General features: G+C 36.5%; 1 protein-coding gene across 1 annotated transcript; it reads right to left on the bottom strand.

Moving 5' to 3' along the window:
- Positions 1-13136: 13136 nt before the first annotated feature.
- LOC142504943 (uncharacterized) lies at positions 13137-97534 on the bottom strand. The gene is made up of 9 exons (XM_075617782.1): positions 97054-97534; positions 93088-93336; positions 44013-44144; positions 43095-43289; positions 42537-42893; positions 42013-42290; positions 41557-41602; positions 40143-40372; positions 13137-13358 (listed from the first exon to the last, which is right to left on the bottom strand). The coding sequence occupies exons 1-9, from the start codon at positions 97532-97534 to the stop codon at positions 13137-13139; spliced, it is 2190 nt and encodes a 729-aa protein (XP_075473897.1).
- Positions 97535-144179: the final 46645 nt, after the last annotated feature.

Consider the following 144179-nt stretch of genomic DNA (forward strand, 5'->3'; position numbering starts at 1 on the left):
TCTTCGCACAGTTTGCGGGGAACAATGCCGCAGCCACAGCCGCAGCCGCAGCCAGGCCGACAGGGCCCGAGGCTGTTTATGAGAGGTTTATGAAGATGCGCCCGAAGGAGTTTTCTGGGACGTCTGACCCCATGATTGCCGAGGGATGGATCAAATCCCTCGAGGTTATCTTCGAGTTCATAGAGCTGGGAGACGTAGACCGAGTCCGTTGTGCCACCTATCTGTTCACTGGAGACGCCCGCTTATGGTGGGAAGGAGCGTCAGTAGCCCTGACCTTGGCTACACTTTCATGGGCACGCTTCACGGAGGTTTTCTACTCCAAATATTTTGCTGAGGAAGTTCGCACCAGGTTGACCACTGAGTTCATGAGCCTGAGACAGGGAGACATGACGGTTACGGAGTTCAGCCGTAAGTTCGAGAGGGGCTGTCATTTTGTGCCCTTGATCGCGAATGATGCCAAAGCCAAGTTGATGCATTTCCTGGTGGGTCTACGACCGATCTTGCGCTGGGATGTTAGGGTGTCTGACCCTGCTACTTATGAGATTGCTGTCTCCAAGGCCCTAGCCGCAGAGCAGGATCTGCGGGATATCGAGAGGGATCGCCAGGGCAAGCGCCCAGTTCAGGTACCACACCGCCCTCCTCCTCATCAGCATCAGCAGCAGAACAAGAGGTCTTTTCATGGACCGCCTAGAAACAGAGGCCAGCAACAGCAGCAGCAGCGGGGACGCCCAGCCCCGAGGACTTATGAGCACCCAGTCTGCCCCAGGTGCTCACGCCGCCATCCTGGAGCATGTATGTCTGGCTCAGGAAAGTGTTTTAAGTGTGTCAGTCCAGACCACATGTTGCTGCAGTGCCCTCAGAGGAATCTGCCTACCCAAGGCAGAGTTTTTGCTCTCCATGCCGCGGAAACCAACCCGGAGACTATGTTGTTGACAGGTACCTTTAAGCTTTAAGTTATTATTTGAATTTTCGTGTTTTGGGAATAGGGATTAAGATTGAACTTAGAACTGTGATAGGATTGCATGCTCTACTCAGTAGTATTTTGGGGATTTAAGTTAGAAGAACTCTGCCCTTTGCATGTCTATAAGTTTGGTTCTTGTAGCTATCGGATTCAACTTAGAGTTCCGCTCTTTCAGGGAGAATTTTTATATCTGGTTCCGCTACCATGGCCTGGATAGATTCAGGGGCCACTCACTCGTTTATTTCGGAGGTCTTTGCAAACTTTCTCAAGATCAAGACCATTGGGCTAGACATAGCCTTTTCAGTAGTGTTGCCGTCAGGCGAGGAGATGGCAGCCACCAATGTTATCCGAGATATAGACCTTGTGCTGCACGGTAATCTTTTTTATGAGGATCTGATTGTGCTACCGATGCCGGAATTTGACATTATCCTAGGGATGGACTGGCTATTAAGGAACAGAGTGTTGATAGACTTCCAGCGGAGATCCGTTCTTGTCCGACCGCCTGGAATGGAGCAGTTCTTATTTGAGCCGGACAGGTACTTTCCTTTACCGCGCATTATTCCTTATGTTCAGGCCAGGAAGCTCATGCATAGAGGGTGTCGGGCATTTCTAGCGACCTTTTTATCTGTCCCCGAGGAACCCAGCCAGTTAGCCTCAGATGTTCCGATTGTCAGAGATTTCTTAGACTGTTTTTCCCGAAGACGTCTCTGGTATGCCACCCGAGAGAGAGGTGGAGTTTTCCATTGAGCTTATGCCAGGTACGGCTCCGATATCCAAAGCGCCGTACCGACTAGCACCGACAGAGATGGCAGAGCTTAAGAAGCAGATTCAGGAACTTCTCGACAAGGAGTTCATTCGCCCGAGCTTTTCACCATGGGGCGCGCCGGTCTAATTTGTGAAAAAGAAGGATGGCTCTATGAGACTTTGTATTGACTATCGGGAGTTGAACAGGGTTAAAGTGAAGAATAAATACCCACTTCCGAGGATTGAGGATCTGTTTGACCAGTTGCAGGGAGCTTCGATTTTCTCCAAGATTGATCTGCGCTCTGGTTATCACCAGTTGAGGGTGAGAGATGCTGATATTTCCAAGACTGCTTTTAGGACTCGTTAGGGCCACTACGAGTTCCTTGTGATGCCGTTTGGACTGACGAATGCGCCAGCGATCTTCATGGATCTCATGAATCGCGTATTTCAGCCGTATCTTGACCAGTTTGTGATAGTATTCATAGACGACATTCTCGTCTACTCCAAGAATCAGGAGGATCACAGCAGACATCTAGCCACAGTGTTGCAGACTTTGCAAAAACACAAATTATTCGCCAAGTTCAGTAAATGCGAATTCTGGTTAGAGAAGGTGGCGTTCTTAGGCCACATCATTTCTAGCAGTGGTATTGAGGTAGACCCAGCAAAAGTTACAGCAGTCAAAGATTGGGTTGTACCTCAGAATGCATCTGAGATCCGCAGTTTTCTTGGGCTAGCAGGATATTACAGAAAGTTCATTCAGGAATTCTCCTCCATTGCCGTTCCACTCACAGCACTGACCAAGAAAAATGTGAAATTTGTTTGGAGCGAGGAGTGTCAGAAGAGTTTCGATACTTTGAAGCAAGCTCTTATCTCAGCACCAGTTTTGGCCATGCCATCAGGGCCCGGCGAGTTTGTCCTTTATACCGATGCTTCGAAGCTTGGTTTAGGTGCAGTTCTGATGCAGCATGGGAGAGTGATAGCGTATGCTTCTCGACAGCTCAAAATCCACGAGAAGAACTACCCTACCCATGATCTAGAATTGGCGGCCGTAGTTTTTGCCTTGAAGATTTGGAGGCACTATCTGTATGGAGAGAAATGCCAGATCTTTACCGACCACAAGAGCCTCAAGTATTTCTTTACGCAGAAGGAGCTGAACATGCGTCAGAGGCGTTGGTTGGAGTTGTGAAAGACTACGATTGTGACATTAGCTACCACCCGGGTAAAGCTAATGTAGTTGCGGATGCATTGAGCAGAAAAGTCGCAGTGATGGCTCATTTGACGATTCAGAAACCTCTTCAGTTTGAGATACAGAGGTTTGATCTCGAGACTTATCCTCGAGGTAGAGTTCCTCGTCTATCTACCTTGACCATTCAGTCTTCCCTTATGGACCGTATTCGCAGTGGTCAGTCAGCAGATGAGCAATTGGCACAGTGGAAGAAGAGAGATGAAGCCAAGGACAGTGTCTTGTATATAGTCAACGACGGTATTGTGAGATACCGAGATAGGATATGGGTTCCTAGCAGTGATTCTATCCGAGCAAATATCTTATCAGAAGCCCATACGTCGCCGTACTCTATTCATCCAGGGAGTACGAAGATGTACAAGGATCTGCAGCTATTGTATTGGTGGCCAGGGATGAAGAAGGATATCAGGCGATTTGTGTCCGAGTGTCTGACTTGCCAATTAGTGAAAGCGGAGCATCAGAGACCGGCAGGTTTGCTCAAGCCTCTCCCTTTTCCCGAGTGGAAGTGGGAGAATGTTACCATGGACTTTGTGACTGGATTGCCGAGGTCAGCCAGAGGATCGAATGCTATCTGGGTGATTGTAGATCGTCTTACCAAATCAGCGCACTTCTTGCCCGTTAAGACGACTTTCACCATGGTTGAGTATGCAGAGTTATATATCCGAGAGATAGTCCGACTTCATGGTGTCCCAGTTTCTATCGTATCTGACAGAGATCCCAGATTTACTTCCTCGTTTTGGAAGAGTTTGCATTCGACTATGGGTACGAAGTTGCTATTTAGCACAGCTTTCCATCCGCAGACAGATGGGTAGTCAGAGCGAGTTATTCAGATCTTAGAGGATCTTCTCCATGCTTGCGTCATTGATTTCTCCGGGAGTTGGGAGTCGAACTTACCATTGGTTGAGTTCACCTATAACAACAGCTTCCAGTCTTCTATTGGTATGGCTCCGTATGAAGCACTGTATTGCCGCAAGTGCAGATCTCCTGTTCATTGGGATGAAGTAGGAGAGAGAGCAGAGTTGGGTCCAGAGATTGTTCAGCAGGCGGCAGATGTAGTAGTCAAGATCCGTGATAGGATGAGGACTGCTCAGAGTCGACAGAAGAGTTATGCCGATCAGCGGAGGAGAGAGTTAGAGTTTGCAGTGGGCGATCATGTCTTTGTGAAAGTGGCACCTATGAAGGGTGTCATGAGATTTGGGAAGAAAGGGAAGCTCAGTCCGAGATTCATTGGACCCTTTGAGATCCTTGACAGAGTTGGGACGCTAGCTTATCGTGTTGCTCTTCCGCCGAATCTGGCCGGAGTACACAATGTGTTCCACGTCTCCATGCTGAGGAAGTACATGGCGAACCCTTCGCATGTCCTGAACTTTGAGCCGTTGCAGCTTACTCCGAACCTATCTTATGAGGAGAGACCAGTGCAGATCCTAGACAGGCAGGAGAAGAAGCTCCGGAACAAGCTGGTTAAGCGAGTCAAAGTCAGATGGCTCAACCATTCAGAGGAAAAAGCTACTTGGGAGTCTGAGTCGGAGATGAGAGATCGTTACCCCGAGTTATTCAGTGAGTTTTAATTTCGAGGAGGAAATTTCTTTTAAGGGGGGAAGGATTGTAGAACCCGTAATTAGACTACGTACGAGGCATGCATAATTCTAGTATTTTGAATTTAATTGACTTCATTGCATGATTATTTAAATGCTTTCCTTTGTAGTTAATTATTTTAGCCAGCAGTTTAATTTTATTCTTTCAGTTATTTCAGTGAGGCCGGACTGGAGTTGGAGTTTTGAGATAGAATTTAAGATTCGAGAATCATTTCCAGAATTTATTTTAGCTAGCAAGTAAGTTAATTTAAAGTTAATAAAGAAGTTTAAGGAATTATTTAAGCTACTTGAGGTGAGTAGAAAATAAATTCATTTAAGTTCCATAATTAAGGGGTTAGTTCACTAAATTATTTAAGGGATAGGTAAGGCTCTTAAGGTATTAAAATTTATCAACTAAACAACATTTCCCCTTCATTTTTATTGTGTAATTTTGGCCACCCTTAGTTGATTAAGCATTGATATGCCAACTCAACACCTTTGACCCTTTCTTTGTATTTAATTAGTATGATAATTCTTTTATTTTTGGGAGCACCATTTAATTAATGATCAACCTTATCCTCACCTAGTCTAGATGGTAATATGATCGGCCACCTCACCCCAACAAGCACCAACAAATCATTTGATATCAAACTAGAATTCAAAATTCAAAAGGTGGAGACTTGGTCTTGAGTTGTCCCCTATATCTTGCACCCACTTCCCTCACTCTCCTAACCATCATTCTCCCTCCCCCCGTGACCGAAATTCAGAGCTTATAGAGTAGAAAAATCGTGACCCTCATAGCTAGAAACAAGAGAGAAAAATCGAGCAAGAAGCAAGATAAGAAAACGCTCCACCTCCTCCGCGCCGAGTCGTCGTATTCTTTCGTTTTTCATTCAAACGAAAACCAAGGCATGTCTAGATTCTTTCAAACCTCAATCAAGTCCTATTATCAATTATTTTTCAGTACATGATCATGTTTTAATGAGCAAAAACCGAAATTTTAAGCAACTAGAACAAGGAATAATTCTGCACAGATTTTCGGTTCTACCATGCTTCACGATTGGTATGTTTTGTTTCGATTTCAGGGATGGCTCGTTCCAAGGGCTCGAAGCTGCATATGAACATGTACTAGGACATGTTAGGGTCATGATAGAACGTTGGTTCCAGCCCCATACACACTAGAATTTGTCAATGACAGCACATCCCCCATGAGTGTCATATTGAGCTTCAAAAATTCAGTTTTGTTGTCCAAGGGTAAGGATCTGATCATGGCTGCCCTAGGGGCCTATAGCCATGGTTGGATCACTTCCCTAGCATGTCTAAGACGTGAATAAGTTGCCCTTTTGGTGGCATGGTCCATGGTGCATCGGTTTTAAATCAAATGCAAGAACAGCCCCTCCCCTCTCGGCCCCTTCGGTTTTTGACAGCATGTGTGTGTTCGAGTTTTGTGGAATGGTATGGATCTTGGTTGGCCTATGGCCCTTAGCCACGGTTCATACCCTACCACTGGATGTCTATATCGTCCCATGGTCAATCAAATGGCCACTGGAACGAGTCGAGACAGCAAGCAAAGCAAAGCACCCCTCACGCGCGCAAAGGTGCTCTCGGGTGTAACTTTTCTGATGTTGCTGGAATAATTCGAATTGTGGCTGGCCTAGGGCCCTTATCCATGGTTCAAATAATTCCTTGGGATGTTGGTAAGAGTCTCTGGTCGGTGGTTCACGCCCCAATGGTCGGTAGTCTCGAAAACAACACAAGATACGCGATGGTACAGCTGCTAGAAATTTACAGCAAGTTGTTGTGTCGGTTCGGAGGCTCGTTCGAGTTCTTGGTCGGCTTTTAGCCTATGGACTTGGACTGGACAGTGACCCATTGAGTTAGGAAGGTCATGTTTTTGGCCGTTCGTGATTCGGATCATTTTTGAGGTCGTACGAGAATTTACGGTTCGATGTGCCAAATTGACTCTCGAAAGAGCGTTTCTTGTTTTGGCCTCCATTTCACCGAGGTTTCGACCCTCATCATTTTAGGAGCATTAGTTCATAATTTTAAGTGTATTTTAATCATGACTATACGTCGGTTCAGTGTTGGTTCGGGTTGGTTCGGAGTCATGATTAAATACGAAGTCGTTAGACGTAATTGTCACATTTTCAAACTTAATTGCATAGTTTGGTCAAGTATAAGCTATTGCATATTTTTTTATGGCATATTTAGGTTGCAGCGAGCCTGGGAGCGATCCAATCCAGTTGGTAAAATATACAGGATATTTTCATTATGCAATTTAATTATATTACGTGCATGAAAATAGAAAATACTTATTTTGTGATTTATGCGATATTGCTTGTGGTCAATTCACTATTATGGGAGCATTATTTTATACGGTCGTCAGTGACCGATCAGTTCAGTTTGGTACCACCCGGTCGCCAGTGACCGGTCAGCTCAGTTCAGTTTGATACTCCCCGGTAGCTAGTTACCGATCAGTTCAGTTCAGTGCAGGGGCCACAGGCGTAGACCATAATCTCAACAGAAAATTTTTATCAGTTATTTCAGTACAGGGCTCCAAGGAGCAAACATTCTATTTACTATGACTTTCAGTTCAGTTATGCACGTATTATAATTGCTCAGTACAAGTTATTTTAAGCATGCCTCATGACATGATATTTTATCCATGCAAATTACATTTTCTCGTTACCTACGATATTTGCATGCTGAGTCTTTAGGCTCACTAGACTTGATTGTTGTAGGTACTGATGAGGCCAGGGCCGAGGGCGGGGACCAGTGAGCCAGCTTGGGTCAGCAGTAGTGGCACCCGAGGACCTCAGTTTCAGCACATGTCATTTTATGCTCAAACATTTTACCAGTCGTTGGACATTCTTTGAATTGTTATTTTTGGCAAACTTTATTTTCTTCCGCTGCTATATTTTTTTTAAACATTGAACTTGATTCATCAGTTGAATTTATGGATGAGGCACTCCATTTATTTTTAAAAGAAAATTTTTAATTCTCCGCAAATTTTCAAAGTAAGAATTTTCGGGCCTTTACAGTTGGTATCAGAGCGGTGGTTCTGTATAGGGTTACACTACTACTGACCACGAGAAGCTCACGAAGCCACGCCTTCGGTCTGTAAGTTTAACAGTTTAGCATTTTATTTAAAGCATGAATTATTTTGACAGCATGCTTCCATGAAATAATTTCGACCAGATTTTTTTTCAGCATTTCAGTGTTCATTTAAAATAAATTATGGAATTATGCATGTTAGTTACGTATGGGTTATGTTGGAACAGTATGCCCCCTTAGACGTCAAGTAGGACGCCCGAGAGGTAGTGGCGAGCACCGTCGCGAGGACGATGACGATCAGAGACAAGAGAGGCAGACACCTCCTCCACCTCCACCACCGCCCCACCTGACATGAGTGCCTAGATGCTAGCTGGGATGACACAGTTCTTCGCACAGTTTGCGGGGAACAATGCCGCAGCCGCAGCCGCAGCCAGGCCGACAGGGCCCGAGGCTGTTTATGAGAGGTTTATGAACATGCGCCCGAAGGAGGTTTCTGGGACGTCTGACCCCATGATTGCCGAGGGATGGATCAAATCCCTCGAGGTTATCTTCGAGTTCATAGAGCTGGGAGACGTAGACCGAGTCCGCTGTGCCACCTATCTTTTCACTGGAGACGCCCGCTTATGGTGGGAAGGAACGTCAGTAGCCCTGACCTTGGCTACACTTTCATGGACACGCTTCACGGAGGTTTTCTACTCCAAATATTTTGCTGAGGAAGTTCGCACCAGGTTGACCACTGAGTTCATGAGCCTGAGACAGGGAGACATGACGGTTACGGAGTTCAGCCGTAAGTTCGAGAGGGGCTGTCATTTTGTGCCCTTGATCGCGAATGATGCCAAAGCCAAGTTGATGCATTTCCTGGTGGGTCTACGACCGATCTTGCGCTGGGATGTTAGGGTGTCTGACCCTGCTACTTATGAGATTGCTGTCTCCAAGGCCCTAGCCGCAGAGCAGGATCTGCGGGATATCGAGAGGGATCGCCAGGGCAAGCGCCCAGTTCAGGTACCACACCGCCCTCCTCCTCATCAGCATCAGCAGCAGAACAAGAGGTCTTTTCATGGACCGCCTAGAAACAGAGGCCAGCAACAGCAGCAGCAGCGGGGACGCCCAGCCCCGAGGACTTATGAGCACCCAGTCTGCCCCAGGTGCTCACGCCGCCATCCTGGAGCATGTATGTCTGGCTCAGGAAAGTGTTTTAAGTGTGTCAGTCCAGACCACATGTTGCTGCAGTGCCCTCAGAGGAATCTGCCTACCCAAGGCAGAGTTTTTGCTCTCCATGCCGCGGAAACCAACCCGGAGACTATGTTGTTGACAGGTACCTTTAAGCTTTATGTTATTATTTGAATTTTCGTGTTTTGGGAATAGGGATTAAGATTGAACTTAGAACTGTGATAGGATTGCATGCTCTACTCAGTAGTAGTTTGGGGATTTAAGTTAAGAGAACTCTGGCCTTTGCATGTCTATAAGTTTGGTTCTTGTAGCTATCGGATTCAACTTAGAGTTCCGCCCTTTATTTCATTCAAAACTCACTGCCTAAAACACCTAGAAAGCTAGGACTCTTCCCTTGCAGCCGAAAACACCATACACACTCACTACAAGGCTGATCCACATGATTTCTGAAAGAAAAAAAGGAGTAGTAGATGTTTCAGTTGGTATCAGAGTCAGGTTCTTACAAATGGTTGTGCCACAACCAGTTCCAGAAGGCTCAGTCGTCTAGCCTCAAGTCTGTAAGTTTAAATACTTTAAATTATTATAATGATGATACCTGCATGTTTACATGATTTATATGTTTAAGTTTCATGTTTAATTGCTTTTTGAAGTTAATTGGTATTCATGTCTAAGTTGATTGATAAATGGTTTTTATAAACTAAATGGTTAGACGCTTAGAGTTAAATGCATGTTTGTTATGTTAGAATTTGGAATATACTCAGATATAATGTTTCTTAGACACGCACCTAGTACTGATAGGCAAGATGATTGCCAAGAGAATGTAGCACCTCCCAATGGGGATCCCGCTACTCGTGTACTGGAGGGTATGGCATATTTCTTTGAGCAGCAGGCTTAACAGGCTCCGAGGCCACAACATGATATGTATGATCAGTTTCGGAGGCTAGGTCCGAAGGAGTTTTCAGGCACCACCGACCCATTTGTTGCTGAGGGTTGGATTAGATTCCTTGAGGTGCATTTTCGTTATCTCAATATGGGAGATGCTGATCGTGTTAGGTGTGCCACGTATATGCTACGGGATGATGCTTCTCTTTGGTGGGAAGGAGCTGAACAAGGTGTCAGTCTAGCCACCCTCACTTGGGTGCAATTCAATAACATATTCTACGAGAAGTATTTTACTGCTGACGTCAGAAGACGCTTAAAGAGGGAGTTTACGAGTCTCCGTCAGGGAGACTGATCGAGCAAAACTTGCACTGTAAAATCTTTAGTAAAAATTAATAATGTTCAAGCTCGAAATAATCGCAAGTGCACGATGTCAAGTAATAATATAGTGTACGAGAGTACGAGTATCGTTCCTCTAGAGACTGTATTTCGTAATTTTTATTCTAAGTTATTAAAATCTTTAGCAACGATAATTTGGATGAACGTTTACTACTCTAATGTTTAAATAAAATCTCAATGAAATAGTTCAAGAATTAAATGATGAAATATATAAGCTAAAATGATTAATTAAAGTTCAATGAGAAATGAATTTGTTGGAAATCTAGGTTCACCTACCCCTTGTCATTTGCTTAATTCATTCGACAGTGATCTACACTTCCGACGGAATTTTCTATCCAATTGAACACGTCCTCTCGAGCTATGCCAAATTAATTCTACTCAGTGTAGTAATTAAATCTCTTTAATTATTTATCACAGGTGAATTGCATGTCGTTCTATGAAATCCCCTAGTTTTCGCCCTACCGGACTATGACTATAGATGTATATCCGACTTCATATTTTTATTTAAATTGTAAATCCACGGACTATGCTAATCATTCCTATCACAGGATATTCTCTCGAACTCACTCGCAATATAACATCGTTATTAAAGTTAGCTACACTTCAACAACGCGATAAAACAATAGATCAATCAAGAATAAATCAAAAGTCGCTATATGAATTAACTAAACTCGGTTTCGGGGTAGGATCCTCTTAAATCTCAACAAATAATTAAATTAGCTACTCGATGTCATGATTAAAATAAGAAAAACAATGTTGAAGAAATAGAAATTAAATTAGAAATACTATTCGTGACGGAAAATGCGAATAACGGTGCCCGAAAATCTTCAAATCTTCACTCCAAGCCTTGCTTCCAGTTTTTTCTCTCCTCCCAAGTTCCTTGGCTGCTGAATAATGAATGAAAAAACATCATAGGGTTAATTGTTGCAACCTACCTTCGTCAGACTCTCACGGAAGGCAAGAAATCATCTTTAAGAAATTTTTTCAAAATTCGTCCTGCTCGGACGGTAAGATTCTACCGCCCGAGCGCCGAGTCCTCTGTAATTCAGCATGTGAAGTGTGGCACTCGCGCTCGAACGGTAAGATCTTACCGTCCGAGCGCCGAGTCTTTTGCCCAAAAATCCATCTTTGCGCCATAGTGGTAAGATTCTACCGCTCGGGCGCCAGCCTTTCTGCGAATTTCTTGTGGCTTGCACATTTTTGTTTTGATTTCAGTTTTCCGACCATTTTACCTGCAAATTCATTACATACGAGTGAGACACGATCATATGCATATGGTAATTCTAAAATGAACAAAATATATATGAAATGCATGCATATACAATGCAAATACACACAAACTAATGCAATAAAACACATAAAAACAACATCTATCAACCCTCCCATACTAACATTTTGCTTGCCCTCAAGCAAAATAGGTCATAGACCACAACTAAGACACAAAATAAGACACCAAAAAAAAGTACTAAACCAATCAAATTGATGGCGAAACAGCAATTGGTGTCTCATGCCTCAGCGGGTTTTTGAACTACATTCAATTAGTCAAATCACAGCATCATTAACACCCCTTTCAAAGCACCAGATAGCATTTTTATTTGGACATAAAATTTTATTCGCAAATCATGTGAGTCACTAAATCAGCCATGCAACACAAGTTTATCTCTCCTGAGTTCTGTTTCTATTCGGGACCAACCAGTAAACACAAAGTGGTAGAATTTCATAGTTGTACAATGATATTTAGGGTGTAAATGTCTATAAGTGCTCAAGTGGTTCAAAAATACGGGGAGTACACCGATCATTTTCGTTATGTACTTGTTAGAATTTTCATCTAACATTCCTCAACGCCTTACATCTCCATCTTTTTAGCCTAGGAAAAGGATTTCATCTCTTTTTAGCTCCCCCACACCTTACATCCCAATATTTTTTTTAATAAGTGCATAATTTTCTCATATGTACTCCCTAGGCTCTGAATATAAGGTATGTTCATTTATTTGGCCTAGGGACGAATTTCCAGGTTCTATGCACGATTGGGAAGAAGGTTATTCCAGGTTTACCAAGGTTTTCTACTCGAGTTCATGCTACTGCTCAATCACTCCTTTCAACAGACATTCATTCAAGTTCTACTCGCATCACATGTTTTTCTACTTTCCCCCACATATTTTTAAACTTGACTGTCATTCACACAACCACCAAAACCCACTCTATGTGCTTATTAAAACTCACAGTTCATGTAAAGGGGTATTCATAACGAGTGACAAGACTAATAAACATATAATTTATTAAGCCCAAAATCATCATCGACTACCAGCCTACTTGTTTCACAATCAATTGACAACGCATGCGACCGACCCCTCATACCTAGTGTGTGCAATGGTTGTCAATCGACCGACCCCTCATACCTAGTGTGTGCAATGTCCCCATTGCACAAAAGACTGAAACACATAAACGAAACACAGATGCAGAACACAAAAACAAATGCAATGTAAACAACAGAATGCAACAATGATGATAACAAACTACACAATGCAACATAAAATAAAAACGAAAAAAAGGGAAACAGTGAACTCCCCTGATCGATGCTCGTCCTCGTCGTGCTCCGGCGGTGGTATCCTATGTGCATCCCCCAGTGACAAGGAAAAAAACTCAGCTAGCAGAATAACCAACATCTAATTAAAAAAAATCAACTAAATGAAAGGAAAAAATTAAAAAACGAGTAGGAAGGGAAAGAAATTAGTTCTCAATTTATAGTCGAGAGCTAGACTATAGGTTCCTCTCAGCTCTGACTGTTTTGGAATCGAGCAACTCCAATTTGTGGCTCCACATTGCCACCCAAATAATGCTTTAGTCGTTGAGCATTGACTGTGAATGGCTCATTTTTCCCATCTCGCAAAGTTATTGCTCACGAGGAGAACACTTTGGTAATCATGTAAGGGCCAGTCCACCTTGACTTGAGCTTGCCAGGAAATAAGTGCAACTTGGAGTTGTACAAGAGCACCGGTTTGCCTTATTTAAATTCCCTCGGTGTAATGCGCTTGTCAGGTGCTAGCTTTGTTCGCTTTAAGTACACGTACTTCAGGTGTGGAGGCAGTAGGTTGAGCTCACGTGTCGGTGATTACTCAATGCTTGACTTCTGAGGGATCAAGTCTCTTCGATCCCCCAAATCATCCAATTTCATCCTTAGTGGCTTCTTCCATGGATGATTGGCATTAAAGTATGTCACTATTTCAGATATTTCTTCATTTAGTTCATCCTTCTTCACTTCAGTGGTGAGAGTGGCTTCCAACACAAAATCTGTAGGAAATATAAACTTTCTCACTTTTACCAACATATAATCCTGGATGTTATTTTTCTCACTTTTCACCATCATATAATCCTTGAAATATTGCAGTCACGTTATTTTTCTCACTTTTCACCATCATATAATCGTGGATGGAAAAATCATCCTAATTTTAGTTGGAGGAATTATAATAATGCACAACCGTCACAACAATATTTTCAAAATAACCAAAATCATCAAGGTTATATTCCTTATGTTACACCTCCAAGAAAAAACTTTGAAGATGTAATTCATGCATTTATCCAAAAGCAAGAGTCTATCAATATTCAAAACAGTCAATCTATGAGTGATTTGAAAGAAACTCTTGCAAAATTTGCATCTGCACTTAATATTCATGAAAAAGAAAAATTTCCATCTCAACCTCAACCTAATCCTAAAAATCAAAATCAAGAATTAAAAAATGAAAAAATTGATCAAATAAAATCTGTTATTACCCTTAGAAGTGGTAAAATAGTTAATGATGTAATGAAAACAAGGATCATTTAAAATCAAAGAGTAAGGATGATAATCCTGATACTTTTGAGAATGATGATACCTTAAATTTTAAGAATAATATGGTGAAGGATAAATCATCTGAAATAGTAAATAAGTCAAATAAACCTCCACCATTTCCTCATGCATTAACAAATCATAAAAAACAAAAAAAATGATTCTGATATCTATGAAGTTTTTAAACAAGTGAAGATAAATATTCCATTATTAGATGCTATTAAAAAAGTACCTTCTTATGCAAAATTTTTAAAAGACTTATGTACTGTAAAGAGAAAATTGCATGTGAAGAAAAAGCATTCTTGGATGAACAAGTAAGTTCTATTCTTCAAAATAATTCTAGTTTAAAATATAAAGATCCTGGTTGTCCAACAATTTCATGTATTATTGGAGAAAATAAAATTAAAAAATCTTTGTTGGATTTGGGAGCAAGTGTGAATTTACTTCCTTATTCTGTTTATGAAAAACATAATTTAGGAGAATTAAAACCCACTTCTGTTACTCTCTTACTGGCGGATAGGTCAATCAAAATACCTAGAGGTATTGTAGAAGATGTGTTAGTTCAAGTTGATAAATTCATATATCCTGTAGATTTTATTGTTTTGGATACACAACCAACAGAAGTACATAATGAAATTCCAGTAATATTAGGACGACCATTTCTAGAACTTCAAATGCTTTAATTAATTGTCGAAATTGAATAATGAAATTATCTTTTGGAAATATGACTCTAGAACTTAATGTGTTCAATTTATGTAAACAACCAAGTATTAATGAAAATGAATATTATAATGAAATTGAACCAATTGTGGAAGAAAATATACAAGAAGAAAACTTAAATCAACAATCTGAAGTTTTTTCAATAGAAAGTTTTGAGTCTAAAAATAATTTTAAAGAAGATGATAATACAAAACTTGAATTAAAAGTTTTACCATTAGAATTGAAATATGTATTTCTTGGTGAAAATAAAACATTTCATGTTGTAATTTCTTCCACTCTTTTGCCAAATCAAGAAGAAGATTTGATTAAATTACTTAAAAAAATATAAAAATGCAATTGGATGGACTTTGAAAGATATAAAAGGTATGAATCCTTTAATTTGTATACATAAAATTCACTTGGAAGAAAATGCTAAAACATATTAATAACCACAAAGAAGGTTAAATCCACATACGAAGGAAGTTGTTAAGAATGAAGTATTAAAACTATTAAACGCTGGAATTATCTATCCAATTTCAGATAGTAAATGGGTAAGTCCAACACAAGTAGTATCTAAAAAGTCCGGCATCACTGTTATAAAAAATGAAAAGGGAGAGTTATTACAAGCTAGGATTCCATCTAGTTGGCGTATGTGTATTGATTATAGAAAATTAAATGATGCAACTAGAAAAGATCATTTCCCACTACCATTTTTAGATCAAATTCTAGAAAAAGTAGCAGGAAATTCTTATTACTGTTTTCTTGATGGGTATTCGAGGTATTATCAAATACCTATATCATTAGAAGATCAAGAAAAAACTACTTTTACTTGTCCTTTCGGAACTTTTGCATTTAAAAGAATGCCATTTGGTTTATGTAATGCTCCGGCTACTTTTCAAAGATGCATGTTAAGTATTTTCAGTGATATGATTGAAGAATATGTAGAAGTTTTTATGGATGATATAACTGTTTTTGGAAACTCATTTGAAAATTATCTTAAAAATCTAGAAGAAGTATTAAAATGATGTGAAGAAAAAAATCTTGTTTTAAATTGGGAAAAATGTCATTATATGGTTAAATCTGGGATTGTTTTAGGACATGTGATATCTGAAAAAGGAATTGAAGTTGATAAAGCCAAAGTTGATGTTATTGCTAATTTAACATCACCAAAAACGGTCAAAGAAGTTCGATCATTCTTGGGTCTTGCAGGATTTTATAGAAGGTTTATAAAAAATTTCAGCATAATATCCAAACCAATTTCAAATCTTTTAACAAAAGATACACAATTTGAATGGACTCAGAAATGTGAAAATGCTTTTAAAAAAATTATTAATCTTTTAGTTACATCACCTATTTTACAACCTCCAGATTGGTCTTTACCATTTGAATTAATATGTGATGCAAGTGATTATGCTATAGGAGCTGTGTTAGGACAAAGAAAAGAAGGAAAACCTTATGCAATCTATTATGCTAGTTGAACCTTAAATAGTGCCCAAATAAATTATTCAACTACTGAAAAAGAATTACTTTCAGTATTATTTGCATTAGATAAGTTTCGATCTTATTTAATTGGCTCTACTACTATTGTTTACACCGATCATTCTGCCATAAAATATTTATCAAATAAACAAGATGCTAAGCCAAGATTAATACGGTGGATTTTATTGTTACAAGATTTTGATATTATAATTAAAGATAAAAAAGGAAAAGAAAATATTGTAGCCGATCATTTATCTAGAATAATGACTGAATCATCTCATAATGAAATACCAATAAATGAAAATTTTTCAGATGATCAGTTGTTTTATGCTACTATTATGCCCTGGTTTGCTAACATTGTAAATTTTCTTGTGACAAATAAAATGCCTTCTCATTGAAATTCACAGGATAAGAATAAATTCTTGATAGAAGTTAAAAAATTTTATTTGGATGATCCATACTTATTTAAGTATTGTCCTGACCAAATTTTTCGACGATGCATACCCGACAATGAAGTAAGTAATGTTATTAAATTTTGTCATTCTGAAGCATGTGGAGGTCATTTTTCATCCAATAAAACAGCTTCAAAAATCTTACAATGTGGATTTTATTGGCCGTCTTTATTCAAAGATACGCATTTATTTTGCAAATCTTGTGAAAACTGTCAGAAGATGGGATCAATTTCAAAACGAAACATAATGCCTTTAAATCCAATCATAATTATTGAAATATTTGATAGTTGGGGGATAGATTTTATGGGTCCATTTCCATTATCTTTTGGATATAAGTACATTTTAGTCGTTGTTGATTATGTTTCAAAATGGATTGAAGCAATTGCATGTAGAACTAATGATCATAAAGTTGTTATAAAATTTTTAAAAGAAAATATTTTTAGCCGATTTGGAATACCTAGAGCAATAATTAGTGATGGGGGAAGTCATTTTATAAATAAATCATTTTCCTCTTTGTTAAAAAAATATGGCATTACACATAAAGTTTCTACCCCATATCATCCTCAAAGTAATGGTCAAGTTGAACTTGCAAATAGAGAAATAAAACAAATTTTAGAAAAAACAGTTAATAATCGAAAAGATTGGTCTTTAAGATTAACTGATGCATTATGGGCATATAGAACTGCATTTAAAACATCATTAGGGATGTCACCATATATGTTAGTTTTTGGTAAGCATTGTCATTTACCGGTTGAACTTGAACATAAAGCTTATTGGGCAATTAAAGCATTTAATATTAATTTAGATGATGCATCTAAATTAAGAAATTGCAAATAAATGAACTTGAAGAATTAAGAAATGATGCATATGAAAATTCAAAGATTTATAAAGATAAAACTAAAGCCTTTCATGATAAAAATATTATGAGAAAGTCATTTGAAATTGGACAAAAAGTTTTGCTTTATAATTCTCGTTTGCATTTATTTTCAGGTAAACTAAGATCGAGGTGGTCAGGACCATTTATAGTCAAATTTGTTTATCCTCATGGTGCTGTTGATATTGAAAATCCTAAAAATAATGACGTGTTTAAAGTTAATGGGCAAAGACTTAAGCCTTTTATAGAAAATGAAATTCTTAATAATGAGTTTATGCCTTTATATGATCCACAATAATTGTTAGATATTTTCATTTTGTTTTGCAGATTCTAGTTCATTTCCCGGTAAAGTGGCGGATAACGGTACTCCATGACTGTTTAAGTCGGTTTCTTCAGTTTTCCCAAAATAATTGAAATATATATAATAATAATAATATGGATGTGTGTATTATGAATATTCGTAAATATTTTGCTTGTTTACCTGATAATGCGTTGAAAAAAATTTATAAAGCTAGATATGAGCGGCTAAGGTTGATGATGTCATATGGCATACCGAATGTTGTCCGTTTGATAATTGAAGCAAAAGTCCGATTGGTTGGGGAAGCAAGTGAATTAATAATAAGACATATGCCAGGATTTGGTAAAAGCACATATGCCAAAAAGCGAAGAGCTAAACATATAGGTGGATGTCATAAATGTGCAAGGTGGACTTGTAAAGGAAAATGCAAAAATGTTGGAATGACATCAATGAATAGAGAAGATAAAATTTTATTCATTAAGAATGGTCTGAGTAAAGAGCCTTTGGATAATTTTCTAGAGGTTCTTGATATGCATTCTAGTGGGTACGTGCAAAATGAACTTCTTAAACTATGGTGGCAATTTCAACAGGAGGAATATCAATATGGACGGTGGAATCAGCCTTACAAAGATCCTACTATAGTAACGCATATCTATTTAGATAAGTAAATATATATACACAATTTCGTCTTGGGAATCTGACGTTAAAAGACTCTGTTTGCCAATTTATAAGAAAATTGGATGGGAAGCATATCCTCGACTCATAGAAGGCGTTGAAGCCGTTACTGAACGTAAAATCAGAGGAAGATGCGAGCCACAATCACAACTACGCTGTATATATTTGTTTTAATTTTTTCATTTTTATTTTCTTTTAATAATAATAATTTCCTGTTCAAATATTGACTTTTGGCATGTTACGCTTATAAATTCATATGCTGTGATCTAACAATTACAGAAAACATATTTCTCAACATGTCAACGTCCACGGTAAGTAAAATAAAAAAATATTTGTGTATTTTGTGGACCTAGTGCAGGAAAAGATTTAATTTATGAAGAAGTAGCAGAAAATCTTGGAATAACACTTGCTAAAAAAAAAGATTCATTTGGTATATGGTGGTGTTGAAGTTGGCCTCATGGGAAAAGTTGCAAAAGCTGCGCATGCAGGTGGAAGTGAAGTTTTAGGCATTATTCCGATTATCTTAGCCAATCTTGGAGGACCAACAATAGGAGAAGAAATGAAAGTGGACAACATGTATGAACGAATCACTCAAATGATTGAACATTCAGATGCTTTCATTGCTTTGCCAGGAGGTTTCGGTACTTTGGAAGAAATATTTCATACCGTTTGTTGGGCACAATTAAATATCCACAATAAGCCAATTGGTTTGTTAAATGTTAACAATTATTATGATAAACTGTTATCGTTTCTTGATGATGTTGTGGAACAGGGATTTATTTCATTAGCTTCGCGAAGGATGTTAGTTTCTGCTACATGTGAAGGTGAACTTATTGATTTACTGCAAGGATTTAGTCCTGAACCAAATCCATCCTTATCTCAACTTAATTGGCCAACATCCAAGAGTAGGAAAAGAAAATTCATGTGATGCTAAACTTGTGATTCAACGGTATGTTTTAATGTTTTTCTTTAAGGTATGAATAATTTCTTCTTCTCCTCTTAGTTTTTTTTATATAAAAAATTAAAATATATACTTATATATAGTAATAATAATAATAATTTTTATTTCAATGTCGAGTAAGGTGTCAGTAAAATGCACCTGAGACGCATTAGTTAATAATTATTGGAAAATCACAATACACTAGATTTTAATATTCATTATATTCAAAATACAGACTAAAAGAAAAATTAGTTTTTCATATGTACCAATTTATATATATATTTTGATCAATTAATATAAAATATATAATAGATGTGTTCATATATATATATATATATATTTATAATTGTATGTGTTTTCAAAAATAATAATTTCTAAAATTTTTATGAGAATATAGTTAAAAGATATGGTTTGTATGGTTGTTAACATGTATAATTGAAAGAATTCTTTGTAAAAGTATAATATATACTCCCACATCTTTTGTGAGTGAGTGGTGAGAAATGAGAAAACAATTAATAAACTTTTATTGATTATTAAAAAATGGTTAATTACAAGAATATAACTCCCCTAAAAAAAATTATTTATTGAAAAAAGAAAAAAAAAAGTAAATATATAACGGACTGCAAAACACTTTATTCATTGTAATTTTTTAGAATTGATTGATGTACTATCAATGTGTTCTAAAACATCAATATTGTGTTAAAAAAAAAAACAAACAAACAAAAAGATTTTTTGTGCTAGATAAGTTTCAAAGGTAGTCGGATGTATCCGTTATATAAATGTTTATATATATATATATATATATATATATATTTGGTAGAATGTTTGGATAAAAAAATTTTATGTTATTGTAAAATTTTGCAGTCACGTTATTTAAAAAAAAAAACAATAAGCTAAAAAAAAAAGAAAAAAAAGGGGGTGATTTTATTCTTTATAAATTTTCCTATTTTGTTTTCAATATTAGTTTAATTAATTGTCTACTTTAATACTTAGCCTTTTTCAATGAGAGTTAATATTCATTCCAACTCCATGAGTGAAAACTAGCTATTCCTTAAACATTTTGACCTGAAAGAATATATGGAGTTGAGGCTTTTACAATAATATTCCTGATATTACATGTTATGGTGGGTGGTGTGAATTATCTTTTTGACTATATTATTATAAAAAAATTTAGAAATTTTTTTAAAAAAATTATATATATATATTGTTATTTTATATATTATGTGAAAATAAAAATAATAATAAAAACACATCTAATTATATATTATTATATTAAATGAAAATATATATATATAAATCGGTATATAATTTTGTTTGTATTTGAATATATAAAAGGAATAAAGAATCTAGGTTGTGATTTTCCGATAAATTTTATTACTAAGGGACTAGTAATAAGATAGTGTGGGGGTGTGATGAAACTTAAAAATAATAATTTATTATATGTTAAAACCTGTATTTTAAAATTTAAGTTTCATTAAAATTATAAAATTATGTTATTTTAGTATTGTTTGTTTATATTTAATTGTCTTACTAAATATGTTTTATTTTCAGGTTTTCTATACGTTGGTAAAATAACGATAACTCAAGCTAAAAAATTCAAATTGAGGTAATTCAAACATGTTTGGAATCCTTGAAGAATTATCTACAACTTTGCAGAAGACATGAATTCCTAAAAAATTCACTAAGATGATCAAATTGTGCAAATATCAAAAGGAGGACAAATTTACTTTTACTATGACCAGCATATAGTAAAAATATCATAACTATTTCAATATTTAACCAAATGAGGTGAACCAAGTGGCCAAATTCATCTACAGACAATTCCCCACATGTTTGCCGTTTTGAGCAGAGTCAAATTCGGTGATTAAAGTCGTGGAACAAAGCATTGAAAGAAGGGACAGGGAATTGAACTTGGAGGAGACAAAGAATACTATTGCAACTACATGGCATTAATAAAAATTTTGACCATTTCTCTCATTTGGCCTATAAATAGAGGCCTTGTGCTAGCTTGAGAATCATTCTATCTCATTGTAAAATATAGTGTGAGTGTGTATCAAAGTTCTAAGTTCCAATATATTTTCTTTCATGTTCTCAACTATGAGTGATATTTTAGTGCTGATCAAAAGTAAGCTTATGGCAAGCTAAATCTATTATGTCAAGGTGAAGAGGATGCATTCTTGGTGAAGTAAGATTGTTTATATTTTGTATATTCTTTCTTTATTTCGTTTCATTTAGCTAACTTATTTTTATTGTAGGTATAAAAATGAATTATTTGTTGTTATCAATTTACATCAAATGCTTGATACCATTAAAGTGGTTATCTTGATTTGTTGTTTAATTTTGATACAATAAATATTTCATCACTTATTATATATATATATATATATATATATATATATATATATATTTATATAATAATATCATAATATTTCATTTAGACGATAGCGTGGCTCTGCCGGTTGTTCTAAATGAAATATTATGATTTAATACTAACATCTAACAATCTAACATTTACTTTATCGCAACTAACTTTTATTTCTCGCAACTAACTTTTACTCTCGTAACTAACTTTTACTTTATCGCAACTAAATTTTACTTTACCGCAACTAACTTATTAAATCAATATATTTCATTTAGGCAATAGCGTGGCTCTGCCGGTTGTTCTAAATGAAATAGAATGATTTAATTTAACATTTACTTTATGCAATTAATTATTTACATAGTCATAATTATAATTATAGGTACCATATATAAAATATCGGTTAATTTGTATTTTCTATAGTGGGAACTATATTATATTATGTGCGTGTTTAATTTTCTTGGAACCATTATTTATGGTGGTTTCTTTGATTTACTTTTATTTAAACAATATTACATAAACCAAGAATAAATCCTCAAGCCTTGACAAAGTTTATAATTTGTAAACTTAATTCTTGCATTTGGTAATCTATAAATTAATAAATTTAAACTCAAAATAACCTCTCTGTGGATCGATCTCGTACTTATGAATTATATTACTTGCAGACAACCTACACTTGGGTGAATTATTATTTAAGTAGTAGCAGTCGTTTTCCTCAACAGATTCCAACAGGCCGCAGCATCTATCATGGTACGGTTAGACGAAATTAACACATAGTAAAAAATTTGGACAACTAACCCAAGAGGAAACTCATGATGTGGGCATCGTCTTTGTAGCGCTCCCAAGCCTCGTAGAGTGACTCCTGCTCAAATTGAGCGAAGGTGGTTATGTCCGCTCGCAGCTTCATGGTCTTTAATGAAGGAAAGTATTTCAAGAGGAATGCCTTTGCCATATCTTCCCAAGTTGTGATTGAACCTACATGCAAACAATTCAACCAAGATTTAGCTTTGTCACGCAAAGAGAAAGGAAATAAACGCAATCTAACAGCATCATCAGACACTCCATTAAATTTAAAAGTGTCGAAAATTTCTAAGAAGTCGGCGATGTGAGTGTTTGGATCATCTAGCGCATTTTTCTCAAATTGGACAGTGTTCTGGATCATCTGAATTATGGCTAGTTTGATCTCAAATTGGTTCGCCCTGACGGTTGGTCGCACTATGCTTGGACGTGCTTCATCAAGCAAGGTTGTGCGTACTCCAACATGGGTATCCACCTTGGCTTCTCGACACGTGAGTCTTCATGATGTTCTTTCTCACATTCGTTTTTGTTCATCATATCTCTCAGCCTCTGTTGTTGTCTTCGTCTGCGTAGGTTTCTTTCAATCTCGAGATCGAATATCTCAAGTTCAGATTCAAGAGACTTTGGCATGCAACAAAAGAGATATAAGCAAAGAAATTGAAGGTGTCAACTCAAATAAAACAAAATAAAGAATGCTAAAGTAAATAACTGAAAATAAAATTGTGGATTAACAGTCCCCGACAACGGCGCAAAAAACTTGATCGAGCAAAACTTGCATTGTAAAATCCTTAGTAAAAATTAATAATGTTCAAGCTCAAAATAATCGCAAGTGCACGATGTCAAGTAATAATATAGTGTACGAGAGTACGAGTATCATTCCTCTAGAGACTGTATTTCACAATTTTTATTTCTAAGTTATTAAAATCTTTAGCAACGATAATTTTGATGAACGTTTACTAATCTAATGTTTAAATAAAAACTCAATGAAATAGTTTAAGAATTAAATGATGAAATATATAAGCTAGAATAGTTAATTAAATTTCAATGAGAAATGAATTTGTTGGGAATCTCGGTTCACCTATCCCTCGTCATTTACTTAATTCGTTCGACAATGATCTACGCTTCCGATAGAATTTCCTATCCAATTGAAAACGTCATCTCGAGCTATGACAAACTAATTCTACTAAGTGAAGTAATTAAACCTCTTTAATTATTTATCACAGGTGAATTACATGTCGTTCTATGAAATCCCCTAGCTTTCGCCCTACCAGACTATGACTATCGACGTGTATCTGACTTCATATCTCTATGTAAATTGGAAATCCACGTACTATGCTACTCGTTTCTATCACGGACTATTCTCTTGAACTCACTTGCAATATAAAATTGTTATTAAAGTTAGCTACACTTCAACAACGAGATAAAACAATAGTACAATAAAGAATAAATCAAAAGTCGATATATGAATTAACTAAACTCGGTTTCGGGGTAGGATCCCCTTAAATTACAACAAGTAATGTAAATTAGCTACTCGATGTCATGATTAAAATAATCAAAACAATGCTTAAGCAAAAGAAATTAAATTAGAAATACTAGTCGTGACGGAAAATGCGAATAACGGTGCCCGGAAATCTTCAAATATTCATTCCAAGCCTTGCTCCCAGTTTTTTCTCTCCTCCCAAGCTCCTTGGCTGCTGAATAATGAATGAAAAAACGTCCTAGGGTTACTTGTTGCAACCTCCCTTCATCAGCCTCTCACGAAAGGCAAGAAATCATCTTTAAGATTTTTTTCCAAAATTCGTCCCGCTGTGACGGTAAGATTCTACCGTCCGAGCGCCGAGTCTTCTGTAATTCAGCATGTGAAGTGTGGCACTCGCGCTCGAGTGATAAGATCTTACCGCCCGAGCATCGAGTCTTCTGCTCGAAAATCCATCTTCGAGCCCGAGCGGTAGAATCCTACCGCTCGGGCGCCAGCCTTTCTGCCAATGTCTTATGGCTTGCACATTTTTTTTCCGATTTCATTTTTCCAGCCATTTTACCTGCAAATTCATCTCGTACGAGTGAGACACCATCATATGCATATGCTAATTCTAAAATGAACAAAATGTATATGAAATGCACGCATATACAATACAAATACACACAAACTAATGTAATAAAACACGTAAAAACAACATCTATCAGATACATAACTGTGGCAGATTTCATTACGAAATTTGATAGAGGTTGCCACTTCATGCCCCTTATTGCTAGAGATGTTGCTGAGAAAGTGAGGCACTTCTTGAATGGCCTTCGACCTACTATATGTCGTGATGTGATGTTGATGCAACCGATGAATTATGCAGCTGCCACTGCTTGTGCATTCCAAGCTGAGCAATCCTTGAAGGATATTGATTTTGAGATGCAGCGCATAAGGCAGCAGCAATAACAGAACTCTCAGATAGTCAAAAGGCAATTTACGGGACTTCCCACAGCTCAGGGACAGCAAAATCCCCAAGGACAGTTGAAGAAACCCGGGGTAGCAGAAGCCATCACAGTTTGGAGCCCCAAAATCTGATGAGAAGCCACTTTGCAAAGAATGCAATCGCCCACACTTTGGCAAGTGCATGTGGAGAACTTACAAGTGCTTCATATGCAAGGAGGAAGGACATAAAGCCATTGACTGTCCAAATAAGAAAGGGACAACTGTTGGCAGAGCTTATGTCATGCATGCTGAGGAAGCAGAGGCAGAGCCAGACACGACTCTGATTACTAGTAACATAGTCGCTTAATGTTTTTACGCGGTTTTTATGGCATGTAATGATAGTGGAGTTGATTGTGATAATTAGGAACCTAGAGGAAAATAGGTTGCATGCTCTACTTTAGTTGGATTTAAGGGATGCCATTGAGAACTTTTAGAAATTCGGCATAAAGTATGTGCTTTAAGAATGTAAAGGACTGAATTGGATCAAATTAAGGATTTTAGGGCTTTCAAATGAAGGGAACGAAAATTATGGGGCACATATTGCATAAATAAAAATATATGGGCTAAAATGCAAAAAAAATCGAGAATTTAGGGTTAAATTGCTCAAGACCAAGAATTTCAGGGGTAAACCGTAATTCTTAAGAAGTCCAGGGACTGAAATTCAGATGACCGAAAATTCTAAGCTGAAAAACTGGAATTTTAAAAAATTCAGGGACTAAAGTACAAAGTTCAAAAATTTCAGGGACTGTTTTTTGAATTCTGGAAAAAACAAAGGTTGTTTCCGCAATTTCTGGAATTCTAGGGTCAAAACAATTAATTTCGAGAGTTTAGGGCTTTAATTGAGAAAATTCAAAATTTTTGAGGCAAGAAGCAATTTTTGAAAATTTAAAGGACCAAAGTGAATAATTTCAAAACTTTAAGGGGTTGAAATGCAATTTTGAAAATTAATTTGGCAAATCATGTATTTTTCGAGAATTATTAGGGTTAAGTGTGGTAATTTTCAAGAATTTTGGGTTATTAATGGTGGAAATTCTTTAAGTTTTCGACTCGATTGGATTTATTGATATATTTGTCGCAGGAAGGATATTTGTTTCAGGCGTACCTACCTATGCATTTTTAGATTCAAGAGCTACACATTCATTTATATCCTAGATGTTCGTCAAATGACTAAAGATTATACCTGAGGATTTGTAATTGGGCTTTAGAGTTTCTATTTTTTCTGGTGATCAAATGGTTGCTACGAATATTGTGAAGAATTTGGAGCTTCGTTTACAAAAGAATGTGGTTCAGGCAGATCTTATCATACTCCCAACGCCTGAATTCGACATTATTCTTGGTAGGGATTGGCTATCTTCGAATGGAGCTTCGATAGATTTTCGGTAGAAGTCAGTATCTATTCGACCGTCCAGTAGGAAATATTTTGTATTTGAGGCAGCAAGGAACAAGTAAATGCCGCAGATTATCTCCTGCATCTGTGCGAGGAAACTTATGAGACGAGGCTGCCAAGCTTTTCTAGCATATGTTATTTCAGCACCTGTTCCGGACAGTCAGAAGCTAGAGGATGTTGAGGTTGTCAAAGACTTTCCTGGTGTCTTTCTTGAGGATATTTTTGGCATTCCACCAGACCGAGAGGTGAAATTTTATATTGAGTTGATGCCGGGTGATATGCTAATTTATAAGGCACCCTATCGTCTAGCACCAGCTAATATGAAAGAGCTGAAAGATCAAATTCAAGAGTTGCTGGACAAGGGTTTTATTTGCCAGAGTTGTTCTCCGTGGGGCGCACCAGTATTATTTGTGAAGAATAAGGATGGTAGTATGCGACTCTGCGTTAATTATAGAGAGGTGAATATAGTCACCATAAAAAATAAGTATCCCCTAACTAGAATCGAGCACTTGTTTGATCAGTTGCAAGGAGCATCTATTTTCTCGAAGATAGATCTTCGTTCGGGATACCATTAGCTGAAGGTGAAGGAGTCCGATGTTCATGAGACTGCTTTTACGATTCGAAATGGGCACTACGAGTTTATGGTGATGCCATTAGGGTTGACCAATGTTCCAGCGATCTTCATGGATCTCATGAATCGTGTAATTCAGCAGTATCTGGATCAGCTTATCATAGTCTTCATAGATGATATTCTAATTTACTCGAAGAGCAGAGAAGAGGATAGTCAACACTTGAGAACGGGTCTACAAGTATTGCAAGATGGAAGGCTATCTGCTAAGTTCAGCAAGTGCGAGTTTTGGCTCGAGAGAGTGGCGTTCTTGGGCTACACTTGAAACGTCCACTAATTTTTCACTTTAAAATTGTAATGTCCCAAAAATTTGAAGGTCCACGTGAACCACATGCATGCACGTTATCAAATTTTTTATGTATTTTAACTGAATTATTTTAATTGCATAAATTGATTATGGTAGACATGTTTACATGCTTAAAATGTAGTTTTATATTAGAATGCATAAAACTATGTTTTAAAGGTTATACGAGACGCGATCAAGGAACGAAGACCAGGGGCCATATAAGGGAAAATATTTTATTAAATAATTATTTTTAATTGTTTATAGTGGGGTGTATTTTAAATGAAACTTTCGAAAATATGGTGTTTTGAGGTGTTTTTATACGCGAGTCGTATTTTAATCAGGTATTCGATTTCCGACTAAAATATGAACTTTTCAAGAACTCGGCTAATATTTTCACGAACTTCCCTAAAAAAAATATTTTAAATATTCACTAATAGGCTTAATGGGCCTATTATGCCATCTTAATGGGCCTAAGCTTGCACCATGTGTTTGAATTAAAATAAAAGCCAATAAAACCCTCCCTAAAACCCTACAAGACTCACGCCCCTCACCCTAAATTTCACTAGAACTCTCCTAGCATCCAAGGCGCACACATCACACGTGAAAGTTGAGAAGAAACCACGGTTTTGAAGGAAATTCAGCATAGGGTCTCCTCCACGTCGAAGTCCTCGTATCGCAAATCATTTTTCGTGCGTAATATACGCAAAGGCACGCCCTAATCTCTTGTTTCTCATCTATCACACCATATTACATGATTGATGTATGTTTGCATGGAAAATATGTTAGTCTTGTATTTATTTTCTTTTTGTGATCCAAAACTTATGTTAACTTTGCACAAAGGGGATGACATGGTAGGGGCTTCATAGGGGATGTATTCCACTAGATTTTAGAGTCCTTAAGGGCATGATCAAAGGTTGGACATGACCAGTTATCATAAGAAACGAAATTAAGAGTCCTAGTGGGTTGGGACTCTTCGGCTAGGGTTTTTCCTTTGTGAGCCACGGCTGTAGCTGCTGTTAGGTCATGGCTAGGAGTCCTGTAAGGGCTGTATGTTTGTCTTAGGGTGGCTGCACAAGGGGTGGTTCGAAGTGCTAGGAGATCGCTTGAGGGCAAGGGGGCGCGCTTGTGCATGTGTGATCGGGTTTGAAGGGCTGAGGCTTCTAGGTCCTTTAGGCTCGGTCCAATATGGTCCATAGGGATCCAGTAGGGTCCTAGGGTGTTAAACTAGGGGCTGGTCCAGTTACTTGAAGGCTAGGGTCAAAGCTTGCATGGCCATACAACCTAGGGTTTTCGAAAATAGGGCATTAGGGTTTTCGAAAATAGGGCATGGGTTCAGTAGATGGTATAGGCTGGTTCTAAGGTCTTGATGAGCTTAAATTGTGTTGAATATGGTTTATTTAGGTGTTATTAAGCTTTGGGGCAAATTTGGTAATGTTTGGGAAAGTTACGAGTCAATACGAGTCAAAACCGAGATGTAAGTCTAAGTTTAAAAATGAATCGAGGAATCTATCGAAAAACTAAGTTTTAAGCCCAATGAATATTTATGGGATTATTTTAAGGTTATATGTTAAGTTTGAAATGATTTGGAACGTTGTTTCGATATCAAAGGATAATTACGAAAAATTATGCTTCTAGGGTTAAAACGGTCATTTTACATCTAAAATTGTTAGACATCCTGGCAGTTCCCTGAATGCTGTAAAATATGTTAAAATGTTTATTTTAAATGTTTATGGAATTTTATGATGAAACATTAACGCTAAAAGACGTGTTGCATGCTTGGTTTAAAAGAAAAATGATTTATTTATATATGTACGAATTTTTATAAGTGATGAAAATTTGAAATGTTGGAGGAGGTGAAGAGATTGTGACTAATACGATGATATGATTGGAGATATCGTGAAGGAAAAAGACCCAGAGGGAGCCCGTTTACGGGAGAAGGCCTCAGATGGAGCCCGATGATCGTATTTTCCTTGACATGATATGATGATATGATAGGCCAAGGCTCAGTTGACGGGTGAGAGTGTCGCTGATGTCCCCATCGCCCAGTACTGTAATTACACGTAGATGGATCCATCGACCTTCAGCTGATACGAAAGTCACAATTAACGATCTGAACTCAATAAAAGGAAAATGTATACGTATATGATGAAAAAGGAAATGTTTATGATGAAAGGGAAAATGTTTAAGTTTATGCATGTTCATGAAAAGTATTTTATGTAAAAGTATTTTTACTATTGCATGTGATTGTATATATATTATTTGGTATCATGGTTAAGATTTGCTGAGTCAATAGACTCACTAGGTGTGATCGATGAAGGTGAGCATGATATTGATGTTGTTGAGGGACTTTATGGTTGATCTTGCTAAACTGAAGGTGCATACAGTCCGATGACCAGCGCTAGTTTTCCAAATTTAAATTAAGTTTATGATTTAAGTTTACGTTAAAGATTTTTATGATGCTTTTGAGTGGTTTGAGAGGATGTTAGAGTTAGTTTTATTTTGAAATATTGCTAAGTTAGGTTTTGTAAACGATTAACGATTTTATGTTTTGAATTATTTTCCTTTGGATTTTCAAATATAGTTGGTTGTTTTATTTTCAAAAGGGTGCAAAGGTATTTTAAATATATATATATATATATATATATATATATATATAAATGTATAGATTCAATCGGCTAAAATAAAAGAAAAAAATTTCTAGTACTTTTTAAAGAAAAAAGAGTAGTGGACGTTACAAAAATCCTACTAAATTTTTTCTTTCTTTCTTTTACAATTTAACATAGAATTCAAAAATCACGATTTCAACTCACTTAACATTTCCATAAATCAAAATAGTTTAACATTAAAATCTCAAATGCACAAAAATCTCTAAATCGTCAATATACAAAATTAAACTTCAACCTCTAACATGATCGTCCTAACTTCAAATAGAGCATAAAAATATCTAATAAATTCCTTAAAAAAATATTTAAATCTAATGCGAAAAATAAAGTCCCTCGAGATTGTACTGCCGGACTCGATCCACTCAAGCGTCAGAGCCTCCCTCAATATCATCATCACATGAAACATTCAAGTCTATTGAGTCTAATGACTCAGCATATTCTAAACAGGAGTGACAAATAATACATATACAAGCAAATGCATTAAATTCATATTTTTATTTAATATAAAATTGTAAGCATAAATAAATCGTAAATCGTAAAGCATTCAATCATATATATTTTGAGTGAAGTTTGATCCTTGAAAATGACTAGCCTTTATCCTCTGGTTGACTGATCTATCTTAGCTCACAATTGCGCAAGGGGACGAGCACTAGGCACCGACGTAAAATGAAAATACGATCGTTGGGCTCTCTCTGGAGCCTCCTCCCGTAAACAGGCTCCCTCCTGGGCCTTCTCCCTCACGATATTCTCAAAAATCATATATCATATCCTTTTTGTCACAGTCAATTCATATCCATCAAAATATTTTCTTTTCTTTTTAATCACAAAATATTATGTCCTTTTTACATTTGTAAAATAGCATTTTTAACAGTAAAAATTGCACAGTTTTACCATAAATAATAAAATCTCATATTTTCATCATAAAAATTATAAAATATCATTTAACATGCGTTATGATCTCTCGGGACGCTGGCAACTCATTTCGTACTACTCAGGTGTAAAATGACCGTTTTATCCCCAGACTTAATATTTCTCGATTTTGATTTTTTCTCACTTTTATTGACTCGAGACTATCTCAAATAATTATTTAAGAATTTTAATATTTTTATTTGACGTAAACTCGGGTTTTTGATAAATTCCGAATAAATCCCTACTTTATTATTTTCTTCCCAAATTTTACATATAAACTTTTTATTCCTAAAATACCCTCGTGAACCATGAATCGACCCCCCGTGGACCACGATTCGAACCCTTAGACATTAAGCTCGAAAATTTGAACCCTAGCTTATACGTTTATAGTCATGGCTCGATTTTGTCAAGCCACCACTGAACCATCATGGACCAGACCCTCACTCGAGCCTCCTGGACCCTTACTGACCTAGCCTAACCCAGCGCACCAGCCCCTAGCAACGAGACCAGCCCTTTGCGCACCTGGACCAAAGTCGCGCGAGTTCCCTCGTGCTACGATCGAGCCACCCTTGACCTAACCTTGACCCGACCCTCTTGGACTCTACCTGGACCACCCCTAGATCATCCCAACCAAGCCCCGAGCCGCCCCCTTCCTGCGATCGCGCCTAGCGTTCATGGGATGAGTCCTTGCACTTGAGGGCTCTTCCCTACCGGCTGTCCATGAGTCCTAGCCATGCTAGGACTCTTCCTAACATTGAACCACAGTCCAGCACGGCCCATGCCCAAGCCCTGGCCATGCCGCACGCGAGTCCCCCACCTAGCCAAAATCAAACACCGTGAAACCCATGTGGAAACCCTAGGTCTCCTCTTTCCTAGGCCAACTTGATTCCAGCCTTCATGAGGTCCCTTAACGACTCTTTTCCTATCCCTTAAACACATCCTATTACTAGCATGTCCTTGGAATTCATAAAGTTTATCAAACATATATAAATTCATCAAAACATTGAAAATAATCGTTCCATCGTTTATCGAATCGTGCATACATATTTTTCATTCAAAAATAAACAAAACAATCATAATATGGTTTGAATGATGCGTCAAAGGAATTTAGAAACGTGCATTTGCGTTTTAGAACGCTCGAATATGCAATCGTCGGCGTGGGGCGCAAAGAAGATCGAACGGACGACGAAGACTTGTTTTCTCCCTCTCCAATATTTCGAATTTTAGTGTGTGTAAAGTGTGTGATTTCGGCTACTATCTCAAAAAAAATACCTAGGAATCTTTTTTATAGATTTTAATTTACATGTTAATTGGCTTAAATTTTGGGCCTTTGAGTTTAGGTGCAATTGGGCCTACTAATCTTAGGTAAATTAAGCCCAATAATACATATTTAATTGAAAAATAAAAGTTTATAAAAATCAGTTTTCAAAAATAATAATTTTGATCTTTTAAAAATCCCACATATTCCAAAAACCGGTTTCCTGGATAAAATCGAGCTCGTCTCGTAGAATAATTTGAACTCTACCATTTTCAAAAAAATTTAATCATATTAATAGGCCTTGAAAATATCTATTGAAAAATATTTATTTTATCTTGGTCGTCCCAGGTCTCCTTTCCTCCGCCTATTATTGAATATTCGGATAATATCTTCAATTTTCATGAAATCATGACATCTAATCATTTAATCATGCAATCAGACCTTTAATCATATATTATACATCATGTAAGCATTTAAAATCAATTAAATAAAACAATTAAGCAATTTAGTTCATTTGCATGCATGTGATTTACGTAGGTTGGCTTTTGGACCTTACAACACTATTTCTAGAGATGGAGTTGAGGTCGATCCCAGCAAAGTCGAGGCAGTTAGAGAATGGCCGGTACCTAAGAACGTAACCGAGATCTGCAGTTTCTTGGGTCTAGCTGGCAACTAACGAAAGTTCATTCAAGGCTTTTCTACTATTGCAGTACCTTTGACCGCCTTGACGGAAAAAAATTTGAAGTTTATTTGTGGATCGGACTGCAAAGAGAGTTTCCAAAGGCTGAAGCAAGCTTTGACTTCAGCGTCAGTTCTATCGATTCCATCAGGGCAAGGAGAGTATGTTCTCTATTCAGACGCTTTGAAGCTCGGATTGGGATAAGTTGTTATGCAGAATGATCGAGTGACAGCTTATGCGTCTAGACAGTTGAAGGTTCATGAGAATAATTATACAACTCATGACCTTGAGCTTGCAGCAGTAGTATTTGCTCTGAAGTTCTGGAGACATTTCTTATATGGGGAGAAGTTCAAGATTTTCACTAATCATAAAGGCTTGAAGTACTTCTTCACCCAGAAAGAGTTGAATATGAGGCAACGGAGATGGTTAGAGCTAGTGAAGGATTACGACTGCGATATTTGCTACCATCCGGGGGAAGGCTAATGTAGTCGTTGATGCTTTGAATAGAAAGACACCTGTTATTACTCAATTGTCACTTCAGAGACCATTTCATATAGAGATTCAGCAATTCGAGCTTGCAGTGTATGCTAGGGGGGAGGCTCCCAATCTTTCTACTTTGACAATTCAGTTGATTCCGAGGGATAAGATTCGAGAGGGTCAGTCTTTTGAGGATCAGTTGCAGAAATGGAGATTGAGAGATGAATCTAAAGGCTGAAAGCTGTATTCCGAGGAGGATGGCATAGTTTGATATCGAGATAAACTTTAGGTTCCTAATGGCGATTCACTGAGAGAGGTTGTGATGAAGGAAGCTCATAATACTCCGTACACCATTCATCCTGGAAGTACGAAGATGTATAAAGATTTGCATAAACTGTATTGGTGGTCGGGCATGAAATGAGATATCTTGCGTTTTATGTCCGAATGTTGGACGTGCCAGCAAGTTAAGGCAGATCATTAGAGGCTAGCAAGGAAGCTTAAGCCACTTCCTATTCCCGAGTGTAAATTGGAAAATATTACGATGGATTTTGTAGTGGCATTGCGAAGTACTTTCAGGGGATTCAATACCATTCGGGTGATAGTTGATCGTCTTACTAAATTAGCGCATTTTCTACCTATTAAGATGACATTCACCATGACTCAGTATGCAAGGCTGTACATCCGAGAGATAGTCCGACTACACGGAATTCCAGTGTATATTGTTTCGGACATAGATCTGAGGTTCACATCGTCCTTCTGGAAGAGTCAGCATTTAGTGATGGAAACAAAGTTGTTGTTCAGTACAACATTTCATCCTTAGACCGATGGTCAGTCCGAAAGGGTGATTCAAATTTTGGAACATCTACTCCGAGCTTGTGTGATCGATTTCCAAGGAAGTTGGGAACCGAAGTTACCTTTAGTGGAGTTCACCTATAACAATAGCTACCAATAGTCTATAGGTTTGACTCCTTACGAGGCACTTTATGGGAGGAAGTGTAGATCACCAATACATTGGGATGAAGTTGGTGAAAGAGGAGAACTTGGTTCGGACTTGATCAAACAGAAAGCAGAGCTAGTAGTCAAAATCCGAGACAGGGTGGAGACTGCTCAAAGTCTCCACAAGAGCTACGCTGATAAGCGACGAAGGGAACTAGAGTTTTCAGTGGGTGACCACATATTTGTAAAGGTAGCGCATATGAAGGGTGTTATGAGATTTGGCAAGGAAGGTAAACTCAGTCCGAGGTTCATAGAACCGTTTGAGTTTCTAGAAAAGATTGGAACATTAGCTTATAGAGTGGGTTTGCCACCAATGTTGGCCGAAGTGTATAATGTGTTCCATATCTTGATGTTGTGAAATTACATGTCGAATCCGTCACATGTACTAAATTATGAACCTCTGCAGTTGACTCCGAATATGCCTACGATATACAAATTTTGGATAGGCAAGAAAGAAGGCTCCAGAATAAGGTTATTCAAATGGTCAAAATCAAGTGGCTAAATCATTTGGAGGAGGAAGCTACTTGGAAAACCGAGACCGACATGAGGATTCGCTACCCGCAGTTATTCGGTGAGTACTAATTTCGAGGACGAAATTTCAATTAAGAGATGGAGGAATTGCAAAGTCCAAAATGCGATAATGTAACCTAACTGCATGAAATCTAAGAAACTGTCTATAAACAACACTGGAAATTTAGATATTCAAAACGTTCGATTTTCATTATATGAACAAGATTAATACCTTCAGTACATCGTCGATCGGGATTATAATGAGTTCACAATTATTTATTTAGTAAATTAAGAATCTACTAAATAAATAATAATTTTAATAGTGATAACTACTATATGTACATGATTCTCATTGAATATTAAAGAGTGGTCTAGAATTTATTAATTAATTTATTAATTTATAAACAATTAATTAAGAAATTAAATAATAATTATTTAATTTTACATATATGTCTATACATGTACATATGTGTATATGTATGTCAAGATGTATATATATAGTGTTATCAATAGTTGACTTTGCATAAGATACAACATGAGAATTTTAATTAATTAATGAAAATAGGAATTCTAATGAGATTATGATTATGAATCCTAATATGAGAAGGATTCTTGTTCAACCTTATAAATATTTCATTGAAATTCATATGAAATCATACAAGTTTTACACACAGATTTTGGCAGACAAAATTTATCCTTCTCTCCATCATAAAATTTCGGCCACCCCATTTTCACAAGAAAATATTCACGGCCACATCGCCGCCGGATTTTTGGAATTCAAGCAATCCAGTCTCAACGCAAAATTGTTTTAACATATCTCTAGTGCAATCTAAACAAAGAATCTAATATTTGATCATGGACCTGATTAGACGATCAAATGAGAAATCGTTCGTAGGGAATTAGAAGAAGTGATATATCCGCTTAAAAACCAGAATAGTCGGAGCCGACGTTAAATACGCAAAAGTAAACATATCTAAATACCCTATGAATGTTTTAAATCATATGATGCCCAAGGAACATTTTGAACGTCAAAACAAAAAATTTTAAACTTTTGCTACGCCTTAGGCGCGAGAAACGATATATCAACAATGGTATCAGAGCCAATTATTTCTCTATTGTATGAGTTTGTTATTGTTTAAATCGTGTTGAGTATTTAATTTCTAACCACATAATAATTTTTTATAAAATAGCATCCCTTAAAAAAGCGTTGTTCTGCACGCTGCCCGGAACAATTCTGGGCAACGCACGCGTACAGGAACCCGCAGCACATCTGGGCAGCGACGACTGTCCATAACCAATTTTTTTAAAAAAATTAACTTCTACGTAGGGCTTCGGTCAGCGGGCTGGCAGATGGAAAGACGGACCTTACGGGCTCAAATTTTTGGGCTCTAGGATATTTTTGAATTTGACAAAATTTTTGGGTCGAGTTGACATTTTATGAAAATTAATCAAATTCGTCTTCGAAAAAAATTTGATAAAATTGTGAAAATTTTCTTTTAAAATAAAATAAATAATTTGAATTGGATTTTAATTATTTAGGGTAAAATTATTTTACAAGAAATTTAATTATTAATTAATTAACTGAAGTTATTTATTTAACTTATTAGTTTATTTCTAATTATGAAGGTTCTTGTTAATTTACAAAATACATGATTTATTGATAATATATGATATTATGGATTTAATATCAGTTTTTGATATTATACGGTAAAAGAATGATCGAGAGCCTTGATAAATTTGCTAGGTCTATGTTACCATATTTTAAATATTATATTTTTAATAATTTGATAATTATTTAAAGTGAGTCTGGTTTATTGTATGTTCCCACCCCTAAATTTGTATCTCAATGTGTCATGAAAATTTAATGTAAATATTATTTAGTGGGATATCAAGATTTTAAGATGGTGTGCCTATATCCTCAAGAGTTTTGAACATCAAAGAAAAATAAAATATTGAAAGCTTATGTAATATTGCATTTGCATTTTGACATGGATCCATATATGGTTCATATTGATCAATTAACTTTCGGTTATCGATCATCTTTTATTACTTATAATTCATGTGATATATTATAAATAACTAGTACTTGCATTATTATTAATATAATAACAAGAGTTGCATGAATCTGTCAAACATACAAACAAACATTACACGAGATTTTAAAACTAATGATGAAACAAATTTTTAAAATTAAAATATCTCATTTTGAATAAGATCCAAAATTTAAATCATGTCCATTAAAAAGAAAATTTAATATTTCCTTGTGTTTCATCAATGTTGGTTGCATGATTAACGTTATGCGCGGTCAGTGTCTGGCTCATATTATTGACGAGGCCTGGACACCGGAAAGTTGTGAATTCTACCGACATACTTGGTGTGAACTACGTTGTTGCGATTTTGATTGTTGCACTCCTAAGAGCAGGTTGTCCACAAGTAGTATAATTCGGTAAGTCCGAATATCGTATCCACAGGGAAGCTAAGGTAATTACAAGTCCACTACAATGTCTTTTTGTTTTTGTTTTTGTTTTTTTCTTTTAATGGTTTGAATCTTTAGTTGGTAATTTTTAATTGTTCAAATTTTAATTTAAGTAGTTGAGATTAAAGGATCCACTCTTGGTATTTTAATAAAGTTAACATTAACGAACATTATTGAAATCCACTTAATAAAATGGTTCTAATATATTAAATAATCATATTTATATTATGTTATATATTATTATCTTATAAGTATATAATATATACCAAAACTTATAAATGTGTCAAAGTATTTATTGTGCTATATATATATTTGTAAACACTAAATCAAGGTTCCCACTTTAAATGGTTGGTAAAACCAAACTAACATTTAAATGGTACCAAGAAATTAATATTATGATATATTTATATATAGTAAATCAAGGTTCCCACTTTAAATGGTTGGTAAAACCGAACAAACATTTAAATGGTTCCAAGAATTTAATATTATAATATATTCATATATAATAAATCAAGGCATCCACTTTAAATGGTTGGTAATACCAAACTAACATTTAAATGGTTCCAATAATTTAGTGTAACATATAGCAACAATAAATCAAAACTCCAACTTATAAGTAGGGTATAAAAATGCTTAAGAAATAAATATAACATAAACAATAAATAATGATTAAATAATATAAAACATAGATTCTTACCTTTTAGTAACTTTATTATCATGCCAAGAGTTTCACCTTTTCATCTCAACTTTAGGAAGTTAGCTATTCATTATTCAAAGTGTAAAACTTTGAATATGAAATTAACATGCTAATTATATTTAAATGAAGAAATAAAGGAAAAATATAGAGAGAAATATTATGAACTCAAAGGTTTGTTCATAGAATGAGGGATATCTCAATACATTATAATTCACCCCTATTTATAGCCAAATTTGGGGAGAAAACCACAAATAAAATATTATTTTTTTACACATAAGTCTTCATTGGTGTTCCAAGATATTATATTATATTACACATCACTTTTGAATATCTTCTTCTCCAAATTTGCTTCTTCACATAAAAAGAAACATGTTGATAATTGTGTTGTCTAGTTGTGGTATTTTTTTCAAACCATTTGACCAAGTAATTTGAGAGATATGGTCAAAATACTAGAGCATGGTAAAATTGCCACTCCTTTGGTAACTTTATTTGTTGCTTAATTTGATCCCAATTGTGAGAGGATTTTTATCTCATGCTTGCCACCAATATTGTAGATATTAACATCAACTTTCTGCAGGTCCAAGAATCATCTTAATCCCATTTGCAACGCCAAGTTTATTCTTGTTTTATCGAACCTGTAAAAAATAGTAAAAACTTGTAATTACACAACAACTTATATTTTATACAATTTATTATAAAACATATAATATTTAAACATTTAATAAAACAAAAACGTTATATTTATATTATAAAACATTTAATTAATGTACAATTTTTATGTTTATCACACCTCCCAACCAGCTTATTGCTAGTCCCTAGCAATTTAAGCGTTAATAGCAATACAAAACATATTGATTAATTTAAATAGAAATGTAATCAAAACTATCTAAGTGTTTAAATTAAATTTGAAAACTGTCAAAGTTATATCAAGATCATCATAATTATAATTTATGAAATAATTTGAGATGATCTATTCAAAGCTTATTTCAGGTAGTTAAATGTACACGGCCTTCAGAAATTCCTAGTAAGAGTCTCAACTCCAAATCCTCACAGGTTAATAAATGTTTCAATTTATGGCAACGATTTCTCTCATGGAGTTGGAATACTGATAAATGCTCAGAAAAATGGTTTACAGAATGCAGACAGACAAACGAGCCAAACTAATCAAAAGATAGAAAATCCATTGATTCAAAATTTAGTTGTTCTTATTATATATTTTTTCCTGATTTTTTTTTTTCATAACATCATGGAATCAGACTAAGTTTATGATTCTTGACCACATATTTATTTAATTTGTACAATAAATTTCTCTCTTTTTTTTATTTTATGAGAGATATATGGGTCGTAGCATATAACTTAAAAATTACATAGATCATCAATATTTTCTTTTTGTATTTTTCTCCTTTTTTTTCAGGAAATATCATTTTTTTTTCAAAATAAGAACTCAAGATCTAAACAATAGATAGTCTCTCTCATGATCAATAAAGGCTCGAAGACTGTTTTCTCAGTCCTTTCCACTCACTCACAAAATATGTGTGAGTTTAAAATTTTAGGCACTCTTATAAGGTATATCTTGGGCCATATACTTTAATACCTGATTTTATTATAATGGTTAATCACTCAAAAAGATTTCATAAATCATATTTTTATATTGATCAGAATATTAAAATTGATTTTTTTTTTTCAAATAAAAATTTAAACATTCTTAAATAGTTTAATGCATGTTCTAATTTAAATCTTTCAAACATGTAATGTATGACAATTTTGCAAAAATTACTAAGATACAAACAATAAACATGATTTTATTTTAAAATAATATATATATATATATATATATTTTTAATTTTTTTTATTAATTTTTTTTAATTTTTTTTATAAGTTTGTTCTCCCCCAATCAGAATTTAACATTGTCCCTAATGTCAAAATAACTATTAATAAAGAGTACATAATGAAAGAGATATCACCTGTAATTTTATTGAAGATAACAAACTGAAACAAATGCAAACCAATCCACGACTTTTGAATCAATGATCCAACTTCCTTTTCTTATTGCTTGATTGCGACGAATTGATCTTTGTTATCATCGGATCAGGCTTATGAACAAAAGCTTCCAAATCATCAATTAATTGGTCGGCAGTCGAAGCACAGATGAGCATCCGTCGTGAATTTTCTGAAATGAAATTCTGTTCCACATCTTTATCAAGAAATGTCAACAAAATGTCATAATAATTATTGATATTCAACAAGCCCACAGGTTTATTATGGATATTAAGTTGTGCCCAAGAAACAGTGTGAAAAATTTCTTCTAATGTACCAAAACCACCTGGTAGTGCGATAAAAGCATCAGAATTTTCAATCATTTGAGTGATTCTTTCATACATAGAAAAAACTTTTAATTCCTCCACAATCGTAACACCTGTAATATTTCCTTTAGCTAAAGCTGTAGGAATAATACCCAAAACCTGACTACCTCCAAGATGAGCAGATGTTGAAACAGATCTCATTAACCCAATATTACCTCCCCCATATACCAAGTGAATTTTTATCTCAGCCAATATCTTTCCAAGATTATTCGCTGCTTCTACAAACACTTCATTTTTTCCAGGACTCGACTCACAAAATACACAAATATTTTTCAATGTTAGTGCAGAGGATCCAGCAATATTTTTACTTTCTTTTTGGTCTGCGAAAATAGAGAGAAAGATGAGAGATTTTATAGGGGTAATATGTTATCATGACAAAACTATGGATCACAGTTGTAAACAAAATAAATAGTAAAAACAATAAAGACACACATGCATATAAACAGTAGTGTGATTGTGGCTCACAATTTTCCTCTGGTTTTACGTCCAGAAACGGCTTCAACGCCTTCTATGAGTCGAGAATATGCTTCCCATCCAATTTTCTTATAAATTGGCAAACATGGTCTTTTTTAGTCGGATTCCCAAGACTATGACGCTCATCTTGGAATTTTTTTCATAAACGGAGAAGTTCAATATGCACATGTCCACTAGAATGCGTCTCAAGAGTCAATAAGATGTTATCTAAAGACTCCTTACTCAGCCCATTTTTAATGAAACAAATTTTATCTTCTCTGTTATTGGAAACACATCCCAAAGATCTGCATCGTTTGTCACAAGTCCATCTTGCACACTTATGACAAACCCCTAAACTTTTGGCCCTTCGCTTTTTTCGCATAAGTGCTTTTTCCTAATCCAGGTAAATACCGAATGAGCAATGATTGTGGAACTTCTCCTCCTAATCGGACCTTAGCTTCTATTACAAGACGACTATCTTCTGGAATTCCTTTTTGCATTAGCAATCTCAATCTTTCACACCTTTCTGCATAAATTTTTCTTAGAACATTTTCAGAAACAGAAGGAAAATATTTACAAATTTTTGAGAGAATTTCATCCATTTTGAAAAGAAAAAAAATGATTTTTTTTTATTTTTTTATCAGCAATTGTGGGAAACTGATTTAACCGACTATGAGAGTCACGGAGTACCGTTATCCGCCATTTAACCGGGAAAATAAAAAGATTAAGAAAACCTGAAATAAAAACAAACAAACTTAAATGCAACACCAAAAAAAAATAAAAAATAAAAAAAATCAAGGATCAGAAAGGGAAATAAACTCTTCTTGAAAGATTTCATTTTCTAAAAATGGTTTAAGCCTTTGTCCATTTACTTTAAAAATATCACCATTTTTAGGATTTTCAATATCCACAGCTCCATAAGTATACACATGCTTTACAACATATGGGCCTGTCCATCTTGATCGTAATTTTCCTGGGAATATGTGAAGTCGAGAATTATAAAGCAAAATTTTTTTACCAATCTCAAAAGATTTTCTAAGAATTGTTTTATCATGAAATGATTTGATTTTTGCTTTATAAATCCTTGAATTCTCATACGCGTCATTTCTGAGTTCATCAAGTTCATTAATTTGCAATTTACGCAATTTGTTGGCATCATCCATGCTTGAATTTAAAGTTTTGATCGCCCAATAAGCTTTATGTTCCAATTCCATAGGCAAATGACAATGTTTTCCATAAACCAACCTATAGGGAGACATATTCAAGATGTTTTAAAAGTTGTTCGATATGCCCAAAGTGCATCATTAAGTCGCAGAGACCAATCTTTTCTATTTGAGTTAACACTTTTTTCCAAAATTTGCTTTATCTCCCTATTAGATAATTCAACTTGTCCATTTGTTTGAGGATGAGAAGGAGTAGTTACTTTATGAGTAATACCATATTTTTTCATTAATGAAGCAAATGGTTTATTAACAAAGTGAGTTCCCCCATCACTTATCATGGCTCGAGGAATTCCAAATCTACTAAAAATATTTTCTTTTAAAAATTTGATGACGATTTTATGATCATTTGTTCGACATGGAATTGCCTCTATCCATTTGAAAACATAATCAACTGCAACTAAAATATACAAGTATCCAAACGACGGTGGAAAAGGTCCCATAAAATCAATTCCCCAGCAGTCAAAGATTTCAATTTCAATAATAGGATTCAAAGGTATCATGTTTCTTTTTGAAATCGCACCCAATTTTTGACAATTTTCACTGATCTTGCAGATTTCGTGGGTGTCTTTAAACAAAGTGGGCCAATAAAATCCACACTGCAAGATTTTTGCAGTTGTTTTCTTTGAAGAAAAATGTCCTCTGCATGCTTCTAAATGACAAAATTTAATAACACTACTTACCTTATTGTCGGGTATGCAACGTCGAAAAATTTGATCTGGACAATACTTGAACAGATACGGATCATCCCAATAAAAGTTTTTTACCTCATTCAAAAATTTGCTTTTATCTTGGGAACTCCATTGCGGTGGCGTTTTTCCTGTCACAAGAAAATTTACTATGTTAGCAAACCAAGGTGTAGTAGTAACTGAAAATAGATGTTCATCGGGAAAATTATCATTAATTGGTGTCATTTCACAAGATGATCCTATTACTAGTCTCGATAAATGATCGGCTACGACATTCTCGGTTCCTTTTTTATCTTTGATCACAATGTCAAATTCTTGGAGCAACAAAATCCATCGTATCAGTCGTGGCTTTGCATCCTGTTTGATCAACAAATATCTAATAGCAGAATGATCAGTAAACACAATAGTCGTTGATCCAATCAAATAAGAACGAAATTTATCTAATGCAAATATTACAGCAAGTAGTTCTTTTTCAGTTGTGGAGTAATTCATTTGAGCATTGTTTAAAGTTCTACTTGCATAATATATCACATAAGGCTTACCGTTTCTTCTTTGACCTAGTACTGCACCGACTGCATAATCACTCGCATCGCACATGATTTCAAATGGTAAAGACCAATCAGGAGGTTGCATGATAGGAGCTGATGTTAAATGTTGAATGATTTTATCAAAAGCATTTTGACATTCTTGAGTCCACTCAAATGCAGTGTCTTTTGTTAATAGGTTACAAATGGGTTTAGAGATTAAAATAAAGTCCTTTATAAACCTCCTATAAAATCCAGCATGTCCCAAAAATGAGCGAATTTTTTTAATGGTTTTTGGAGGGGGTAAATTGGCAATGACATCAACTTTTGCTTTATCAACTTCAATTCCATGAGATGACACGACATGTCCCAAAACAATTCCAGAAGTAATCATGTAATGACATTTTTCCCAATTTAAAATAAGACCTTTTTCCTCGCATCTTTTTAAAACTTTTTCCAAATTTTCAAGAAAATTATCAAATGTATTCCCAAAGACAGTTAAATCATCCATGAAAATTTCCAAACAATTTTCAATCATGTCGCAAAAAATGCTTAGCATACATCTTTGAAATGTTGCTGGGGCATTGCATAATCCAAATGACATCCTTCTAAATGCAAATGTTCCAAAAGGACATGTGAATGTAGTTTTATCTTGATCTTCGAGTGCAATGGGAATTTGATAATAACCTGAGTATCCATCAAGAAAACAGTAGTATGGATGACCTGCTACTCTTTCTAAAATTTGATCCAAAAATGGTAATGAAAAATGATCTTTTCTAGTGGCGTCATTTAATTTTCTATAATCAATACACATCCGCCAACTAGATGGGACTCGACTTGTTAACAATTCACCTTTTTCATTTTTTATCACTGTGATGCCAGATTTTTTTGGAACTACTTGTGTTGGGCTTACCCACTTACTATCAGAAATAAGGTAGATAATCCCAACATCAAGTAGTTTGAGAACTTCAGTTTTCACAACATCTTTCATGTGTGGATTTAATCTCCTTTGTGGTTGTTGAGATGTTTTAGCATTTTCTTCTAAATGAATTTTGTGTGTGCAAATTAGTGGATTAATGCCCTTGAGATCTTTTAGTGTCCAACCAATTGCATTTTTATGTCTTTTAAGCATATCAACTAATTTACCTTCTTGATCACTTTCTAGTTTGGAAGAAATTACGATCGGATATGTTTCATCTTCTCCAAGAAATGCATACTTCAATTCTTTTGGCAAGGGTTTTAACTCCAATATGGGTGGTTCGTCTTTGTTTTCATATTTTGCATCAAATTCTTTCTCTGATCCTGGTAACGAGTGATACCTGATAAAATCATCAAGATCAATTTCAATATTTTCTTTGACACTTTAAATTGAACAAATATCTAATTGATCACGAGTACTCCCTTCTTGAATGTTTTCTTCCACAAGAGTTTCAATAAGATTTTCATCTTCACTTTCATCTCCTTTGTCATGTGGTTGTTTACAAAGATTAAAAACATTGAGCTCCAAGGTCATGTTACCAAATGACAACTTCATTATTTCATTCCTGCAATTTATAAGAGCATTAGAAGTTGCTAAAAATGGACGACCCAGAATTACAGGAATTGCATTACGTGGGGACCCGGACGCTAATCATCTTATTTATCATCTTTGGGATTTAATTATCAATTAAACTAAACAGGGTCTAAAAATTTTTCTTTTAAAACACAAGTGCGAAGCGTAATGGAATATAACTAATATACATCTCAGTATATAAGTACAATTGTGGGGACCCGGGCGCTAATTCATTCCTTAATCGTCTTTAGGAATAATTCAAACATTTATAATAAACAGGGTCTAATTTTTTTTTTTAAAATACAAAGCGGAAACATAATGTAATTCAATTCAAATTACATATTAAACATAAAAATATAAATCTTGTACTATCTACAAGAATTCAACTAGGTTCAAATGTATATCAGTGCTGAATCCTAAGTTGCTTCGAAGCCCGGATCTCCACGCTATCTAGTCCAGCCTCGTTCTATTCTTGACCCTGATCCTATCCCACCTGTTGCCATGCACACATACAAACAAGACAATAGCCGGATAACTCCGGTGAGAATTACATTCTCAGTATAAATCATGTATACATGCAATCATAAAAACAATGTAACCGCATATAACAGATATGTCTAACATGTATTCAAATCAGAATATAAATCCATATCAAGAATAAATCCTATTCTAAACATGTACCATCATCAGGAACATAAATCAATATGTACCATATTCAGGAACATAATCAACATGAATCAATATAACTGTCAATTAGACTCATGACGTCACATTTAAGACTAGACTCAATCCTAGTCTAGGGATCCCGGTTTCCAGATGTGGTATTCCTATATCGACCAACAGTAATAGAAAAGACTCCAGTTCTATGTAAGTCGATATAACCAAACATCTAGTGTCCTGACCTAACCGTCATGGACTGTGGTCCTATCGTCAATCCACTATCTTGTGACATCGTGCAATGTGCCCGTGGAGATCCCACCACTATTAGGCAGTTCTGTCACAAGATTACTCGTCTAGTACCTGCTGTCTATAAATCAAGAGAACAAGTACATCAATCAAATCAATACAATAAGGTAAAGTATGTGATTTAGGGAAACTCGAGCCAAACCTCACTCGAGTTGTGCAATCCCAACTCAACATTAATTTATACCTTTATCTTCTCGCTCTGACGAAGACGAAATCCTGAATTCAACTCTGTCCATTCTCAATCTTGTAATAACAATACCGAACAGACACAATATCAATATATAACTCAATTCAGAATATGTTCTGATCAATACTCAAATCAACATACTATCTGATCAATGTCAATCGACATACAGTACAACAATACAATCTCAGTCAATCGTAAATCTGATCAATATCAATCTACTGAGGTTTCGACGACATAACAATACAGTCTCGATAACCCCATCAATTCCAACATCTCAGAAATAATACCAGAACTCATAATCAATACCGGTATAACTCATAATTTCAATGATAATACAAATCTGATATCGAATCTCAGTCAAATCGATTCCGAAAATCATAACAATTACAGAAGTAGTCTGTTCTTCATTCTGACTTCAGATATACGATGTCTACTGTATCAGAACACCATATATGATTCATATTCGATTCTGACACTATCATAATTTCAAATCATATCTAAACGTAACAAAACTTACGTCCTGTAGAAGCATGCGTCGATAGGAGCACAGTACTGAAGTCGGATTCAAAATCGGACGGACGGATCAAAATGTAAAGGCGTAAGGATTTTTCTTAAGAATTCTCTGAAGCTTCTCCTCGATTTCTTATCGATCAATATGAAGGAATGATATCTTAATATACATATATATACATCCACTTGCATGGCCAAGATACGTGGCTGATTTTTCATACAATTCAGGCGGCGCTCGGGCGGTCGCAAGTTACCGCTCGGGCGCGGAGCCTTCTGCCCGATACATATCTTTGTTAAACACTGGCGCTCGGGCGGTTAAAGATCACCGCTCGGGCGCCAGACTTTCTGCCCAAACTCCAATCTTGCGATGCATTGGCACTCGGGCGGTCACAATCTACCGCTCGGGCGCCGCATCCTCTGCCCAAAACATGCTCCTGTTGAACATTGGCGCTCGGGCGGTTATTTTCTACCGCTCGGGCGCCAATAGTTCTGTCTAAAAATTGCACCCTTCATATGTTTTGGCCAATCTGGTCTCGTAATAGCCCGTCTATAATTATATCAATTCATAATCAATAATCTCATATTAACAGAATCAAAATCTCGGGCATTACAACAATAATGTACAACAATTATTCAAACTAGTCTAAGGTTCAACTACTAAATTTCAAGTATTAAACCAAGTCTACAATAAGTCCGGAATCACCACTCTAAACTCGTCTTCTCTCATCATCTTCTTGACCCCGATCCTGTCCCACCTGTTGTCATGCACACATACAAAACAAGACAACAGCCGGATACTCCGGTGAGAATAAATCCCAGTATAAAACATGGTAGACATGCATACACACAATATAAATCATAAAGCATATTATTATGCATAAAATCCATAACAATAGGTTTCATAGTCTATGAAACTAAATCAAAATAAGCATGCAGTAACAATGGGTTCCATAATCTCTAAAACCAAAATAAAATAAGCACGCAACTCAATTCAAGTCATATCTTGACTCAACTCAACTCTAACTCTAGGGCTCCCGGTGTGAATAAGATGTAACAGGTCTCCCACCTACTCTCCCAATCGTGGTAGCGTTACATCTTATTCCTAAACTTCGGTCTGGTCTGTATCGAAATCTACAATCGGAGTGAATCTGATCCGGAGCATCGATATCACCGAACGTTTAGAAAATTGGCGTATCTACCAATGATACTCCTATCTCAGTACATATATATAAATCAATATAAAGTACAAACAGAACAAGTATGTGATTTTGTTGGGAAACTCAAATTGAATCTCATTTGAGTTGTGTCTTCCCCAAACAAAACATGAATTATACCTTTGTCTTCCCGGTCTGACGAAGACGAAGTCTTGTATTCCAATCTGTCCATACCCAGTCTGGCAATGACAATCACATAAATACAATATCAGTATATAATTCGATTCAAAACCTGTTCTGATCAGTACTCAAATCAGTATATAATCCGATCCATATCTGAACACGGTACAATTTAATTCATATCAACGATATCATCGAAATCATTACTGAATCTGATCACTCTAAATCAACTGATGTTTTGACGGCATAACAATAAAGTTTCAATATCCCCGTCAATCTCAACATCACAAATATAATATCAGAATTCATAATCAGTATCAGTACAATTCATAATCTCAATATCTGTACACTTAAGATCAGTAACAACACAACTCTGATATCAAATCCCAATCAATATCTTTCGAAAATCATAACAATTGTATAAACAGTCTATTCTTTAATCTGACTTCAATTATACAATGTCTACTGTAGCAGAAACATCATATCTGATTCATATTCAATTCTGACAATATCATAATTTCAAATGGTGTCTAAACGTAACAAAACTTACGTCCAGTTGTAGCCTGCGTTGATAGGAACACAGTACTGAAGTCGGATTCAAATTCTGACGGACGGATTTCCAAACTCTTCAATCCCGAATCGAAATCCTACCTCAGAGTCTTTTTCTCGATTCTTTACCTTAATTCTGAAGAAGGAATCGGTTGTATACGTGTATATATATTACATGCAAGATAAGAAAACGTGGCACACTCCTTTGTGCAGCACGTCTCGTGCATATGCGCGACCACCATCGGCGCATATGCGCGAGACAAAATTCCTTGGCGCGTGTCTCGGCAGTTCTCTCGCGCATATGCGCGCCTTCCGTCGCGCATGTGCGCCGAACCCTCTAGACGTTCCGCGCATATGCGCGCATTCAAGCCTCACATATGCGCCGAACTCTCTGGACGTTCCGAGCATATGCGCGCATTCAAGCCGCGCATGTGCGCGCATGGTTCTGTCTTCCTCGCGCATGTGCGCCCATACATGTCGCACATGTGCGCGGGGACTCTTCTTGCACCTCACGTCAAATCTTCTTTCGGCTCTCCCGGTCTGATCCGTTTCATCTATAATCATCTCAATTAATAAATAAATCATTTTAGATTAATCTCATATTACACTAATAAAATTTCGGGCCTTACATTTCTCCCCCTCTTAGATCTGAGTTCGTCCTCGAACTCATAGGCACTCAATTCAGATATATCAGAAGAAATGTATAATAGAGTTTAATCAGAAACTCATCTCAATAAAATCATTCTGAAATCTCAGTCTCATGACAAATTCTGTCTTTCAGATAGTCTTTTTGATGCCCTGTCAACTTACTGTATTTTCAATAATAGAATAGTCTTTATTCTGAAATATCTTTCTTGTACGGATCTGTGATTCTAAATTGGAATAATAATTCAAGAGCATAATATCATAATACCCTTCGAAATAACTCTGACAGAATCAATCTCACAATACTGGCTATACAACATCCGTATATACCAATTCAACAGCTCATACCAAATCAATATCATCAGCTGTTATCAAATCTGTTTATCCCAGTCAAGGATATATTAAATCTTCGGCCCCAAATACCAATCGTCACCATCCGACGTTGGCATATTAAGTCTGTCTGGTCTGAGCTATCTTCATTCTCTTCTGAATTAGCTACATTTTATTTGTCATATCTTTGACCGTATCAGATCCTATCTCAGGTATCTCCGAGATATTATTCTTATACCAAAGAAATCTGCAGTACTCACTGTACAATATATCGTCTGTAACTATTTCATTATCCATCTGGTTATCTGATAACTATTATCGTACAATAATTCACACAGCGACATATGTCATATCAACTGGTGCTAGCATCCAGCACTGAAGCTCTTTGGATATCTCTCAATATCCGTATAGTACACTCTGGCTATCTGTCAGTCGGTGGATAATATATGAATGAGTTCATGGTATGTTCTGCCACAATTACAAACTCAATCAAAATTCACAATCTGATATAATCTATTTCAACATTCTGATCAATCTGACCATTTCTTTGACATCGATCTTTGTCATCTGGTCATGTTTGTACATCATCTTGTACAAACTAATAGATATAGATTGAACAATCTGTCAATCACAATCATATTATATCACAATCTGGAAAGTATTATAGTGATCTCATTACGCAATTCATCGAATTATACTCCCCATGTCTAGTCATAAATATACCAATTCTGTAATAACTCTTCTGATTTCTATCTTTCTATCTTCATTTATTGGCGATTCAGACATTTCAGTACTAATTCTGCCAATATTTCAGTACAAATTCTGTCACAACTGATTTAATCTGTCTATGTCAAAACTATCTGTTCGAATATCATACATTCTCATTCACCAAAATGAAACCGAATCTACTACGGTGCGTTTCAGACACTATCTGTCATTTCATATTCGAACTATTTGGTACAAACAATTCAGTTAATAATATAAATTAAAAAAATACCTACCTGGTATTCGGTTCTGACTATCGATATCAAATTCTGTCGTGGAAATCTGACACATTTGACATCATCCGATAATCATTCTCATACAGTAAAAATCACATATCTGCCACTCTGATCGGTGTTCTGATCTGATTATCGAATTTAAGTTCTGAACATTTTGGTTAAATCTCTGAACTGCCGAAATTCTCGAATTCAGCTCTGATTCGGTTTGAATAATTTGTATCAAATATTTATCTAGAAGCTAACAATTCCCAAGCAGTTCAAAACATAATCGGATAAGATAATCTGCCAACTCAGACAAATCAATTTCTAACATTTCTGAAATTTCTGATGTTTCTGATATCGGTATCGTTCTCAGTCACTAATCACAATCTCAACTGTGTCAAAATCAATCGGTATATTGACTTCAGATATCGCTTATTCTGACTACAATCTGTTTCAAGTAAGATTCTTATCTGAATAATTTCTGTATACAATAATCACAGTTCTCAGAGTATTCAATACAATCTTCAGATATTCGATTTATTCAATCAGATGCTGCAAATATATCAAAATATCATAGATACAACGAGCATGAAATCATCAGAATATCTCTGAATACATGATTTATCAATCTATAACAGAACTGAATATTTCCAAGAGAAGCACTAAATCAAATGTAACTCTTGGTCAGTATTCTTCTACCGACATTTCAATTCTTTCAATTCATGCAGTGACATTCTGTACATTCAATATCATTCTGTACTGAATTTTAAAACACAAACAGTACCTGGTATCAATTCAATTCTGAAATCTATCTTCCTGATATAAAGCAAATCCAAAATCTTATCTAGGAAGACGTCAACCAACTCGTACATCACTTGGCAAATTTGCCAACACTAGGCTCGATTTCAGCATGTCTACTAAATACATAAGGATACCATCTGCTCCTTTCTGTATCAATCGAGTCATAAATAATACAGATATCAAAAGAATTCTAGATCTAGAATCCTTATCGTGGAATTTCTGCTCATCAGCCCTATCTGGTCTGAATCTTATATTTTTCTGGAAAGAATCTACAATAGTTCTGTACTTGTTCAGCATATTAATATCAATAATGCGGTCAAATCAGAAACACAAGTACATCATAATCTAACTCGACCTCATTCTCATCTTACTGTAGCATACAATATTTCACATAAATCTCTGATATCAATCTTTCTTTCCCAAAAAGTAAGGGAATCAATACTACAGTACAATCAGACTCAACAAATACAGCATATCTCAATGCAACTCAGTCAAAGATAATCGTAAGGAATGCATTAGTATATATCAATACCTATGCAATATAATCATAAAAGAACAGTACATGCCACTATATCATCAGGTGTGTCCTGTGTCTGTTCCTCAGTCTTCTGCTCCCTAAAATCTTCGGGAACTTCTCTGAGGTCAAACTCTAGCAAAGTGTCCCGACTGTCTACAAATATGGCAACTACCAGTCACTCCCTGGCATTGCTCTATGGGATGTCTCCCTCCGCAAGTTCTGCAATATACTCCAGTATAACTCGGGCTGGAACTACTGGAGCTAGACGAACCACTCAGTCCGCTCCCTAACTTCTTAAACTGTTTCTTTCAATGCTTTCAGCAAATCTTGCTTTTCACTCGTACTGCCTTTATCAAATCTAAGCGGGAGTTGAATCACATCTAACCTTTCTCGTTGTCGAATCAGACTCACCTCAGCTCTCTTTGCCCTACTCAAAGTATCAGCAAAATGGTAAGGTCGCTGCATATTTATCAATGCAACTATCTCTGAATTCAATCCTTTGATGAACTGCTCAGCTAGAGCTTCATCATTCCCAGCTATCTGAGGAACCAAACGCAGTAGAGTAGAGAATTTAGCAACATATTCTTCAATATTCAGTTGGCCTTGTCTCAAATTCTCAAACTGTAAAGGGCCTAAAACTCCTTTCTTGAAAATTTGCGGAAAATTAAAAATTTTTCTTTTTAAAAGAACTTAAATGGCCTCATTCATAAAATCACTGGGGAATCAAGTTCAATGTTTAAAATAATAGCAGCGGAAGAAAATAAAGTTTTGCCAACAATAACAATTTAAAAATTATCCAACGACTGATAAAAATTGTTTGCGGAATAAAATAACAACTGCTGCACTGAGGTCCTCGGGTGCCACTACTGCCGACCCAAGCTGGCTCACTGGTCCCCGCCCTCGGCCCTGGCCTCATCAGTACCTACAACAATCAAGTCTAGTGAGCCTAAAGACTCAGCATGCATATATCACAGGTAACGAGTAAAAATTTGAATTAAAATATGCATGAGTTAACATATCCTGCCCTGAGGCATACTGAAAATAATCTGTACTGAGCAATTATAATACGTGCATAACTGAACTGGAAATTACTGTAAAAATATTTGCTCCTTGGAGCCTGTACTGAAATAACTGATAAAATTTTCTGTTGAGATTATGTTTTACGCCTGTGGCCACTGCACTAAGCTGAACTGATCGGTAACTGGCTACCGGGGAGGCTGAAACTGAACTGAGCTGGCCGGTCACTGGCGACCGGGTGGTACCATACTGAACTGATCGGTCACTGGCGACCGTATAAAATAACACTCCCACATAGTGAATGAACCACAAGCCATATCGCATAAATCTCAAAAATAATCATTTTCTATTTAATGCACGTAAAATAATTAACTGACGTAATGAAAATTCCTGTAATTTTACCAACTGGATTGGATTGGATCGTTCCCAGGCTCGCTGCAACCTAACTGTGCCATGAAAAATATGCAATAGCTTAAACTTGACCAACGATGCAATTTACGTTCAAAAGATGCGACTATGACGCCTAATGACTTCGCATTTAATCATGACTCCGAGCCAACCTGAACCGACACTGAACCGACGTATAGTCATGATTAAAATACGCTGAAAAATCATAAAATAATGCTCCTAAAATGATAGGGTCGAAATCTAGGTGAAATGGAGGCCAAAACACGAAACGCTCTTTCGAGAGTCAATTTGGCACATTGCACCGTAAATTCTCGTACGACCTCAAAAATGATCAGAATGACGAACGGTCAAAAACATGACCTTCCTAACTCAATGAGGCACTGTCCAGTCCAAGTCCATGGGCTAAAAGCCAAACAAGAACTCGAACGAGCCTCTGAACCAACACAGCAACTTGCTGAAATTTCCAGCAGCTGCGCAACTACAAGACTTGCGTTGGTTTCGAGACTATCGGCCATTAGGTGGCGTGAACCACCGACCATAGACTCTTACCAACATCCCAAGGAATGATTTGAACCATGGCTAAGGGCCCTAGGCCAGCCACAATCCGCATCACACCAAAACTCAACCGAAGGGTCCAACCGAAAGCAACGTGCATGCGTGTGTAGTGTTTATGCTATGATCGATGTCTTGCGTCGTTCCAGTGGCCATTTGATTGACCATGGCACGATCTAGACATCTAGGAGCATGATATGAACCGTGGCTAAGGGCCATAGGCCAACCAAGATCCATACCAAGCAACCAAAAGAAACGAACCAAAAGCTGTCCAACCGAAGTAGCCGAAGGGGTATAGGGGCTGTTGTGATGTTTTTATTAAAAAGCGATGAACCATGGACCAAGCCACCAAAAGGGCAACTTAGTCACGTCTTAGACTTGCTAGGGAAGTGATCCAACCATGGCTATAGGCCCTTGGGGCAGCCAAGATCAGATCCTTCCTCCATGACAAGAAACTGAATTTTCGAACAACATTTTCTGCACCTATGGGGACTTGCTGTCATTCTGAATTTCCAGCAAGCATGGGGCTGGTTTGAATGGAGCAACATGGTCCTAATGCATCCTACTACATGTATATAAGCCACCTTTGGAGCCTGGAGTCGATCCAATACCTGAAACTCACAAAACAAAAGAAACCGTGAAGCTTGCCAAGGAATTCGAAAATTCTGCATGTGTGGTTTCAAAATGTTTTGACATGGATCTCGATTTTTACTTGAATAAACATGATCATGTACTGAAAAATAAATGATAATATGACTTGATTGAGGTTTGAAAGAAATCTAGACATGCCTGGTTTCGTTTCGAAAGAAAACGAACGAAACAACGACGACGCGGCACGGAGGAGGTGGAGCGCTTCTCTTTCTACCTTACCTTGCTCTCGATTTTTCTCTCTTCTTTTTGGCTAGGTACCTCACGATTTTTCTACTGAAAATGAGTGTGAATTCACTCTGAATTTTCGAAAAGGAGAGGGAGGGAAAAATGGTTATGAGGGGTGAGGAGAAGGGTGCACAATATAAGGAAGAATCAAGACCAAGTCCACTCCCCTTTGAATTTTAAATTTTGAATTGATATCAAATGAGTTGGTGGATGCTTCTAGGAGGTAGTGGCCGAAATTTTGCTTATTTTCTAGTCTAGGATATGTCCATTAATTAATTAAATTGTGCTCCCAAAAATCCTAGAATTATCCTACTAATTACATGCAAAGAATTGGTCAAAGTTGATGAGTTGAAAAATGAATCTTCTAGCACTAAGGGTGGCCGAAAAATGCATGATAAAATAAAGGGAAATGTTGATTATCTAGTCAACTAATAATCCTTGAAAGCCTTACTAATCCTTTAAATAATTTTAGTGAGCTAACCCCTTAATTAAATAACTTAAATGAGTTCATTTCTTAATCTCCTCAAATAATTAAATTTAATCCTCAAACCTCCCTTTCTAACATAAATGAACTTACTTGCTAGCTAAATTAACTTCTGGAAATATTTCTCGAATCTTAAATTCTATCTCAAAACTCCAACTCCGGTCCGGCCTCACTGAAAATACTGAAATGCTAAAAATCAATCTACTGAACTGAAATAATGAAATAATTAACTTCAAATAAATGCATCATGCAATGAAGTCAATTAAATTTAAAAATCTAGAATTATGCATGGCTTATACGTCTACTGATATACGGGTTCTACAATCCTTCCCCCCTTAAAATAAATTTCAGTCCTCGAAATTAGAACTCACCGAATAACTCAGGGTATCGACTTCTCATCTCCGGCTCAGACTCCCACGTAGCTTCCTCCTCTGAATGGTTGAGCCATTTGACTTTGACTCGCTTAACGAGCTTGTTTCGAAGTTTCTTCTCCTGTCTGTCTAGGATCTGCACGGGTCTCTCCTCATAAGATAAGTTCGGAGTAAGCTGCAACGGCTCGAAATTCAGCACATGCGAAGGATTTGCCATATACTTCCTCAGCATGGAGACGTGAAAGACATTGTGTACTCCGGCCAGATTCGGCGGGAGAGCCACACGATACGCTAGCGTCCCAACTCTGTCAAGGATCTCAAACGGTCCAATGTATCTCGGACTGAGCTTCCCTTTCTTGCCAAATCTCATGACACCCTTCATAGGTGCCACTTTCACGAAGACATGATAGCCCACTGCAAACTCTAACTCTCTCCTCCGCTGATCGGCATAACTCTTCTGTCGACTCTGAGCAGTCCTCATTCTATCACAGATCTTGATTACTACATCTGCTGCCTGCTGAACAATCTCTGGACCCAACTCTGCTCTCTCTCCTACTTCATCCCAATGAACAGGAGATCTACACTTGCGGCCATTCAGTGCTTCATACGGAGCCATACCTATAGACGACTGGAAACTGTTGTTATAGGTGAACTCTACCAATGGTAAGTTCGACTCCCAACTCCCAAAGAAATCAATGACGCAAGCGCGAAGAAGATCCTCCAAAACCTGAATAACTCGCTCTGACTGCCCATCCGTCTGCGGATGGAAAGCTGTGCTAAACAGCAACTTCGTACCCAAAGTCGAATGCAAACTCTTCCAAAACGAGGAAGTGAATCTGGGATCTCTGTCGGATACGATAGAAACTGGAATACCATGGAGTCGGACTATCTCTCGGATATACAGCTCTGCATACTGAACCATGGTGAAAGTCGTCTTAATAGGCAAGAAGTGCGCTGATTTGGTAAGACGATCTACAATCACCCAGATAGCATTCGATCCTCTGGCTGACCTCGGCAATCCGGTCACAAAGTCCATGGTAATGTTCTCCCACTTCCACTCGGGAATAGGAAGAGGCTTGAGCAAACCTGCTGGTCTCTGATGCTCGGCCTTCACTAACTGGCAAGTCAGGCACTCGGATACAAAACGCCTGATGTCCTTCTTCATTCCTGGCCACCAATACAATAGCTGCAGATCTTTGTACATCTTCGTACTCCCAGGGTGAATGGAGTACGGGGACGTATGGGCCTCTGATAAGATGTCTGCTCGGATAGAATCACTGCTGGAAACCCATATCCTATCTTGGTATCTCACAATACCGTCGCTGACTGTATACAAAACACTGCCCTTGGCTTCATCTCTCTTCTTCCACTGTGCCAACTGCTCATCTGCTGCCTGACCGCTGCGAATACGGTCAATAAGAGAGGACTGGATAGTCAAGGTAGATAAACGAGGAACTCTACCTCGAGGATAAGTCTCAAGATCAAACCTCTGCATCTCAATCTGAAGAGGTTTCTGCATCGTCAAATGAGCCATCACTGCGACTTTCCTGCTCAAAGCATCCGCAACTACATTAGCTTTACCCGGGTGGTAGCTAATGTCACAATCGTAGTCTTTCACAAGCTCCAACCAACGCCTCTGACGCATGTTCAGCTCCTTCTGCGTAAAGAAATACTTGAGGCTCTTATGGTCGGTAAAGATCTGACACTTCTCTCCATACAGATAGTTCCTCCAAATCTTCAAAGCAAAAACTACGCCCGCTAACTCTAGATCATGGGTAGGGTAATTCTTCTCGTGGATTTTCAGCTGTCGAGAAGCATACGCTATCACTCTCCCATGCTGCATCAAAACTGCACCTAAACCAAGCTTCGAAGCATCGGTATAAAGGACAAACTCACCAGATCCTGACGGTACAGCCAAAACGGGTGCTGAGATAAGAGCTTGCCTTAAAGTATCGAAGCTCTTCTGACGCTCCTCGCTCCACACAAACTTCACATTTTTCTTTGTCAGTGCTGTGAGTGGAACGGCGATGGATGAGAATCCCTGAATGAACTTCCTGTAATATCCTGCTAGCCCAAGAAAACTGCGGATCTCTGATGCATTCTGAGGCACAACCCAATCTCTGACTGCTGCAACTTTCGCCGGGTCTACCTCAATGCCACTGCTAGAAACAATGTGGCCCAAGAACGCCACCTTCTCTAACCAAAATTCGCACTTACTGAACTTTGCGAATAGTTTATGTTTCTGCAATGTCTGCAACACTGTGGTCAGATGCATGCTGTGCTCCTCCCGATTCTTGGAGTAGACGAGAATGTCATCTATGAACACTATCACAAACTGGTCGAGGTACGGCTGAAATACGCGATTCATGAGATCCATGAAGATCGCTAGCGCATTCGTCAGACCGAACGGCATCACTAGGAACTCGTAGTGGCCATAACGAGTCCTGAAAGCTGTCTTCGAGACATCAGCATCTCTCACCCTCAACTGGTGATAACCGGAACGCAGATCTATCTTGGAGAAAATCGAAGCTCCCTGCAACTGGTCAAACAGATCCTCAATCCTTGGCAGTGGGTATTTATTCTTCACTGTAACCCTGTTCAACTCCCGGTAGTCAATGCAAAGCCTCATCGTGCTATCCTTCTTTTTCACGAATAAGACTGGCGCGCCCCATGGAGAAAAGCTCGGGCGAATGAACTCCTTGTCGAGAAGTTCCTGGATCTGCTTCTTAAGCTCTGCCATCTCTGTCGGTGCTAGTCGGTACGGCGCTTTGGATATCGGAGCCGTACCTGGCACAAGCTCAATGGAAAACTCCACCTCTCTCTCTGGTGGCATACCAGAGACGTCTTCGGGAAAAACGTCTAAGAACTCTCTGACAACCGGAACATCTGAGGCTGACTGGCTGGGTTCCTCGGGGACAGATAAAAAGGTTGCTAGAAATGCCCGACACTCTCTATGCATGAGCTTCCTAGCCTGAACATAAGGAATAATGTGCGGTAAAGAAAAGTACATGTCCGGCTCAAATAAGAACTGCTCCATTCCAGGCGGTCGGACAAGAACAGATCTCCGCTGGAAGTCTATCAACACTCTGTTCCTCAATAGCCAGTCCATCCCTAGGATGATGTCAAATTCCGGCATCGGTAGCACAATCAGATCCGCATAAACAAGATTACCGTGCAGCTCAAGGTCTATATCTCGGATAACATTGGTAGCTGCCATCTCCTCGCCTGACGGCAACACTACTGAAAAGGCTGTATCTAGCCCAATGGTCTGGATCTTGAGAAAGTAAGCAAAGACCTCCGAAATAAATGAGTGAGTGGCCCCTGAATCTATCAAGGCCTTGGTAGCGGAACCAGATATAAAAATTCTCCCTGTCAACAACATAGTCTCCGGGTTGGTTTCCGCGGCATGGAGAGCAAAAACCCTGCCTTGGGTAGGCAGATTCCTCTGAGGGCACTGCAGCAATATGTGGTCTGGACTGCCACACTTAAAACACTTTCCTGAGCCAGCCATATATGCTCCAGGATGGCGACGTGAGCACCTGGGACAAACTGGGTGCTCCTGAGTCCTCGGGGCTGGGCGTCCCCGCTGCTGCTGCTGCTGGCCTCGGTTCCTGGGCGGTCCATGAAAAGGCCTCTTATTCTGCTGCTGATGCTGATGAGGAGGAGGGCGGTGCGGTGCCTGGACTGGGCGCTTGCCCTGGCGATCCCTCTCGATATCCCGCAGATCCTGCTCTGCGGCTAAGGCCTTGGAGACGGCAACCTCATAAGTAGCAGGGTCAGATACCCTAACTTCCCGGCGCAAGATCGGCCGTAAGCCCACCAGGAAGTGCATCAGCTTGGCTCTGGCATCATTCGCGATCAGGGGCACAAAGTGACAGCCCCTCTCGAACTTACGGATGAACTCCGTAACCGACATATCCCCCTGTCTCAGACTCATGAACTCGGTGGTCAGCCTGGTGCGAACCTCCTCAGCAAAATACTTGGAGTAGAAAACCTCCGTAAAGCGGGTCCAAGAAAGTGTAGCCAATGTCAGGGCTACCGAAGCTCCTTCCCACCATAAGCGGGCGTCTCCAGTGAACAAGTAGGTGGCACATCGGACTCGGTCTGCGTCCCCCAGCTCCATAAAATCGAAGATAACCTCGAGGGATTTGATCCATCCCTCGGCAACCATGGGGTCAGATGCCCCAGAGAATTCCTTCGGGCGCATCTTCATGAATCGCTCATACACAGCCTCGGGCCCTGTCGGCCTGGCTGCGGCTGCGGCTACGGCTGCGGCATTGCCCCCCGCAAACTGTGCGAAGAACTGTGCCATCCCAGCTAACATCTGGGCACTCATGTCCGGTGGGGGCGGTGGAGGAGGTGGTAGGTCTCCCTCCGGTCTATGCTCCTCTCTGTCCTCTCGGCGAGGCTCCACGCCTCTGTTGCGCTCTAAAATGCGTCTAGGGGGCATACTGTTCCAACATAACCCATACGTAACTAACATGCATAATTCCATAATTTATTTTAAATGAACCCTGAAATACTGAAAATCTGGAAGCATGCTGACAAACTAATTCATGCTTTAACTGAAATACTGAACAAAATGCTGAATTGAAAAACTTACAGACCAAAGGCGTGGCTTCGTGAGCTTCTCGCGGTCAGTAGTAGTGAAACCCTATACAGAACCACCGCTCTGATACCAACTGTAAAGGGCCTAAAACTCCTTTCTTGAAAATTTGCGGAAAATTAAAAATTTTTCTTTTTAAAAGAACTTAAATGGCCTCATTCATAAAATCACTGGGGAATCAAGTTCAATGTTTAAAATAATAGCAGCGGAAGAAAATAAAGTTTTGCCAACAATAACAATTTAAAAATTATCCAACGACTGATAAAAATTGTTTGCGGAATAAAATAACAACTGCTGCACTGAGGTCCTCGGGTGCCACTACTGCCGACCCAAGCTGGCTTACTGGTCCCCGCCCTCGGCCCTGGCCTCATCAGTACCTACAACAATCAAGTCTAGTGAGCCTAAAGACTCAGCATGCATATATCACAGGTAACGAGTAAAAATCTGAATTAAAATATGCATGAGTTAACATATCCTGCCCTGAGGCATACTGAAAATAATCTGTACTGAGCAATTATAATACGTGCATAACTGAACTGGAAATTACTGTAAAAATATTTGCTCCTTGGAGCCTGTACTGAAATAACTGATAAAATTTTCTGTTGAGATTATGTTTTACGCCTGTGGCCACTGCACTAAGCTGAACTGATCGGTAACTGGCTACCGGGGAGGCTGAAACTGAACTGAGCTGGCCGGTCACTGGCGACCGGGTGGTACCATACTGAACTGATCGGTCACTGGCGACCGTATAAAATAACACTCCCACATAGTGAATGAACCACAAGCCATATCGCATAAATCTCAAAAATAATCATTTTCTATTTAATGCACGTAAAATAATTAACTGGCGTAATGAAAATTCCTGTAATTTTACCAACTGGATTGGATTGGATCGTTCCCAGGCTCGCTGCAACCTAACTGTGCCATGAAAAATATGCAATAGCTTAAACTTGACCAACGATGCAATTTACGTTCAAAAGATGCGACTATGACGCCTAATGACTTCGCATTTAATCATGACTCCGAGCCAACCTGAACCGACACTGAACCGACGTATAGTCATGATTAAAATACGCTGAAAAATCATAAAATAATGCTCCTAAAATGATAGGGTCGAAATCTAGGTGAAATGGAGGCCAAAACACGAAACGCTCTTTCGAGAGTCAATTTGGCACATTGCACCGTAAATTCTCGTACGACCTCAAAAATGATCAGAATGACGAACGGTCAAAAACATGACCTTCCTAACTCAATGAGGCCACTGTCCAGTCCAAGGCCATGGGCTAAAAGCCAACCAAGAACTCGAACGAGCCTCTGAACCAACACAGCAACTTGCTGAAATTTCCAGCAGCTGCGCAACTAGAAGACTTGCGTTGGTTTCGAGACTATCGGCCATTAGGGGCGTGAACCACCAACCAGAGACTCTTACCAACATCCCAAGGAATGATTTGAACCATGGCTAAGGGCCCTAGGCCAGCCACAATCCGCATCACACCAAAACTCAACCGAAGGGTCCAACCGAAAGCAACGTGCATGCGTGTGTAGTGTTTATGCTATGATCGATGTCTTGCGTCGTTCCAGTGGCCATTTGATTGACCATGGCACGATCTAGACATCTAGGAGCATGATATGAACCGTGGCTAAGGGCCATAGGCCAACCATGATCCATACCAAGCAACCAAAAGAAACGAACCAAAAGCTGTCCAACCGAAGTAGCCGAAGGGGTATAGGGGCTGTTGTGATGTTTTTATTAAAAACCGATGAACCATGGACCAAGCCACCAAAAGGGAAACTTAGTCACGTCTTAGACTTGCTAGGGAAGTGATCCAACCATGGCTATAGGCCCTTGGGGCAGCCAAGATCAGATCCTTCCTCCATGACAAGAAACTGAATTTTCGAACAACATTTTCTGCACCTATGGGGACTTGCTGTCATTCTGAATTTCCAGCAAGCAAGGGGCTGGTTTGAATGGACCAACATGGTCCTAATGCATCCTACTACATGTATATAAGCCGCCTTGGGAGCCTGGAGTCGATCCAATACCTGAAACTCACAAAACAAAAGAAACCGTGAAGCTTGCCAAGGAATTCAAAAATTCTGCATGTGTGGTTTCAAAATGTTTTGACATGGATCTCGATTTTTACTTGAATAAACATGATCATGTACTGAAAAATAAATGATAATATGACTTGATTGAGGTTTGAAAGAAATCTAGACATGCCTGGTTTCGTTTCGAAAGAAAACGAACGAAACAACGACGACGCGGCACGGAGGAGGTGGAGCGCTTCTCTTTCTACCTTACCTTGCTCTCGATTTTTCTCTCTTCTTTTTGGCTAGGTACCTCACGATTTTTCTACTGAAAATGAGTGTGAATTCACTCTGAATTTTCGAAAAGGAGAGGGGGGGAAAAATGGTTATGAGGGGTGAGGAGAAGGGTGCACAATATAAGGAAGAATCAAGACCAAGTCCACTCCCCTTTGAATTTTAAATTTTGAATTGATATCAAATGAGTTGGTGCATGCTTCTAGGAGGTTGAGACGTCCTAGCTCTTTTTATTGCTTTAAAAGTACTAGAAATTATTTTTTTTCCTCACTTAGCATCGGCCGAACCATAAAATATTTTTGACATCATTCTAAAAATAAACATCCAACTGCTATTTAAAAATCCAAAGAAAAATATTTTAAAGCATAAAATCGTCAAACATTTTACTAAACCTAAAAAGCAATAATTTGAAAAGTAAAGCCCATACTAAACCTCTCAAAAATCTCTCAAAAGCATAAATAAGTAATCTTAAAAATCTTTAATCATAAAGCATGAGTCAAAAGTCATAATGCGGAAAAAGTAGAAGCGCTGGTCCTCGGGTTGTGTGCGCCTTCAGTCCAGTCAAATCACTCATCAAGTCCTCCCTCAATACCACCTGCATCCATCACACCTAGTGAGTCTAAAGACTCAACACACCATAATCTTGATAACGAGTAATACGTAATACAGTCAACATATAACGGTGAAAAATATGTGTACTTAAAATATCGTTTTCATGAAGATGCATAAACATAAACATTTTCATAAATATTTTCATGATGCATAAACTTTAAACATAAACATTTTCATAAAATACTTTTTCATGACATGCAACCATAAACCTTAACCTTTTCCCTTTTACCTCAACATGACATGACATAAAACATTTTTCATGATCATAAACATTTTTCCTTTTCCTTTTCCTTTTCCTTTTCCTTTTGTTGAATTCAGATCGTTAATTGTGACTTTCCTGATCATGCTCATGAGGGTCGATGGATCCATCTACATAAAACCACAGTACTGGGCGGCGGGGGACACCAGCAACACTCTCACCGGTCAACTGGGCCCTGGCCTATCATGATTCGAATAGAAATACGCTCGTCGGGGCTCCCTCTGGGGCCTTTTCCCATAAATGGGCTCCCTCTGGGGCCTTTTCCCTCACGATATTCCCATTCTTCCGTTACCACAAAACCGTTACCACATATCCGTTACCACATATCCGTTACCACATATTCGCAATGATGGAAACACGATCGTCGGGCTCCCACTGGGACCATAACCCTCACGACGTCGCCAACATTAACGAATTAGTCACAATTATTTCACATCCTTCAACATTTTTCATTCACATCACTTTAGAAAAATCATGAATATCATTACGTTTTTCATTTTTGAAACCAAGCATGCAACATGTATTTTAAATGTCTTCCCTCAATCATAAAAATCAAATAGACATTTAAAAATCATCATTCAATCATGAACAATTCATAAACATTTAAAAATAATCATATTTTCATAAAATAGCATTTAGGGCACTGCCATGACCTTAACTAATTTCTAGGTGTAAAAAGACCGTTTTACACCTGGACTCGACATTTTACGTTTTCGACTTTTTCCTTGATTTCACGACTCTAACATGTCCCAAATAATTATTTAAGCTTACGTGAATTTTTTTTCATAATTTTATTTGGCTTAAATGTTAGACTTTTTCAATTATCTTTTCTTAATTGTTTTAACAGTGTTTTAATCCCGAAAAATACCAAACTTTAATATAAAATTCTTAAATTCTAAATTTAGTCTTTTTTATATTATTTTAGCCCTTATGGACCCCGACTCGACCCCTGTTAGCCGTTTTCCAATTTTTTCTTTACTTAAAACCCTATTTTGACACCTAAACTTCGACCCCGAGCCAACTTCTGATTTTCACGAGTTACCCCCGAACCATGTCGAGCCAAAACTTGCCCAACACAATAATTTAGCCTACTGGACTCTAAATTTAACAAGAAACCCTCCCCAAAACCAAAAACGAAGGTCCCCTCTACTGCCCATAAGCTGGCCGAGAGTTATATCCTGCATGGACTCTATGTTTGATGCAATAAGGACCCTAGCCGACACTCTAGCCACGAACCAGCGTACCTAGCACTTACCCAGGATCCTAAGGACTCGCCCTAACCCTGCCCAGCAAGCTTGGAACGAGCCCTTCCCTTCCCTGCAGCCGCGCACCTCCTGCACGCGAACTGCCATGCTTCTCGGGTAGAGTCCTTCCTACGATGGACTCTTCGCCGCCTCTCCTCTCGAGTCCTAGCATGGCTAGGACTCTTCCTTGGTCTCCCCCACGCCCCTGGCTAGCCCCTGGACAAGAGTCGCACCAAGCCCGGCCGTGAGGACCCCTAATCGAACCCATGTTCTTCCCATGACAGCAACTTACGTTTTATTTGGTGCTCTTCAAATTCCAGCGTGTATGGTGCGCTTACAGGATCCCTAACTCACGTGTAAACCCTTGTAAATCATGGCCTAGATCATGGCAGTCCTTAAACAACATACAATCATGTTTTAAGAATCAAAAACCTTGCTTAACATATCATGCTATGATTTAAAACGAAAATTTAGAAAAGTGGCACTTGTTTTTCTTTCATGTTATTCATGCATCCAATAATTTAAGCATTAATATGATATGATGGATGAGTAAAGGGAGATTAGGGTGTGCCTTTGCGTTTTATACGCACGAAAAACCGTTGACGACGAAGAACGGGACGCGTTCCTCTTGGCTTGATGCCTTCGAAAACCTCTTCTAGCTTGGTGTGGTGAGTGTCGTGTGTGTGTGGGAGTGTTTTCAGATTTTAAAAAGTGTGTGGCCGATCCCTTGATGCAAAAAGTGTAGGGTTTTGGGGAGACTAAATCATGTATTATATACTAATTATTTGCTAACATGGCTTTAGGCCCATTAAGCCAACAATTAAGCCCATTAGCCTTTAATTAGAATTAAATAAAATATTAACAAGGTTTTTGTTTAAATAAATTTGTGAATTTATTAGCCGGGTTGCCAAAAAGCTCGTATTTTAGTTGAAAAACCAACACCGATAAAATTTACGCCCCGGCGTATAAAATCACCTCAAAACCCTTAATTTCATAAAAATACTAAAAAGCATCGACCATCTTTTAAATAATTAAAAATAATTATTTAATATAAATATTTTACGTTTTCTTCAGCCCTCGGTCCCCGTTCCTCGATCGTCACTTGAATATTCCTAAAAATACATTTTTTTATGCATGATGACAAATAAATCTCATTTAGCATATAAACAAGTACGTCACATAATTAATTAGCAGCTAAAATCAATTAATTACTCAATTTTTCATAATTTCCTAGATTCGCATGCAGTTGGATTACGTCGTCTTAATTTTGGACCTTACAATTCCTCCCCCCTTAAATAAAATTTCGTCCTCGAAATTAGAACTTACCGAATAGATCCGGATAGCGACTCTTCAAGTCCCTCTCAGTTTCCCAAGTAGCTTCCTCTTCCGAGTGATTCAGCCACTTGACCTTGACCATTGGAATTACTTTGTTACGCAATCGTCTTTCTTGTCTAGCCAGAATCTGGACAGGTCTTTCTTCATACGACAAATTTGGAGTTAGTTGAAGAGGTTCATAATTAAGCACATGCGACGGATTAGACATGTACTTCCGCAGCATCGAAATATGGAACACATTGTGAACTCCAGAAAGTGCGGGTGGCAATGCCACTCTATAAGCTAGTGTCCCAATCCTCTCCAAAATCTCGAATGGGCCAATAAATCTAGGACCAAGCTTGCCCTTCTTGCCAAAACGCATAACACCCTTCATGGGTGCTATCTTCACAAACACGTGGTCGCCTACTGCAAACTCCAAGTCCCTTCGTCTTTTGTCCGCATAACTCTTTTGTCGGCTTTGTGCAGTCTTCATTCTATCACGAATCTTGACTACAAGCTCAGCTGTTTCTTCAATCACATCTGGACCAATGTCTCTTCTTTCCCCAACCTCGTCCCAATGAATAGGAGATCTACATTTTCTTCCATAGAGTGCCTCAAAAGGAGCCATTCCTATTGATGATTGATAGCTGTTATTGTAAGTGAACTCCACTAGAGGTAATTTTTGTTCCCAACTGCCTTGGAAATCAATGACGCATGCTCGCAGTAGATCTTCCAAAATCTGAATAACCCTTTCTGACTGACCATCGGTTTGAGGGTGGAACGCTGTACTGAACAATAACTTGGTCCCCATCGCTGCATGCAGACTTTTCCAAAAAGACGACTGTGAACCTCGGATCCCGGTCAGAAACGATGGATACAGGAATCCCATGCAGCCGAACTATCTCCCGAATATACAAGTCGGCATACTGAATCATGGTGAATGTCGTCTTAATAGGTAGAAAATGCGCTGATTTCGTAAGACGATCCACTATCACCCAAATGGCATTAAATCCTTTAACTGTCTTTGGCAATCCCACAACAAAGTCCATGGTGATATTTTCCCATTTCCACTCGGGAATAGGGAGTGGCTTCAATTTTCCCGCTGGTCTCTGATGCTCTGCTTTGACTTGCTGACAAGTCAAACACTCGGATACATATCTCAAGATGTCTCTCTTCATGCCTGGCCACCAATATAACAACTGCAAATCTCTATACATCTTTGTACTGCCCGGATGAATGGAATATGGTGTGTCGTGGGCTTCCTTCATAATAAGATCTCTCAAAGAATCGTCACTAGGAACCCATAGACGGTCTCGATAACGGACTAAGCCATCCACTACTGAATATAAATTCCGGCCCTTGGCTTCATCTCTTGCTCTCCACTTTTGCAACTGCTCATCAGTAGGCTGTCCATCCCGAATTCTGTCTCTCAAAGTCGACTGCACTGATAATGTGGAAAGATTAGGGGCCTCGCCCTTAGCATACACGGCAAGCTCAAACCGCTGTATCTCGGACTGCAACGGTCTTTGGAGTGATAATTGAGTGATAACCGCTGCTTTTCTACTCAATGCGTCTGCCACTACATTAGCTTTCCCCGGATGGTAGCTAATGTCACAATCATAGTCCTTTACCAATTCAAGCCATCTGCGCTGTCTCATATTCAACTCCTTTTGGGTGAAGAAGTATTTCAAGCTTTTATGATCAGTGAATATTTTGCACTTCTCCCCATAAAGGTAGTGTCTCCAAATCTTTAATGCAAAGACTACTGCTGCAAGCTCAAGATCATGAGTAGGGTAGTTCTTTTCATGAATTTTCAACTGTCTTGATGCATAGGCGATAACTCGGTCGTTTTGCATCAGAACTGCACCTAAACCTAGCTTAGAAGCGTTGGTATAAAGAACATACTCCCCTTGCCCTGATGGCATGGATAACACTGGTGCTGATATCAAGGCTTGCTTCAACTTGTCAAAAATGTCTTGACACTCGGATCCCCAAATAAACTTAGCATTTTTCTTCGTCAAAGATGTCAAAGGCACTGCAATAGATGAGAACCCCTTGATGAATTTGCGATAATAGCCAGCTAGTCCCAAGAAACTGCGAATCTCGGTGACACTCTTCGGTACTGGCCACTCTTTTACTGCCTCAACTTTACTCGGATCAACTTCCACGCCATCCCTAGAAATGATGTGGCCTAAGAACGCCACTCTATCAAGCCAAAACTCGCACTTGCTGAATTTTGCATAAAGCTTTCTGTCTTGTAAAACTTGCAGTGCTGTCCTCAAATGGCGACTATGCTCCTCTCTGCTCTTGGAATAGATCAATATGTCATCAATGAAGACAATAATAAACTGATCCAGATACGGCTGAAATACGCGATTCATGAGATCCATGAAGATCGCTGGCGCATTGGTCAACCCGAATGGCATGACCATAAACTCATAGTGCCCATATCTTGTGCGAAATGCTGTCTTGTGCACGTCAGACTCCTTGACTTTCAACTGATGGTATCCAGATCGCAGATCAATTTTAGAAAATATCGAAGCTCCTTGCAACTGGTCAAATAATTCCTCAATTCTTGGCAGTGGATACTTATTTTTTATAGTGACCCTATTGAGCTCTCGATAATCAATGCAAAGACGCATACTACCATCTTTCTTTTTCACAAACAAAACCGGTGCGCCCCATGGAGAGTAACTAGGGCGAATAAAACCTTTGTCTAGCAATTCTTGAATTTGATCTTTCAATTCTTTCATTTCAGCGGGTGCTAGACGATAAGGTGCTTTAGATATAGGAACAGTGCCCGGCATAAGGTCAATAGAGAACTCCACCTCACGATCGGGCGGAATGCCAGAAACGTCTTCGGGAAAGACGCTAGGAAAATCCCTCACAATATCAACATCTTCTAGCTTCTGGCTGATGGATTCATGTGTAGTAGTGACACATGCTAAATACGCCTGACATCCATGCTTAATAAGCTTCCTCGCACATAGACAAGAGATAATGTGCGGCATTTGCTGGTTTCTTGCCGCCTCGAAAACAAAAGATTTACCACTGGGTGGCCTGATAGATACTGATCGCTGACGGAAATCAATCGAAGCTCCATTCGCAGATAGCCAATCCATCCCAAGTATAATATCGAATTCGGGCATATGAAGCACAATAAGATCTGCCCGAACAACATCTTTGAATAAACGAAGCTCCAGATTCTTAACAATCTTAGACGTGAGCATCTGATCACCGGATGGAATCGAAACTTTGAAACCCAAACCCATATCTTGAGGAGTAACATTCAGTCTTTTGATGAAGGTTTCTGATATGAAAGAGTGTGTAGCTCCTGAATCTAGCAAAGCATAGGTAGCTACGCCTAGAATGATGATCCTCCCTGCGGTGAAAATGTCTTTTAATTCTTTTCGTGTTGACACTTAAGGATTTACTATCATTAATTCCCAAAGTTGAATGAAGATTTCGTGTTGAACTTAAACATTTCTTAGAGAAGTTTTGCTTTAGTCCCTCAATCTTTTAAGTCTGCATTATTGACCAATAATTTTCGAATTATTGCACTTAAGTCCCTTAAATTTTTGAAAATTGCATATTGGCCCCCCAATAATTTTGAAACCCCCTTTTATGGTTTTCTTTAGTTTTGGCCCTTAGACTTTTTATTCTGAATCATAACATCCTTCACATAAAATAAGGCACAAAAATTCGAATCATTTTTCTATGGTTTCTAAAATCATCGCTTAAGGCCAACTAAGTAGAACATGCAACCTAATTTATTCTAGGTTGAAACTTAATCACAATTCAATTCTAATAACCAATTTAACATTTCGTGCAGAAATAAGGAATATAAAAATGTTAAATGACTAGGTTACCCGTGATGAGTGTAGTGTCTGCCTCTTCCTCGGCTTCCTCGGCATTCATCACATAAGCTCGGGCCGTAGTAGCTGCTTTCCTCTTTGGGCAATCAATAGCTTTGTGACCGGCCTCCTTGCAGTAGAAACATTTATATGATCCCAACTCGCATTTGCCAAGATGTAGACGGTTGCACTCCTTGCATGGTTGCCTCTCAGCAGGCTTTGGTGCTCCCGGATTCTGTGGCTTTGGTGGCGCTGGCTTCTTGACTTGACCTTGGGGCTTTTGAGGCCCTTGAGGTCTAGGAGGACCCGTATTTGGCTTCTTGTTGGGTTGATTGTTATTCTGATAGTGCTGCCTCTTGCGCTGAATCTCAAAGTCAATGTCCTTTAAGGACTGCTCAGCCTGATATGCATAAGTAACTGCCATAGCATAATTCTCCGGACGCATCATCATGACTTTATCCCGAATGGTAGGTCTTAGGCCATCCTTGAAATGCCTAAGTTTTTCTTCCGCGTCTCCAGCAATAAGGGGTACAAAGTGGCAACCCCTATCAAACTTCTTCACAAAATCGGCAACAGGTACGTCTCCCTAGCGGAGAGTCATAAATTCCCTCTTTATCCGGCTTCTGACGTCAGCAGTAAAGTATTTCTCATAGAATTCCGTCTTGAACTGTGCCCAAGTGAGTGTAGCAAGGTCAACACCATGCTCGGCTCCTTCCCACCATAAAGAAGCGTCATCCCTAAGCAGATAAGTAGTGCACCTCACACGGTCGGCGTCTCCCATGTTCAGATAGCGAAAATGTACCTCGAGTGATCGGATCCAACTCTCTGCAGCAAATGGATCGGTGGTGCCAGAAAATTCCTTCGGCCCTAGCCTCCGGAACTGCTCATAAATATCATGCTGTGGCCTAAGTGGCTGCTGTGGCTGCTGCTGCTGCATCTGCTGTAACTGCAGCTGTAGCTGTTGCTGCTGTATCTGCTGCTGCTGTAACTGTTGCTCGAAGAGACGAGCCATACCCTCTAATGCACGAGTAGCAGGATCCCCTGGAGGAGGTGGTGGTGGTGGTGCATTTCTTTGACTATTCCCTCTGCGATTAACACTGTTCTCTGCCTGATTCTCGATAACGGGTACGCGTCTAGGAGGCATTTTATCTGAATGTTTTCCAAATTCTAACGTAACCAACATGCATTTAAATCTAAGTTCTCTAATCATGTAACACATCCTGACTTAATTAGCATTTTAAGCATGCAAGGCAATACTACTCAAAAAGCTATTAAACATGTATCATAAACATAATATCCATAACGTCATGCAGGTTAAATCATATAAAATCACATAAAGCAAGTAAATCTTACAACTTGAGGCTTGACGACTGATATTCCCGGCGCTGATGGTGGCACAACCCTTTGCAGGACCTTTGCTCTGATACCAACTGAGACGTCCTGCTCTTTTTATTGCTTTAAAAGTACTAGAAAATTATTTTTTTTCCTCACTTAGCATCGGCCGAACCATAAAATATTTTTGACATCATTCTAAAAATAAACATCCAACTGCTATTTAAAAATCCAAAGAAAAATATTTTAAAGCATAAAATCGTCAAACATTTTACTAAACCTAAAAAGCAATAATTTGAAAAGTAAAGCCCATACTAAACCTCTCAAAAATCTCTCAAAAGCATAAATAAGTAATCTTAAAAATCTTTAATCATAAAGCATGAGTCAAAAGTCATAATGCGGAAAAAGTAGAAGCGCTGGTCCTCGGGTTGTGTGCGCCTTCAGTCCAGTCAAATCACTCATCAAGTCCTCCCTCAATACCACCTGCATCCATCACACCTAGTGAGTCTAAAGACTCAACACACCATAATCTTGATAACGAGTAATACGTAATACAGTCAACATATAACGGTGAAAAATATGTGTACTTAAAATATCGTTTTCATGAAGATGCATAAACATAAACATTTTCATAAATATTTTCATGATGCATAAACTTTAAACATAAACATTTTCATAAAATACTTTTTCATGACATGCAACCATAAACCTTAACCTTTTCCCTTTTTCCTCAACATGACATGACATAAAACATTTTTCATGATCATAAACATTTTTCCTTTTCCTTTTCCTTTTCCTTTTCCTTTTGTTGAATTCAGATCGTTAATTGTGACTTTCCTGATCATGCTCATGAGGGTCGATGGATCCATCTACATAAAACCACAGTACTGGGCGGCGGGGGACACCAGCAACACTCTCACCGGTCAACTGGGCCCTGGCCTATCATGATTCGAATAGAAATACGCTCGTCGGGGTTCCCTCTGGGGCCTTTTCCCATAAATGGGCACCCTCTGGGGCCTTTTCCCCTCACGATATTCCCATTCTTCCGTTACCACAAAACCGTTACCACATATCCGTTACCACATATCCGTTACCACATATTCGCAATGATGGAAACACGATCGTCGGGCTCCCACTGGGACCATAACCCTCACGACGTCGCCAACATTAACGAATTAGTCACAATTATTTCACATCCTTCAACATTTTTCATTCACATCACTTTAGAAAAATCATGAATATCATTACGTTTTTCATTTTTGAAACCAAGCATGCAACATGTATTTTAAATGTCTTCCCTCAATCATAAAAATCAAATAGACATTTAAAAATCATCATTCAATCATGAACAATTCATAAACATTTAAAAATAATCATATTTTCATAAAATAGCATTTAGGGCACTGCCATGACCTTAACTAATTTCTAGGTGTAAAAAGACCGTTTTACCCCTGGACTCGACATTTTACGTTTTCGACTTTTTCCTTGATTTCACGACTCTAACATGTCCCAAATAATTATTTAAGCTTACGTGAATTTTTTTTCATAATTTTATTTGGCTTAAATGTTAGACTTTTTCAATTATCTTTTCTTAATTGTTTTAACAGTGTTTTAATCCCGAAAAATACCAAACTTTAATATAAAATTCTTAAATTCTAAATTTAGTCTTTTTTATATTATTTTAGCCCTTATGGACCCCGACTCGACCCCCGTGACCCGTTTTCCAATTTTTTCTTTACTTAAAACCCTATTTTGACACCTAAACTTCGACCCCGAGCCAACTTCTGATTTTCACGAGTTACCCCCGAACCATGTCGAGCCAAAACTTGCCCAACACAATAATTTAGCCTACTGGACTCTAACTTTAACAAGAAACCCTCCCCAAAACCAAAAACGAAGGTCCCCTCTACTGCCCATAAGCTGGCCGAGAGTTATATCCTGCATGGACTCTATGTTTGATGCAATAAGGACCCTAGCCGACACTCTAGCCACGAACCAGCGTACCTAGCACTTACCCAGGATCCTAAGGACTCGCCCTAACCCTACCCAGCAAGCTTGGAACGAGCCCTTCCCTTCCCTGCAGCCGCGCACCTCCTGCACGCGAACTGCCATGCTTCTCGGGTAGAGTCCTTCCTACGATGGACTCTTCGCCGCCTCTCCTCTCGAGTCATAGCATGGCTAGGACTCTTCCTTGGTCTCCCCCACGCCCCTGGCTAGCCCCTGGACAAGAGTCGCACCAAGCCCGGCCGTGAGGACCCCTAATCGAACCCATGTTCTTCCCATGACAGCAACTTACGTTTTATTTGGTGCTCTTCAAATTCCAGCGTGTATGGTGCGCTTACAGGACCCTAACTCACGTGTAAACCCTTGTAAATCATGGCCTAGATCATGGCAGTCCTTAAACAACATACAATCATGTTTTAAGAATCAAAAACCTTGCTTAACATATCATGCTATGATCCAAAACGAAAATTTAGAAAAGTGGCACTTGTTTTTCTTTCATGTTATTCATGCATCCAATAATTTAAGCATTAATATGATATGATGGATGAGTAAAGGGAGATTAGGGTGTGCCTTTGCGTTTTATACGCACGAAAAACCGTTGACGACGAAGAACGGGACGCGTTGCTCTTGGCTTGATGCCTTCGAAAACCTCTTCTAGCTTGGTGTGGTGAGTGCCGTGTGTGTGTGGGAGTGTTTTCAGATTTTAAAAAGTGTGTGGCCGATCCCTTGATGCAAAAAGTGTAGGGTTTTGGGGAGACTAAATCATGTATTATATACTAATTATTTGCTAACATGGCTTTAGGCCCATTAAGCCAACAATTAAGCCCATTAGCCTTTAATTAGAATTAAATAAAATATTAACAAGGTTTTTGTTTAAATAAATTTGTGAATTTATTAGCCGGGTTGCCAAAAAGCTCGTATTTTAGTTGAAAAACCAACACCGATAAAATTTACGCCCCGGCGTATAAAATCATCTCAAAACCCTTAATTTCATAAAAATACTAAAAAGCATCGACCATCTTTTAAATAATTAAAAATAATTATTTAATATAAATATTTTACGTTTTCTTCAGCCCTCGGTCCCCGTTCCTCGATCGTCACTTGAATATTCCTAAAAATACATTTTTTTATGCATGATGACAAATAAATCTCATTTAGCATATAAACAAGTACGTCACATAATTAATTAGCAGCCAAAATCAATTAATTACTCAATTTTTCATAATTTCCTAGATTCGTATGCAGTTGGATTACGTCGTCTTAATTTTGGACCTTACAATTCCTCCCCCCTTAAATAAAATTTCGTCCTCGAAATTAGAACTTACCGAATAGATCCGGATAGCGACTCTTCAAGTCCCTCTCAGTTTCCCAAGTAGCTTCCTCTTCCGAGTGATTCAGCCACTTGACCTTGACCATTGGAATTACTTTGTTACGCAATCGTCTTTCTTGTCTAGCCAGAATCTGGACAGGTCTTTCTTCATACGACAAATTTGGAGTTAGTTGAAGAGGTTCATAATTAAGCACATGCGACGGATTAGACATGTACTTCCGCAGCATCGAAATATGGAACACATTGTGAACTCCAGAAAGTGCGGGTGGCAATGCCACTCTATAAGCTAGTGTCCCAATTCTCTCCAAAATCTCGAATGAGCCAATAAATCTAGGACCAAGCTTGCCCTTCTTGCCAAAACGCATAACACCCTTCATGGGTGCTATCTTCACAAACACGTGGTCGCCTACTGCAAACTCCAAGTCCCTTCGTCTTTTGTCCGCATAACTCTTTTGTCGGCTTTGTGCAGTCTTCATTCTATCACGAATCTTGACTACAAGCTCAGCTGTTTCTTCAATCACATCTGGACCAATGTCTCTTCTTTCCCCAACCTCGTCCCAATGAATAGGAGATCTACATTTTCTTCCATAGAGTGCCTCAAAAGGAGCCATTCCTATTGATGATTGATAGCTGTTATTGTAAGTGAACTCCACTAGAGGTAATTTTTGTTCCCAACTGCCTTGGAAATCAATGACGCATGCTCGCAGTAGATCTTCCAAAATCTGAATAACCCTTTCTGACTGACCATCGGTTTGAGGGTGGAACGCTGTACTGAACAATAACTTGGTCCCCATCGCTGCATGCAGACTTTTCCAAAAAGACGACGTGAACCTCGGATCCCGGTCAGAAACGATGGATACAGGAATCCCATGCAGCCGAACTATCTCCCGAATATACAAGTCGGCATACTGAATCATGGTGAATGTCGTCTTAATAGGTAGAAAATGCGCTGATTTCGTAAGACGATCCACTATCACCCAAATGGCATTAAATCCTTTAACTGTCTTTGGCAATCCCACAACAAAGTCCATGGTGATATTTTCCCATTTCCACTCGGGAATAGGGAGTGGCTTCAATTTTCCCGCTGGTCTCTGATGCTCTGCTTTGACTTGCTGACAAGTCAAACACTCGGATACATATCTCAAGATGTCTCTCTTCATGCCTGGCCACCAATATAACAACTGCGAATCTCTATACATCTTTGTACTGCCCGGATGAATGGAATATGGTGTGTCGTGGGCTTCCTTCATAATAAGATCTCTCAAAGAATCGTCACTAGGAACCCATAGACGGTCTCGATAACGGACTAAGCCATCCACTACTGAATATAAATTCCGGCCCTTGGCTTCATCTCTTGCTCTCCACTTTTGCAACTGCTCATCAGTAGGCTGTCCATCCCGAATTCTGTCTCTCAAAGTCGACTGCACTGATAATGTGGAAAGATTAGGGGCCTCGCCCCTAGCATACACGGCAAGCTCAAACCGCTGTATCTCGGACTGCAACGGTCTTTGGAGTGATAATTGAGTGATAACCGCTGCTTTTCTACTCAATGCGTCTGCCACTACATTAGCTTTCCCCGGATGGTAGCTAATGTCACAATCATAGTCCTTTACCAATTCAAGCCATCTGCGCTGTCTCATATTCAACTCCTTTTGGGTGAAGAAGTATTTCAAGCTTTTATGATCAGTGAATATTTTGCACTTCTCCCCATAAAGGTAGTGTCTCCAAATCTTTAATGCAAAGACTACTGCTGCAAGCTCAAGATCATGAGTAGGGTAGTTCTTTTCATGAATTTTCAACTGTCTTGATGCATAGGCGATAACTCGGTCGTTTTGCATCAGAACTGCACCTAAACCTAGCTTAGAAGCGTCGGTATAAAGAACATACTCCCCTTGCCCTGATGGCATGGATAACACTGGTGCTGATATCAAGGCTTGCTTCAACTTGTCAAAACTGTCTTGACACTCGGATCCCCAAATAAACTTAGCATTTTTCTTCGTCAAAGATGTCAAAGGCACTGCAATAGATGAGAACCCCTTGATGAATTTGCGATAATAGCCAGCTAGTCCCAAGAAACTGCGAATCTCGGTGACACTCTTCGGTACTGGCCACTCTTTTACTGCCTCAACTTTACTCGGATCAACTTCCATGCCATCCCTAGAAATGATGTGGCCTAAGAACGCCACTCTATCAAGCCAAAACTCGCACTTGCTGAATTTTGCATAAAGCTTTCTGTCTTGTAAAACTTGCAGTGCTGTCCTCAAATGGCGACTATGCTCCTCTCTGCTCTTGGAATAGATCAATATGTCATCAATGAAGACAATAATAAACTGATCCAGATACGGCTGAAATACGCGATTCATGATTTTAAAAAGTGTGTGGCCGATCCCTTGATGCAAAAAGTGTAGGGTTTTGGGGAGACTAAATCATGTATTATATACTAATTATTTGCTAACATGGCTTTAGGCCCATTAAGCCAACAATTAAGCCCATTAGCCTTTAATTAGAATTAAATAAAATATTAACAAGGTTTTTGTTTAAATAAATTTGTGAATTTATTAGCCAGGTTGCCAAAAAGCTCGTATTTTAGTTGAAAAACCAACACCGATAAAATTTACGCCCCGGCGTATAAAATCACCTCAAAACCCTTAATTTCATAAAAATACTAAAAAGCATCGACCATCTTTTAAATAATTAAAAATAATTATTTAATATAAATATTTTACGTTTTCTTCAGCCCTCGGTCCCCGTTCCTCGATCGTCACTTGAATATTCCTAAAAATACATTTTTTTATGCATGATGACAAATAAATCTCATTTAGCATATAAACAAGTACGTCACATAATTAATTAGCAGCTAAAATCAATTAATTACTCAATTTTTCATAATTTCCTAGATTCGCATGCAGTTGGATTACGTCGTCTTAATTTTGGACCTTACAGAGGTAGTGGCCGAAATTTTGCTTATTTTCTAGTCTAGGATATGTCCATTAATTAATTAAATTGTGCTCCCAAAAATCCTAGAATTATCCTACTAATTACATGCAAAGAATTGGTCAAAGTTGATGAGTTGGAAAATGAATCTTCTAGCACTAAGGGTGGCCGAAAAATGCATGATAAAATAAAGGGAAATGTTGATTATCTAGTCAACTAATAATCCTTGAAAGCCTTACTAATCCTTTAAATAATTTTAGTGAGCTAACCCCTTAATTAAATAACTTAAATGAGTTCATTTCTTAATCACCTCAAATAATTAAATTTAATCCTCAAACCTCCCTTTCTAACTTAAATGAACTTACTTGCTAGCTAAATTAACTTCTGGAAATATTTCTCGAATCTTAAATTCTATCTCAAAACTCCAACTCCGGTCCGGCCTCACTGAAAATACTGAAATGCTAAAAATCAATCTACTGAACTGAAATAATGAAATAATTAACTTCAAATAAATGCATCATGCAATGCTTATACGTCTACTGATATACAGGTTCTACACAAACTCTACTCTTTTATCTTCCCGGTACAAAACTGAGAAAAATCTTCGATAGAATTCAGCTTTGAAGACTTTCCACGTGATCACAGTACCACGTTGTTCTAATACTCCCTTGATTGTAATCCACCAATTCCTGGCGGCCTCTCGTAACTGGTTGGGCACCAATTTAATTCTCTGTTCATCTGAATACTTAAGCAAATCAAACAACAGTTCTATGTCATCTAACCAATTCTGATACTCTTCAGACTTCTCAGTACCCCTCAAAATCGGCGGTTGAAACGACTGAAATTTCTTCAACTGTATTTCCATCTGAGTTTCTGATATATCTATCTGTTCAACCGAAGTACTGTTCCGTTCTGGAATTCTTCTAGGAGGTATATCTGATTACCAAAACCATTAGTAACCCAAATACTACAAACCTGTTCCATTCTTTCTCGGATCATCTTACTGCTGATCATGAATCAGATCTGATTCATACTCAATAATACATAATACCAATTCAAATCGAATGATCAGGTAAACAAGTATTTCAAAGCAGTAAATCATAGTATCATGCTAGCATACATAATGTAAATCAACATTAAAATAAATCTCATGCTAGCAATCACATGCAAAGAAAGAAAACTCAATCTACCCCGCTCATTCTCTTCTATCTCAGTCTAAAGGATCTATCGCTCTGATACCACCTGTTGTGGGGACCCGGACGCTAATCATCTTTTTTATCATCTTTGGGATTTAATTATCAATTAAACTAAACAGGGTCTAAAAATTTTTCTTTTAAAACACAAGTGCGGAGCGTAATGGAATGTAACTAATATACATCTCAGTATATAAGTACAATAATGTACAACAATTATTCAAACTAGTCTAAGGTTCAACTACTAAATTTCAAGTATTAAACCAAGTCTACAATAAGTCCGGAATCACCACTCTAAACTCGTCTTCTCTCATCATCTTCTTGACCCCGATCCTGTCCCACCTGTTGTCATGCACACATACAAAACAAGACAACAGCCGGATACTCCGGTGAGAATAAATCCCAGTATAAAACATGGTAGACATGCATACACACAATATAAATCATAAAGCATATTATTATGCATAAAATCCATAACAATAGGTTTCATAGTCTATGAAACTAAATCAAAATAAGCATGCAGTAACCATGGGTTCCATAATCTCTGAAACCAAAATAAAATAAGCACGCAACTCAATTCAAGTCATATCTTGACTCAACTCAACTCTAACTCTAGGGATCCCGGTGTGAATAAGATGTAACAGGTCTCCCACCTACTCTTCCAATTGTGGTGGCGTTACATCTTATTCCTAAACTTCGGTCTGGTCTGTATCGAAATCTACAATCGGAGTGAATCTGATCCGAAGCATCGATATCACCGAACGTTTAGAAAATTGGCGTATCTACCAATGATACTCCTATCTCAGTACATATATATAAATCAATATAAAGTACAAACAGAACAAGTATGTGATTTTTTTGGGAAACTCAAATTGAATCTCATTTGAGTTGTGTCTTCCCCAAAAAAAACATGAATTATACCTTTGTCTTCCCGGTCTGACGAAGACGAAGTCTTGTATTCCAATCTGTCCATACCCAGTCTGGCAATGACAATCACATAAATACAATATCAGTATATAATTCGATTCAAAACCTGTTCTGATCAATACTCAAATCAGTATATAATCCGATACATATCTGAACAAGGTACAATCTAATTCATATCAACGATATCAACGATATTTACCTGATCCATCGGTTGAGTTCCAGAAGTTCCAGTTTGTGAATGATGATCCTTGGGATTAGGCAGAGGTTGTGAAGGAAATTTACCTTTTTCATGAACATTAAGTGCAGATGCAAATTTAGCAAGAGTATCTTTCAAATCTGTCATGGTTTGAGCAGTTTGAGTATTGATAGAATCTTGTTTTGCAATGAAAGAATTCAATGTATCTTCAAAATTTCTTTTAGGTGGAGGAACATAAGGTGCATAATTTTGAAAGTTTTGTTGATTTTGGAAATTTGGTTGTGAAAATTGTGCAGCATTATCATTCCTCCAACTAAAATTTGGATGATTTCGCCAACTTGGATTGTAATTTTGAGAAAATGTTTCAAAATTTGGCCTTTTGAAATTGTTCAAAACATTGACTTGTTCATGGAGACATTCTTTAAAAGAGGGCAAAGTGGGGCAATCTTTTGTAGAATGATCACTTGTATCACAGATGTGACACACAAATTCTTGAACAGATTTTAATTTACCATTCTTTTTCAATTCAAGTGCCTCAACTTTTCTTGCCAAAGAGGTAAATCTAGCTTGAAGATCATGTTCATCTTTGAGAGTGTACATACCTCCACCAGATGTAGGAGATTGAATCTTGTTTGATAGTTCGATTGTACCTATAGTGTCCCAATTTTGAGCATTTTCAGCTAATGAATCGAGATACTCAATTGCCTCGTTTGGATCTTTATCTTCAAATGTTCCATTACACATAAATTCAACAATTTGCCTATCTTTAGGTGTTAAGTCTTCATAAAATTGAGAAACAACTCTCCAAATTTCAAAACCATGATGTGGACAAAGATAACCATCGCTAATAGCCACGGTTTTACACAAAATTGTCGCATATTTTTCTATAGATACTCGCATTTTCGGTCCAGTTCCCCACACCTTCCATGTCTAACATACATAATCCTCTCTCTGGTAGGCTTTTAGTTTCGATTTATGTGTAAATTTTTTCGTTTCAATTTTTGTTAAATTTCCAAGTTTTAGTTATGATTATGAATATTATTAGCTTAAAAAGATGGTAAGTTTTTCTTTTTTCTAGATTTATTAAATTATAAAAGTAATTTTTTTTAATTTTACTTAAAAAAGTAGCGACGGATTATGCCTAAACCGTCGCTACGTAGCGACGGTTTTCTAATAAACCGTCTCTCTGTAGCGACGGTATTTTTCTAGACGGTCGCTAATTAACTGTCGCTAATTTTAGCGACAGTATAATCAAAACGTCGCTAATTTGCGACGGTGTCTTCACAACCTGTCGCTAAAATTAGCGACGGTAATGTCATAGTTAGCGACGGTTTTTACCGTCGCTAATTTCTTAAATCGTCGCTAATTTGAGCTACTACAACGGTTAAAAATCGTTGTCATAGAACACACTTTCAACAACACTGCCAATTACAACATTTGTAAGAGTGTCTACGACATTTATAATTTGTAAAATTCATTCTTGCATTTGATAATTTATAAATTAATAAATTTAAACTTAAAATAACCTCTATGTGGATCGATATCGTACTTACGAAATATATTGTTTGCAGATAACCTACACTTCTGTGAATTATAATTTAAGTAATAGCAAGTTTTTTGCGCCGTTTTCGGGGATGTATAAATTAAGTTTATATTTGTTATTTATGTTTTATTTATAAGTATTGTGTTGTTTTTACTTGTATGAGTATTTGGAGTCGTAAAAAAATTGGTAAACTTATTCGAGTATCTGAAATCAATTTAAAAAATGGATGATAATTCAAATAATCAAGATAATAATAATTAATAATAATAATAATCAAGAACATGATCAATTAAGAACACTTAGGCACCATATGAACCCTATTAGAACTAGTGCCCCATCTTGTTTAGTTTTCTTCCTGATGCATCTAATTTCAAATTTAAACCTCAAATTATTTAACTTTTACCAAATTTTCATGGCTTAGATTCTGAAAATCCATATTTACATCTAAGAGAATTTGAGGATGTTTGTAACATTTATAATGATCAAAATTGTAGTATGGATATAGTTCGATTAAAGCTTTTCCGTTTTTCTTTAAAAGATAAAGCTAAAACAATGGCTATAAAATTTGAGATCGAGTTCAATAAGGGCATGGAAGAAATGCAACAACGATTTCTTGAAAAGTTTTTCCCTTCCTATAGAACAAACTCTTTTAAAAGACAAATTACTATTTTTTCTCACAAACAAGGAGAAATTTTTTATCAATGTTGGGATATATATAAAGAATTACTTAATACATGCTCACATCATGGTTTTGAAACATGGAGAATAGTTTCTCACTTTTATGAAGGTCTAATACCTAAAGAAAGGAAAATGATAGAATTCATGTGTTATGGAACTTTTGAAGATAAAAACCCAATGAAGCAATGGAGTATTTGGATTCATTAGCAGAAAATGCTCAAAATTGGGATAATATAGGTACAATAGAACCACCAACAACTAAAATCAATAATTCAACAAATGGGGGTGGTATCTATAATCTTAAAGATGATATAGATATTCAAGCTAAACTTGCATCTTTAGCAAGAAATATTGAGTCATTAGAAATGAAAAAGAGTGGTTAATTAAAAAGTATTCAAGAAACTGTTTGTCATATATGTGATACACATGATCATACAACAAAAGATTGTCTAACATTACCTTCATTTAAAGAATGTCTCCATGAACAAGCAAATTATGTTAATAATTATAAAAAAAACCAATATTAGATCCTTTTTCACAATCATTTAATCCTGGATGGAAAAATCATCCTAATTTTAGTTGGAAGAATGATAATAATGCACAACCTTCACAAAAACATCTTCAAAATAAACAAAATCATCAAGGTTATATTTCCTATGTTACACCTCCAAGGAAAAACTTTAAAGACGTAATTCATGCATTTATCCAAAAACAAGAGTCTATCAATATTCAAAACAGTCAATCTATGAGTGATTTGAAAGAAACTCTTGCAAAATTTTCATCTGCACTTAATATTCATGAAAAAGGAAAATTTCCATCTCAACATCAACCTAATCCTAAAAATCAAAATCAATAATTAAATAATAATAAAATTGATCAAATAAAATCTGTTATTACCCTTAGAAGTGGTAAAATAGTTAATGATCCATATAGTAATGAAAACAAGGATCATTTAAATTCAAAGAATAAGGAAGATAATCCTGATACTTCTGAGAATGATGATACCTTAAATTCTAAGAATAATATGGTGAATGATAAATCATCTGAAATAGTAAATAAGTCAAATAAACCTCCACCATTTCCTCATGCATTAACAAATCATAAAAAATAAAAAAGTGATTCTTATATCTATGAAGTTTTTAAACAAGTAAAGATAAATATTCCATTATTAGATGCTATTTGTTGGGGATCGATATCGAGTTTAGAGGGGGGTGAATAAACTCGTTTCTTTGTTGGACGTTTTTGCAAAGTGTGCTAGAATCATGTTAGAGATTATAACTTATCTTGTTCGAATAAATATCCAGTAGATCACAATAATAAGTGCGGAAATGATCTGATGATATGAGGGTGAAAACAATAAACAGTAGGCAGTAGACAGTGATTGTTTCTGGAAGTTTGAAGATAAAATCTTCTACATCTCCCCTTCTTCTGTTTCCAGAAGGTATCATTAAAAGACTTTGGCTATTACAGTACAAATTTTGTACACACCTACTTCAGTAGGACTTACCCTTAGCCTACTGAAACTCTAAGCTTTACAACAAAGTATAATGAATACAACAAAGTTCTGGAAAGACTCTTTCCCAGATTACAGACTCTTCTCAACAAGATGTAGTAAAGTGTATAGCTTGTGAAGAGATAACCAAACAACAGCACAATATGATCTCAGAAGATCAGATAAATTCTATAATGAGTGTGCTGCTTTTTCGTATGTTGAGCTTTTAAGATAACGAGTAGTTCTTTGATTTGCTCCAAATAACGTTGGATAGATAATGTGTTGCTTGATAAAAATGATTATCGTCTTTTTCTATTTAGGGTTGATCCTTATATATAGAAAGCTTTGAACCCAACGTTTATAAACAAAAAGGTTTCTTTGACTATGAATAAATCAGCTTTATCACCTCAAAAGGGTCCTGCAGAAAGTTTCAGAATAAACAGTCTTTGTCTCATACCAAAATTTAGTAAGGAGCGTTAAATTTCTTTGTACAACATTAATGGTGCAATTAATATTAGTACTAGGTAAAGTAACGGTAACATTTAAGACTTGTAACTATCAAATAAAAGACGTGAAGTTCTTCTTGTTTAAGCTAAGTTATGCTTTTGCTTTTCTAAGTTCTGATTCTGCTTTATATAAGCCGTTTAAATATTTGAAAAGTACTGCTTCTGTTTAAGTTATACGAGAGCTTCTGATTATTATATTGTCTTCTGAATTTACTATCACGGTCTACTGGTTTTGACTCTCATCACCACAATTAAATTAAGTCTAACAATTTCTCCCTTTATGATGATGCCAAAACCTAGATGTTAGTAACGATGAAGAACAACAGTTATGATATAAAACAGATAGCAATTGTAACAAGATACTTGATAAGTAAATAAATAAAAGAGTATTAAAGAGTTTAATCAGTAGTTCTAATATCCTTGAATATTGTTTCCTCATCCCAAGTATCTTGATTTCTGAAAGAAGATTCTGCAAGATGTCTTCCAGTTCTGCTGTAACGTACCGTACTTTTAACTATTTTAAAATTTGCGGAGAAATAAAAATTTTCTTACATAAGAAATAAACTCTCAAATTTCGATTTAAAATAAACTGTTCATCCAAAAATAATTGCAATAAAAAGATCGTGAATAAAGTTTGCTAAAAACACTTGTTTAAACGCCGTAACCCAAAACATGAAATCAGAGTAATAAAAATTGTTGTGCGTGAAATCTAAAAAAAACATGGGCGGTCCTCGGGTTTAGCCTCCTAGTCAGTCCAAGCCAGCTCACTGGTCCACACCCCTCGTCTCCTCAAAGTCATCCTCACCTGCATCGACCAAGTCTAGTGAGTCTAAAGACTTAACATGCATAAACTGGAAATAACCAGTAATACGTAATAAAACCACATGCAGTCTTTAAAATAGGGCGTACATAATTGAAACCTGAACATGCGTGTAAAAGCTTTAACTTGCATACATACATAGACGTGCCATAACGTAAAACTTTTCTAAAACATGCTTGCAACATACATACTTGAACATACGTGAACTTTATCATTTTGCGTAGAGATATGTTTCAAAGCAAGTGACCCATACATAAAACGCCTGATCAGTCTAAACCACAGTACTAGGCTGACAGGGATGATCCACTGCCACATACATGAGATCCTCATTCATGCTTTAACTAGTGGATTGGTCTCTGGTCATGCTTTACCGCTTTCCAATCTTTATCTAAACCCGGTCATGCTTTACCGGGGTGGATTGGTCCCTGGTCATGCTTTACCGCTTTCCAATCTCATACATAATTTGGTCACAAGACATTTAGCATAACTCAAAAACTTAAAAATATTTTCTTTTGCACGTCGAACATACTTACATGGCGTTGAGGGATTCGTTGGATCTCGCTTGGGCCACTGCTGCACATACTAACATGATTACATGCACTTAATATTTCATGGCCTAGACGTAATCGTTATGCTCACCACCCGAATGACAAATTCTTATGAAAATCTAAAATAACTCGTGACTTGACCTCGCTTAATCAATGTACTAAACTATGACATCGACCCCCGGAATAAATTCCAATATGATGTGTGAACATTTCCCAAAACATAGGATTCATGAACCTAAATAATGATTTAAAAAGTCATGTTCAAGCGCCTAGGCGCTGGGCATGGCAACGCTGCCTATATGCCCAGTGCCTAGGTGCCAGGAACTAGCGCCGTGGTACTGGCAGTGCCGCAGCCTTAGCGCTGCGGCACCACAAAGTCAGCGCCGCGGCACCAGGCTTGCGAGACTCGGGCGCTGCGGTGCTAACCCTGCGCAAACTCGACTCCAAATGCACCAATTCATTGTAAACTCTAACCCACGCCTTATCGACTTGAACCAACACCTCGAGACCCATCCTAGGATGCTATGGTAGTGATTCAAACTCACACAAATGCCCCAAAACAACGATGCAAGCCATGCAATGCAACTCAAACTGTGAACACGACAATTCGACACCAAAATGTTTCCTAAGACATCTAATGCAACCAATTGCCTATCGACACAATGTTAAGCATCAAAATTCATCCCAATATCATAATCAAAAATCTTAAATGCAGCAGGGATCAATCAACGGTTCCCAAAGAAGCCTGCAACAAATAAACTTCAAGAATTCGTCAAGAACACATTTTCAGAAAGAATATAGTTTGATCAGTCCCACAAAAAAGACAATAACTCACTCGTTTCTTATCCAAATATTTTGAATTTACTGTCAAATCGAAGATATCAAAAAGTTCTACATTTTATACTTTGAAAGTTTTTCCAAAAAGTCGGCCGAAAAGTCGCATTATTTGAAACGACAACAAACTTTGAGTTTTGAGACCCAAAAACGTTTCAAAATCGATCCAACCATTTTTGCTCAAACATTTTGAAGGATCGTTTGCTGGGCATCTTTGGGATGCTTCAAACAAAATATTATCTAATGAGCTGCAATAGCTCGTGTTCTAAGAATATTAACACCGATGAATTAAATCGAGTTTGGTTGAAAACCAAGCGGAAGAAACTCGAAGTAATCCTTCATGTAGAAAACTGTTATATTAGAAAACATTTTATCTTATGTAAACTAAATAACCGAAAAGGGATATATTAGTTTTTGCATACATCAGTTCAGTTATGGTGACAACTGAACTGATGAATACTCTAACTGATCCAAACAGTTTGAAAACAATAGTTAAATACACAAGATATGTTTATGGATGTTCGGAGACTTCAATTGCTCCTACGTCACCCCTTCTACCGCCTCTGGTAGGATCCACTAGAAGACTTTGTTTTATACAAACATTTGTACAAACCCACTCAGCTAGGACTTACCCACTGCATAAACTGAACTCCTAGACTAGACTGAAGGCAGCACCTTCCAGTCAACATTTCTTTAATATCTATATGAGAAAGACAACATACACAAGTTTAACGTCTTTGTGCAAGACTGTATTTGAGTTAATGAGAGTGTTTGTGTGTGAGAACTGAACAAGGATGTTCTCACGCACTGAGGGATATAACCTTCTAATCTAAGCTGATATAACTGTGAAGAGTTCCCTCTGGGCTGATTGCTTCTGAAAGCTGATGTGCAATGAGCGTGCCCTTTCTTTTCTCTCGTATGTGCTTAAAAGCTTTTTCACTTCTTATTCTTTTTCTTGTTGTGTTTGTTGTTGTTGTTGAGTCTTCACCGATCTTCTCTTTATATAGGCGGGGAAAATTGATCGTACAGTAAGACTCATTGGTTGTATCAGTTGCATCTTGAATTTGTTTCCTGGACTTTGTGTCTCGACTTTTCGACTGCCCTTCCGAAACTTTTTGTCAATAATGCTCTGATGCACCGTCCATTATTGTCCTTTGACTGGATAATGGCTTTGTACCTTTACGTACAGCTGGATTCCACTTGAGAGAGTTTGTCTTCATCCATAACTGAAAGATACTGACTGATGCTTCGAACTGGTCAGTTCAACTGATCTTTCAGTTGGGCTGATGAAATCAGTTGACTCATTAGTGGAACTGATTTCACACTCGTTCAGTTGGACTGACCAGCTAGGTTTCTTCATCAGTTGAACACTCCTTCGGCTGGCCAAACTTCTGAGGTTCTCCTGCTGAATCACATATCAACTGGACAATCAGCTGGACTGCTCAATTGACGAAACCATTTAGACTGATTCATTTTGTGCGACCAGTTGGGTCTTCAGTTTTGCGATTTAAACATCTCGTGAGTGATCCTAGATGCTGGACACTAAGATAGATCATTAGTAACACAATTAACAAGTTTTCTTATCATCAAAATCAAGATTGCGAACTTGAAAAGTTTCAACAATCTCCCCCTTGTTGATGATTACAAAACCTGAGCAGTTAAGCGCAATATATTTAGTTTAAGGGTTAGTAAATTCAAACATCATTAAAGGCTCCCCCTTTATAACTGAATTTAATGAAAAATAAAAAAAAAAATCAAAAACTCCATCTCCAAAACTGAGTTAAAACCTTTTAAGAGAGATGGACAGAATTAAGAAACTACTTTTCAGTTGATGAAAAGGAAAGAATTTTTATCAACAACTAAATTTTAAAACTGATTGATAATACTTTTAGTTTGAGAGAAAAACGAGAAGCTCCCCCTTAAAAATTGAATAAAACCCGTATTTGAAAGATATTTATATAGTCATTCATTCAGAGATTATAATCATTCAAGCAATATAGACAAGAGATTTGGAAATATCCATTCAGTCACAATGAAACATAGCTGAACAAATATGATGTTTATTTAAATAATTTTTTTGTATTTACATATGAGTACATATATCAGTTGAACAAGAAAGATTACTACAACAGTAGCATATATTAAACAACATCAGATATCAGTTGGTTTATACGACAGAACTGGATATAACATCAACTGGTTGTTTGACCGCTTGAACTGCAGCATCAGTTGTGAGTTCATTTTGCTAGAGAAACGAGTTAAACCGCTTGAACTTGACTTCTTCGCAGACTAACTGGTCGAGCAGACTCTGACTAGGCTCAATTGGAATGCAGCTAGTGATTTAATCAAACAACGTCCCAGCATGGATGAGTTTCGTCTGAAAAAAAATTGACCTGGTAGGTTAGCAACTGAAGACTTGTTCAAGGAGCAATTTAGCTGTGCATCTTTGCAGATGATTCTCAGTCCCCTACAGGCTGATTAAAACCCCTAAGTAAAGAGTCTAAAGAAGTGGCTGCAATATTAGTCGCAGAGCAAATCCTCTCAACCTTTTACCAAAAAGCGACATATAAATATTTTCAAATAGTTTTGAAAATAGTAGTAAATACTTTTAAATAGCTTTTAACACTATTTTAAAGTAAGATTTTAAAATACAGTTTTCTTCAAATGTTCTTCTTAGAATAAATTGCTCTGATACCAATTGAATGATCGTTTGTTGGGCATCTTTGGGATGCTTCAAACAAAATATTCTCCAATGAGCTGCAATAGCTCGTGTTCTAAGAATATTAACACCTAGGAATTAAATCGAGTTTGGTTAAAAAACAAGCGGAAGAAACTCGAAGTAATCATTCGTGAATAAGACTGTTATATTAGAAAACTTTTGATCTTATGTAAACTGAATAACCAAAAAGGGACAGATTATTTTTTGCATTCAACAGTTCAGTTATGATGACAACTGAAATGATGAATACTCTAACTGATCCAAACAGTTTGAAAACAATAGTTATACAGTTAAATACACAAGATATGTTTATGGATGTTCGAAGACTTCAACTGCTCCTACGTCACCCCTTCCACCGTCTCGGGTAGGATCCACTAGAAGACTTTGATTTATACAAACACTTGTACAAACCCACTCAGCTAGAACTTATCCACTGCCTAAACTGAACTCCTAGACTAGACTAAAGGCAGCACCTTCCAGTCAACACTTCTTTAATGTCTATGTGAGAAAGACTACATAAACAAGTTTAACGTCTTTGTGCAAGATTGTATTTGAGTGAATGAGAGTGTTTGTGTGTGAGAACTGAACAAGAATGTTCTCACGCACTGAGGGATATTAGCTTCTAATCTAAGCAGATATAACTGTGAAAAGTTTCCTCTGGGCTGATTGCTTCTGAAAGCTGATGTGCAATGAGCGTGCCTTTTATTTTCTCTCGTATGTGCTTAAAAGCTTTTTCACTCCTTATTCTTTTTCTTGTTGTGGTTGTTGTTGTTGTTGAGTCTTCACTGATCTTCTCTTTATATAGGCGGGGAAAACTGATCTTACAGTGAGACTCATTGGTCGTCTCCGTTGCATCTTGAATTCATTTCTTGGACTTTGTGTCTCGACTTTTCGACTGCCCTTCTGAAATGTTTTGTCTATAATGCTCTGATGCAATGTCCATTATTATCCTTTAATTGGATAATGGCTTTGTACCTTTACGTACAGCTGGATATAACATCAACTGGTTGTTTGACCGCTTGAACTGCAGCATCAGTTGTGAGTTCATTTTGCTAGAGAAACGAGTTAAACCGCTTGAACTTGACTTCTTCGCAGACTAACTGGTCGAGCAGACTCTGACTAGGCTCAATTGGAATGCAGCTAGTGATTTAATCAAACAACGTCCCAGCATGGATGAGTTTCGTCTGAAAAAAAAATTGACCTGGTAGGTTAGCAACTGAAGACTTGTTCAAGGAGCAATTTAGCTGTGCATCTTTGCAGATGATTCTCAACGATTTTTCTTGAAGAAAACTCAATGAAAATTGCTGAAAATTTTCAGAGGAGAGGGGCGGCTGCTCTTGGCAGTAAGAACCCTAGGTTTTACCTCTAAAAAATCTAAAATGAAATAAAATGCTATGCAATGAAAGTCTGTGTGAGTTTTTCGTGTAAGTGTGTGTGTGTGTTAAAGTGTGTGTGCGTGAGTGATAAAGTAAATTAGGGAATTGATTTGCTTAATTATACCATTAACAATATTAATTAAAATGCTAATTAAAATGTTAATTAAAATGTTAATTCTCACTACTAAGCAAAGTCCCCTAATTTTAAATAAAATGCACACTTGCTAAACTTTAAAAGTTTTAAAATCCTAAAATCACTAAATAAATAAATTAGGCTTTTTAAAAGCTAAAACTAAGTAAATCATTTAAAATGCCCCAATATTAATTAAAAATCAAATACCACATTTTAAAATCGCCAAAATCGTCGCCAGTCTCTTTTCCAAGATCCCACATCAAATAATCGCCTGAAACATGAAACTCAAGAAAATATTTTAACGTACGTTACATAAACATAACTTATTTGAAATAATGCAATTACACAAATTATGCATCACTAAAATCATTTTAAACTTAAATAAATAATTTAACAATTAAATAAATGCATGAGATTTACGTGTACTGATTTTGGGCTCTACAGTTCCTCCCCCACTTATATAAATTTCGTCCTCGAAATTAAATCTTACCAAACAACTCCGGGTAGGGATTTTTCATATCTGCTTCTGTCTCCCAAGTGGCCTCCTCCACTGCTTGATTCAGCCACCATACTTTGTCCAACTTGATCACCTTGTTTCGAAGTGAAGGCAGAGCACCAGAGGCCAGCAGGAATGCTTAAACCACTCCCTATCCCCGAGTGGAAGTGGGAGAATATCACCATGGACTTCGTTGTTGGTTTGCGGAGGTCAGTCAGAGGATCCAATGCCATTTGGGTTATAGTCAAGTGAGGCATTCAGACACAAATTGACGGATATCTCGCTTCATACCTGGCCACCAATACAAAATCTGCAAATCCTTGTACATCTTGGTACCTCCTGGGTGGATAGAATACGGAGATGCATGTGCCTCTATCAAAATATCCTCTCTGATCGAATCGATATTAGGCACCCACATCCTTCCTCTGTACCTCACAATACCATCAGACACTGTGTAGAGTACACTGCCCTTAGCTTCATCCTTCAGTCTCCATTTCTGTAGCTGCTCATCTGTAGGCTGACCTCTACGGATTCGGTCAAACAAAGAATACTGGACTGTCAGATTAGACAGTTTAGGAGCTCTGCCCTTGGAATAAATCTCTAACCCAAATCTCTGAACCTCTTCCTGAAGAGATCTCTGCAGTGACAACTGTTCTACGACTGCGACTTTTCTGCTCAAAGCATCTGCCACCACATTAGCTTTCCCTGGATGGTAGCTAATCTCACAATCGTAGTCTTTCACTAATTCTAACCACCGTCTCTGTCTCATATTCAGCTCTTTCTGCGTGAAGAAATACATGAGACTCTTGTGATCAGTAAATATCTGGCATTTCTCACCGTACAAATAGTGTCTCCATATCTTCAACACAAAAACAACTGCAGCTAACTCAAGATCATGTGTCGGGTAGTTCTTCTTATGCACTTTCAACTGCCTGGAAGCATAAGCTATAACCCGACCATGCTGCATCAACACTGCGCCTAACCCGAGCTTAGATGCATTGGTGTATAACACAAAATTTCCTTGCCTTGATGGCATGGCTAACACTGGCGTTGAAATGAGAGCTTGCTTCAAAGTGTCAAAGCTCTTCTGACATTCATCACTCCATACGAATTTAGCATTCTTCTTGGTCAATGAAGTGAGTGGCACTGCTATCGAAGAAAATCCCTGAATGAATTTTCTGTAGTAGCCTGCTAAGCCTAGGAAACTTCAGATCTCTGAAACATTCTTCGGCTCAACCCATTCCTTAACCGCTGCTACCTTAGTTGGGTCCACCTCAATGCCACTATGACGAACTGATCTAGGTAGGGCTGAAATACTCGGTTCATGAGGTCCATGAAAATCACTGGAGCATTCGTCAATCCAAACGGCATCACTAAAAACTCGTAATGCCCATATATGGTTCTGAAGACTGTCTTATGAACATCTGCATTTTTCACCTTCAGCTGGTGATACCCCGATCGAAGATCTATCTTAGAGAACACTGTGGCTCCCTGCAACTGATCGAACAAGTCCTCGATCCTTGGAAATGGTATTTATTCTTGATCGTTACCTTGTTCAGTTCTCGTTAATCGATACACAGCCTCATGCTCACGTCTTTCTTCTTCACAAAGAGCACTGGTGTGTCCCATGGTGTGAAACTAGGGCGGATGAATTCTTTGTCCAGGAGCTCTTGAATCTGCTGCTTGAGCTCTATCATCTCAGCTGGAGCTAACCGGGACGGTGCCTTAGAGATTGGCACGGTGCCTGGAAAAAGATCAATAGGGAACTCCACCTCTCGCTCTGATGGAAGGCCTGTGACGTCATCGGGAAAAATGTCAGAGAAATCTCTGACCACTGGTACATCAGATATAGATGGAGTGGGCACATCAGGTGCGGAAATAATACTGGCCAAGAAAGCCTGACATCCCTTGTGAATAAATCTCCATGTCTGTATGCAAGAGATCATGCGAGGGAAACTTCTCCATCAATCCGGTTCAAAGAGAAACTGCTCCATGCCTAAAGGTCTTACCAACACTAACTTTTTCTGGAAATCAATAAAACTATGTACTTCATCAGCCAGTCCATTTCCAAGATAATATCAAATTCTGGCATCGGCAACACAATTAGATCGGCGTACATTATATGGCCCTGCAGTTCAAGATCGATGTCCCTGACCACGCTAGTAGCTGATAGCTCTTCCCCTGATGGGACTGTCACCTAATAACTCACGTCGAGCCCAATGCACTTGATGTCCAAAAGATTAGCGAACGTATCCGAGATAAAGGAGTGAGTGGCCCTTGAGTCCATCAGGACCTTCGTGGTTACTCTCTTTATGAAAATATTGCCTGAGAGACGTTAGCACAACAGACAAAACTTATATCCCAAAATTCTAACCTTAACCTCATGCATAACAGAGAATCTCTACACAGGTCACCAAAATACTAACTACGCACGAATAATCCCAAATCAAATTCAAAACATGCATGGCAAAATAATACGGTGCTTAACTAAATGAGTTTATCGGTCAATAATGTCGTGTCTGGGTTTGCCTCCTGAGCATGCATGGCGAATACTCTTCCTTGGGTCGGCTGCCTCCACTGTGGGCACTCCTTTAACATGTGATCGCTGGCTCCGCACTTAAAGCACTTGCCCGATCCATATAAACACTGTCCTGGATGCTGACGGTTGAACTTCGGGCACACCGGGTACTCATCCGGCCTCTGAAGAGCCTTCTTCTGTGGAACAGGACCCTTGCCCTTCGGTGGTCCCTGAAATGGCTTCTTCTCTGGCTGCCCCTGGAATGGTCTCTTAAACCGAGGTCCCTGCTGATGCTGTTGTTGCGGTGCCTGATAGGGCCTCTTGCCCTGCCTGTCGATCTCAATGTCTCTCTGGTCTTGCTCTGCCGCCAAGGCTCTAGACACGGCAACGGCATAAGTAGTCGAACCAGCAAATCTCACATCACGGCGCAAGATCGGCCGCAAATCGTCCATGAAATGCCTCAGCTTCCCCTGGGCGTCATTAGCTATCAGGGGCACAAAATGACACCCTCTTTCAAACTTCCTGACAAACTCCGCAACACTGCTGTCTCCCTGTCGCAGCGTCATGAATTCCCTAGTCAATCTGGAGCGTACTTCTTCAGTGAAGTACTTGGAGTAGAAAACCTCCTTGAACCCATTCCACGTCAGTGTTTGCATGTTAACTGACACCAAAGCACTATCCCACCACAGTCTAGCATCCCCTGTCAGAAGGAATGTGGCACACCTGACCCTATCTGCATCTTGCAGCTCCATAAAAGCGAAAATCACCTCGATGGACTTAATCCATCCCTCAGCTATCATCGGGTCAGTAGTCCCCAAGAACTCCTTAGGATTCATCCTTCTAAACCTTTCGTACACAGCTCTGGTCTGGGCCTCGCCCCCGTGTCCACTGTCGCCTGTTCCCCGCAAACTGTGCGAAGAATTGAGTCATACCTGCAAGCATCTGTGCCTGCATATCTGGGGGTGGAGGAGGAGGAGCGTCTCTACCCTCCTCTCGAGCCTCTCGGTCCTCATCCCTTGCTTCCCGATTAATCATGCGTTTAGGAGGCATACTGTTCCAACAATTTACCCAACACCTAAACCCAATGTGCGTGCATGTAATATCAATAACATAAGATGCACGTAACTTGAACTTAAAACATGGACATGCTGAAATCATGACTAAATGCTTAATACATGGAATAATTCAAAACCTTAAAACTTACAGACTTGAGGAGTGGCTTCGTGAGCTTCTCGCAACTGGCGGTAGGCACAAGTCTTTACAAGAACACCGCTCAGATACCAACTGTAACGTACCGTACTATTAACTATTTTAAAATTTTCAGAAAAAAAAATTTCTTACATAAGAAATAAACTCTAAAATTTCGATTTAAAATAAACTGTCCATCCAAAAATAATTGCAATAAAAAGATCGTAAATAAAGTTTTCTAAGAACACTTGTTTAAACGTCGTAACCCAAAACATGAAATCAGAGTAATAAAAATTGTCGTGCGTGAAATCTTAAAAAAAAACATGGGCGGTCCTCGGGTTTAGCCTCCCATTCAGTCCAAGCCAGCTCACTGGTCCACACCCCTCGTCTCCTCAAAGTCATCCTCACCTACATCGACCAAGTCTAGTGAGTCTAAAGACTCAACATGCATAAACTGGAAATAACGAGTAATACGTAACAAAACCACATGCAATCTTTAAAATAGGGCGTACATACTTGAAATCTGAACATGCGTGTAAAAGCTTGAACTTGCATACATACATAGACGTTCCATAACGTGAAACTTTTCTGAAACATGCTTGCAACATACATACATGAACATACGTGAACTTCATCATTTTGCGTAGAGATATGTTTCAAAGCAAGTGACCCATACATAAAACGCCTGATCAGACTAAACCACAGTACTGGGCTGACAGGGAAGATCCACTGCCACATACATGAGATCCCCGTTCAAGCTTTAACGGTTGGATTGTTTCCTGGTCATGCTTTACCGCTTTCCAATCCTGATCTAAACTCGGTCATGCTTTACCGAGGTGGATTGGTCCCTGGTCATGCTTTACCGCTTTCCAATGCCATACGTAATTTGGTCACAAGACATTTAACATACCCCAAAAACTTAAAAATATTTTCTTTTGTACCTCGAACATACTTACATGGCGTTGAGGGATTCGTTGGATCTCGCTTGGGGCCACTGCTGCACATACTAACATGATTACATGCACTTGATATTTCATAGCCTAGACGTAATCGTCGTGCTCACCACCCGAATGACCATTTCTTATGACAGTCTAAAATAACTCGTGACTTGACCTCGCTTAATCAATGTACTAAACTATGAAATCAACCCCCGGAATAAATTCTAATATGATGTGTGAACATTTCCCAAAACATAGGAGACATGAACATAAATAATGATTTAAAAAGTCATGTTCAAGCGCCCAGCGCTGCCTAGCGCCTAGGCGCCAGGAACTAGCGCCGCGGCGCTGGCAGTGCCGCAGCCTTAGCGCTGCGGCACCACAAAGGCCGCGCCGTGACACCAGGCCTGCGATAGTCGGGCGCTGCGGCATTCCCCATTGAGCGCTGCGGCGCTAACCCTGTGCAAACTCGACCCCAAATGCACCAATTCGTTGCAAACTCTAACCCACGCCTTATCGACTTGAACCAACACCTCGAGACCAATCCTAGGATGCTATGGTAGTGATTCAAACTCACACAAATGCCCCAAAACAACGATGCAAGCCATGCAACGCAACTCAAACTGTGAACACGACAATTCGACACCAAAATGTTTCCTAAGACTTCTAATGCAACCAAGTGCCTATCGACACAAGGCGAAAGCATCAAAATTCATCCCGATATCATACTCGAAAATCTTAAACGCAGCAGGGATCAACCAACGGTTCCCAACGAAGCCTGCAACAAATAAACTTCAAGAATTCGTCAAGAACTCATTTTCAGAAAGAATACAGTTTGAGCAGTCCCACAAAAAAGACAATAACTCACTCGTTTCTTATCCAAATATTTTGAATTTACTGTCAAATCGAAAGTATCAAAAAGTTCTACATTTTATAATTTGAAAGTTTTTCCAAAAAGTCGACCGAAAAGTCGCATTATTTAAAATGACAGCAAACTTCGAGTTTTGAGACCCAAAATCGTTTCAAAATCAATCCAACCATTTTTGCTCAAACTTTTGCATAACATTCACATGTTTTTCATACAATAAACATCAAAATTATTAATATGACAAGATCGATGCGAAAACGAAAGACTATACAAGCCTTTAGATCTTTAAAATTACCGAACCGACGATACCGAAGCTAGAACGGTGCGAGGGTTGATCCGGGACGAACGTGGAATGATTTTGCTTGAAGAAAACTCAACGAAAATTGCTGAAAATTTACAGAGGAGAGGGGCGGCTGCTCTTGGCAGTAAGAACCCTAGGTTTTACCTCTCAAAAATCTGAAATGAAATAAAATGCTATGCAATGAAAGTGTGTGAGTTTTTCGTGTAAGTGTGTGTGTGTGTTAAAGTGTGTGCGCCTGAGTTATAGAGTAAATTAGGGAATTGATTTGCTTAATTACACCATTAAAAATATTAATTAAAATGCTAATTAAAATGTTAATTAAAAATGTTAATTCTCACTACTAAGAAAAGTCCCCTAATTTGAAATAAAATGCACACTTGCTAAACTTTAAAAGTTTTAAAATACTAAAATCACTAAATAAATAAATTAGGCTTTTTAAAATGCTAAAACTAAGTAAATCATTTAAAATGCCCCAATATTAATTAAAAATCAAATACCACATTTTAAAATCACCAAAATCGTCGCCGGTCTCTTTTCCTCGATCCCACATCGAATAATCGTTTGAAACATGAAACTCAAAAAATATTTTAACGTGCATCACATAAGCATAACTAATTTGAAATAATGCAATTACAAAAATTATGCATAACTAAAATCATTTTAAACTTAAATAAATAATTTAACAATTAAATAAATGCATGGGATTTACGTGTACTGATTTTGGGCTCTACATCTGCCTTCTTCTGTCCTGGCTTCTGCTTCCCCCTTTTTGGCATCATGAACTTGGATTCGAGTGAGTAAGAGCAATAATGCCATGATTAATCATCTCCAGATAAGGTGCCTGATGTGAGACTCGTTCATTAAGAGCAAGAATAGATTGAGATTGAGATTCAATCTTGGTATCAATAAATTTCAGTTTCGAATCCATAGCTTCAACTTTGTTTGAGACTGAGCGAATCGATGAATCATCATCAGATACATTTTTAAGGATATCAGCTTGACCAATCAAGATGTTACCCTGACTTGAGAGAACATTTTGTCGAAATATACTGGTTTCAACATGTAGCTTGGCCAACGAATCTGCCGTGCGAGTGACCCCTTTAGAGATGCGATCACGGAAGAATTTTGTGGCACTAACCTCACCAGTATGTTCAAAAGACAACTGTTTAACTATCTCTGAAAAATTGTTCAGATTTCTTTGTAGAATATCTATATGAAATTCAAGATCAAACTGGTCTTTCGGGGATGGAGACCTTTGAAGCATACGCTGTCTGATCTCTGCAAGACGAGCGATGCGAGCAGGAGAATCAGCAGGAGGGATAATCAAGCAGTAGAAGTGACAGTTTCTGGTGGAGCAGCAGATGGAGCAGTAGACTTTTCTGCAGAAGTTCCTCCAGCAGCATTAGTTTGTTCAGGAGCTGCACTCTCTTCTGGTTGGGCAGCTTTAGTGGCTTCCAGTTGCTCAACAGTTGGAATAGATTCAGATGGAATATTCAGAAGAGCTTCCATTTCTACTTGGTGTTCGGCAGAAAATTTCTCCAAATTTGGCAGTGATTGGGATGGAGCAGCATCTGATTCTTCCATTTGTTGATCCGTTTGTTGAGCTTCTGAATGTACCATATCAGCAACCTGAGCTGCTTCTAGTGCAGTAGAGGCAGTAATAAAAATATATTTAATTACTTCATCAAGTAAAGCCAATTCATGAACAGAAATAAGAGATGATGACTGGGTAGGCAAAGTCGGGGATGCAGGAGTACTGGAGACCTTAGCATCTGAAGGAGCTGTGGTCGTTTCCTCAACTGGCTTAATCTGAAGAATGTCTGGGACAAAACCTACATCGTACTGCAAAGGCTCCGCAAAAACCTGATCTTGAGCAAGAAGTTTCTCATCCAAAACTCTCAATCGGTCAGTCAGAATTTGAATCACATTCTGGTCTTGAATAGGAGTAGGATTCATAGAATCAAAGTTAAACTTTATGGTCTTCAAGACAGAATCCAGCTTTTGACATTTTAGCTTATCAAGAATGTAACTCCTTCTGTTGATAGCCGCAATCACATTTTTGGTCTTAGCAGAAGCAAAGACCTGATTTTCATCCTTCACCATTCTTGCATAGGCACCTGGTGTTCTTAGATATGTGATTGGTTGGAAAACTCTGATCTTTAGCCAATCATCAAAGAAAATCATGCCTTCACTGGCAGATTTATCAATTTCGTCCATGTGAAGATCAATAGCAGTTTGGATAGATGACTTGGTGCCATGAGTTTTTGGTTCTTCAAGAAGTTTTCCTTTTCCTTTGTCTGTAGACGATGCAGGCAGCACAGATCTAAAAGCAGAAGATCATGTTAAAGGTTCTCTGATAACAACTCCAGACGTGGGTCTGAATGTCGGAAAAGAAGTTGAAGTTGTTGCCGTAGAGGTGGCTGCTGGGAATGAGGAGGGGAAATTCTGGTTTTGAAGAGGTGACTTATGGAAAAACTTGTCTCAGAGGGACAGTATCAAAATCAGCAAGGGCTGCTGTTTTCTTGAGACAGATGGTGGTTCTGGGTTTCTTTTTGCTTGGGGTGGTTGGGAGTGAAGCTTTGGTCGGAGCAGCAGACTCTTCAGATACGATCTTATCTGAATCAGTCACGACAGTCACTCTCTTCCTTTTAACCTTCTTCTGAGGAGCTAGAGCCTCAATTAGAGCATCGCCAATCCCCTTCTTAAGAGTAACAAAATTAGCCACAGTTGGCTTTGACCTTAAAGCAAGTACATTATCAGCATCGGCCATTGTGACAGATGAACCATCCTGTTCAGAAGTCAGTGGAAAACCAGCATCCTTCAACATTTTGCTTATTTGAACAGCAAAACCTGTACCTTTTCTCAAAATCATATCCTTCATGATTTTGAAAAGAAAACGACTCCAATCCATTTTAGCTCCAAAAGTGATGGATATCATCACTTGAACTTTTTCCTTGGTCAGCTTATCAAAAGTACCAGCTTTGACCATCCTTAGCCACAATATCAGCAAGGACTTGGTACTCCATCTTCAGAAGCTTCTTGAAGCAGGAGGGAGATTGTTCCTCTCCAGAAGCTGAGAAAGAGGTGAGAGCAGAAGACATCCCCTCTTTATAAACAACTGAACATTCAAAATTCCCCGAAATCGGAAGAAAGAAAGTTGACCCTAGTAGAGCAACATCAATGGAGATGGATGCATCTCCCTGTGTGTAAATGATCTTCCCATCCTTAAAGGTCGCTTTAGCATAGAAGTCCAAGAGAGTAGTCTTGTAGATGACAGAGGGTGCTTCCAAAAATCTTCTAAGACCAGATTTTTCAATGGCCTTGAACATATTGACAAGGTTCTCATCCTTGATGGTCAGAACTGATGTAAAGTTAACTTGATAAGAGTTTAGAGTATAAGCACCAGCCATTTCTGAAAATAAGATGGATTCGAAGTAGATTCTGTAGTAGAGAAATGCGAGAGAAAGTAGTAGCTAATATGCAATAGTCTGATTTCGTAAAAGTTGAATTGAGAGAGAAGAGGTGGTTAATATACAAAATGTACAGCCGTCATTCTAAACATAGGGACACGCGTCAATATGTTTACGATTGAGATATATGAAAAGTTAAACAGTGAGTGTCAGGTAAGCCAATGATTTTAAAATTTGGAAAAAAAATTAAAGGGCTGTCCTCAGGGGTTACTAAAAAAATCATAAGAGGATTTGTCGTTTTATGATAATATCTACTGGAAGTCATAAAGTAGTAAAATATATCCAGCATCTTGATAAAAACCAGTAGACATATTTTTTTTATTGAAAAGACACATCTTCTTCTGTTTTTGACAAGGTACGTAAATATTAGTCAATAATATTTCCCCTAAATTAATGCAAATAAACAAATATTAAAAGCGAAGATTCGAGATCTGAGGGATGACATATGACTCTTGATATACGTGTAGGACATGAACAGTCACTTGGCTTTTCGACTTCCCCGAGAATGAATATAAATACCTGCAAACACAAAAATAAAATCAATTTAGTCACTTAACAAATGGATAGTGCAAGTAATTCATCTGAGTTTTCTCCTGAGTTGTAAGAGGACTTCAAGAGGCAACTTCCGACGTCTCGTAAGATGATGTTTAAAGGCATCATTCTCCAAGAGATGAAGATTTGAAAGAAATTCCTTGACCTGTAATCTGAATAATCAGTTAGATTATTCTATATTATTATTAGGACTAAGCCGCGGAATCATTCCATTCACAAACCACTATCATGCAAAGAGAGTGGGGTGATTCCAACAGGTCTTAGTTAGGGTTTCTGCTGTAAATCTCAGTACTGCTGATATCAACAATTGTAACTGCTTATCTATTGTAACTGCTTATCTATTGTAACGCAACTGATTTTATGAATGAAATGTTTCGTTTTGTCATATTTCTTGTTATCTACTGCTTTTATCAAATGCAAAATAAACAGAAGATATAATCAGTAGTTACGATAAATCAATTAAACCGAGAACATTACGAAAATAAGAAAACTTATTCTCAGGCAGAGGCTTTGTAAAGATATCTGCTGCTTGTTGATCAGTAGGGACATTTTCCAGACGAATGTCTTTCTTCTGGACATGATCTCTAATAAAATGATGTCTGATTTCAATGTGTTTCGTTCTGGAATGAAATACTGGATTGTGTGTAATTGCTATAGCATTGGTATTGTCACATAATATAGGTGATTCAGAGGCTTGAACTCCATAATTCTTAAGTTGTTGTTGCATCAAAAGTAACTGAGAGCAGCAAAGTATTCTGCTTCAGCAGCACACGTGGCTGTGGAAATCTGCTTTTTACTAAACCACGAGATCAACCGATTACCAAGAAATTGACAAAAACCACTGGTGCTTTTTCTATCCAGTTTGCAACCTGAATAATCAGCATGTGAGACCCCGAGAATAAAATAGTTTTGATGGCATTTTTGTAAATAAGTTGAAAAATATTCAATTTATTTTGATGGCATTTTTGTAAATAAGTTGAAAAATAATGAATTAATTTTAAGGGCAAAATAGTAATTATTTTATGCTTTTTAGCATAATTTTCTGAGTATTTGTCCAAATAAAATGAGACCAAGTTCATTGGAAAGCTAATACATAGTGCTAAAACTTTAATGCTTTGAGTTTTGAAAAATTTGATCGTTTGACTCGTCCAAAAGGATATACCGGCGTCAAAATATTAAATAGTATATATTATATTATATTTTTTTATTAATATAATATTAAAAAATAAAATAAATAAAAAAAGAAAAGACAAATATGAATGTAACAATGAATTCTACGGAATTCACTTGCAGAGAAACGAGAGATAGGTGAGAGAAAATAGAGAATAGAGTTTTTGATTTTCTTTTCGATCGTGCGATTTATCGTTTATCCAATCGACGAACCAATTTCAGTTTCGGGATTGTTGACAAGAGGTCTTCGATTTGAGGTATAAATTTTATAGTTTTGGTAATGTTTGAAATTCGTCGATTTTTGGAATAAATCCGATAAATTGTTAAATCATACAGAAATTGAAAATTGTTGAATAGTGTATGATTTTAACGAAGAAGTGATGATTATAGTTATGTTATTTTGAATTATTCCTAATTTATTATAATTAGGGAATTTTAATCGTTGGATTGAGATTGGAGAATTAATTGTCACTTGTTATTAATTTCGATTATATATGCGGTAGAATAATCGACAAGAAACTAAGTTTTGAAGTCGAAATTGAATTATGTTATAATTTGAATTTGATATGAATTTTCAAAAGATATTTGAAACTTTTTTTATTGAACTTGAATGAAATTATTGATTGAAATGAATGTGTTATTGATGTAGATAGATTATTATACTGATATCTTCAAGCTACATCGATTGAAAACGAAGAATTGAGGTATGTTGCGACCGAGTAACATACGACAGGTATCTGTATCATATGATATATGTTTGATTGATTGGATTGAGAATACATGTCTATATGCCTTATTTCTTGAGTTTATGTGGCATACATGACATGCACGTTGAGCTATGATCCTTGGATACCCTGATATGATTTGATTTGATTATGGGGTTTGTGAACACGATGCTATGTTTGGTATTACATGACCCTTAAAGCATAGTCATTTGTTGCCCCGATGATTGATTGAGATTTGGGATTTGATGACGCTTTGTCGACATTATCATATGAGTATCCCTGATTGAGGCCGGTGTGCCAGCTAGAGCATTTATTTGATAGCGATTCGTTTGATTCTATCATGTGCTCAGTGGATGGGCATTTGACCTTATACCTCCACGACATACGTGCATTGCATATCATATATCATTGTTTAGATATATGTGGTATATATTGTGGTTGCTTCAAACTGAGCTTTGCTCACCCCAGAGGGGGGCTGTTGTTGTCTTTGTATGTGGACAATGACAGGTACTTAAGGATATCTGGAGACCGGAGAGGGTGCTTCTGAAAGGAGTCACGGTTTGAGCTGAGATTTAGTGGTCTATCCCAGTATATATGTATATGTATCTATATACCGGGGCATGTCCCGAGGATATGATTGTTTGTCTGTATTTGAGTTTGATTATGTGTGGGCATATTTTATGATATGATATGAAATACTATTTTTAGTATTCAAACAAGATGTTTTGGGCTCATAGTAAAGAAAATTTAAACTCGTTTTCCGCTGTAATTAATTAACACTAATAAAATTGCATTGTAATAAGGATTAGGAGTTAAGGGCCCCACACGGAGTGGTATCAGAGCATAGCTGGGAATGCTCGATTGAGTCTTGTGTACACGTGAATAGGCACAAATGAATTGTGCGTATTTGTTTGATTTATTTGTATTACTTGCTCCTACTTGATTTTGTTTGAGTAAGTTATTGATGATATGAGATGATGATGATGTGAAATTGATATTGATTTGTGATATTCATCCTCTGATTTGTAGATGGATCCCACGAATGAAACTGCGAGTAGCAGTACTAAGAGGATAGTTGGAAAATTTGAAGGGTTGTCCATGGATTTAGTGATGGCTCGATTCCAGGATTTGAAACCACCGAGGTTCTTTGGCACCGAGAGTGCAGAAAGAGCAGAGGCTTGGTTGAAGGATATCGAGCATCTGTTTAATATTGTTGAATACTCTAAGGCTTGGCGAATGAAACTTGCCCTTTGTCAACTAAAAGACCGAGCAAAATCTTGGTGGGAAGCCGCTGAGATTGGATTGAAAGAGGCAGGGATTGAACCACATGGAATATCTTCAAGGCCCAGTTTTTGGAGCAGTATTCCCCTCCAACTTATTATACTGCCTAAGAGAGTGAATTTAATCGTCTGCAGCAGGGAACGATGACTGTTGCAGAATATGCTTCGATGTTTTTTACGTTGTTGAAATATGCACCTCACGTAGCTGCGAATGCAAAAGCAAAATATAACAGGTTCGTGAATGGTTTGCATCCTGATATATACTTTTGTCATTTTTGGTTTGCCTACGAGCTACGCGGAGGCAGTCAAACGAGCCAAGGCAGCCGAGGCTGGACTAAGGCGACGAGGTCCACAGTATACTCCTCCACCTCCAGTGTCAGCTCAGCAGCCTACTTTGCGTCCAAGCGGTAAGAAGTTTAAGAAGACTGGTTCCACTGTTTCTTCATCTTCTTCGAGTTCCAGTGGATCCCAGAGAGAGAGTCCCGTGATTGCTCCTTATTGTAGCCATTGTGGAGGCAAACATACTATCAAGCAGTGTCGAGGTATGTTTGGTACTTGTTATCAGTGTGGACAAGAAGGTCATTTCTCTCGAGTATATCCGAACAGGGGTACGTCTTCGTCTCAACCCCAGCCAAGATTTAGAGGTGGCCCTAGTATGATGAGACCTGCTGTTCTTGTTTTCTCTTTTCAGCAATCGAATGTTCCACGATATCGAGGGCCTGGTAGTCAGATTACCCAAGGCCCTCATCAAGTTAGAGTGTATGCTATGACTGAGGATCAGGCAAAAGAAGCTCCTGGTGATGTGATTGCAGGTATTTGCATGCTTTGCGATTATCTTGCACGTGTTTTATTTGATACATGAGCATCTCACTCATTTATATCTCATGCATTTGTTGCATCGCATGATATTATGTGTACTCCGTTGTATGATACGTTGTCAATAGCCACGCCAGCAGGAAAGATTATTTTGTCTGAGCAAGTTGTGCATAATTGTGGATTGATATATGAGGACAATGGGATATTCATGAATTTGATTGTCCTTCCAATGCACGACTTTGATTGTATTGTTGGCATGGATATCTTGACAACAAATCAAGCTACTGTCGATTGTTTTCATGGAGTGGTTCTGTTTCGACCTATTGATGGACCCAAGTTGAATTTTTATGGCAAGGGTTCCCAAGCCAAAATTCCATTGGTATCATCTTTGGAAATGTCCCGACTTTTGTTTAGCGGGGATGAGGGTTATCTTATCTACGCTATTGATGTCTCAAAAAAAGAGCCATCTTTATCTGATATTCTTGTCGCGAAAGATTTCCCGGATGTATTTCCCGATGAGATTCCTGATTTTTCTCCTCATCGAGAAGTTGAGTTTAGTATTGATCTTATGTCGAGAACTGCACCTATTTCTAAAGCTCCTTATCGCATGTCACCATTAGAATTGAAAGAACAATTACAGGATCTTCTCGATAAGGGATATATTCTACCGAGTGTATCACCTTGGGGAGCTCCGGTTTTATTTGTTCGAAAGAAAGATGGTACTATGCGAATGTGTATCGATTATAGGCAATTGAATCAGGCTACTGTGAAAAACAAGTACCCACTTCCTCGTATTGATGATTTATTTGATCAGCTTCAGGGTACTTCTGTTTACTCTAAGATTGATCTTCGTTCTGGATATCATCAAGTACGAGTTCAAGACGAAGATGTGCCTAAAACTGTTTTTCGCATCAGGTATTGAGTTCTTGGTTATGCCTTTCGGTCTCACGAATGCTCCTGCTGTATTTATGGATCTAATGAATCGTGTCTTTCGAGATTTTCGTGACCGATTCGTTATTGTTTTTATTGATGATATTCTTGTCTATTCGAAATTGAAAAAGGAGCATGCTGAACATTTGAGACTGGTACTTCAAACTCTTCGTACTAGTCATTTATATGCTAAATTGTCCGAATGTGAATTTTGGATGGACAAAGTGGTATTTTTGGGCAATGTCATTTCGAGACATGGCATATCTGTTGATCCTGCGAAGGTTGAAGCTGTATTGAATTGGCCGAGACCTACGAATGTTCCTGAGATCCGTAGCTTCATGGGTTTAGCTGGGTATTCGCTTTATTGAAGGGTTTTCGAAGATAGCTAAACCTATTACTCAACTGAAACAGAAGAATCAGCGACACAGAAGAATCAGCGATTCATTTGGTCAGATGAATGTGAAGCTAGTTTTCTTGAATTGAAGACGAGATTGACCACAGCACCTGTGCTTACTATTCCCTCAGGTACCGGAGGATTTCTTGTGTGCACAGATGCGTCTGGTAAAGGTTTGGGCTGTGTTCTGACGCAACATGGCAAAGTGGTTGCTTATGCGTCTTGTCAATTGAAATCTCATGAAACACGTTATCCTGTTCATGATCTTGAATTGACCGCCATTGTGTTTGCCCTGAAGATTTGGCGCCATTACTTGTATGGAGAGAAGTTTGTTATCTATTCAGATCATAAGAGCCTGAAATATCTCTTTTCTCAATCCGATTTGAATATGAGGCAACGCAGGTGGATGGATCTCCTGAAGAACTTTGATTGTGAGATTTAGTATCACCCTGGATCGGTGAATGTTACTGCGGATGCCCTTAGTCGTAAGTTGCATGATTCTGTGTTAGCATCTGTTTGTGTCGCCAAAGTACACGAGGATATATGTACTTCTGGTTGGACTCTTCACTCGAATTGGAATTCTTTCACTGTCTCAGCATTTCAAATTGAGCCGAACTTGATATCGAAAATACGAAAGGCCCAACGAAGCGATGCTCAGATCCGAAAGTCGAAAGAACTTGTATCTACAGGACATCAGTCTGGATTTCAGATTTCTTTTTTTGGTTCTTTACGACCTAATGGTCGGCTGGTAGTTCCTGGTGATTCTGATTTGAAATATGCCCTTCTTCGTGAAGCACATTGTAGCAAATACAGTATTCACCTTGGAGGTCGAAAGATGTATTTGACATTGAGACCTCAATTCTGGTGGAAACGTATGAAGAAGGACATCGCTGAATTTATTTCGAAATGTCTTGTCTGCCAGCAAGTGAAAGCCGAGAGAATGAAACCGGGAGGATTATTCCATAGTCTTGAAATCCCGAAATGGAATTGAGAACATATTGCTATGGATTTTGTGACTCATTTACCTCGTTCGCCCAAGGGCTGTGATGCTATTTGGGTTATTATTGACCGGCTTTCGAAATCTGCACATTTTATTCCTTATGAGCGGACTTATCCTTATACGAGAATGGCCTGTTTATGCATCGAGAATATTGTGAGACTGCACAGTGTTCCTGAAACGTCTGCCCTTTTTATTGCTTTAAAAGTACTAGAAAATTTTTTTTCTAATTTTCGGCCCTCACATATAAATATTTTTATAAAATATTTTGCATATAAAAACATCAACCACTAGCATTTTTAAGATTTATTCTACCCTTCCAAGTCATGAGCCACCCCCGTGGACCCTTGGATCAATTTTTCCTTCTTTAATTTTCGTTTTTGACCCTTCGACGAACGTACCGAGCCATCTCCTAATTTACTCGAGCCACGCCCGAGCCGCCTCGAGCCAAAACCTAGCCAACCCATTTAGGGGCCCTACTATGCAAGCCCAGCCCAAAAACCCCGGGTCTGGCCCGCTCAAACACCTTCTGCCCCTCAACCCAATTACATGCATGTGTACGTGTGATTGCGGCTTTGAACAAAAGAGTTCCTAACTAGTCTAGGACTCCTCCCAACCCTTAACCACCGACCCCTCATGAGCCTAACCCTCCCTGGACCATGCCCAACCAATGCCAACCCCAAGCTCCAACACCCAGCAGCGAATCACCCGAACCTTGACAGCAACTCATGCCTAACTTGCTGCCAAAAAGCTTCTCCCTCGCGTTTTCTGTGCTTGGCTCGAGCCCCATCGAGTTACCCTGCATTAACTCATGACCAGACCATCTAGGAACCCTACTGGACCCTTAGAACCCATAGGACTCGACCCCAGCCCCTGAAACCAAAGCTACCACAGCAGCTACACAATCCAGCCGAGGAACCCACTTTGACAAGGACTCTTGTTCCTGTTGCTTGCACCTAGCCAACCCAACCAGGCCCTGAACCAACCCCTCTAGCACCCTTATAGGACCCTAAGGACCTATCCTAACCCAGCCCAAGCCCTCAAGCCGAGCCTTTCCCTCTTACAAAAACTACTGAAACCTGAGCTCATCCTATTGCAACTCTCGGATGATCTTGGGTGGCTAGGACTCCTCCCCAACCGTGACCCTTGAGTCCTAGGCTGGCTAGGACTCAACCCCTAACCCCTCATGACTCTAGCCCAACCCTGGATGCAACCGAGCCAAGCCATGCATCGTAATTCATGAAACCCGATCACCTAAGATTCAAACATTCGAATTCGGTTCCAACGTAATCGGTTCGTGCTTGCAGCGTGTATGTGTGTTCTTAGAACTATGAAATTCATGAAAAATGTTGCCTAAACATGTCCTAATCATGGCAGCCCCTTAAACACACAATAAACATGATTTTGGAGATTAAGAACACCATTTTAGAACCCATAAGCATGAGATTACGAAAATTCTGAAAAATCTTTCATGTTCTTCATGCATGTTATAATTCAAACATTAATATGATATGATAGATGAGAAAAAGGAGATGTATGGCGTGCCTTTGCGTTTTTAACGCACGAATATCCGTTGACGAAGCGGAGAACGGTGACGAGAAACCTTGGGTGAATTTTCCTTCAATTCCAAAACTTCCCTTTTGCTTGTTTTGGTGTGTGCCATGGGTTTGTGGGGTTGGGGGAGAGTTTTTCAGAAAATAAATTGAGTGGCCGATTTTTTGAGTAGCAAGTGTAGGGTTTTGTGATCAATTAATACTTTATATACTAATTTATTTACTAAGTAGGCTTTAGGCCTATTAAGCCACAAAATTTAAGCCCATTAGCTTTAATTAGGATTTAATAAAATAATAACAAAGTTTTCTTTAATTAAATATGTGAATTTACTAGCCGGGTTGCCCATAAATTCGTATTTTTGTTGAAAATCCAATACCGATAAAAATTACGTCCCGGCGTATAAAATCACCTCAGAACCTCATATTTTTAAAAATAAGAAAAATCATCCCCTCAATTTAAATAATTAAAAATAATTATTTAATAAAAGCATTTTTTTCTATTTTCAGCCATCGGTCTCCGTTCCTCGATCGCAACTCGAATAACCTTTAAAAATATATTTTAATGCAACCATATATAAAAATATAATTTAAACATACAAATATGCACAACATAATTAATTAATACAATTAAATTATTTAATTGAAATACACAAAGAATTTAATAATTTGTGCATGTGGTTCGCGGGGACCTTTAAATTTTCGGGGCATTACAATCTTCCCCCCTTAAATTGAATTTCGTCCTCGAAATTCGCTTATCCTTAATAACCCAAAGTTTAGACTTAGTTCTAGTATCCCAAAAATCCACGCTTGCGCTGCACTACTCTGATAAAACTTAAACTCTAGAATGTTCTTATTTCTCCTTGATCCCAATTAAATTTTCCTTCTAAATCCTGATTTTTGAATTGTAACTTAAAAAGACCCAAATGACTTAGTGTTGTTACTATTATAACCTCGAATTTCAACTTTTCTTAAAATTCCCAATATAAAAATATGGCTGACTATATTTATCGTATATTACTTTCCTTGTTTTATATCCAAAATATTCATCAACTTATCATATTTCAACCTTAAAATCCTAAACGCATCCGCTAACACTTAGGTTTTTCAAGCTTAGTATTGATTCATCCTTAAAAACTCATGATCCACATTCCTTATAACACTATAACCACGATATCCCAAGTTTCCAAATATTGTTAAAAGTCTAAATCATCAAAATTCTTACTATTTAACCCATTCAATTTGTTATTATTGCTAACTAGTCCCCAAATTCTTTAGCAATTGCAAAAATAAATTCTTAATTTCCTCAAAAATTATCTTAATTGGTCCTTAATTTCGAAAATCCTACGATTAACCCATAAATTCTTGGCATTCTTAATTTCCTTCTATTGGTTTCCCATAACATAATTTCAAAAATTTTAACTTATTAACCCAAAAATCAATTCCTATAACCAATATTATCCTTTCATTAAACTTAAAATCCCAATTTATATATTTTCTTATTCCCAAAGTCGTTGCAAATCCTTGAATCATTATTTCTTATGAGTAATTCCCAAAAATTATTTCGACTAGTAACCATGAATCAAAAATATTTTCTTAGAAAATCTACGTGTCCCAAAACATTCATAATATTCATGATTAACTTATAGCCCAAAAAGTAAAACGTCCATACTAAAACCCAAAAAGTCAACATAGTCCAATTGCACCCCAAAACCAACATGCGTTGAAATCAAATAATTTCTTATTTCATATCATATCACGTATAAAAATTCTAAAGCATAAAAATCATATATTATCATAAAGCTATTATACATGTGGCGTAAACATAATATTCATGTACTTATGCAGGTAGCATCATAAAATCATATAAAGCATGTAAACTTACAGACTGAGGCTTGACGACTGATCTTTCTGGCGCTGATGGTGGCACAACCCTTAACAGGACCTTTGCTCTGATACCAACTGAAAAGTCTGCCCTTTTTATTGCTTTAAAAGTACTAGAAATTTTTTTTTCTAATTTTCGGCCCTCACATATAAATATTTTTATAAAATATTTTGCATATAAAAACATCACCCACTAGCATTTTTAATATTTATTCTACCCTTCCAAGTCATGAGCCACCCCCGTGGACCCTTGGATCAATTTTTCCTTCTTTAATTTTCGTTTTTGACCCTTCGAAGAACGTACCGAGCCATCTCCTAATTTACTCGAGCCACGTCCGAGCCGCCTCGAGCCAAAACCTAGCCAACCCATCTAGGGACCCTACTGTGCAAGCCTAGCCCAAAAACCCCAGCCCTAGCCCGCTCAAACACCTTATGCTCCTCAACCCAATTACATGCATGTGTACGTGTGATTGCGGCTTTGAACAAAAGAGTTCCTAACTAGTCTAGGACTCCTCCCAACCCTTAACCACCGACCCCTCATGAGCCTAACCCTCCCTGGACCATGCCCAGCCCATGCCAACCCCAAGCTCCAACACCCAGCAGCGAATCACCCGAACCTTGACAGCAACTCACGCCTAACTTGCTAACAAAAAGCTTCTCCCTCACGTTTTCTGTGCTTGGCTCGAGCCCCATCGAGCCACCCTGCATCAACTCATGACCAGACCATCTAGGCACTCTACTGGACCCTTAGAACCCATAGGACTCGACCCCAGCCCCTGAAACCAAAGCTACCACAGCAGCTACACAATCCAGCCGAGGAACCCATTTTGACAAGGACTCTTGTTCCTGTTGCTTGCACCTAGCCAACCCAACCAGGCCCTGAACCAACCCCTCTAGCACCCTTATAGGACCCTAAGGACCTATCCTAACCCAGCCCAAGCCCTCAAGCCGAGCCTTTCCCTCTTACAAAAACTACTGAAACCTGCGCTCATCCTATTGCAACTCTCGGGTGATCTTGGGTGGCTAGGACTCCTCCCCAACCGTGACCCTTGAGTCCTAGGCTGGCTAGGACTCAATCCCTAACCCCTCATGACTCTAGCCCAGCCCTGGATGCAACCGAGCCAAGCCATGCATCGTAATTCATGAAACCCGATCACCTAAGATTCAAACATTCGAATTCGGTTCCAACGTAATCGGTTCGTGCTTGCAGCATGTATGTGTGTTCTTAGGACTCTGCAATTCATGAAAAACGTTGCCTAAACATGTCCTAATCATGGCAGCCCCTTAAACACACAATAAACATGATTTTGGAGATTAAGAACACCACTTTAGAACCCATAAGCATGAGATTACAAAAATTCTGAAAAATCTTTCATGTTCTTCATGCATGTAATAATTCAAACATTAATATGATATGATAGATGAGAAAAAGAAGATGTATGGCGTGCCTTTGCGTTTTTAACGCACGAATATCCGTTGACGAAGCGAAGAACGGTGACGAGAAACCTTGGGTGAATTTTCCTTCAATTTCAAAACTTCCCTTTTGCTTGTTTTGGTGTGTGCCGTGGGTTTGTGGGGTTGGGGGGAGAGTTTTTCAGAAAATAAATTGAGTGGCCGATTGTTTGAGTAGCAAGTGTAGGGTTTTGTGTTCAATTAATACTTTATATACTAATTTATTTACTAAGTAGGCTTTAGGCCTATTAAGCCACAAAATTTAAGCCCATTAGCTTTAATTAGGATTTAATAAAATAATAACAAAGTTTTCCTTTAATTAAATATGTGAATTTACTAGTCGGGTTGCCCATAAATTCGTATTTTTGTTGAAAATCCATTATCGATAAAAATTACGTCCCGGCGTATAAAATCACCTCAGAACCCCATATTTTTAAAAATAAGAAAAAGCATCCCCTCAATTTAAATAATTAAAAATAATTATTTAATAAAAGCATTTTTTCTATTTTCAGCCATCGGTCTCCGTTCCTCGATCGCAACTCGAATAACCTTTAAAAATATATTTTAATGCAACCATATATAAAAATATAATTTAAACATACAAATATGCACAACATAATTAATTAATACAATTAAATTATTTAATTGAAATACACAAAGAATTTAATAATTTGTGCATGCGGTTCGCGTAGACCTTTAAATTTTCGGGGAATTACAGTTCCAGTCTCAATTGTATCTGATCGTGATCCCAGGTTTGCTTCTAAATTCTGGGGTAGTTTCCAAGAAGCTATGGGTACGCGTTTGGCTATGAGTACTGTTTATCAGCCTCAAACTGATGGCCAGACTGAGCGTACAATTCAAACGTTAGAAGATATGTTACGCGCTATAGTGATGGATTTTAGAATTTGATGGCAAGATGCCTTACCATTAGTAGAATTCTCTTATAATAATATCTTTCAAACGAGTATTGGTATGGCACCGTTTGAAGCTTTATATGGGAGAAGATGTAGATCACCGTTATTCTGGGATGAAATTGGTGAGAAACAAATGACTGGACACATGAAATGAATGATAAGGTTCAGTTGATTCGACAGCGGATCAAAGCTGCTGAGGATCGTCAAATGAGTTATGCAAATAAACGAAGACGACCCTTAGAATTCCAGAAAGGTGATAAAGTGTTTTTGAAAATATCTTCTTTTAGAGGCACTGTTCGATTTGGCATGCGAGGGAAATTGTCTCCTCGTTATGTTGGACCATATGAGATCCTTGATCGAATTCGGGATCTTGCTTATCGATTGGCATTGCCACCAGTTTTATCTGCCATTCATGATATGTTTCATGTTTCTATGTTGAGAAAGTATGAACCAGATCCATCGCATGCACTTGCACCTGATAAGGTTGAACTTGATCCTTCTCTTTCCTATGTTGAACAACCTGTTTGTATTATGGATCGGAAGGAGAAAGTACTGCGTAATAAATCGATTCCGCTAGTTCGAGTGCAATGGACACGACATGGTGTGCAGGAGTCAACGTGGGAATTGGAAAGCAAGATGCGAAAATCATATCCGCACTTGTTTGATTCTATTCCACCTGTTCCATGGTATTCAATGTATAGTGATCCATTTACTGATTTTAGTTTTGATATATACTATAACTGGTGACATATTATATGTTTGCCAATGTTATGTATATAGAGATATTTGAGATTTCGAGGACGAAATCATTTAAGTTGGGGAGAAATGTGAGACCCCGAGAATAAAATAGTTTTGATGGCATTTTTGTAAATAAGTTGAAAAATATTCAATTTATTTTGATGACATTCTTGTAAATAAGTTGAAAAATAATGAATTAATTTTAAGGGTAAAATGGTAATTATGTTATGCTTTTAAGCATAATTGTCTAAGTATTAGTCCAAATGAAATGAGACCAAGTTCATTGGAAAGCTAATACATAGTGCTAAAATTTTCATGTTTTTAGTTTTGAAAAATTTGATCGTTTGACTCGTCTAAAGGGATATACCGGCGTTAAAATGTTAAATAGTATATATTATATTATATTCTTTTATTAATATAATATTAAAAAATAAATAAAAAAAAAGAAAAGATAAATATGAATGTAACAATGAATTCTATAGAATTCATTTGCAGAGAAACGAGAGAGAGGTGAGAGAAAATAGAGAATGGAGTTTTTTATTTTTTTTTCGATCGTGCGATTTATCGTTTATCCAATCGACGAACCGACTTCAGTTTCGGGATCGTTGACAAGAGGTCTTCGATTTGATATATAAATTTTATAGTTTTGGTGATGTTTGAAATTCGTCGATTTTTGGAATAAATCCGATAAATTGTTAAATCATACAGAAATTGAAAATTGTTGAATAGTGTATGATTTTAACGAAGAAGAGATGATTATAGTGATGTTATTTTGAATTATTCCTAATTTATTATAATTAGGGAATTTTAATCGTTGGATTGAGATTGGAGAATTAATTGTCACTTGTTATTAATTTCGATTATATATGTGGTAGAATAACCGACAAGAAACTAAGTTTTGAAGTCGAAATTGAATTATGTTATAATTTGAATTTGATATGAATTTTCAAAGTTTCAAAAGATATTTGAAACTTTTTTTATTGAACTTGAATGAAATTATTGATTGAAATGAATGTGTTATTGATGTAGATAGATTATTATACTGATATCTTCAAGCTACATCGATTGAAAACGAAGAATTGAGGTATGTTGCGACCGAGTAACATACGACAGGTATATGTATCATATGATATATGTTTGATTGATTGGATTGAGAATACATGTCTATATGCCTTATTTCTTGAGTTTATGTGGCATACATGACATGCACGTTGAGCTATGATCCTTGGATACCCTGATATGATTTGATTTGATTATGGGGTTTGTGAACACGATGCTATGTTTGGTATTACATGACCCTTAAAGCATAGTCATTTGTGGCCCCGATGATTGATTGATATTTGGGATTTGATGACGTTTTGTCGACGTTATCATATGAGTATCCCTGATTGAGGCCGGTGTGCCAACTAGAGCATTGATTTGATAGCGATTCGTTTGATTCTGACATGTGCTCAGTGGATCGGCATTTGACCTGATACCTCCACGAAATACATGCATTGCATATCATATATCATTGTTTAGATATATGTGGTATATATTGTGGTTGCTTCAGACTTAGCTTTGCTCACCCCAGAAGGGGGCTGTTGTTGTCTTTGTATGTGGACAATGACAGGTACTCTAGGATATCAGGAGACCGGAGATGGTGCTTCTGGAAGGAGTCACGGTTTGAGCTGAGGTTTAGTGGTCCATCCCAGTATATATGTATATGTATCTATATACCGGGGCATGTCTCGAGGATATGATTGTTTGTCTGTATTTGAGTTTGATTATGTGTGGGCATATTTTATGATATGAGATGAAATACTATTTTTAGTATTCAAACAAGATGTTTTGGGCTCATTGTAAAGAAAATTTAAACTCGTTTTTCGCTGTAATTAATTAACCCTAATAAAATTGCATTGCAATAACGATTAGGAGTTAAGGGTCCCACACAGCATCTGAATATCCAATAAGATTTAAAGATGAATCATTGGGATACCATAGGCCGACATTTTGAATACCCTTCAAATATTTCAGAATTCGTTTAACAGCAATATATGTAATTGCTTAGGGTTAGACTGAAATCTTGCACAAATATAAAAAAACAAACATAATATCAGGTCTACTAGCAGTAAGATATAATAATGAGCCAATTAGACCACGATACTGAGTTACCTCTATTGAAATTCCATTTTCATCTTTATCAAGCTTAGTAGATGAACTTATTGGAGTGGAAGCATCAGAGCATGTTTCCATGCCAAACTTTGTCAATAGTTCTTTTGTGTACTTAGCATGATTTATGAAGATTCCTGTATTGAGTTGCTTGATCTGCAGTCCTAGGAAGAATGTCAATTCTCCCATCATGCTCATTTCGAATTGTTCCTGCATTATCTTAGCAAACTTTTCACATAATTTGGGGTTAGTTGACCCAAAGATAATGTCATCAACATAAATCTGTACTAACAGAATGTGCTTATTCTTAACTAATGTAAATAAAGTCTTATCTACTGTGTCGATGGTAAAATTATGATTTAAAAGAAATTGTGAGAGAGTGTCATACCAAGCCCTAGGTGTCTATTTCAGACCATACAAGGCTTTATGTAATTTAAAAACATGATGCGGCAAGAAATGATCAATAAAACCTAGGGGTTGTTCAACGTAGACTTCTTCTTGCAGCAAACCATTTAGGAAGGCACTTTTCATATCCATCTGATAAACTTTTATGTTCTTGAAAGCAGCAAAGGCTAAGAATATTCTGATTGCTTCAAGCCTTGCTACTGGTATATAGGTTTCATCATAGTTTATTCCTTCTTCTTGTCTGAAACCTTGAGCTACCAGTCTTGCTTTATTTCTAACCAAAGTACCTTCTTCATTTAGCTTGTTTCTAAATACCCACCGGTTTCCAATAACTGCTTGATAAGATGGTCTAGGTACAAGAAACCACACTTCATTTCTTTTAAATTGATTCAGCTCTTCTTGCATAGCTTCTATCCAACTGGGATCCAGAAGAGCTTCTTCAATCTTCTTTGGTTCATTCTGAGAAATAAAAGCAGCATGCATATATTCATTTATCATTTTCCTTCTGGTTCTTAATGGATCTGCTGGATTTACAATAACCGAAGATGGAGGGCGAGATTTTCTCCAAACAAAAGGGTTTAGAGGGATTTCTTCCTAATTTAATGGATTCGGATAATGCTCATCTAAAGCAGTAGCAAGTTCTGGAATGTTAGCTGCTGGTTCTGGTACATCATGTGTCTGAACAACAGGTTCCACTAGAGGAATGTCTGGTTATGGATTTTGAGCATCTTTGACACTTGGTTCCGCATCATCTTCACTATCCAGTTCCAGATGAATTCTGTCTAATCTGTTATTTAGATTTGGCATGTTAGAAATTCCAGGAGTACTGCTATCTTCATCAAAAACAACATGAATAGATTTTTCGACATTAAGAGTTCTATTATTGAATATCCAAGAAATAGTCAGCATCTGATTTTGAATCAAATGCAGACAAATAATTTTTACCATTATTATGCACAAAATATCTGCAACCAAATACATGAAAATAAGATACATTAGGCTTACTCCCTTTCCATATCTCATATGAAGTCTGATTATGCCTTTTGTTGTTCATGGTTTTGTTTTGTGCATGATACTCTGTGTTGATTGCTTCTGCCCAGAAGTGCTGAGAGATGTCTCCATCTGCTAGCATTGTTCTTGCAGCTTCTTTAAGAGTTCTGTTTCTCCTCTCAGCTACTCCATTTTGTTGAGGCGTTCTGGCAGCTGAATATTCATGATGAATACCTTGTTCATCCAAATATAACTCAAGAATTTTGTTAGTAAATTTAGTGCCCCGATCACTTCTGATTTTAATGACAGAAACTGAATTTTCATTTTGAATCTTTTTCAGAAGCTTGATCAGGAGGCTACTTGTTTAATCTTTTCCAACAAGAAATATTACCCAAGTAAATCTAGAAAAGTCATCAACAACAACAAGAGTATATTTCATTCCCCCTAAGCTCATGATAGTGATATGGACAAAAAAAATCCAAATACAATAATTCCAAACATCTTGATGTTGATTTACTACATTTATTCTTAAAGTTAGATATCACTTGTTTGCCAAGTTGACATACAGAACATACATGATTCTGAACAAAATTAATATCAGGTAAACCATCAACTATGTTCTGCTTCTTGAGATTATTGATAGACTTGAAGTTAAGGTGATTCAATCTCTTGTGCCACAGCCAATGTTTATCACTAAGTGAGGCAACTAAACATGTGGGAACATTAACATGATCCTTGTTCCAAGATACTTGGTAGGTGTTGCCTTCTCTTATTCCGGTTAAGACTATAGACTCATTGGCATCTTTAACTGTGCAGGTGTGCTTCTGAAAAGCTACTGAGTATCCATTATAACACAGTTGACTAATACTGATTAAATTGTAACAAAGATTTTCAACCAAGAGCACATCATTTATAGTAATATTACCATGGATAATCTTACCTTTACCCACTGCTTTACCTTTTGAGTTGTCCCAAAAAGTTATTTTTGGTCCAGTACAACTCATTATTTCTGAAAGTAGACTCTTTTGTCCAGTCATATGTCTGGAACATCCACTGTCCAGATACCATGTAGAGCTGCTTATCTTGGCTTTCTTCTCATATTCCTGCAAGCACAAGTTTTAGTAACTGGTACCCAATCTATTTGGGTCCAAGCCTTATCAGTCCTTTAGGAACCCACATTTGTACAATTCTAGGTGACCTTGTACTTCGGGTATCCCCAGAGGTGTGTGCAACAGAGGGTCTGTTATTTCTAACAGAATGCATTACAGGATGTTGTTCTTCCCTTCTGTACTTATCGTCTGGTCTGTATCTCTTCTGAACTGGTCTGCAATTATGGTACTGGTAGTTTCTAACCTTCATAGAGGGTTGTCCTCCTGAATGGAGTCCTCTATTGGATCCAGCACTCTGGTGGACTCTTCTCTTAGGTTCAACATAACCCAGACCATAATGTTTTCTTTTGTTCGTCTGATTTACAAACATTTCAACTTGAACAGTTGGTACTTCTGGTTTATGTACCACACTGGATTTTAAAAAATGAATGTATTTTCCTTTGCTCATATACAGTGTTGGCTTAGTACTTGTTTCAGAAGTGCTTTCATTATTACTGAATCCAAGACCACTCCTGTCTCCGGATCGCTTCTGTAATTCTTGCATCTTCTCTAAAGAAACAGAAGACTTATTCCATGCATTTACCATACCGAAAGCTTCTGATTTTCAGACCTCATTGTCTGGTAATCTGCATTTACTCTGTCATTCTCAGTTTTCAACTTACTTGTCTCAACTTTTAGATCACTACAGCTGTTTTATTGCAAGCAAGCAAACTTACTGATTTGATCTTTCAAGTTTTGATTTTAAGTTTTAACTTCCTCGAATGATTGAGAAAGTCTAGTGTACTCTTCCACCATGTCATGCAGTGCTTTAACCAAATCAGTTCATGTAAATTCATCAGAATCAAAATCAAATACCTCTCCAGATGTCGAGGCTGATTCAGTGTTTGCCATGAGACATTTGACTTCTTCTTCATCACTATCACTGGAGTGGCTATCTGAGTCAAAAGACTCAAAGCTAGAATCCGCCCACTTTGATTTACTTTCCTCAGCAATCATTGCTTTGCGGTCTCTTCTGGACTTTTTATCATTTCGCTTGTAGTCCATCTTCTAGCTATCGTTCTTAGGTTTCGGGCAATCGGCAATAAAATACCCGATTTTTCCACAGTTGAAGCAAGTCATATCACCAGGTGGTGATTCCTTCTTGAAGTTCCGGTTTGGGCTTTGGTATTCTCGGTGATTCTTCTTCATGAATCTGGAAAATTTCTTCACGAAAAGGGACATTGCATCATTGCTTATTTGTTCAGCAGTCTTGTCAGATGTGCATTCAGCAGCATATGAAACATTTGAAACAACTGCATTAGTAGCAGTAACATTAGCAGTAGCTGCAAGAGCCTTGGTAGGTGGATTCGACAAGGGCTCTTCTCTGCTTCTCACTTCCAGCTCAAACTCATAAGCTTTCAAGTCTGCAAACAAGTCATGTAGTTCTAATTTGTTCAGATCTTTTGAGACTCTCATCGCCATTGTCTTGACGTCCCATTCTCTGGATAAAGCTCTCATCACTTTGATTGCTACTTCTCTATTGCCATATTCATTTCCCAGAGATGCTTGCTCATTTACTAAGCTGCTGAAACGTTCATAAAACTCGCTCAGAGTTTCTCCAGCCTTCATATTTAGATTTTCAAACTTTTTCATTGCCACAGACAGCTTGTTTTCTTTTGTCTGTTCATTTCCTTCACAAATCTAGATGAGTTTATCCCAGATTTCTTTGGCTGTAGGACACATCTTGATTTTGCTAAAGGTTTTTTTATTAAGTGTTTTGTAGAGAATATTCTTCGCAACATTGTCTAAGTTTGTGGTGCTCCATCAGTGATAGCGATAGCAGTATTAGGCTTTAGAATCTTCAATGGACCATCTGTGATGATAAACCACATGTCATCGTCTTGAGCTGCAAGACGAGCTTTCATTCTAATCTTCCAGTCATCGAAATCTTTTTTTGAGAACATAGGGACTTTACTGAAATGTGCCATTTCTATTGTAAATTTTTAGAACAAGAATAGCCCTCTCTAAAACCACTTCTTGGGGATCGATATCGATTTTAGAGAGGGGATGTGAATAAACTCGTTCCTTTGTTGGACGTTTTTGCAAAGGATGCTAGAATTCTGTTAGAGATTATAGCTTATTTTGTTCAAATAAATATCCAGCATATCACAATAATAAGTACGGAAACGATCTGATGATATGAGGGTGAAAACAATAAAACAGTAGACAGTAGACAGTGGTTGTTTCTGGAAGTTCGAAGATGAAATTTTCTATGTCTCCCCTTCTTCTGTTTCCAGAAAGTATAACTAAAAGACTTTGGCTATTACAAAACAACTTTTGTACACACTCACTTCAGTAGAACTTACCCTTAGCCGAAACTCTTAGCTTTACAACACAGTATAACGAATACAACAAAGTTCTGGAAAGACACTTTCCTAGATTACAGACTCTTCTCAACAAGATGTATTAAAGTGTATAGCTTGTGAAGAGATAACAAAACAGCAGCACAATATGATCTCAGAAGATCAGATAAATGCTATAATGAGTGTGCTGCTTTTTTGTATGTTGAGCTTTTAAGATAAATAATATTTCTTTGATTTTCTCAAAATATCGTTGGATAGATAATGTTTTGCTTGATAAAAATGATGATCGTCTTTTTCTATATAAGGTTTATCCTTATATATAGAAAGCTTTGAATCCAACGTCTATAAACAAAACGACTTCTTTGACTCTAATTAAATCAGTTTTATCACTAAAAAGGGTCCTGCAAAAAGCTTCAGAATAATCAGTCTTTGTCTCATACAAAAATTAGTAAGGAGCGTTAATGTCTTCGTACATCATTAGTGGTGCAATTAATACTAGTACTATGTAAAGTAATGGTAACATTTAAGATTTGTAACTATCAAACAAAAGACATTAAGTTCTTCTTGTTTAAACTAAGTTCTGCTTCTGCTTTTCTAATTTCTGATTCTGCTTTATATAAGCCGTTTAAGTACTTGAAAATTACTGCTTCTGTTTAAGCGATACAAAAGCTTCTGCTTATTATACTGTCTTCTAAATTTAATATCACGGCCTACTGGTTTAGGACATATGAAATATGAAAAAGGAATTGAAGTTGATAAAACCAAAGTTGATGTTATTGCTATTTTAACATCACCGAAAACGGTCAAAGAAGTTCGATCATTCTTAGGTCATGCAGGATTTTATAGAAGGTTTATAAAAAAATTAGCATAATATCTAAACCAATTTCAAATCTTTTAACTAAAGATATACAATTTGAATGGACTCAGAAATGTGAAAATGCTTTTAAAAAAATTATTAATCTTTTAATTATATCACCTATTTTACAACCTCCAGATTGGTCTTTACCATTTGAATTAATGTGCGATTCAAGTGATTATGCTATAGGAGCTGTGTTAGGACAAAGAAAAGAAGGAAAACCTTATGCAATCTATTATGCTAGTAGAACCTTAAATAATGCTCAAATAAATTATTCAACTACTGAAAAATAATTACTTTCAGTAGTATTTGCATTAGATAAGTTTCGATCTCATTTAGTTGGTTCTACTACTATTGTTTAAACTGATCATTCTGTGGTAAAATATTTATCAGATAAACAAGATGCTAAGTCAAGATTAATACGGTGGATATTATTGTTACAAGAATTTGATATTATAATTAAAGATAAAAAAGAAAAGAAAATATCGTAGCCGATCATTTATCTAGAATAATGACTGAATCATCTCATAATGAAAAACCAATAAATGAAAATTTTCCACATGATCAATTGCTTTATATTACTATTATGCCATAGTTTGCTAATATTGTAAATTTTCTTGTGACAAATAAAATGTCTTCTCATTGGAATTCACAGGATAAGAATAAATTCTTGATAGAAGTAAAAAAAAATTATTGGGATGATCCTTACTTGTTTAAGTATTGTCTTGATCAAATTTTTTGACGATGCATACTCGAAAATGAAGTAAGTAATGCTATTAAATTTTGTCATTCTGAAGCATGTGGAGGTCATTTTTCATCCAATAAAATAGCTACAAAAATCTTACAATGTGGATTTTATTGCCGTTTTTATTCAAAGATACACATTTATTTTGCAAATCTTGTGAAAACTGTCAAAAGATGGGATCAATTTCAAATCGAAACATGATGCCTTTAAATCCAATCATAATTATTGAAATATTTGATAGTTGGGGGATAGATTTTATAGGTCCATTTCCATTATCTTTTGGATTTACCTAATATTTTTAGTCGATTTGGAATACCTAGAGCAATAATTAGTGATGGGGGAAGTCATTTTATAAATAAATCATTTTCTTCTTTGTTAAGAAAATATGGCATTACACATAAAGTTTCTACCCCATATCATCCTCAAAGTAATGGTCAAGTTGAACTTACAAATAGAGAAATAAAACAAATTTTAGAAAAAACGGTTAGTCCAAATCGAAAAGATTTGTCTTTAAGATTAACTGATATTGCATTATGGGCATATAGAACTCCATTTAAAACATCATAGGATGTCAGCATATAGGTTAGTTTTTGGTGAGCATTGTCATTTACCGGTTGAACTTGAACATTAAGCTTATTGGAAAATTAAAGCATTTAATATTAATTTAGATGATGCATCTAAATTAAGAAAATTTCAATTAAATGAACTTGAAGAATTAAGAAATGATGCATATGAAAATTCAAAAATTTATAAAGATAAAACTAAAGTCTTTCATGATAAAAATATTATGAGAAAGTCATTTAAAATTGGACAAAAAGTTTTACTTTATAATTCTCGTTTGCATTTATTTCCAGGAAAACTAAGATCGAGATGGTCAGTACCATTTATAGTTAAATTTGTTTATCATCATGGTGCTGTTTGATGAAACTTAAAATTAATAATTTATTATATGTTAAAACCTGTATTTTAAAATTTAAGTTTCATTAAAATTATAAAATTATGTTATTTTAGTATTGTTTGTTTATATTTAATTGTCTTACTAAATATGTTTTATTTTCAGGTTTTCTACGTGTTGGTAAAATAATGATAACTCAAGCTAGAAAATTCAAATGGATCTGACTCAAACATGTTTGGAATCCTTGAGAAATTATCTACAACTTTACAGAAGACATGATTGCCTAAAAATTTCATTAAGATGATCAAATTGTGCAAATATCAAAAGGAGGACAAATTTACTTTTACTATGACCACCATATAGTAAAAAAATCATAACTATTTCAATATTTAACCAAATGAGGTGAACCAAGTGGCCAAATTCATCTACAGACAATTCCCCACATGTTTGCCGTTTTGAACAGAGTCAAATTCGGTGATTAAAGTTGTGGAACAAAGCATTGAAAGAAGGAACATGGAATTGAACTTGGAGGAGACAAAGAATATTATTGCAACTACATGGCATTAATAAAAATTTTGACCCTTTCTCTCATTTGGCCTATAAATAGAGGCCTTGTGCTAGCTTGAGAATCATTCTATCTCATTGTAAAATATAGTGTGAGTGTGTATCAAAGTTCTAAGTTCCAATATATTTTCTTTCATGTTCTCAACTATGAGTGATATTTTAGTGTTGATCAAAAGTAAGCTTATGGCAAGCTAAATCTATTATTTCAAGGTGAAGAGATTGCATTCTTGGTGAAGTAAGATTGTTTATATTTTGTATATTCTTTCTTTATTTCTTTTCATTTAGCTAACTTATTTTTATTGTAGATATAAAAATAAATTATTTGTTGTTATCAATTTACATCAAATGTTTGATACCATTAAAGTGGTTATCTTGATTTGTTGTTTAATTTTGATACAATAAATATTTCATCACTTATTATTATTATTACATATATATATATATATATACATATATATATATATTATATAATAATATCATAATATTTCATTTAGACGATAGCGTGGCTCTGCCGGTTGTTCTAAATGAAATATTATGATTTAATACTAACATCTAACAATCTAACATTTACTTTATCGCAACTAACTTTTATTTTTCGCATCTAACTTTTACTTTCTCGCAACTAACTTTTACTTTTCCGCAACTAACATTTACTTTATCGCAACTAACTTTTACTTTACCGCGACTAACTTATTAAATCAATATATTTCATTTAGGCAATAGTGTGGCTCTGCCGGTTGTTCCAAATGAAATATAATGATTTAATTTAACATTTACTTTATGAAATTATTTATTTATATAGTTATAATTATAATCATAGGTACCATATATAAAATATCGGTTAATTCGGTATTTTCTATAGTGGGAACTATATTATATTATGTGTGTGTTTAATTTTCTTGGAACCATTATTTATGGTGGTTTCTTTTGTTTTACTTTTAGTTAAACAATATTACATAAACCAAGAATAAATCCTCAAGCCTTGACAAAATTTATAATTTGTAAACTTCATTCTTGCATTTGGTAATCTATAAATTAATAAATTTAAACTCAAAATAACCTCTCTGAGGATCGATCTCGTACTTACGAAATATATTACTTGCAGACAACCTACACTTGGGTGAATTATTATTTAAGTAGTAGCAAGTTTTTGGCGCCGTTGTCGGGGAGGTATAAATTAAGTTTATATTTGTTAATTATGTTTTATTTATAAGTATTGTGTTGTTTTTTTTTTGTATGAGTATTTGGAGTCGAAAAAAAAGTGGTAGACTTATTTGAGTATCTGAAAATAATTTAAACATGGATGATAATTCAAATAATCAAGATAATGGTAATAATAATAATAATAATAATAATAATAATAATCAAGAACATGATCAATTAAGAACACTTAGGCACCATCTGAACCCTATTAGAACTAGTGCCCCATCTTGTTTAGTTTTTCCTCCTGATGCATCTAATTTCAACTTCAAACCTCAAATTATTCAACTTTTACCAAATTTTCATGGCTTAGATTCTGAAAATCTATATTTGCATCTAAGAGAATTTGAGGAAGTTTGTAACACTTATAATGATCAAAATTGTAGCATGGATATAGTTCGATTAAAGCTTTTCCCTTTTTCTTTAAAAGATAAAGCTAAAACATGGCTACAAAATTTAAGATCAAGTTCAATAAGATCATGGGAAGAAATGCAACAACAATTTCTCAAAAAAATTTTCCCTTCCCATAGAACAAACTCTTTTGAAAGACAAATTACAACTTTTTCTTAAAAACAAGGAGAAACATTTTATCAATGTTGGGATAGATATAAAGAATTACTTAATACATGCCCACATCATGGTTTTGAAACATGGAGAATAGTTTCTCACTTTTATGAAGGTCTAATACCTAAAGATAGGCAAATGATAGAATTCATGTGTAATGGAACATTTGAAGATGAAAACCCAAATGAAGCTATGGAATATTTGGATTCATTAGCAGAAAATGCTCAAAATTGAGATAATATAGGCACAATAGAACCACCAACAACTAAAATCAATAATTCAACAAATGGGGGTGGTATCTATAATCTTAAAGATGATATAGATATTCAAGCTAAACTTGCATCTTTAGCAAGAAATATTGAGTCATTAGAAATGAAAAAGAGTGGTTAATTAAAAAGTATTCAAGAAACTGTTTGTCATATATGTGATACACATGATCATACAACAAAAGATTGTCTAACATTACCTTCATTTAAAGAATGTCTCCATGAACAAGCAAATTATGTTAACAATTATAAAAAACCAATACTAGATCATTTTTCACCATCATATAATCCTGGATGGAAAAATCATCCTAATTTTAGTTGGAGGAATGATAATAATGCACAACCGTCACAACAATATTTTCAAAATAACCAAAATCATCAAGGTTATATTCCTTATGTTACACCTCCAAGAAAAAACTTTGAAGATGTAATTCATGCATTTATCCAAAAGCAAGAGTCAATCAATATTCAAAACAATCAATCTATGAGTGATTTGAAAGAAACTCTTGCAAAATTTGCATCTGCACTTAATATTCATGAAAAAGAAAAATTTCCGTCTCAACCTCAACCTAATCCTAAAAATCAAAATCAAGAATTAAAAAATGAAAAAATTGATCAAATAAAATCTGTTATTACCCTTAGAAGTGGTAAAATAGTTAATGATCCATATAGTAATGAAAACAATGATCATTTAAAATCAAAGAGTAAGGATGATAATCCTGATACTTTTGAGAATGATGATACCTTAAATTTTAAGAATAATATGGTGAATGATAAATCATCTGAAATAGTAAATAAGTCAAATAAACATCCACCATTTCCTCATGCATTAACAAATCATAAAAAACAAAAAAGTGATTCTGATATCTATGAAGTTTTTAAACAAGTGAAGATAAATATTCCATTATTAGATGCTATTAAACAAGTACCTTCTTATGCAAAATTTTTAAAAGACTTATGTACTGTAAAGAGAAAATTGCATGTGAAGAAAAAAACATTCTTGGCTGAACAAGTAAGTTCTATTCTTCAAAATAATTCTAGTTTAAAATATAAAGATCCTGGTTGTCCAACAATTTCATGTATTATTGGAGAAAATAAAATTAAAAAAGCTTTGTTGGATTTGAGAGCAAGCGTGAATTTACTTCCTTATTCAGTTTATGAAAAACTTAATTTAGGAGAATTAAAACCCACTTCTGTTACTCTCTTACTGGCGGATAGGTCAATCAAAATACCTAGAGGTATTGTAGAAGATGTGTTGGTTCAAGTTGATAAATTCATATATCCTGTAGATTTTATTGTTTTGGATACACAACCAATAGAAGTACATAATGAAATTCCAGTAATATTGGGACGACCATTTCTAGCAACTTCAAATGCTTTAATTAATTGTCGAAATGGAATAATGAAATTTCTTTTGGAAATATGACTCTAGAACTTAATGTGTTCAATTTATGTAAACAACCAAGTATTAATGAAAATGAATATGATAATGAAATTGAAACAATTGTGGAAGAAAATATACAAGAAGAAAACTTAAATCAACAATCTGAAGTTTTTTCAATAGAAAGTTTTGAGTCTAAAAATAATTTTAAAGAAGATGATAATACAAAACTTGAATTAAAAGTTTTACCATTAGAATTGAAATATGTATTTCTTGGTGAAAATAAAACATTTCCTGTTGTAATTTCTTCCACTCTTTTGCCAAATCAAGAAGAAGATTTGATTAAATTACTTAAAAAATATAAAAATGCAATTGGATGGACTTTGAAAGATATAAAAGGTATGAATCCTTTAATTTGTACACATAAAATTCACTTGGAAGAAAATGCTAAAACATATCAACAACCACAAAGAAGGTTAAATCCACATATGAAGGAAGTTGTTAAGAATGAAGTATTAAAACTATTAGACGCTGAAATTATCTATCCAATTTCAGATAGTAAATGGGTAAGTCCAACACAAGTAGTACCTAAAAAGTCCGGCATCACTGTTATAAAAAATGAAAAGGGAGAGTTATTACAAGCTAGGATTCCATCTAATTGGCGTATGTGTATTGATTATAGAAATTAAATGATGCAACTAGAAAAGATCATTTCCCACTACCATTTTTAGATCAAATTCTAGAAAAAGTAGCAGGAAATTCTTATTACAGTTTTCTTGATGGGTATTCGGGGTATTATCAAATACCTATATCATTAGAAGATCAAGAAAAAACTACTTTTACTTGTCCTTTCGGAACTTTTGCATTTAAAAGAATGACATTTGGTTTATGTAATGCTCCGGCTACTTTTCAAAGATGCATGTTAAGTATTTTCAGTGATATGATTGAAGAATATGTATAAGTTTTTATGGATGATATAACTGTTTTTGGAAACTCATTTGAAAATTGTCTTAAAAATCTCGAAGAAGTATTAAAAAGATGTGAGAAAAAAATCTTGTTTTAAATTAGGAAAAATGTCATTATATGGTTAAGTCTGGAATTTTTTTAGGAAATGTGATATCTGAAAAAGGAATTGAAGTTGATAAAGCCAAAGTTGATGTTATTGCTAATTTAACATCACCAAAAACGGTCAAAGAAGTTCGATCATTCTTGAGTCATGCAGGATTTTATAGAAGGTTTACAAAAAATTTCAGCATAATATCTAAACCAATTTCAAATCTTTTAACAAAAGATACACAATTTGAATGGACTCAGAAATGTGAAAATGCTTTTAAAAAAATTATTAATATTTTAGTTACATCACCTATTTTACAACCTCCAAATTGGTCTTTACCATTTGAATTAATGTGTGATGCAAGTGATTATGCTATAGGAGCTGTGTTAGGACAAAGAAAAGAAGGAAAACCTTATGCAATCTATTATGCTAGTAGAACCTTAAATAGTGCCCAAATAAATTATTCAACTACTGAAAAAGAATTACTTTCAGTAGTATTTGCATTAGATAAGTTTCGATCTTATTTAATTGGTTCTACTACTATTGTTTACACCGATCATTCTGCCATAAAATATTTATCAAATAAACAAGATGCTAAGCCAAGATTAATACGGTGGATTTTGTTGTTACAAGAATTTGATATTATAATTAAAGATAAAAAAGGAAAAGAAAATGTTGTAGCCGATCATTTATCTAGAATAATGACTGAATCATCTCATAATGAAATACCAATAAATGAAAATTTTCCAGATGATCAGTTGTTTTATGCTACTATTATGCCCTGGTTTGCTAACATTGTAAATTTTCTTGTGACAAATAAAATGACTTCTCATTGGAATTCACAGGATAAGAATAAATTCTTGATAGAAGTTAAAAAATTTTATTGGGATGATCTTTACTTATTTAAGTATTGTCCTGACCAAATTTTTCGACGATGCATACCCGACAATGAAGTAAGTAATGTTATTAAATTTTGTCATTCTGAAGCATGTGGATGTCATTTTTCATCCAATAAAACAGCTACAAAAATCTTACAATGTGGATTTTATTGGCCGTCTTTATTCAAAGATACGCATTTATTTTGCAAATCTTGTGAAAACTGTCAGAAGATGGGATCAATTTCAAAACGAAACATGATGCCTTTAAATCCAATCATAATTATTGAAATATTTGATAGTTGGGGGATAGATTTTATGGGTCCATTTCCATTATCTTTTGGATAAACGTACATTTTAGTCGCTGTTGATTATGTTTCAAAATAGATTGAAGCAATTGCATGTAGAACTAATGATCATAAAGTTGTTATAAAATTTTTAAAAGAAAATATTTTTAACCGATTTGGAATACCTAGAGCAATAATTACTGATGGGGGAAGTCATTTTATAAATAAATCATTTTCTTCTTTGTTAAGAAAATATGGCATTACACATAAAGTTTCTACCCCATATCATACTCAAAGTAATGGTCAAGTTGAACTTGCAAATAGAGAAATAAAACAAATTTTAGAAAAAACAGTTAATCCAAATCGAAAAGATTGGTCTTTAAGATTAACTGATGCATTATGGGCATATAGAACTGCATTTAAAACATCATTAAGGATGTCACCATATAGGTTAGTTTTTGGTAAGCATTGTCATTTACCGGTTGAACATGAACATAAAGCTTATTGGGCAATTAAAGCATTTAATATTAATTTAGATGATGCATCTAAATTAAGAAAATTGCAAATAAATGAACTTGAAGAATTAAGAAATGATGCACATGAAAATTCAAAGATTTATAAAGATAAAACTAAAGCCTTTCATGATAAAAATATTATGAGAAAGTCATTTGAAATTGGACAAAAAGTTTTGCTTTATAATTCTCGTTTGCATTTATTTTCAGGTAAACTAAGATCGAGGTGGTCAGGACCATTTATAGTCAAATTTGTTTATCCTCATGGTGCTGTTGATATTGAAAATCCTAAAAATAATGACGTGTTTAAAGTTAATGGGCAAAGACTTAAGCCTTTTATAGAAAATGAAATTCTTAATAATGAGTTTATGCCTTTATATGATCCACAATAGTTGTTTGATATTTTCATTTTGTTTTGCAGATTCTAGTTCATTTCCCGGTTAAGTGGCGGATTACGGTACTCCTTGACTGTTTAAGTCGGTTTCTTCAGTTTTCCCAAAATAATTGAAATATATATAATAATAATAATATGGATGCGTGTATTATGAATCTTCGTAAATATTTTGTTTGTTTACCTGATAATGCATTGAAAAAAAATTATAAAGCTAGCTGTGAGCGGCTAAGGTTGATGATGTCATATGGCATACCGAATGATGTCCGTTTGATAATTGAAGCAAAAGTCCGATTGGTTGGGAAAGCAAGTGAATTAATAATAAGACATATGCCAGAATTTGGTAAAAGCAAATATGCCAAAAAGAGAAGAGCTAAACATATAGGTGGATGTCATAAATGTGCAAGGTGGACTTGTAAGGGAAAATGCAAAAATGTTGGAATGACATCAATGAATAGAGAAGATAAAAATTTATTCATTAAGAATGGTCTGAGTAAAGAGCCTTTGGATAATTTTCTAGAGGTTCTTGATACGCATTCTAGTGGGTACGTGCAAAATGAACTTCTTAAACTATGGTGGCAATTTCAAAAGGAGGAATATCAATATGGACGGTGGAATCAGCCTTACAAAGATCCTACTGTAGTAACGCATATCTATTTAGATAAGTAAATATATATACACATTTCGTCTTGGGAATCTGACGTTAAAAGACCATGTTTGCCAATTTATAAGAAAATTGGATGGGAAGCATATCCTCGACTCATAGAAGGCGTTGAAGCCGTTACTGAACGTAAAATCAGAGGAAGATGTGAGCCACAATCACAACTACGCTTTATATATTTGTTTTAATTTTGTCATTTTTATTTTCTTTTAATAATAATAATTTCCTGTTCAAATATTGACTTTTGGCATGTTACGCTTATAAATTCATATGCTGTAATCTAACAATTAAAAAAAAAACATATTTCTCAACATGTCAACGTCCAAGGTAAGTAAAATAAAAAATATTTATGTATTTTGTGGATCTATTGATTTACTGCAAGGATTTAGTCATTAACCAGATCCATTTTTATCTCAACTTAATTGACCAACATCCAAGAGTAAGAAAAGAAAATTCATGTGATGCTAAACTTGTGATTTAACGGTATGTTTTAATGTTTTTCTTTAAGGTATGAATAATTTCTTCTTCTTCTCCTCTTAGTTTTTTTATATAAAAATTAAAATATATACTTATATATAGTAATAATAATAATAATTTTTAGTTCAATGTCGAGTAAGGTGTCAGTAAAATGCACCTGAGACGCATTAGTTAATAATTATTGGAAAATCACAATACACTAGATTTTAATATTCATTATATTCAAAATACAGACTAAAAGAAAAATTAGTTTTTCATATGTACCAATTTATATATATATTTTGATCAATTAATATAAAATATATAATTGATGTGTTCATATATATATATATATATATATAATTGTATGTGTTTTCAAATAAAATAATTTCTAAAATTTTTATGAGAATATAGTTAAAAGATATGGTTTGTATGGTTGTTAACATGTATAATTGAAAGAATTCTTATATATACTCACACATCTTTTGTGAGTGAGTGGTGAGAAATGAGAAAACAATTAATAAACTTTTATTGATTATTAAAAAATGGTTAATTACAAGAATATAACTCCCCTAAAAAAATATTTATTGAAAAAAAGAAAAAAAAAAGAAGTAAATATATAACAGACTGCAAAATACTTTATTCATTGTAATTTTTTTAAATTTGATTGATGTACTATCAATGTGTTCTAAAAACATCAATATTGTGTTCAAAAAAAAAAACAAAAAAACAAAAAAAAAAACCAAAAGCAAAAAACAAACAAACAAACAGACAAAAAGATTTGTTTGTGCTAGATAAGTTTCAAAGGTAGTCGGATGTATCCGTTATATAAATGTTTATATATATACATATATATATATATATATTATGGTAGAATGTTTGGATAAAAAATTTTATGTTATTGTAAAATTTTGCAGTCACGTTATTTAAAAAAAACAATAAAAAAAAGAAAAAAATGGGGATTTTATTCTTTGTAAATTTTCCTATTTTGTTTTCAATATTAGTTTAATTAATTGTCTGCTTTAATACTTAGCCTTTTTCAATGAGAGTTAATATTCATTCCAACTCCATGAGTGAAAACTAGCTATTCCTTAAACATTTTGACCTGAAAGAATGTATGGAGTTGAGGCTTTTACAATAATATTCTTGATATTATACATGTTATGGTGGGTGGTGTGAATTATCTTTTTGACTATATTATTATAAAAAATTTAGAAATTTAAAAAAAAATTATATATATATTGTTACTTTATATATTATGTGAGAATAAGAATAATAATAAAAACACATTTAATTATATATTATTATATTAAACGAAAAAAATATATATATATATAAATCGATATATGATTTTATTTTTAATAAATATGTTTGTATTTGAATATATAAAAGGAATAAAGAATTTAGGTTGTGATTTTTCGATAAATTTTATTACTAAGGGACTAGTAATAAGATAGTGTGGGGGTGTGATAAAACTTAAAATTAATAATTTATTATATGTTAAAACCTGTATTTTAAAATTTAAGTTTCATTAAAATTATAAAATTATGTTATTTTAGTATTGTTTGTTTATATTTAATTGTCTTACTAAATATGTTTTATTTTCAGGTTTTCTACGTGTTTGTAAAATAATGATAACTCAAGCTAGAAAATTCAAATGGATGTGACTCAAACATGTTTGGAATCCTTGAGAAATTATCTAAAACTTTGCAGAAGACATGATTGTCTAAAAAGTTCATCAAGATGATCAAATTGTGCAAATATCAAAAGGAGGACAAATTTACTTTTACTATGACCACCATATAGTAAAAAAATCATAACTATTTCAATATTTAATCAAATGAGGTGAACCAAGTGACCAAATTTATCTATAGACAATTCCCCACATGTTTGCCGTTTTGAGCAGAGTCAAATTCGGTGATTAAAGTTGTGGAACAAAGCATTGAAAGAAGGGACATGGAATTGAACTTGGAGGAGACAAAGAATACTATTGCAACTACATGGCATTCATAAAAATTTTGACCCTTTCTCTCATTTGGCCTATAAATAGAGGCCTTGTGCTAGCTTGAAAATCATTATATCTCATTGTAAAATATAGTGTGAGTGTGTATCAAAGTTCTAAGTTCCAATATATTTTCTTTCATGTTCTCAACTATGAGTGATATTTTAGTGTTGATCAAAAGTAAGCTTATGGCAAGCTAAATCTATTATGTCAAGGTGAAGATGATGCATTCTTGGTGAAGTAAGATTGTTTATATTTTGTATATTCTTTCTTTATTTCTTTTCATTTAGCTAACTTATTTTTATTGTAGGTATAAAAATGAATTATTTGTTGTTATCAATTTACATCAAATGCTTGATACCATTAAAGTGGTTATCTTGATTTGTTGTTTAATTTTGATACAATAAATATTTCATCACTTATTATTATTATTATTATTATTATATATATATATATATATATAATATATATTTATATAATAATATCATAATATTTCATTTAGACGATAGCGTGGCTCTGCCGGTTGTTCTAAATGAAATATTATGATTTAATACTAACATCTAACAATCTAACATTTACTTTATCGCAACTAACTTTTATTTTTTGCATCTAACTTTTACTTTCTCGCAACTAACTTTTACTTTACCGCAACTAACATTTACTTTATCGCAACTAACTTTTACTTTACCGCAACTAACTTATTAAATCAATATATTTCATTTAGGCAATAGCGTGACTCTGCCGGTTGTTCCAAATGAAATATAATGATTTAATTTAACATTTACTTTATGAAATTATTTATTTATATAGTTATAATTATAATCATAGGTACCATATATAAAATATCGGTTAATTCAGTATTTTCTATAGTGGGAACTATATTATATTATGTGAGTGTTTAATTTTCTTGGAACCATTATTTATGGCGGTTTCTTTTGTTTTAATTTTAGTTAAACAATATTACATAAACCAATGATAAATCCTCAAGCCTTGACAAAATTTATAATTTGTAAACTTCATTCTTGCATTTGGTAATCTATAAATTAATAAATTTAAACTCAAAATAACCTCTCTGAGGATCGATCTCGTACTTACGAAATATATTACTTGCAGACAACCTACACTTGGGTGAATTATTATTTAAGTAGTAGCACTGTTGATATTGAAAATCCTAAAAATAATGACGTGTTTAAAGTTAATGTGCAAAGACTTATGCCTTTTATAGAAAATGAAATTTTTAATGATGAGTTTATGCCTTTATATGATCCACAATAATTGTTTGATATTTTCATTTAGTTTTGATTATTCTAGTTCATTTCCCGGTTAAGTGGCGGATAATAGTACTCCGTGACTGTTTAAGTCGGTTCTTCAGTTTCTTAAAATAATTGAAATATAAATAATAATAATAATAATATGGATGCTTATATTGTAAATCTTCGTAAATATTTTGTTTGTTTACCTGATAATGCGTTGAAAAAAATTTATAAAGCTAGATGTGATCGACTAAGGTTGATGATGTTATATAGCATACCGAATGACGTCCGTGATAATTGAAGCAAAAGTCCGATTGGTTGGGAAACAAGTGAAATAATAATAAGATATATGCCAGAATTTGGTAAAAGCACATATGCCAGAAAACGAAGAGCTAAACGTATAGGTGGATGTCATAAATGTACAAGGTGGAATTGTAAATGGAAATGCAAAAATGTTGGAATGACATCTATGAATAGAGAAGATAAAATTTTATTCATTAAGAATGGTCTGAGTAAAGAGCCTTTGGATTATTTTCTAAATGTATCTGATACGCATTCTAGTGGGTACGTGCAAAATGAACTTCTTAAACTATGGTGGCAATTTCAACCTGAGAATATCAATATGGACAGTGGAATCAGCCTTACAAAGATCCTACTGTAGTAACGAATATCTGTTTAGATAAGTAAATATATATATATACAATTTCGTCTTGGGAATCTAACGTTAAAAGACCATGTTTGCCAATTTATAAGAAAATACAAAAGGAAGAATATCTTCGACTCATAGAAGCCGTTGAAGCCGTTACTGAATGTAAAATCAGAGGAAGATATGAGCCACAATCACAACTACGCTGTATATATGTGTTTTAATTTTGTCATTTTTATTTTATTTTAATAATAATAATTTTATGTTCAAATCTTGACTTTTGGAATATAAATTCATATGATGGGATATAACAATTACAGAAAACATATTTCTCAACATGTCAACGTCCATGGTAAGTAAAATAAAAAATATTTGTATATTTTATGGATCTAGTGCAGGAAAAGATTCAATTTATGAAGAAGTAGCAGAAAAGCTTGGAATAACACTTGCTAAAAAAAGATTAATTTGGTATATGGTGGTGGTGAAGTTGGTCTCATGGGAAAAGTTGCAAAAGCTGCGCATACAGGTGGAAGTGAAGTCTTAGACATTATTCCGATTAATTTAGCCAATCGTACTGGACCAACAATAGGAGAATAAATAAAAGTGGAAAACGTGTATGAACGAATTACTCAAATGATTGAACATTCAGATGCCTTCATTTCTTTTCCAGGAAGTTTCAGTACTTTGGAGAAAATATTTCATACTGTTTGTTGGACACAATTAAATATCCACCATAAGCCTAATTGGTTTGTTAAATGTTAACAACTATTATGATAAACTGTTATCGTTTCTTGATGATGTTGTGGAACATGGATTTATTTCATTAGCTTCACGAAGGATGTTAGTTGCTGCTACAAGTGAAGGTGAACTTATTGATTTACTGCAAGGATTTAGTCATTAACCAGATCCATTTTTATCTCAACTTAATTGACCAACATCCAAGAGTAAGAAAAGAAAATTCATGTGATGCTAAACTTGTGATTCAATGGTATGTTTTAATGTTTTTTTTAGGTATGAATAATTTCCTCTTCATCTCTTAGTTTTTTTTATTATATGAAAAATTATAATAAATAAAATATATACATATATAGTAATAATAATAATAATTTTTAGTTCAATATCGAGTAAGGTGTCAGTAAAATGCACCTGAGATGCATTAGTTAATAATTATTGGAAAATCACAATACACTAGATTTTAATATTCAATATATTCAAATTACAGATTATAAGAAAAATTAGTTTTTCATATGTACTAATTTATATATATATATATATATATATATATATTTCATTAATATAAAATATATAATAGATGTATTTATTTATATATATATAATTGTGTGTTTTTCAAATAAAATAATTTCTAAACTTTTTATGAGAATATAGTTAAAAGATATTATTTGTATGGTTGTTAACATTTATAATTGAAAGAATTATTTTTTAAAAAGTATAATATATACTCACACATCTTTTGTGAGTAAGTGATGAGAAATGAGAAAACAATTAATAAACTTTTATTGATTATTAAAAAATGGTGAATTACAAGAATATAACTGCCCAAAAAAATATTTATTAAAAAAAGTATATAAATAACGGGCTGCAAAGCTTTGTTTATTGTAATTTTTTGTAGATTTGATTGATGTTACTATCAATGTATCCCTAAAAAAATTTTAATTAAAAGATTTGTTTTTGTTGGATAAGTTTCAAAGGTAATCGAACGTTTGGATAAAAAAATTTATGTTATTGTAAAATTTTGCAGTCACGTTATTTAAAAAAAAAGAAAAAAAAGGGATTTTATTTTTTGTAAATTTTCCTATTTTGCTTTCAATATTAATTAATTTAATTGTCTGCTTTAATACTTAGCTTTTTTCAATGAGAGTCAATATTCATTCACTCTCAATGAGTGAAAATCAGCTATTCATTAAATATTTTGAACTGAAACAATATGGAGTTCAGGCTTTTACAATAATATTCTTGATATTATACATGTTATGGTGGGTGGTGTGAATTAACTTTTTAACTATATTATTATAAAAAATTTAGAAATATAAGAAATTTATATATATGTTGTCACTTTATATATTATGTGAAAATAAGAACAAAAACACATATAATTATATATTATTATATTAAAATATATATATATATATATATATATATAAATCGGTATATGATTTTGTTTTTAGAATGAATATGTTTGTATATTTGAATATATAAAAGGAATAAAGAATCTAGCTTGTGATTTTCCGATAAATTTTATTACTAAGGGACTAGTAGTAAGATAGTGTGGGGGTGTGATGAAACTTAAAATTAATAATTTATTATATGTAAAAATCTGAATTTTAAAATTAAAATTTATTAAAATTATATAATTATGTTATTTTAATATTGTTTGTTTATATTTAATTGTCTTACTAAATATGTTTTATTTTCATGTTTTCTACACGTTGGTAAAATAACGATAAAGCTACAAAATTCAAATTGAGGTGATTCAAACATGTTTGGAATCCTTAAGGAATTATCTACAACTTTACAGAAGACATGAATGCCTAAAAAACTAATTAAGATGATCAAATTGTGCAAATATCAAAAGGATGACATATTTACTTTTACTGTGACCAACATATAGTAAAAAATTATAACTATTTCAATATTTAATCAAATGAGCTGAACCAAAAGGCTAAATTCATCTACAGACTATTTCCCACATGTTTGCTGTTTTGAGTAAAGTCAAATTCAGATATTAAAGTCGTGGAACATAGCATTCAAAGAAGGGCCATGGAGTTGAAGTTGGAGGAGACAAAATATAATGGCCCGAAAATTCGTGTTTGAAAATTTGCGAAAAAATTAAAATTTTCCTTTTTAAAATAATCAAAATTGCCTCATTCACAAAATCAACTGATAAATCAAATTTAAATGTTCAAAATAGCAGCGGAAGAAATAATTACTCGCCAAAATAACAAGTTAAAGTATCCAACAACTGATAAAATGTTTGAGCATAAAAAAAATGGCAAGTGCTGTAAATGAGGTCCTCGGGTTCCACTACTACCAACCCAAGCTAGCTCACTGGTCCCCGCCCTCGGCCCCAACATCATCAGTACCTACAACAACCAAGTCTAGTGAGCCTAAAGACTCAGCATGCATATATAGTAAATAACGAGTAAATAATATAGTAAAATTTGTATTAGATAAAATATCATGTCATGAGGCATAATGTGAAAATAACTTGTCATGAGCAATTATAATACGTGCATAACTGAACTGAAAATCATAGTGAAAATGTTTGCTCCTTGGAACCCTGTACTGAAATAGCATGTAATAATTTTCTGTTGAGATTATGGTCTACGCAAGTCGCCACTGCACTGAACTGAACTTAACTGACCGGTAACTGGCGACCAGATAATACAATGCTCCCATGACCGGTAACTGGCGACCGGGTGAAGTAATGAATGTCTGATCAGACTAATGCCACAGTATACTGGGTGGTACATAACTGAACTGACCGGTAACTGGCGACCGGATAATATAATGCTCCCATGATAGTGAAATGGCCACAAGCAATATCGCATAAATCTCAAAAATGAATATTTTATCTTTTTATGCACGTAATATAATTAAATGGCATAATGAAATATCCTGTATTATTTTACCACATGGATTGGATCGTTCCCAGGCTCGCTGCGACCTAAATTTAACATGAAAAATATTCAAATGATTTTCTTTACCAAACTTAGTAATTGAATCCAAAAACGAGACAATTACGCACAACGACTTCGTATTTAATCATGACTCCGAGCCAACCCGAACCAACACCGAACAATCATTTAGTCATGATTAAAATACACTTAAAATGATGAAATAATGCTCCTAAAATGACAAGGGCCGAAATTTTGGTGAATGGAGGCCAAAACATGAAACGCTCTTTCGAGAGTCAATTTGGCACATCGCACCGTAATTTCTCGTACGACCTCAAAATGATCTGAATCACAAATGGACAAAATCATGACCTTCCCAACTCAATGAGGCACTGTCCAGTCCAAGGCCATAGGCTAAAAGCCAACCAAGAACTCGAACGAGCCACTGAACCGAAGCAGCAAGTTGCTGTCCACAAAAATACAGCAACTGTGCTTTGGTTTCCTTGCGTCGTTTGCGAGGCTAATGGCCATTGGGGCTTGAACCCCTGACCTAGAACCTCTTACCAACATCCTAAGGAATGATTTGAACCATGGCTAAGGGCCCTAGGCCAGCCACCATTCGCATCACACCATAACTCAACCGAAAGTCACACCCGAGAGCACCCTTGCATGCGTGTGGTGTTTTGCTTTGTTTGCTGTCTCGTGTCGTTCCAGTGGCCATTTGATTGACCATGGCACGATCTAGACATCCAGAGGTATGGTATGAACCGTGGCTAAGGGCCATAGGCCAACCAAGATCCACACCATTCCTCAAAACCGAATGTTATACTTGCTGAAAAATGAGGAAGCCGAAAGGGGGAAGGGGCTGTTATTGTTCTTTGATTTAAAAACCGATGCAACCATGGAACAAGCCTCAAAAGGGTGACTTGATCACGTCTTAGACATCACAAGGGGAGGTTCTAATCATGGCTATAGCCCTTAGGGCAGCCATGACCAGATCCATCCACCTTTGACAGCAACAAAGAAAATCGAATGCAAAAAGGGACACGCTTGGGAGTTGCTGTCATTTCTTGATTTCGGCTAGCATGGGACTCAAACCAATGGACAAATGTGTTCCTAACATGTCCTAGTACATGCCTAGGAGCAGCCTTGGGAGCCTGGAATCGAATCAATACATGAAACCATCAAAACAATGCAACCCGTGAAGCATGAAATGGAGTAGCCGAAATTCTGCACTCATATTTCGAAAATAATATGGAAAGATTTCGGTTTGATTGAAAGATCATGATCATTCAGTGCTTAAAATTCATAATACAACTTGATTTAAGAGCAAGGAAGAACATATGCATGCCTGGTTTCGTTTTGAAAAGAAACGAACGAACGCAACGACGCGGCGCGGAGGAGATGGAACGTTTTGCTACCTTGCTTTCTTTCTCGGTTTTCTCTCCTATTTCTTGCTATGATGCTCACGAATTTTCTACTCTGAAATGCTCTGAATTTCGGTCATGGGGGAGGGAAAGTGATGGTTAGGAGAGTGAGGGGAAAAGGTTGCAATATAGGTGGGATGGCAAGACCAAGTCTCATCTCTTTTGAATTTTGAATTTGGTTGATATCAAATGATTTGTTGGGGAGGGAAATGGATGAGCAATGACCGATTATTCCCATGCTAAACTAGTCTAGGATAATGATCTAAAAATAAATAAAGGGTGGTAAATAAATGAAGGGGTTATCATGTTAAGAAATGGCAAGGAATGGGTCAAAGGTTGAGTTGGCAAGGAATTGATTAATCTTTTAAGGGTGGCCGAAATTCCACAATTTAATGGAGGGGAAATATTGTTTGGATTAGTAAATTTTTTTAAAACTTAAGAGCCTTACCTATCCTTTAAATAATTTAGTGAATTAACACCTCAATTAAGAGACCTAAATGAACTTATTTCCTACTCACCTCAAGTTACTAAAATAATTCCTTAAACCTCATTTTTAACTTAAATCATTTTACTAGCTAGCTAAAATAAACTCTGGGAATGATTTCTTAAAGCTTAAATTTTATCTCAAAACTCCAACTCCAATCCGGCCTCACTGAATTAACTGAAAAGATAAAAATTAAACTACTGCATAAAATAATTAACTTTTAAAGAAAAGCATATAAATACTCATGCAATAAAAATCATTTTAATTTAAAATACTAGAATTATGCATGGCCTATACGTAGTCTAATTTACGGGTTCTACACAAAAAATACTATTACAACTACATGGCAATAATGAAATTTTTGACATTTCCTCTCATTTGGCCTATAAATAGAGGCTTTGTGATAGCTTGAGCAGTAGCATATCCCATTGTAAAATATATTTTGTGTGTATAAAAGTTCTAAATTTAATATATTTTCTTTCCCAACTATGAGTGATGATTTTAGTGTGGATCAAAAGTAAGCTCATGGCAAGCTAAATCTAATATGACAAGGTGAAGAGGATGAATTCTTGGTGAAGTAAGATTGTTTATATTTTGTATATTCATTCTATATTTCTTTTCATTTAGCTAACTTCTTTTTATTGTAGGTATAAAAATGAATTATTTGTTGTTATCAATTCACATCAAATATTGATACCAAGCGTCTCCAAAAATGGCTGCTGCCAATGCCTCTGCTGAGGAATTGGCTAGGCAAGAGAAATTGTGGGACCATGATCTACAAGTTAAGATCTATACGCTAGGTTTTTATGTTAAACGAATTGCAGAAGTTGTTTAATGAAGCTGTAAATGCTTCTGACATTTACGGTCACCTGTAAGAGTTGTATGGTGAATAAACACGTCTATTAAGACATGCTACTGTCAAGGACCTCATGACATCACGCCTGCGAGAAGAGACATCGGTCCATGCGCATACTGTAAAGATGATTGGGCTCATCGAGAAGCTAGTGAACCTATATGTTTATATCCACGACTCGATTTCATCGAGCTACCACCTAACCATCATGGACCAGACCCTCACTTGAGCCTCCTGGACCCTCGCTGTCCTAGCCTAACCCAGCGCACCAGCCACGAGACCAGCCCTTTGCGCACCTGCACCAAAGCCGCGCAAGTTCCCTCATGCTATGATCGAGCCACCCTGGACCCAACCTTGACTAGACCCTCTTGGACTCTACCTAGACCACCCCTAGACCATGCTTGACCAGCCCAGCCAGCCTCAACCGAGCCACACCCTTTCCCGAAGCTTCCCCAACACGCATGGGGAAGAGTCCTAATTCATGTGGACTCTTCCCTAGCCACTGCACTCGAGTCCTAGCCATGCTAGGACTCTTCCAAACCCTTGACCATGTCCAGCCCAGCCTTCAGCCAAGCCCTGGCCGAGCCACTCGTAGCCATGCACCGAGCCGCTCACTTATTTCACATGGGAACCATTCGAAACCCTAGGTCTCTTCTCCCTAGCCAAGCTCGGTTCTAGCCTTTGTTTCCACCATATATCGTCCACATTTCACACATTAAATATCCTACGTTGGCAGCCAATCCCTTGGAAATCATAACGTTTTCCAAATAAGCGTAAAATCGTCGAAACATTGAAAATAATTATCCTTTCGTTAAACAAATCAAGCTTTAATATTTTCATGCAAAAATAATTAAAACAAGCATAATATGGATTGAATGATGCGTCAAAGGAATTTAGAAACAATAACGCTCGAATATACGATCGTTAGCGTGGGGTGCGAGGAAGGATGAACGGGCAACGAAGACTCATTGTTTTCTCCATCTCCAATATTTTGATTTTTAGTGTGTGTAAATTGTGCGATTTTGGCTGCTATCTCAAGAAAATTACCTAGGAATCCTTTTTATAGATTGTAATTTACATGTTAATGGGCTTAAGTTTTGCGACTTTGAGTTTAGGAGCAATTGGGCCTAATAATCCTAGTTAAATTAGGCCCAATAATACATATTTAACTGAAAAATAAAATGTTATAAAAATTAATTTTCAAAAATAATAATTTTGATCTTTTAAAAATCCCTCGTTTGCCCAAAACCGACTTCCCGGATAAAATCGAGCTCGTCTCATAGAATTATTTGAATTCTACCATTTTCATAAAAATTTAATCATATTAATAAGCCTTGAAAATATTTATTTTAGCTTGGTCGTCCACAGTCTCCTTTCCCCCGCCTGTTATCGAATATTCGGATAATATCTCAATTCTCATGAAATCATGTCATCTAATCATTTAATCATGCAATCAGAACTTTAATCATGTATTATGCCTCATATAAGTATTTAAAATTAATTAAATAAAACAATCAAGCAATTTAGTTCATTTGCATGCATGTGGTTTACGTAGGTTGGCTTTTGGACATTACAAATCCTCCCCCCCTTAAATAAAACTTTTGTCCTCAAAATTAAGACTTACCGAATAATTTTGGATAGCGACTCCTCATCTCTGACTCAGTCTCCAAAGTGGCTTCTTCCTCAGAGTGATTCAGCCACTTGACTTTGACCATCTTTATCGCATTGTTCCGCAACTTTCTCTCTTGTCTACCCAAGATTTGATTAGGTTTCTCCTCGTATGATAGATTTGGTGTAAGTTTTAATGGCTCAAATTTCAGTACATGTGAAGGGTTTGACATGTACTTGCTGAGCATCGATAAGTGGAAGACATCGTGGACTCCTGCGAGATTAGGTGGCAACGCCACTCAGTATGCTAATGCTCCCACTCTTTCGAGTATCTCAAATGGTCCAATAAATCTTGGACTAAGTTTGCTTTTCTTGTCAAATCTCATAACACCCTTTATAGGTGCTATTTTTGTAAACACGTGATCACCTACTGCAAACTGGAGATCTCATCTTCTTTTGTCCGTGTAGCTCTTTTGTCGACTCTGAGCAGTTTTCATTCTACCTCAGATCTTGGTGACCATTTATGCGGTGTGCTGAACTATTTCGAGTCCAATCGTAGCCCTTTCTCCTACCCCATCCCAATGGATAGGTGATCTACATTTCCTTCCGTAGAGTTTCTCATATGGAGCCATTGATATAGATGACTGGTAACTATTTTTGTATGTGAACTCCACTAGAGGTAGTTTCGGTTCCCAACTCCTTTGGAAATCGATCACGCATACTTGGAGTAGATCCCCTAAAATTTGTATGACTCTCTCAGACTGAGCGTCGTTCTGAGGATGAAATGCGGTACTGAATACTAGCTTAGTTCGCAATGCTGAATGTAGACTCTTCCAAATCGATGAAATGAAACGTGTGTCTCTGTCCGACACTATAGACACTGGAATCCCATGCAATATGAATATCTCTCGAATATATAGTTCTGCATACTGTGTCATGGAAAAAGTCGTCTTCACTGGTAGGAAATGTGTTGACTTAGTAAGACGGTCCACTATTAGCCAAATGGCATTGAATCCTTTCACTGTCTTTGGCAATCCTACCACGAAATCCATAGTAATCTTCTCCAACTTTCACTCGGGAATGGGGAGTGGTCGAAGCATTTCCGCCAGTCTTTGTTGCTCTGCCTTCACTTGTTGACATGTCAAGCATTCCGCTACAAAGCGCATAATGTCTCGTTTCATTACCGGCCACCAATATAAAAGTTGAAAGTCCTTGTACATCTTGGTATTTGCGGGATGAACCGAATAAGGACTACTGTGAGCTTCAGTCATAATGTCAACTTTAAGTGAATCACCATTAGGAACCCATAGTTGACCTCGATACTTAACAATGCCATCCTCGACTGAATATAACATGTTGTCCTTCGATTCATCTCGCTGTCTCCATTTCTGCAGTTTCTGATCAGTAGACTGTCCGGCTCGAATT

Source organism: Primulina tabacum, chromosome 10 (assembly GCF_025594145.1).
Source record: "Primulina tabacum isolate GXHZ01 chromosome 10, ASM2559414v2, whole genome shotgun sequence".
In the NCBI taxonomy this organism is placed as follows: domain Eukaryota; kingdom Viridiplantae; phylum Streptophyta; class Magnoliopsida; order Lamiales; family Gesneriaceae; genus Primulina; species Primulina tabacum.

Bases quoted from the DNA above. Each gene is read 5' to 3' on its own strand.
- LOC142504943 (XM_075617782.1), bottom strand. From the start codon at position 97,534: ATGCTTCAAAGGTCTCCATCCCCGAAAGACCAGTTTGATCTTGAATTT. The intron at 42,894-43,094 runs GTAGAACTTTAA...TGTTGCTCCAAG, and splicing joins TTATGTGATATATTATGCAA to AATTTGACATTGTGATCAAA. The intron at 13,359-40,142 runs GTTTCTTGGGCA...AATAACATCCAG, and splicing joins TAGAAGAAATTTTTCACACT to GATTATATGTTGGTAAAAGT.